A 107,625-nucleotide genomic window follows, 5' to 3' on the forward strand; every position below is an offset into this window, starting at 1 on the left:
ATCCGGGCGGAGGGACTACTCGTGATTGTGAAATGACCTGCTGAGATGATCAGCCAGTTTGTTCTGGAATCTGGAAGGTACAATGCCTCTAGATGTATCGAATGGACAATGCAGAACTCCCACATTTTGGGGGGCTTCCTAGCACAGGGGAGAGGAGCGAGCACCACCCTGTCTGTTTATGTAGAACATCGCTGTCATGTTGTCAGTCAATACCGATACACATCTGCCCTCCAGATGGGCCTGGAATGTCTGGCAAGCAAGGCACACCAATCTTAGCTCCCTGACATTGATGTGCAGCGAAAGTTCTGCCTGGGACCAGAGGCCTTGAGTCCTGAGTCTGCCTAAGTGCGCCACCCAACCCATCGCTGACGCATCTGTTACTAGAGACAGCGAGAGTTGGGGCCCGGAGAAAGGCACTCCCACACACACCACTTGCAGGTCGAGTCACCACCTGAAGATTGAAGGTTTTTCCTGGGTAGTGCCATTGCACCTGGCACCAGCTGGGAACTGAAAGAAGACAGATCTCTTCTGCTGGACAGTAGTGGTGGTGCTGATCCCTACACTGCCAGGGATACAGGTACCAGCAATGAGAGCAGATCCCTGGCTGCAGTGAATGCCTCTGGAATTGATGGTACCATAAACACTGGTACTGAGCTGTCTGCCAAAGACGGCACCTCCAGTGTCAGAGACAGTGGGGCCTACCGGGTATGTAGGCACCGGGGTTGCTGGTACCAGCTGTTGCGGTGCCGAGGTAGAGGAATGGCCTGACCCAGGTCTCACTCTGTCCCAGTCTCCATGCCTGGCCATCTTTGATGCTGGGGATTGACTGCTCTCAGCCGGCTGCCTTTTGTGTTTCTTCTAGGCACCGGGGATGCAAACAGTGCCGAGACTCTTGCACAGTGGAAGAGGCACTCTGCACTGATGCTGATGTACTTGGTGCCGAGTCCAAGTGACTCGGTTCCAAATCAGGTCTCAATGCTGTCTTCCACGCACTTGAGACAACTGGAGTGAAGGTCGTTCAAGGGTATCTACTGCAGGAAGCACAGGTCTTGAAGCCCAGTGGCTGAGGCATGCTCAGGCACTGGGAAACAAACTCTGCTAACTGATGGAAAAAACTCCAAGCACTTACTAAATAAAACTGAATAACTATTTACAGCTAAATCAACTATGTACACTACACTACAAAGAACAGCGAAAACCACTTGGAAAGTTTGCCAAAGCAAAGACAGCAATTCCAGCGAGCGTCACGGGTGGTAAGAAGGAACTAGAGGGCACAGCATTGGCTGGGCCCTTTATAACGGTGTAACGAGCATGCGGCACCAGAGGGTGCCAGAGCTGACCTGACGGATACCACTGAGGGAAAAAATTCTGGCGACTGTGTGTCTCGGGGCGCGCACACACACCTACATTGGAATGGACATGTGCAATCACTCAAAGAAGAACTCAGTATTAGCAGAGAAGTGGACTAGATGACCTAACAGGTCTTTTCCATCCCTAATGTTCTGTGACTCACCAGCTTTCACTAGCATATGGAAGGAATTTTGTGTCAGTGATGCTGCCTAATCGTTTTTTGCATGGGCAGTGAAGAATTATTTTTCCATATGAAACTATGTGGGAAATATATTAATTAGGGAAAACATGGACTTAAAAAGCAGTCTGGGAAGTGAGCTGGAAAATAAAATCTTCTCGGTCCTTAGTCCATCAGCTGAAGTCAAGAAATAGAGTGTTTTCTACATCTTTCCCCATCCCTTCTTAATCTGTATATTTTGAGGTAACTTTTTTTCAAAATAAACATCTTCATTTTGGGCCTGTATAAGGCAAATCTGACTATCCATTTTGTGTGGATCTCCTTAATTGTACTGTGTTCCTGACTGAGACTGATACAATAATGTGTCAAAGAGATATAGTTTAGATTTTGTTTAAGTGATGGATTCACAGATGTGGTGTGTTGACGAAAATATTACAGAAATGCATTTTGCTTCACTTAAAGTGTTAAATACTCCTCTGCTCCCCCGATATACAATGTCAAACTTGTACTAACTGCTGAAATGAAAACAAGTAACCAAAAGCTGATATGGTATGTGATTAAAAAATGGGGGGGGGGAGACTTTTCCCAGGAGATTCATAGACTTTAAGGACTATTGCAATCACCTAGTCTGACCTCCAGACATTGCAGGCCACAGAACCTCACCTACCCACTACTGTAATAGACCCTTAACTTCTGGATGAGTTACTCAAGTCCTCAAATCATGATTTAAAGAAGTAAGTTACAGAGAATCCACCATTTACTCTAGTTTAAACCAGCAAGTGACTCCTGCCCCATGCTGCAGAGGAAGGTAAAAAAAACCCAGGGTCTATGCCAATCTGACCTGGAGGGGAATTCCTTCCCAATCCCAAATATGGTATCAGTTGGACCCTGAGCATGTGGATAAGACCCACCAGCCAGACATCTGGGAAAGAATTCTCTGTAGTAACTCAGAGACCTCCCCATCTAGTGCCCCATTTGTGTTTATTGGGGATATTTGCTACTAGCACTCGCAGATAGGCCGCATGCCATTTTAGCAGTCTCATCTTACCATCCCCTTCATAAACTTATCAAGCTCAGTCTTGAAGCCAGATAAGTTTTGCCCCCACTGCTCCTCTTGGAAGGCTGTTTCAGAACTTCACTCCTTTGATGGCTAGAAACCTTTGTCTAATTTCAAGCCTAAATTTGTTGATGGCCAGCTTACATCCATTTGTTCAACATTGGCGCTTAACTTAAATAACTCCTCTCCCTCCCTGGTATTTATCCCTTTGGTTTATTTACAGAGAGCAATCATATCTCCCCTCAGCCTTGATTTGGTTGGGCTAAACAAGCCAAGTTCCTTGCACCTCCCCTCATAAAGTAGGTTTTCCATTCATCTGATTATACTAGTAGCCCTTCTCTGAACCTGTTCCAGTTTGAATTCATCTTTCTTAAACATGAGAGACCAAAATCACACACAGTATTCCAAATGAGGTATCACTAGTACCTTGTATCATGCCAATAATACTTCTCTGTCTTGCCTGATTCATCCTAGGATTGTGTTAGCCTTTTTCATGGTTGTGTCACATTAGCAGCTCATAGTCATCCTGTGATCAGCCAATACACCCAGGTTTTTCTCCCCGTCACTTCCAACTGATAAGTCTTCAGCTTATAGCAAAAATTCTTTTTTAGTGTCCCTAAGTACATGACTTTGCGCTATTAAATTTCATCCCGTTTCTATTACTCCAGTTTTCAAGATCCTCCCCATCTTGTATGACATTCTGGTCCTCCTCCACCAGGGGAAGGGGGGTAGGAGCGGGGCGTATACCTCCAGCCCCCTGCCGTGAGCCGCTCAGGGCAGGGGGCAGGGAGCACCCCCCCTGATCCCAACCCTCTGCCCTGACCCCTGCACCCCCGTTGCACCCCATCACCCTGCATCCCCCCCACAACCCCATCCCTGATTCCTGCACCCTCCACACATACCCAGCCCCCTCACACCCCATGCCCTGACCCCTGCACCCCCTCACACACCCCCAACCCTCTGCCCTGACCCCTGCACCCCCTCACACACCCCCAGCCCTCTGCCCTGACCCCTGCACCCCCTCTCCCTGCATCCCCCACTCTTGCACCCTCCACACATACGCAGCCCCCCATACCCTGACTCCTGCACCCCCTCACATACCCTCAGCCCTCTGCCCTGACTCTTGCATTCTCCACACATACCCAGCCCCCCCCACACCCCTGCCCTTACTCCTGCACTCCCCACACCCCATGCCCTGACTCTTGCACCCCCCACATCTCCACCCTGAGCACCAGACTGGCAGCGGGCTGAGCGGGGCTGGCAGCTGGGACCCCAGCTGCCAAGGGGCCGGCAGCCAGAACCCCAGACCGGCAGCGGGCTGAGCCACTCGGCCCGCTGATGGTCTAGGGTGCCGGCCCTGCTCAGCCCGCTGCCGGTCTGGGGTACCAGCCCCTGGCCCCGCTCAGCCCGCTGCCAGTCTGGGGTTCTGGCTGCCAGCCCCTTGCCAGCTGGGGTCCCAGCCGCCGGCCCCGCTCAGCCTGCTGCCAACCTGGGGTTCTGGCTGCCGGCCCCGCTCAGCCCGCTGCCGGCCTAGGTGAACGGAACCCCAGGCTGGCAGCCGGCTGAGCAGGCTGGCGGCTTAAGATCAGCATTTTAATTTAATTTTAAATGAAGCTTCTTAAACATTTTGAAAACCTTGTTTACTTTACATACAACAGTAGTTTAGTTATATTATATATAGACTTATAGAGACCTTCTAAAAAACATTAAAATGTATTACCGGCACGCGAAACCTTAAATTAAAGTGAATAAATGAACACTCGGCCCTACACTTCGGAAAGGTTGCCGACCGCTGGTCTAGGCTCACTTGGTCCTCCCTCGCCATAGGGGGCTGGACATGTTGACATCCTTTCCAGCCCTACATTTCTATAATTCTATGTTCAGTTTTACATGAAAATAAAGTTTAGTTCTTTCCCCATATTTACATTTTTACAGCACTAATGAATTCTTGAACAATACATCCACTATGATTAGAAAGCCATTGGATGAGTACTATTATATGTATCAAGATACATGGCAAGTGTTTTAGAACACTTCATAGAGGACTAACGTCATGGAAATTAATATTACTGACATGTAAAGTTTCTCATGTGCATATGAGTTTGCAGTGTTAGGGCCATAGTTAGTACTTGATTTAAATATGAAACACTATGAATTTAATTAAATCAAAGGCAAGCATACATTAAATATGGCTGTAAACTATTTTACTTGATCCTCTAAGCTCTGCCAGGGTACAGTGCTTACTACCATTAATAATGTTATTTATTTGAATGGGACTACTCGAATAGTAAGTATTATACCCGGTTATGTCTGCAGGAATGTGCACCATGTAAGCACTTTAACTCCTGTGATAAAGGTTTTTCCTTTTATGAACTGTTCATCATAACATCTTTGTTATTCTGTTTACAAGTTAATTGATAGAAAATGACTACCAATGTAATAAATTAGCCAAATTTAAAAGGTTTATCCAAAATTAATTGGATAAATCATAATTAGTGCTACTGCATGCTCCTTCTCCAAAAAAAGAAAGGCACCGACTTTTATACACTGGCTAATGTTCTGTACACACACTGTTCGATCAGAAGATATATGAAACAACTTTCTGAAAACTGATGAGACAGTGAATGTATAATGAATGTTTTGACTTCACCACAAAAGGGAGAGGACATTGTTTTCTTTCTTTCTTTAACCAAAAATGACAACTGAAGATTTGTGGAGAGTCAGGTATGCCACATATCTTAAAGTTAGACAATTTAGTAAGTTCTACAAACGTTCAGATATTTTATTCACATATTTAAGTACACAGCATACACCGCAGATGCAAAAAACAAGATGGGTCTGAAACAAGTGGTATCTTTATTCTGTAAAAAAAAATTACATTGTGAAGGTACTTAAGATATTGCCAAATGATATAAAAACAGAGAGAAGAGAACAAAGTGAAATGTAAAAACTGATTTTTAATGTCCAGCCTGAAGTTAAGTCCTTATTTTCTTTAGCAATAAGATTTGGTACTGTCAGTCTACAAACAAAACTGTAAAAGAAAGAAGCATTTTAACATTGCAATATAAATCTAAAATTAACCCTTTTGATCATAGAAATACTTGATAGATGCAAGAGTAAGAGTACTGGTATTGAGCCAAAACGGGTGAAGAGAAGGGAGAAGGAATAACAATCAGCATTTAAATACATATTTGATTTATTTCCTGTTTATTGCAAATAATTAAAGAATTAGTATGTCACACGTTTTTGATTGCTTAGATCCATGATTCTGCAAGCACTTACAGGGATGAGTAAGTTGAATGTAATTGGGCTATTCCCATGCATAAGTGTTTGTAGGATTGGACCTTCCTTTGCAGAATAGTTAATTAGGGAATTAATGTCCCAATGCTGTAATGAGCTCTGCATAGGTACAGGGTCTGACTGCACATTACTCCTGAGGGCATTCTGCACCAAAAAATAAAAAATTCTGCACACAATATTTTAAAATTCTGAAATTTTTATTTGCCAAATAAATGTGGAGGCTCCAGCATGGCATGGGGAGCACAGGCCACTGGCTGCACAGGTGGGAGATCACTGTGCAGCTCCCCCCCCCCCCCCCGGGACACAGACACACCAGTGAGGCTGCACCCAACACTGACACACCGCAAGGACTGGGCCTGCCCCAGAACACCTCAGGGCCCTGCCCCTCCATGCCAGGTGCACCAGGTGTGGACAGGCAGGCTCAGCAAGGCAGGATCCAAGTGTGGAGAGGATCCAGCTGTGGGTTGAGAAGGTTCTGTGTGGGGCAATCTGGGTGTGGGCAGCTCAGTGGGGGATCCGGGTGCAGGGGGGATCTGGATGCACAGGGGCTTGTTGGAAGGTTATGGGTGCAAAGGTAATGGGACTCTGGAGGGTGGTCCAGGTGAAGGTGGTTGAGGCTCAGTAGGGTGGGTGGAGTGAGGCTTGGCAGGAGGGTCTGGGTATGAGGGGGTCTGGATGCACGGGGGTTGGGTGAATGGGGGAGCAGCTCCCTGTACAGTGATCCCTTCTCCTGCAGCTGAGGAGCGATGGGTGCAGGAAGGGGGGAGGGAGGGGAGTTTGCAGAGCTTGCAGCCAGGGGAGAAATCTGGGGGTGGGTCTGACACAGATGCTGTGCAGGGGGGAGAGGAAGTCCCATCCTCTCCAACCCAGTCGGGACTAGCAGCCAAGCCCAGTGCAGGGTCGGAGCCACCAGCCGGGTCTTCCCCAGTCCCACCCCCTGTCCACAGTGATTTACCTCTCTGACGGCTGCCCTGGGCACCCAAAACATACTGCTGGGGAGGGTTGCATGACCGCTCTTATGGCTTCCCTTTGCTTCCCCCATCAGAAAGTTGTTTTTCTGCAGTGAAGCAAAGAAATCTGTGGGGTACACAAATTCTGCGCATGTGCAGTGGCACAGAATTCCCCCAGGAGTAGCACATAGAGCTCATTGCAATTTCAGGTTACACAATTCAGAAACCAGAGTTTAATACAACTGTAAACAATGGGGTTATAAATATGCACTATGATTTCATGCAAGAGTCTCCAAAAATACATGTAATCAAAATAAATGCTTTCATAAGCAGGATGTGCAGTAATTTTTCTTTAAAAAACAATATTACTACAGAATATTTTGTATTACAAACATAATGGAATAAAAATATGAAGTTGCAATAAATGGAAGAAACATTCTTAATTAGAATATATTATTGTATTTCTGTTCTATTATCAATACTTATATTTCCATTGACAATTTATATACAAGTTGTCATCCTAAGTGTAAACATACAGTTATAATTAGGCTAATTTATTGCATGTACAAAGTAAATTCTTAGTTTTTTTTCCCCCCCCCCCCAAATATTGTGCAAAGAAAATAATTGCTCTTACAGGGACACCATCAATTTAAAAATTACACTGCTTTCTGAACATGGTCTTACCTACTATTGTAACAATTGCCACCTAAAATTACTATAACTGGAAAAAATTAGATTTTTTTTTGTTTATTTTGTCCACTTAACAGCACTTTCAGTTTCCCATTGTTTGTCTGAGTCTTTTACACAGCAACAGGGGAAAGAATTTTTTTTTTAAATGTGTGAAAATGTCATTGCAAAACCACAAAAATAGACAGGGAGATTCAGATGCAGTAACAAACTACTTAACCACATCTTAAAAGCTGTTTAGATTGCAACTTGATGTTGTCCCTTTTGTATAGATTTATAAAACTATGTACAAACTTAGATATGGCAAGAAGCATGTCTAGAAATCAACTACCAGCTGGTGAAAAATGTATTTCACAGCTACTGCTATATCAACAAAAAGCTGTTTCATGAGACCATTGCACAACTGTGTGGTAAATTGTTAAATATCCAAACACCTGTTTTCTAATCTTTACATTTGCTGTAGGTCTCCTCCATCTGCCCTCCCCATCCTCTATACATCATTCCAGGTGGGATTTCCTTTTCAGAAATAAGTTTTTAATAGTTTCAACAGCTTAGTTTCTGTTGTTAAAATCTTATTTGAGCAGTTAGAGTTTTTTTCTCTAGTAGACATAGGCACATTAACCTCTTTAGCATTTAAAATGTCAGTTTGTAGTATTATTTGAATATAAAGTCCATAGGAGAAGAAAATGGTGACAAAGATATACAAGACATCTCAAACTTCTGATGACTTCATAAACCATTGTTATACTTGCCAACATTTGAAATCCACAAACAGGGACATTTGGGAAGAAAAAACAGGTTTACTTTATGGAAAAAAACAGGATTAAAAATTCTGGAGGTGGCCAGTGGTAACCAATTTTTGCAAAATATAGGGACTGTACCTTCTAAACAGGGATAGTTACCATGCACACACACTCACACCTGCCAACAGTCCCATTTTGGGCAGAACTTTTTGCATGTCCCACATGCTGGGATTCCTCCACACCATCAAGTTCCTGCAGCTGGCCAGCAAAGGAGTTGCTCAGTGGCCATTACTTGCTTCTCTATCTTCTCAGGCCTTTCTGCAACCCATATTGCATTCCACAGAAAGGCAGTAGGAGTAGCAGGTCTGTAAGTTGAGCACCTTACCAAAGGCTCCAGTAGATCAAGAAATTTGGATGGTAGTGAGAAGAGATAAAAGAGGGGTGACTGACAGACAAATTCCAGAGGCTGGGAGAACAGCAGGGATAACCAAAAGTAGGGGTAAGGAAGGGAAACATTGGTGTCAGAGTGAGAGGAGAAGGAGACATCGCAAGGAGGGATGGGAAAGGGTAAGATGGGACAGATGGAAGAGGACTGTTCCCCTACAAAGACTGCAGAGGAATCCTGCCCCTGACAACTCCAGGTGCAGTAGCAGGCTATATTACCTCTTGTATCTGCAAGAATATAACAGTAAGGCATAGTTATGATCTACCCTTGAAAGTTTGGTTACATGGAGGAGGACCATAGGCCCCGGAGGGAGACTTCATTATTTTGGAAAAGTATATAGGTGCGGGAACTAGGGGTGCAGAAGCACCCCTTGGCTTGAAGTAGTAATAACAACCCAAATACATGGTTTCTGCCTTCAGCACCCCCATTATAAAAATTGTTCTAGGATGCTTATCCAAATGCTGAATCTTTGGGGGCTTTGAAAATGCATCAGTTGCAACCTCATGATACAGCACAAAGTGGTAGGTAGGAAAAGGCAGGAGCATTTTCACACTAGCCTAACTAACATGCAACAGAATGCACACAGAATCCTGAGGCAGCTGGAGGAACCTAGTAGCTCCCAGATTATCCAGTTTATCTGAAAAAAAAGTCCTTAGAAAAATGTTTCAAATCTTAGCAAGTATGGGATACTACGTGACTAGAACCTTTGGAAGTCTGTGTCATCTTCTCTCTCAATTCCTGATGCAGAATGTGTGTAGCTGTGGAGCTATTAATAGACTTTTGTTTGGAGTAAGAAACAGAGTAAGGTTTACTGTGGGAAAACTATTGCCCTAAGTAGTTAAAAAGTTATTGAAGGAGGCATAAGGCTTGAAGTCTGTGGCTTCAGTCTGTGGTCTCATTTTACCAAAATAATTCTCCATATAAAGCTATAAATCCATTGCAGAGTATGTTTTCTGAAGTTTCAAATTAATTTTTGCTCCATATTTGCTGTAGCTTCCGCCACACACTGCTAGTGTTTTTTGTGTTTTAGCTCATGTTGCTTTTACTGCCAATACCAGAACTCCAGCAGGGAGAGTAATAAGCATCTTGGATAGATGTACTACTTATAATATTAGGATTAGATTCTGTTTTCACATCATTTCACTTTATTTTTTTTGCATCTTTCTTGCTGACAAGCCTATAAAGCAGCATAAAAGCAAGGAAATGTGTGCCTGAGCCCTAATGGGCAAGTTGTCCCTCTTCTGCCACGGCTGCAGCAGGATCCCTGGCAGAAGAACCCAGGCATTTCTATTGCCTTGGGGGCAGAATTTGGACAGGCCACCCAGTGGGTGCAAACTGATTGGAGAGGAGCAGAGGCCAGCTCTGTGAGGACTCCATGACCTCATGGAAAGTGATCTCCTTGGGGCTGACTGGGCCAAGAAAATCTCTGCTGTTGGATCCTTCAGTCTTGCATCCCACAGAGTAGTGCTAGGCTGAACATTTGGCCAGTTAACAGAGATTTATGTATGTAAATTCAGTGGTTCTAATACTGGACCATTGGTGTTCTGTGGAGCAGATTCTGTCACAGTGGTGAAACTTCTCTGTCAGCATTCCGGTGACATGTTTTGGTTGTTGGGAGTCCCATCCACATTAATCTTATGAGTTTCAACTAACTATATAGAAACAGAAGGGGGGGAAAAAAAGAGAGAGAAAAGAACACCTCTCTGCACCCTGTGTGGCTTTATCTAGATTAGGAAAAGAGGTCAAGGTAACTAATATGTTAGTTAACTCCAACCTCCCCATGACCTTTTCCCTAGTGTAGACCAAGGTCAAGACTTTTTACCTCACTTAGGTGGTTGAGGTTGACCCTTAGGCTCCCACAAGGGTTGACCGAGACCAGCTAAACTGAGGTAAGAGGCATTAATTTGACTCTACTCTGGGGGGAAATGTCTGGGTTAGCCAACATATATTAGCTAACCCTGCTGTAACCTCAACTTCTTCTAAACAAAGGTATGACCAACTAGCTGCAACTAGCCCTTAGCTCCCCTGTATCTGCTATAGAGCCCACAGGCTCTAAGACATTTATGCCTGCTTACCTCCTGCCCTCCCACATTGGAGTTTTGCCAGGTGGATCTACATGGCAGCGTGTGCTGCCATGGAACACTGTGCTGCAGCTTGTGGAATACGGAGTCCCCCTGTGCAGCCTCTGCTCCTTACTTCTGAGCTAGGTAACTATGGTAGCTCCTGCTGCTTTTCACACCTTGAATCCCTGGGTTAAGAGGTGGGATTTGGCTATCAGTAAGCTGCAGGCTGCTTTAATTGCAGCACTGGAAGTTCAGAGTTCTGCAGTAGGGAATGCTGGGGTGAGGAGAACTGGCACTTAATTTTCACCATGAAACTAAATGTTTCTACTGTTGAAACAGTAAACAGAAACAAACACAAAGCTTTTTATTTACCAAATAAACCGGCAGTTGTGACAGATGGGTTGCAAGCTAAACAGAAATTAGTTATGAGTTAGCTAACTTCAATAAATTATCAGATTACCTAAAAATTAAAATAACCCGTTTAATTATAAGGCCGAAGACTGACAGAAATGATAGTCTACTACATTTGGGACAGAAATAATGGGGCTGCCAAGAAAAATAAGTGCTGACATTATGGCAGACACAATACCCTAAGCAGCTACAGTATTAGGGACAAATTCTGCCAATGGACCTCCTCACCTTCTCCACTGACTTCAAAGGTTGTTGCTTGTACCTATTTGAGGGCAGAATTTGTCATCTACTGTCCAACTCTCACACACTGCAAAAATAATTTGTCATTTATTACTTCTGTGAGAAAAGTAATCAGCAACAGACGAACACATTTGTTTTTAGAACCAATAATTAGTAACAGAATTACCCAGTTGTGCTTGAATAACTCTGTATATATATATATATACACACACAAGCTCACTATGTACTGTACATGTGTAATCACAACCAATGTATAGCAGTTTTGAGTTTTTACTAAAATACAGAACTATTTGAATAAATACAATGGCTATATATTAAATCAGTAGACTTACAAATGACAGACTTATGGCAAGGTTATTCCACAGGTACTAAGAGGGTAGAAAATTCCTATAATAATGCCATTCAGAGATGGCTCAGAGCAAATGTATCAAACCTAACTGGGTTTTTGAGAGAATCCAAACCCTAAATATTCTATTTGCCATCAGGAAGCATGAACTGGTAGATGCTATATTTTTAAGTTTTCCCAGTAGTACATCAGGAAATTACACTGCAGCATTAGCCAATCAATGTTGTCCAATGTCATCATTCCATTCTGGAAGCACTGCTTTCCAGATAATAAGTCTGGAAATATACCATGATGCAAATTTGTTTGTAGAAATCTTAAGACAAAATATCTAACCCAGCAATTTGTATGATCTGAACTAAATCCCACAGAAGATGAGTAATTTTGCATTATTACTGTCCATCGGGATTCCAGGCACTTAATATTACCAATGTCATTTTCATTCTTAACTAGTTTAAAATCATGGGTGAGATCCTGGCTCCACTGAATTCAATGGCAAAACTCCCATTGACTTCAACAGGGCCAGGATTTCATCCTGTATGTCATTTACTCTCTCTTTCGCTGATACAGGGAGTTCAGGAATTTTAATGTTTGGCAAAATGTACATTTTTAAGCTAGTGTTGGGGTGTTGATAATCAGCTTGATTGAAGTTCAGGGTCAAAGTATGGTATGTTTTCTATTAAAGGGCAGATTAAGGCACAATATTTACAGGTACTGCAACCACTGCAGCATTTAAGTAAGATAGACCAAATAACCATTACCATTTTTCAAATTAAACCGGTAAACACTCTTACAATATTCTTTCATAAAACAGCAGATAAGCTTGTGAATTTAGTACTCTTGATTCTGGAACCATCTGTACATGGACATCACTAACATACACCCACTGTCCTGCTGATGCTCCCACAGTTTCCTTTAAACCTGAAATGCAAATGCAAAGAGTTACTATTCACCGGCTTATACCTTTACTATCAAATGACACACTGGTGCTTCACAGAAGAGGTGGGAAAATACCTTTGAACACCTCAGTTATTCATGATTTAGAAACATATGTAATATTTGTTTATATCTTAAGTTTACACTGAATAAGTTGAAGTTTTTTGTTTTGTTTTTGACTTTGTAACCAAATAAATGTGTATTGGAAAAATGTCATAATGGGAGGAGCAGGTAAAAGGTAATATTTATATAGAATATGACCATTGTTTTATGCCACTCACAAAAATCGTATTTACACTGGATAACGGTCATATCTTTTTTTTTTGCCATGTCTTTTCTCAATAAGCGGCTTGTCCTCCGTTGCGGTTTTTTTGAATTACATTGATAATGTCTAGTACACAGGATCAATTCTGAGACGGAAAAAGGAATATTTCAGCAGTTATTTAATAGCAATTTAAAAACACTACAAGGATCCACTGGGCTCCCGTGAACTTTCAAAGAGAACCAAGTGACTAGTGGAGACTTAAGTTTTCTTTTAAGAAGTCAATACATCTCTAGTCCTTTTCCTTGTAGAGAGATGGGCTTATAATATAAAATGATTGCTAGCAAGGACTGGCAGTTTTCTTTCTAAAATGAAAAAAAGTTACAGACTGACCACCCTCCTCCCCCCCCCCCCAATCAGCCCAATTCTCCTGCCCAATAAGCACCCAGCCATTATTTGGCAGAGCTCCTGGCATCTTCTCCTTCCCTCCATTATTTCATAGGATGCCACTTCAAACTCCAGTAGAGTCACCAGGAGAAATTTTCAATCCTCCATGAAATAGTATTTCTTACTTTTCATACTAAACCAGAGTATTTGGTATTTTTTGCATACTGACACTGTGCCTAGCATAGTATAAGACTCAAAATGGAACAGCTTCTGTTTCAAATAACTTTCGATCTAAGAGACACAGAAGAGACATGATCCCCAGAGAAGGAAATAACTTGTTTTAAAAACTGTTACTGACTCACTTCTTGCAGGCACTGGGAAAGAAGTGAGCCTTTAGGAGAGACTTCAGTGAAGACAGGAAGATGACTTGGTATTCCACAGGTAGAGAGTAGGTGGCATAGAAATTAGTGTTTATATATTGGGTTTACTAAAACAAAAATTAACAACTTGTGTGGCGCTGCAAATTAGGAGAAGATTCAAGGCCAAAGTGTTTACTCAATACAAGTACAGTGACTGGATGAGTGGTACCAATGATCAATTTTGTTTCCTTACAAAGGAAGAAGGGTTTGTTGGACATACCTTGAACATTTTTATTGCTAGCAATGTGCTCCAATAATTTCTTGGAAGGTGTTCTGACTTTCACATATGCTGCATAGTGACCGCCTCGCATTGAGCCACTGTGCTCCACTATTCCATAAAGAGTGTACAGAACTCTTGCTCCATCTGTAACATTCTTATTCACAAAATCACAGAAAATAAAGATGAATTGTATCATTTCATAGTGGATTTTTGTAACAATATGTATGTTAACACATTTCAAATATTACGACAATAAAGGGAGCAAATAGGTGATAAGTACTGTAGTTTGTTAAGTATGTTTTGCAATGCTGAAGTAACTTGAGAAAGAAGTGAAGACTATGTTATTCAGAGTTCAATAACTAAATCCAGTTTTGTTGGAAGCACTGATAATTAGCTGTAATGCTATTGTGTTCATTTAAAAACATTAAGTGGGACAGATCCTCCTCAACTGATTTCAATGGAGCTATGCCAGTTTACACCAGTTGAAGAACTGATCCTAGATTACTGCTTGAACACATTCATTTGTAATTTCTTTGGGGTGAAAATCAGAGTTTAACTCGTATCCATAGCTGCAAAAGTTACACTACAATAAATTAATGTTTTAAAATAAAGACTCTAAAATGTATTCTTAATATACTGTACCTTGCAGGAAGCGGAACAAAATGGTGCTAAGTCTAAAATCAGTGGGAAATCCACATGTCTATTTACTTTCCGGAGACTCAAACCAGCCTTCAAGAGAAAAATAAGAGTATGAAAGAAACATTTTTACATAGCTGCCTTTTAAATCTAAGTGTATTGCTTCAGTACTAAAATAACCTGATAAGACAAAACAGAATACAAAATCTGTAATGAATGTGGATAAAACACATTTTCTATACATTTGTTTTTCATCTCTTCAACATTACATACAAAAAAAAACTATGGTACAGAAACGTTATTTTGGTTTCCTGTGCAACCTGAATTCTGCCCCTTTGTGTGACCATTCTGTGCAATGGAGACAGGGTACCATGGAAAAAGTAGAATGTGAATAAATGATATTTATTCTTAAACACCATCATACTGCATATTGTGACAAAGTTCCTCCTCTATCTTGGTGGGTCCTGCGCTTATTGGCTGATTTTCTTGCCTCAGATTCACCATGTGGGTTGGGGAACAGCCCAGAGATCTTCCCCTCTGGAAGAACCCACAGTCCAGGTCAATTGGGAGGTTTGGGGGGAACCCAGGCCCGCCCTCTACTCCGGGTTCCAGCCCAGGGCCCTGTGGACTGCAGCTGTCTATAGTGCCTCCTGTAACAGCTGCATGACAGCTACAACTCCGTGGGCTACTTCCCCATGGCCTCCTCCAAACACCTTCCTTATTCTCACCACAGGACCTTCCTCCTGGTGTCTGATAACGCTTGTGCTCCTCAGTCCTCCAGCAGCACACCCTCTCACTCTCAGCTCCTTGCACCTCTTGCTCCCAGCTCCTCACACTCGCACCACAAACTGAAGTGAGCTCCTTTTTAAAACCCAGGTGCCCTGATTAGCCTGCCTTAATTGATTCTAGAAGCTTCTTCTTAATTGGCTCCAGGTGTCCTAATTAGCCTGCCTGCCTTAACTGGTTCTAGCAGGTTCCTGATTACTCTAGTACAGCCCCTGCTCTGGTCACTCAGGGAACAGGAAACTACTCATCCAGTGACCAGTATATTTGCCCTCTACCAGACTCCTGTACCCCACTGGTCTGGGTCTGTCACAATATATACAAGGGGACAGAATTAAGGTTGCACAGGCAACCATAAATCTGGAATTTCCTAACTTTTAACTGTTAATTTGGTTGCAAAGTCAAGCATTCTATTAACATTTTAATGCAAATTTCCTATGTTTTTTATTTTTAAAAGTTAAAAAGAAATAACATTGTACTATATACAATTGTACCAACTCTCTATCACACATCAGCCAGCGTTTAGTTATTTTTGCATATTGCCAAAATTTTCCTGAAGAATGACAATTTTCAAGAATTTATATCTCAGCAACACTTGAACAGAATTTCACTGGACAAAGAAAAGGCACTACACTCCCTTGGATCCAGAGCTTTTGAGGTAAAATTTGAAATATGATGGGAAGATGGCAAAAATGTGACATGGGAATATCTAAAGCCAAAAGATTTGGAAGAGCAATGGAAGTATTTGTACATACTAAGGGGAGGAAAGTCAGCTAATGTTTAGATTTAGTTATGATGGGAACAATCTGAATATGAGTACTCTGAACTGTATCTTTTGGAGTTTGGAATTTGATGTAATCACCCTTGATCTGACTAATGAACAAGAATTGGCCAATACTCATGTGGGATGGAATGAGTCAATGGCTCTTAAATTATGAGAATATGGTGTAATGGCAAATCCTTCCATAACGATAAGATTGAGCTGCTTTAGGAAAATTAATGGGGGAATATATTTTCGGGGATATGGTTGTTTTTTTATGTTTATTAATCAGATACCAGTAAACAAGATTGCATCAAGAATCAAGGCAGACAAGCACCCATATAGGAGGGGAGAAGTAATCGAAGCCCCAACTATTGTGGATCAAACAATCTGGTTGGAAGGAGTGCAAGTAAACGTAAGTGCACAACATTCGGAGTGTATGCCATATGCCTTGCTTCTATTACAAGTGTGGCAACAAAAACAGGGAGACGGGACTATACAAAATGAGAGGTATAGGGGACTATATTGTAGGTAGTATTGGTGCTGGAGCTTTAAACTCATTTGATATTGAGACGTTACAAGGGAAAATGTCAGCTTTGAGTAAGATTTTGGGGGTTATACAGACACATGACACAAAATTTTGGTGCATTATCGGAACAAGTAATAAGAAGTGTGGAACTCCAATTGAAACAAGCCCAAGCCTTGAAAATGTCTCTAAATGTAAATCTGTTTGGTGTGTCAGATTGACAATAAAACTGTACTAGCAATACGATGTGTACAGATACAAACTTATGGGATACAATACATAGAGAGAATGGTTAATCTGTTAAGTAATGGGCAATGGCCTTTTGAGTGGTTCAAAGAGCCTCATATATGGAATCAACGAATTGCAGGATGGAAGAAATATATGGAGTTTAATTGGGATCAAGCCACTCTGAGGGGAGACTGGAAAAGCAGAATGCTGTTACACAACACAGGGAAGCAAAGAAAAGCACCAATGGCCTGGCTGTGGCCAAAAATTATTAATGAAGAGTTATGGTCATCCCGTAGGGAGACCTCTATTGCGGGTCTAATATCTCCGAAACAAAATTTGAGGGATTTGCAAGAGATTTTGATAAAATTTGGTTTTGTTCTAATTTGTAATTAAACCAAATTCCAAAATACCGATACTTCTCAAGAACTGAGAATCCTGAGTTTTGGCCAGCTCTGCCTCCCCTTAACCCAGTTTCTATCTTTCACACATGGGGCTCCCCCAACATCTCCAACCTGGCTCTTCCTGTGGTCTACTGAGGGAAGTGAGGCATCTCCCAAAACTGTCTCCCCCATTCACTGAATGAACCAACAATATGCCCCAAGTGGGGTCTGAATTAATAGATGCAGTATTAGCAGCTAGTGCTCAAACCCACAGCCCTATGCTGCAGACTGCTGTCTTTCTTCAGTAGTCAACTAACATGGCCAGAATAACATGGCAGTAGCCAAGGGGTTGCTGCCACTGTACCTTCTTTCTTAAATAAGAGGGGAAAAAACAGCAGTCCTACGAAAAACCCTTAGCATACCCCCGTGTGAAAGCCACTTCTGTACATCTCTACTAGGTATAGACAGTCTGTTACAACAAGTTCTTTCAATGAGTGAATTTTAGAAGAACAGATTTTTTTACTTTTACCTGGTGGAATCTTTTCAGATGGAGAACAAGAATGGCAGGAACCGCAGAAATCAGCAGTTGCTTCCGGGCATTAGTGTATAAGCCATCGGTTTTCTTTTCTGTGCAGCACATAGTAGAAGAATTATAAAACAATCCAATAATTTATAAATATCAAAGTGATCACACAGAATATTTAAAACTATTGAAAGGCACGTGCACAGAGAGAAATCTAGTTTCTAATGTTCTTTTTTACTCAGTTCAACATGTTTCACTGTTTACAGCCAGCAAAAATACTTTCTGTATGTGATACTCACTTAGTGAATTTAGGAACATAACACCAAGAAACAACAAGTGGAATTTTTGGTGGGAATGGCAGTGAAAGGAAGAACATTTTCTGTTTTGTATTATTTTAACACATGACCTTACCCACTCTTGGCCACTATTATGATCTCTCATCAGAGAAGTTAGCAAAGAAACACCATTCACCTCTGTTCTATAGATCAGCAATCAATGGCTCAGACACTTGCTCAGAAGAGACACTGACATGTCAGTGGTAAAAGCTGAGCATTTTAATACTGGTCTTGAATTTAGTTCTTATATTCATAAATACTGGTGTTGACAAGACTAAGGTTCTGATTCTACAGAGGGATCAAAATGGTTGGACTCTTATGTGCCTATTCAGCAGGATGCTGGGAGGGACAAAGGTCCACATGTACAAGTCTAAGTTTATAATCTGAGATACTGTAACCTTCCCTTGATTGATCCCAATCTTCTCACTTGAGAATTACTTAAAACTATTTTACCAGTTCTGAAAGTGTAAATCACACTTAAAATAACAAGCTGTGTGAAGATCCTGTTTGATTACACCAATGTAAAATTCCGGGGTGCAATCCAGAAACAGTGAGAGGTTGTGTAACTACCCGCCCGGTAACCCAGAGTGCCTTAAATGCCCTGCTGCTGTGGTTCACTGCCCAACAGGGTGCTGGAACAATTTGTATAGTGGGGGTGCTGTGAGCCATTGAACCAAACTGTAAACCCTGTATATGATGGAAACTACTTCAAGCAAGGGCTGCAGCAAGACCCCTAGCAACTATGCTGCCCGGACAACAAAAGCCAGCATACAAGCCATACAAGCCAGCACTGAGTGTCTGTGTGCTCTGCAGCTCTGGTTCAGTGCTCTGACCCCAGCAGCCTACCTACAGCACAACAGTTTCACCCTGAGCTCCAACACAGCGAGCAGATGGTAACCAAGGCTGGTGGAGACCAGGGTAAAACTGTTGTGCTGTAGGCAGGCTGCTGGGGTCAGAGCATTGAACCAGAATTCCATAGCACACAGACACTCAGTGCAGACTTGTACGCTGGCTGTTGGTATCTGGGCAGTGAACCACAGCAGCAGACCATTTAAGGCACTCCGGGTTACCAGGCAGGCTGTGACATAACTTCTCTCTGGTCTGGATTGCACCCCGAAATGTCACAGTCTTACATAGAACAGTTCTGTTAATATACCCAGAATGATATTAGCCTTTTCCTGAACCCCTAGATCCTTTTCAGTAGCAATACTGCCGAGTCAGTTATTCCCCATTTGGTCGTTGTACATTTGGTTTTTTCCCTTCCTAAGTGAAGCATTTTACACTTTTTATTGAATTTTATCTTGTTGATTTCAGACTTCATTCTACAATTTTCAAGGTTGTTTTGAATTCTAATCCTGACCAAAGTGCTAGCAACCCCTCCCCACTTCGTGTCATCCACAATTTTATAAGCATACTCTCCACTCCATTATCCAAGTCATTACTGAAAATATTGCATAGTACTGGACCCAGGGCAGACCCCCTGAGCGTGTTAAAGAGAGTTGTTTAAATGAATAACACATATACACAACATTAGCACATTACCTGTGGTGTGAGTTTTCTTTTGATACTTCTGTTTCCTTTCTGTACAATTCTCACATAAAAGCTTGTTGTTCCCCATTAACAGCTCCACAGATGTAAACTGGTAGAGGCAGGACTGAACAGAACATTCTTTAGAGCTAGTTATATAACTTTGAGAAAGAGTCTGAAAAGCATTTTGAGGGCTTTGGGACAAAGGGGACTTTTCCACTGAAAACATGGAATTGTTTGACAAACTTAATGATGGATCCCCACTGACGGGTTCTTCGCTTTCATTGACAATACTGTTGAAGCTGAGCTTGGATATGGCACTGGTGATCATCTCATTATTACTGTCACTTGGTTTGTTGTGTGGCAGTCTAATGTTTACCAAGTGGTTAAGCCCGTCAACGTGCAAACCAGATGCGTTACTGGATCTACCAGTAACTGCTCGCTTAGCAGCACTTTCACCTTCTGAGGCTTCGCTGTCTGCATCAACGCTACTTTCTGAACGGCTGACTTCTTTTTCACTGCCTTCAGTCTGACTTCCATTTGCTGTGGATACAGTAGCTGTATTTATGGCCTCAGAATACAAAACTCCAGAACCACCTTCTACTTCAAGCTTTCTTTTTTCATGCATGATAACTGGACTTCTCTCCTCCTCCCCAGAGGAGGATTTCCTGGCAAGACTTCTTTCATGATTTAACTGATTCTGGAAATTGCCACATTATTATTTCAAAGGGGCATGGGAGAGAAACAGAAAAAATATACTAGTGAATCTAAAGACAGTCAGATATCATTAAGTAGCAGTAAATATAACTTATGACACTTTCAAAACAAAATAAAACCCAATATTTTAATTTATCATCTAGCTATACAATTATTAATTAATTTATTTGTTTGTATTGTGTTAGCACCTAGGAGCCCCATTCATAAATCAGGACCCCACTGTGCTAGGCACTGTACAAACACAAAACAAAACAATAGTCCCCTGCCTTGAAGAACTTATAATGTACAGACTTGATCTTTTAAATTCTTTAGATAATCTGGTGCTTAAATGTAGATCCGTACACTGGGCAGAAAGAGATGTTACATAATTAGTGAGATCAATGCTTCTTGAGACAAATCATATCAAATTTGTGACACTATAGCTTCCGCTGTGGATGGTAAAGATTCTACATTCTGCTTGTCAACTTGGACTGTTAGTTTAGTTGGACTGATTATACATTTTGCTGCGAACAAAGAAATAGCACTCCCAGATCTATAACAAGATTTCTAATCATTGTAATTTTCATGGGACCTAGGCTGTCTTGTTCATACAAGAATTCTGATTTAAGATTTTGAAATATATTGATTTTTTTTTATAACTGAGAAATACTATTATATTAAAAAAAAATCCTTAATAAAAATGAACAAGGAAAAGGTATCAAAAAAGGTCATTTCAACAAACTTTTTATTACTTCAAAATTAGTAAAAGGATTCACAAACTTTCTCCAGCCAGCACTACTGCATGTACTTCTTCCCTTACTATCGCAACCATGCAGACAACTGTCTCTAACCAAACAACAGAGGTGTAGACTACGCCCTCTCTCATGCGCTTCATATTAATGTAGAGTGAATGGCAATGCCAAAGTTTTTCTATTTTCTTTAATACTCTCTTGCCCTGGAACACCCAGTATAATAATAAATCATTGTGGTAGCTTAGTTTGAATTCTTGTCATTACTCTACTCTCACAATCTTTTGTGGCTGCAAAGGAACGCATGATAGTGGTCACAGGAAGAAATCATGGCTGCTTTTGGTTGAGACAAGTTCCAGTGCTGGGTGTTGCTTGTGCAGGCCTGGGAACTGCTGGAAGTAAGCTGAACTATGTTTTCTAGATGACGATTTAGGCAATTACAGGGATGGGTGCTGTGGATGGGAGTTCAAGGGGTGGCACTTCGGTTCTTCCAGTCCCACCTGCACCAGGCTCAGCATGTTTTAAGTACCGAAGTTTGAAAATGTTGCCATCCATTAGATTCACCTTTTCTGTATTGACTACTCTACTACTGCAGCACCATAAATGAATGTAAAGGATGGTCTATATATCTTTATTATATATTTTTATACCAGTTCTACTTTTATATTGACCTTGTATGTATAGTTATATTATCTGTAGTTGGATTATTTCAAATTTAAGAAGAGGAAAACGTGCAATCCCAGAAAAATACTATCATAGATAAAAATCTAATCAAAACTGGCGTATGGTTAAGAAACGTCTATTTACATTCTCAGCTCTTTTTTCTTTTCTGTCTACCTTCTTGTAGCTAAGTTTCAATGAAAAACTTCTAGTCCGTCTATTTTTATCTTTATACTTAATTTCATTTTCCTTAATATATTCAGGATGTGTCCAAAGTCCAGTTAAGTCAATGGAAATCCTTTCATTCACTTCAATGGGTTATTGATCAGACTCTAATTTTCCCATTACTATGGATGTCTGTGCTTTTATCTTTCTATCTTTTTGCCTTGTTTCCACTATACCTAGGGCCCTACCAAATTAATGGTCCATTTTGGTCAATTTCACAGTCAAAGGATTTTTTAAATTGTAAATTTCATGATTTCGGCTATTTAAATATGAAATGTCACAGTGTTGTAATTGTAGGGGTCCTGAGCTAAAACGGAGTTGTGCGGGATTGCAAGGTTATTGTAGAAGGGGTTGCGGTACTGCTTCCCTTATTTCTGCACTGCTGCTGGTGGCGGCATTGCCTTCAGAGCTTGGCAGCTGGAGAGCAGCAGCTGCTGGCCGGGAGCCCAGCTTTGAAGGCCAGCAGCAGCGCAGAAGTAAGGATAGCATGCTATGGTATTGCCACCCTTACTTCTGAAGGCAGTGCCTTACTTCTGCACTGCTCCTTGCAGAGCTGGGCCCTCAGTCAGCAGCCACCACTCTCCAGCTACCCAGCTCTGAAGGCAGCACAGAAGTAAGGGTGGCAATGCCGCAACTCACTTTTGGGTCAGGACCCTCAATTTGAGAAACACTGGTCTCCCCCGTGAAATCTGTATAGAATAGGGTAAATGCACACAAAAGACCACATTTCATGGGGGGAGATAATATTTCACGGTCTGTGATGCATTTTTTATGGCCGTGAGTTTGGTAGGGCCCTAACTATACCACTCTTCTCACTAGTTTTGTCTCATATGTCTTCTTTGGTCCTTCTCCACTGCTATTCTTTTCATTCTAAATGTTCATTTTCTGTGTTTACGCCCTGATTTACCAGAACCCTTAAGCATGTGATGAAGGCTCCAATTCAGAAAAACATTCCTGCTCCGGAAGGGTGTTTGAGCACGACTTCAATTTTAATCACATGCTTAAGTCCCATTGAAGTCAATGAAACTTAAACATGTTCCTAAATGTTTTACTTCATAGGGATGCACTTGTGTTTTCATAATTCGGGGCCTCAGACTGGAAAGTCATGGTGCAATTTAGCAAAGAAGAAATAAAAATTACAAAGACAAAACAACCACTAGTGAGAAAAACGTCTTGCCCCACTGAGGTTTGTTTAATTTCTACAAGTTGTTAAAAGGAACTAATTCACTATTGTTACTAATTCCTACTAGAATTCAGGATACAGTATTATGAAAACAGAGCTCATTAAGTCCTTAACACTAGGAAGTTTAGTTTGCTGAATAAAAGCATTAGGACTGGCAACTAGTGCTTGGATGTCTTCCTGCTGAAAGTGGATTTTTTCAAAGTGCCCTTGGAGCTCCAGATATAGGCTTCTCAAATCCTGCGCTAGAGAGACAGAATACAGACAGACTTGGAATTGGCAATTGCCTGTTTCAGATAGATTCAGTGCAGAGAAAGGATATTTAACATCTCTTAATCAAGTTATTCAGAAAGACACAGTGATGTATGGTCCAAAAGGAAAAAAAGCACAAGGATTTTTGAATCACAGAACCACACAACTTAGAGATGGGACAGATTTATTCGGTTATTTTGTGTATACCTGGGAAAACAAAGTTGCTTCCTATAATCTATTAGAGGGTTTTGTCTAGACTTGGAATACTGATTTTAAATGAACCCTGTATTTAAAAAAGGTTTTAAAAATCAGATTTACAGTTTGATTCATAATTCACTGACTGAAACTACCTACAGAGTTTTATGCTTCTGTCAATATTAGTAGTAGTTTCATATACATTCAGGAATTGTTTAAGTCATTCAGCATTGGTATTCTGACGTATTCTAATATTCTGCTGGATGCTACATACAATAAGGAGGCTTACAAAAAGGATATTCTAAATAGAGAACATGAATACCAAACCAAAGCCTCTGTCACACATTATTAGCAATAATGCATATACACAACATGGATTACAGATTTCCTTTCCTCTGCAGAGCTCTGAAATTTTTTAAAAGAAAATGCTTTCTTGTGAAATACTATAGAACAGAGCATGACAAAGGAAGAAGCTTCAGTGTTAATGAACATTTTTGTTAGTTTGGCAGGTCTTCAGAATGTTGTGCCACCATCAAGAAGGACCATGTTAAGGGGCTGAACTGTGATTCCCAAGCCTTTGGGCAACTGGAGGCTGAGTGCATCATAGAAGCCATATTCTCAGTCTCCAGGGGGACTGTGTTGGCTGTACTACTCTTGTAGCACACCCTGCCAACTGATCCACCAAATGGCACTAATGCTGACTTGCCTGCTCTCTTTGCCAGCATTACCACGCCTGTGATTTCAGCCAGAAGCAAACTTGGAGGATAGCACGAGGCGGGAGGCCAACAAAACGAAGTCACGTGAATTAAAAACTAAATCTAGAGAAAAGATCACTTTTACAAATGAAGCCATATTTTCAAACCACATGGCATCCCAGTCACTGATTTTTTCATGCATATAATGTTCTCTATATTTTTATAAATCTGTAATTTAGCTATTTAAAAATATGAACTTTAAAAATTCCAACATCTATAAATCTAGAAGTAAATATGCAGCAGATCAATTTGAAGTTGATTTTTTTAAGCCTCCCATTCATTGCACACTAGAATTCTACTTTGTTACCTGAAACATTCTAACAGGGTTTGAATATAAAGTTGGCCAGCAATGCTGTTACATTCTAACCTTATCTTTTGTTAAAGAGTGTCTCCTGGTGATTTTTGGTTGTTGATTATTTGGCGCAGTAATAGCAGAGCAGTTGAACTGACCAAGATCTGCTTCTTGTATGTTTTTACATTTACTTGTCCTTCCCAAAGGCACGGGTTTTGAGACCTGAGAAATAAAATATTGTGATTTAGGAAAGAAATTATATAAAATCCCATTTTCCTTGTACCCATAAAATAACTAAATGCAAGTTTCTTAGTTGTTTGCAGTGCGTAGCCATGTTGGTCCCATGAAACTGAGAGAGCTCTCATATCTTAGTTGCACTTTTATTTAGTACTAGTCTAAATAAAGCCACATTCTTTGGTTAACTGGCCTCTGACTTGTGATACACAACTGCTTTCTAAGTTTATAGAACATAACCTACTATACCTGGGAAAACTGCATTGACACCCAAGGGTCTGCAGATATAAAAATGGGAACTTCCATTCCCAGGAAAACAATATGATCAAAGAGGCACCAATTCCACTCATTCTCAGTAATCCTCAAACACAAGTTAAAACTGCCTTTCCCTAGTAGAACCACTGGGGAAGAGTGGTGGTGAAAAAACTGCCTGTCTTTCCCCCAGAGAGAATTCTCTTGGAAGACCACTGACTCCACAGATACAGGAGGGTGAAATTTGCAACAACAAGGATCAAACAAACAAATAAATAATTGTGTTCCAGCCTCCAACCATCAGTTCCTTTTTTACGTAAGTTATTAAATGCTCTCCTCAGCCTACATGTGAATCTACAGTGGAACTGCTAAGAAGGATACTTAAAACAAAAACCCAAGACTATCTTCCAATTAATGAAGAGAGCTTATAAAACTCTGTGCTAATCATTACATTCAAAATAATGTTCTAAAATAACTTGGAACAATGATATTCACAGTGAACCAATTTTTACATTACCTCATCACTTTGTTAGCCTTCAGTGAGAGTTGCAGGTAAATCTCTGAGCATTTAAATACTACTTTAGTCATTTCTTTAGATATAGAAAGCAACAGATTGGGAATTGACTTTTCAAAAGCTTCTAAGTACCCTGAAATTGGTTTGCATTTAGTCTAATTTAACAATAATCTGTTTGAACGTGTATGGGTATATGTACACAAAGTATTATAAAACTAAACATATGACTATTTATGAATTGTTCTACATTTAGGCTAATTTAATATACAGATAGAGACACTGTACATATTTTTTGTATATACATATACAAATTACATAATATATTACATACATACACACACTAAGGTTATTAAAGCAAAACAATGTGTATCTATACATTTCTATACAGATGTGTAAAAACATACTCCAGCAGAAGCTGTGATTATTTATTAAATATTTGATTTGTTTCTTACCCTCTCCTCTATTATAGGGAGTGAAAGATCAATGAAAGGTTCCTTTACTGTGGAAATCTTGGAGGAAAAGACAATTAAATACAAAGAACTGTATTAGAGTTCTAGCATGAAGTCTCCATGTTTCTATTATAGTAGGAAAAAAACTATTCAAAAGCTAATTGTCAGGTGCAAGATCTTTTTAATTAGAATGAAGAACTTTCTACAATCCTTGTACTAAATATTTACTTAAAGCTAACTGTGATTTTATTTTGGGTCAGTAAGTATTGGAGAATGCAATGTCAAATTTCAGTGTATAAAAACACTGGACAAGGTCATATACATCTCTGTGATCCATACACAGAAGAGACCTTCCCTTCCCACTCAAAGAGTGTCATAAGAATGGCCCTACTGCGTCAGCCCAATGGTCCATCCAACCCAAGCCACTATCTTCTGACAGTGGCTGGTGCCAGATGCTCCAGAGGGAATGAACAGAACAGGGCAATTATCAAGTGATCCATCTCGTCGTCCAGTCCTACAGGCTTAGGGATACCCAGAGCATGGGGTTGCATCCTTGACCATCCTGGCTAATAGCCATTGATGGACCTATCCTCCATGTCAGTTGCCATTAAGTATTCCCTTACCTGCACAGGCTCTCTAAGGGTGTGTAGCAATACATGAGAGGGCAGGAGGTAAGCAGGGGAGCTGCATACTGTCCCCATCCCAGAACCTAGAGCAAACTAAAAAGATAGGGAAACCCTTTGAAAGGGAAGTCCCAGAGACAGATGCTGGATGGTGAGTCACTGGCAGCATGGCTTGAACAGCAACATGGCACAAGGGAACAGGCAGTGAGCCACAGGAAGCACGTGATAGCTGGCGGATCTCAGATCTATGCAGATGTTGGAGGACATGGTGTTTGTGGTTGGATTACCAATTTCTTCTGCAGGCAGAGGGTGCAAACCCAATGGAAAACTGCAGAGTAAACACTGAAGGGAAACTTGGAATCTTTTGACCCTATGCAGAAATGTTTGAGCTTTTGCACTGTTAATGAATGCAATTATTGATATAATTGTCATTTACTCAACAAGCGGGTAAAATGACAGGATTCTGCCTAGACATATCTGAAGTGATGTACCCCAAAATGGATTAAATCATGAAACTGGTTCATTCGCTAAAGCTAAAAAGCTATTATATGAATTTCTTGGGTCACACATCTACACTTAGAGTGGTACTAGTAGTTAAATTAAAGCCAATCTATGGAAAAAGTGTATAGGGTGTTTAAAAATACCCTAATTTATTCCAAAATTATGTTTTGCTTCCTGAAAACCATAATAAAAAGGTATGCTAGAATTAGAGAGAGTTGGACTTTATCTACATATGCAGTGTAGTTGTAGCTGTATCAGTCCCAGGATATTAGAGAGACAAGGTAGTTTAGGTAATATCTTTTACTGGACCAACTTCTGTTGGTGAAAGAGACAAGCTTTCAAGCTACACAGAGCTCTTCTTCAGGCTCTGTGTAGTTCAAAAGCTTGTCTCTCTCACCAACAGAAGTTGATCCAATAAAAGATATTACGTCACCCACCTTTATCTACATTTTCTCTCACATTTTCTCTTCGTGCCCTCTTCCATGCTGACCTTATGCCCGAAATATCCTGCCAAAACCTGTTTACTAAGCTTCCTTTCTCGCCACATTCAAATCCCTTCTAAAAAAAAATTTGCCACCTTGCTTATGAGAAGTTAGTGGAAGGTAAACAAACAAAAAATACCAAAATGTATATACAACCCAGTGACTAACCATGTTCTCTTATTACTGTCATCCTTGCCATTCCTTTCCCCTTGTATGTTTATGACCCTCACTTGTGGGTGTTATGTTAAATTTAGCTAGGAAAACATTTTTACTTGTTTTGTGATGCACCCAACATATCATTGGATGCTAGAAAAATAAATAATCAGGATTAGCGCTCCGTGTTTAAATTTAAGTGGTGTTTGTTTGTTTGTGTGTTTATTTTTTGGGGTCAGCAGGATTTCAGCAAGGCTTCTGTGGAGAGGGATTTTGCAAGAACCAGTGCTAGACAAAAAAATCCCTACCAATGCTGATAAAGGAAACTGAGCTGGAACCTTGTTTTGATGTGGTTGTAGCCAGCAAATTCCTGATTCCTGTGCAGACTAAGCAACAGTAATATGGTACATATAACTTCTAACCTTTCTTTCTAAGTTGTATGCAGATAAAGTTCTTCATTGATACCAGTGACATATTAAAATTATATTCTGCACTTTACACAAGGGGAAGATTACCAGGCACTGCAGAACTGTGATTAATTATTCAGACTGAAAGGGTTTATTATATGTCTATAATATGAAATATAATATTGTAAACCAAATATAAATGCAACATTCAATAATTCATGAAAATTTATCAAAATAATAAACTTTTCATCCTTTTGACTCTAAAGGAAATTCTAACGATTATGGAAATTACTTATTTTTGATAAAATGTTGACCAATACTAAGTTACTAAAGTTATATATTGTTTAATAAAAATATCAAGTTAACTACTAAAAGTATTTCAAGAAGAGACCATTTAGATCAATATCAATTCCATAATCTGATTAAATATATTTTCCCCACTCCCATTAATCAAATCAACATTTCCCAAAGTGTGGTCCATGTCCCAAAGGACTACCCATGGGGGCAAGAAAAATGGATACATTAAGATGGGGAGGACTTTAACAACACATGACAGAGTTGCAGGGGCAGGGAGGGTGGACTGGTTTCATTTTCCCGAAGCGGGGCTCAGTTTTCAAAAATCTGGGAAATGCTGCATTAAATACATGATCAGTATTTCCCAAACTATTGTAGAATTTGGAACCTCCAGCCCAAGATTAGCTAGACACAAACAAATTAAAGCATTTAAATCTTTTCCGAGTCACATGACTCCTTTGTATGAGTGGAAAGGATAATATTTTAAGGACAAAATAGTCCTTTTTAATAAGCAGCCTTCAATAAAATCTTTTTACAAATAAATAGTATAAAATTGACAATACATTTCTATTCCACATTGAGCTGAATTCCAAAATACCTACATTTTCACATTCCTCACACATGACAGTGCTAGTCAATTCACCAACAAAGATCCTATCTATGAAGTTCATCTTCACACCCTCTCTTCCATATGCTGAAAAAACATTACCTTTTTTAATGTGAAAAAAACAGATCCAATGCCACTGTATAAGTACAATGTAATTCTTTCTATGGTTTATTCGGAACACACATAGTACAATGTAGGAATAGGTTCAAAATATTTCTTACCACTAAAGAAATTAATTCAATAAAATATATCATTTACTTTAATATTTGTCAATGCTTAGAAATACAGAATTCAGTTTCTCCCTCCCCCTCCTCCTTCAGTAACAGAATAATGCTGCATCTCCTTTTAAGAAAGGTTTTTTATTTTAATACACAATGCAAGTCATAAGTCCTATTGATATAATATTCTATTGCACTGTAGCAGGCATTTAGGCAGGAGACCTGCTGGTTGATTTTCTAAATGACAAATAGCTTCTAAAAAACTGTACAACTCAAAACCAAAACCTGTTCAATAGATTTGTAATACATTATCAAGATCAAATTACTACAGGTTTGGCAAGGATTAACTTAATTTTTCAGAACAATTACAATACCATTGGAATTTTAATTAAGCTAATTGCTTGCTGTACACAGAAAGTTAAAGTATTATGCAAATAAAAGACTGAGGTTTAGAAAATACTGCCCTGATTCAAATAATTTATCTTATTTTTGTGTTGTTATTCTCAACACACTTATGTCGTCAGCAACCTTGTGGCAATTTAATCAACAATGCATTTAAGGTGGTCTCTTTATGAGTGATGCAATAGTTGTGGCCTTAATGAAAGATCTGAAGATGCAGCAGAATATTTAAGTAAAAGTTTTACACGCCTATATGACAATAACTAACAAAAGAAAGCCTTTATTCTAGATACTGGAAACAGATTAGTACATAACACTTCGATACTTTACATGTGCACTAGATGGCACCAGAATAACACATAATAAAAGCCTTATAAAACCATCTACAATACTTCAAGGCAGTCAATTTTGAAAATTATATTTTAATTTATATTATAATATTATAGTGATTCATTTGCTAAAAAGAACTTAAAAATAAATCACTATAAATAACAAGACAATGTTGTATTAAAGAATAACATACCTTTAACTTTTCTTTTAGTTTCCTCATCTGCAGTTTTAGTTGTTGGATTGTTGAATGCTTTTAAGATACCAGCTTGTATACGCTATAAATATAAACACAAATATTTAATAAGTATTTTCAGTGGGTGATAGGCACTCTAAAAACACTGACAGACTGTTAGAAACAATTTTTGGTTATTTCCAGAAAACTACACAAGTTTATATAACTCTAGCTTTAACTACATCAAGCATTTTTCCTCACAAAAAGGGCAAATTTTAGGTAGGTAGTGAATTTATCTAGAAATTGTGGATTATGAAGTGAACATTGCTAGGAAAGAAAATAATAAACTGCTTTGTAGTGCAGTGACTGACTGGAATATAAATGTGTAAAATTTGCTAAATATCTTTAACCATGCTTCAATTACTCTATTTAGAGAGTAGTAGGTTTAAATTTTATTTGCTAGTCAATACAACCTTTAGTCACACATCAACGTGTGTACAGAAAACTCCCATTAACCCATATAAGGATTATCTGAATGTACTGAAGAGAATGTAGAACCCTAAAAATATATTTTTGGAGGCGGCGAACTGCATCTAAATAGCATCCAACAGAATTATATTACCTGTACCTATAGCTTGCACATAAAAATAGCAAGTTTTGCCCACTTCTCAGCAAAAAATTAACAGCAGTTACCATAGTGAGGTCTCATATTACTACGGCTTCAATATTTCTACAGAATATATAACTAACTTTTCCCCAGTATGCTGTGGAATAGCATAAATAATTAAACTAAACAATACTCTCAAATACAGGACCAGAGTACATTTTTCATGCATTATCCATATGGCCCTGTTTTTATTTTCCTCCCTTTTTAAAAGTACTTATTCACAGTCTTCAGTAATATGTAATGGGTTTCCATTTCATTAGTGAAAAGTAGCAAAGTTCTACTGTATTACTATATTTGTTAAATGGCACATGGAAGTCACAAACAGAAACGAGCTGTGATGCTACAAAAGTTTTGTATGTAGTCCATAGCAGACCTACTAACAAATAATCATCACTTTTACAACATAGTTCTAAAGTATAAAATATATATTAAAATTTGAGATGGTTATAAGTTGTCATGTCATGTCATGTTCCACTCAAACCATATGTCCTGGGAAATGCTATGATGAAGGATAGCTTTCGAGGTTCGATTTCCAGTTCATCTATCTACCCCCAGATTAGTCATACTTCTACCTTATGAGTATGTGACCTGGCTTGTGAATTAAGTCCGGATGCCCCAAGCTCCGCTTTGTTCATCTTAAAGCCAACAATATACTAAAAGGTCTAATCAATACGTAATTCACCAAGTTGAATACCATAAATGGGTTTAGGGCCATAAGCAACCCCTTTTGTTGGGATTAGTGCGTTGAACCATTTATTTAGGTCAAAGAAAGACATAGTCTTTGAATGGTCAGGGTGCTACTAACAATGGCAGCAGACATTAATCAATTAGCAGCAGGGTTCAGCTACTTCAAACCCTGGTGTGAAACAATCTCCAGCACACATCGCTGGAAACAGCAGACAGTGTGTAATTTGGATTGTGGTATTGACAGACTTTTATTTTAAAGGTCCACTTTTATAGATTAATGTATTTTCAGAAGGATGCAGAAAAAAATAAAAACAGGATTCCAAATAATGCAATGTTGTTTCAGAAAGCCCAGAAATTGGAGACAAAACCTCAAGGCGCTGTAGAAGAACTGTTTTATAGGCTACAAAAACAAATTAAAAGCACAGTGAAAAGGTAATTTATGTAGCGCTATAAAAGCATTTTGAGATTGCACTCACCTATTTGAATACAGTAGATATATTTTAAAAGACCAAATAGCTTTGATTGAAAAAATTAATCAGAATTTGTAAGAGAAGTGCCAATTAGACTGCTCAACTAAACAGAAGGTTTATCACAGGTACACTGAAGTGGTTAGCCGCTATTTTATCAGGGCTGTTACCGAAACTTTACACTCAAAAGCAAACATTTAAAGGCAGCATGAAAGAGGAAGGTTAGTGGCTATAATCATTTCTAAAGGATTCTGGTGGCAGACATATTGCTGTAGGCTTTCTTCAATCAAAAAACACATGGTAGTGACACTCCATAACAATAGCACGATTAACAGCTGTGCAGTTCCCATGACAGACAATGCTGCTACTGCTTGTATCTGACTGGCACAACTGTCATTGCTCACAAGATTGAATAGATCCACAGATCTGACATTCTCAGTTTGTCATACCATTTATAGACCCGAAAAAGAAAGGGGGAGAAAAAAGAGCTTTTACTAGTAATGTCCCTTACTGCACAGCCTGAGGTGATAAAGTCACTGTTAATAGTAATGCACCATTATGGCAAAACAGGGGTTTAAGTGCTGTAAAAGGTGGGACCAACCTTCACTTACCCAATGACAGAGATGGCAGAAATACTGTACAACCTAATGTATAAAGAAAATATTCCTCAACATGTTCTATTATGGTGATAACAGCAGCCACCATTACTCTCTAATGAAACTATTAATAGGACAAATAAAAAATACACGCTAAGACCTAATGACGCTGCCATGTTCACTGATGGCACTGGAGTTTATGCTGTCATTTTTGTTAATCTGTTCATTATGGGGAGAGGGAGGAGTGTCAGAATATTAGTTTAAGTAAGCATTCCCTTGCTTTTACTGTTAAACCTATATTCTTATAGGTTGTACAGTAAATAGGGTTTAAGCCGCTCTACCCCATTAAAGTCAATAGGAACAGCACAGTAACGCCATCACTACAACATTCTGAAAACTCTTTTTCCCCCCTTAAATTAAAAGAAATAAAAAACAGCTGTCCTTATAGTTTTGCTCAATGGGTCATTTTATGACATAATGTCAGGACTGAGAAAAGCTTCTCCATAGTTCACTATTGTTTATATGAACTAAGTTTTCAGGTTTGCAACAAGGAGCTTGTTATTATTAAACTGGGTTTGAGTTGCATGTTAGCAATGCCTTTCCACAATTCATGCTAACCACTTTTGCAGCTTATTTATAGATACTGTCACTGCATAATCTTGTTGTACATTATAAGCTATAATAGTAATGTCTATAGACTTTATTCAGTCAATTAAAATATGGACTGACTGATGACCAGATGTGCCATTTGTCAAAAAAATAGTTCCATGAAGTCCAAAATACATAAAAATACTGCATCATAGAGCTGTTATGTGGCGATGGCTCAATGGCTCTATTGTGCCAGAGACCCGGGTACAGGAGAGGCTTCAGATCTCATGTCCATGATAATTCAGTATAGGTACATTACAGATACTAGACAAGTAAACTTTGCTTGGGATGGAAGAAGGGCTATATTGAATGATTACTACTATAGTAAAGTGCCTCCTTTGGGAAAAGTCTATTTTCTATTACACCTGAAGAAAGACCTTTTCCTCTGAGTCAGAAAGAGGCAAAACAGTGATGAACCTGAGATGTCAAACAAATCAGATCAGATGTATTATGGTTCAAAACTGCACTTCTGGAAACAGGGAAGTAAGGGGCAGAAATGAAGAAAATAAATACTAAATGTGTATAGATATCTTTTTTATATAAAAAGCTTTCTTTATGTATATATATTTAGTACTTGATCTAGATTTGTTAAGTAATGGGAAGTACAATTTCATCTGTAAAACAAGCAATTTTTCTTCACTTAGAACATTGCTAAAAGACATTAGAAACTTGGATAATATTTTTGCTTTAATTTTTTTCCAGTCAAATTGGTTTTAGTGAAGTTTTATAACAAACTAATTGCTCCCTGGATGTGGGGCAGTATATGAAGCTTTATCTTGAAGCAGATTTTACCAAATGAGTTAGGGACATGACTTTTACCCTACCACTTAAAAAGTATATTTTTTAATAACTACAGATGAATCAGTCTCCTAAAATGGTGCTTCCAAAGTCACTGTAAAATTATAACAACCACTATTTATGATATCCCCTTCAACAATCAACTGAAATCTGTAGCCAGATCAACAAATTTAAAATACCAAAATGAAAATGTAATAATCAAGTTGCTTTTTTGAAAAATAGTGGAAACAAGCCTTAGTAGTCATTTCATTATGTATATTTTAAACAGAGAAAACAAAGTGTGTGAAAAGGTGACATCTGATCTACAGTCAATTCGAGCTAGTTCACTGAAAATATACAAAGATTTTACCTTTGTTTCTTCTATTCTCATTGCATCCAACAAATAGTGGAGAAGCTCTTGGCTATCCTGCTGTTGAAACCCTTTAAACCGAGGGGCCCTATAGAAGAAGCGAGAAAGAAGTTCAAAATGACTCCGATGGCTTCCACTTAGGATCTCTGGGGAAGCATTTTCAAAACACTATGCCCCCTCCCCCTACCGTGCCCCTCCTCTACCCTTCCAAAATAATAATAATAAATCATCATCATCATCATAAAAAAGACAAAAACCTCAGGCTGACGTATAGAATACAAGACTCAGTGTTATAATACGTACAATATTTGGAAAAAATATATTTAGAGACTGAAGGAACATCTTGAGTCTTGGACCAAATGGTAACATACTCCAGGTCAGAAATTACACAAGTACAGTTACTTAGAAAGTAACAGTAAGATAAGAGCTCATCCTCATTTATATTTCAATAATCTACCTATGACAGCTTCAAGCCTACTTGCTCAACCTTTCGATTTGTAACTTACTGAATGTAGTGAAAGGCATCTGAATGGGTAAGATGGTGAATATATTAAAAAAATAAATGCCATGCACCATATGAATTTTAGTTTGTACTGGGGTAGGGATTCCCAAACTTGGTTCGCGGCTTGTTCAGGGTAAGCCCCCGGCAGGCTGCGAGATGCTTTGTTTACCTGAGCATCCGGAGGTACGGCCGCTCGTGTTTCCCGCAGTTCCCATTGGCCGGGAACAGCGAACCGCGGCCACTGGGAGCTGGAGGGGCCGTACCCGTGGACGCTCAGATAAACAAAGTGTCTCACAGCCCGCCAGGGGCGTACCCTGAACAAGCTGTGAACCAAGCTTGGGAACCCGTGCTCTGGGGAGGGGGAAGAGAAACAAATTCTCTCATGATTTGCTGATGTACATAATTTCTACTAAACCCCAGTAGTCTTCTATTTATGATAAATTTCTTTAAATCATGCTGTTACTAATAGAGATGGGTGTTCTTAAATAAACATTCCCATTCTGGAAAACCAGGTAATCTTCTTAATCACTAATATGAGTCAAATAATTTTTGGTTATATAATCAGTTATTCAGTGTTATATAATGAATAACGGCGATTAATCGCAGTTAACTCATGCAATTGAATTTAAAAAAGATTGTAATTAAAAACATTAATCGCATAAATCACAGTTTTAATCGCACTGTTAAACAATAGAATACCAACTGAAATTTTAAAAATATTTTTGGATGTTTTTCTACATTTTCAAATATATTTATTTCAATTACAACACAGAATACAAAGTGCTCATTTTATATTTCTTTTGATTACAAATATTTGCATTGTATAAACGACAAACAAAAGAAATAGTTTCCCTCCCCCGCAGCCACGCCGGCAGCACTCAGGGCCGCGGGGTTGTGCGCTCCTGCCGAGCAGCGCGGCAGCACGTCTGGCTCCGGCTGGGCAGCACAGTGGCCGGACATGCTGCTCTGAGCGGCATGGTAAGGGGGCCGGGGCTGGGGGTCCCAAGGGACAGGGAGCGGTTGGATGGGGTGGAGGTTCTGGGGGGCAGTCAAGGGACGAGGGGTGGGGTTGGATAAGCATGGGAGTCCCGGGGGGCCTGTCAAGGGGCGGGGGTGTGGATAGGGGTCAGGGCAGTCAGGGAAGAGGGAGCAGAGGGGTTTGTCTAGGGGGTGGGATTCCAGGTGACATTGTAAACAAGCAGGCAGCATTATCTCCTGCAAATGTAAACAAATTTGTTTGTCTGAGCGATTGGCTGAACAAGAAGTAGGACTGAGTGGACTTGTAGGCTCTAAAGTTTTACATTGTTTTATTTTTCAATGCATTTATTTTTTTGTACATAATTCTACATTTGTAAGTTCAACTTTCATGATAAAAATATTGCACTACAGTATTTGTATTAGGTGAATTGAAAAATACTATCTCTTGCTTTTTATTGTGCAAATATTTGTAATCAAAAATATAAAGTGAGCACTGTACACATTGAAATTAACATATTTGAAAATGTAGAAAACATCCAAAAATATTTTTAAAAATGGTATTCTATTAACAGCGCGATTAATCACGATTAATTTTTTTCATCGTGCGATTAATCACAATTAATTTTTTTCAATCACTTGACAGCCCTAATAATCATACAATATTAACTCTTGTCATCTCTTTAATAGGCAGCAGGTTTAAAAAACAAAAACAAAAGGAAGTATATCTTCACACAGCGTGCAGTCAATCTGTGGAACCCAAGACTATAACAGTGTTCAAAAAAGAACTAGATACGTTCATGAAGGATAAGCCCATCAATGGCTATTAGCCAGGATGGACAGGGACACAAAACCATGCTCTGAAGTGTCCCTAGCCTCTGTTTGCCAGAAGCTGCGAATGGGAGACAGGGGATGGATCACTTGAGGATTACCTGTTCTGCTCATTCCCTCTGAAGCACCTGGCATTGGCCATTGTTGAAAGACAGGATACTGGACCACTGGTCTGACCCAGTATGGCCGTTCTTACGTTCTCTTCGTATACAGTTTTACAAGGACATGTGCAGCACCATGAATTCTCAACTCACAGCACACCCACGTCTGACTTTGTTCTTAAATTTAGCAAACTACAATACCTTATTCCACTTCTGAAAAATATTAATGCTATATTACTGCAAGCCAAAAGGATACTTTTATTTCTAGAATACATAAAAAGCCTCAGACTGACAACAAAATATTTTAAGCATCTTTTTGACCTAGCCAATCCACTCCATAAAGCTAGGTCTGGAACAGCAGGGTAATAAGTTGGTGTATGTGACTGCTGACATTTTTCAAAGTGGCCTAGGGGATTTGGATGCCCAATTGTGGTTTTGAAAAATCACAGCTGAAGGAGCCAGCTCATGTCTCACTGTAGTAATTCAAGTAACTCCATCCTCAGTTATATAAAATATTATGATCCCACAGCATGGCTAAATACCAAAAGTTACACATTCCATCTTGTGTGTGGTTACTGAATATAGCAATAAGTTATCTAGATATGTCATCAAAACCCAAGGAGGATCACATAAAATTATTCATTCATAACAAAGGCGATTTTGATCTTGCTGTGTTCTACAGCATGTTCGGCTCATCCGACTGAATCACCTAGGCTGTATCAAAAAGGGTCTTGATATAAATGGCACCTTTTCTAATTCTGATCATATCTTCAAGAAATCTGGGGGGGGGGGGGGAGGGAGGTAACAGAATTCCAAGAGTCAGACACTTCTATACCCAGAAAAGCATTAGTGTTAGTCCTATCAAGCTTAGCTAATGCTATGCTTAGCACAGTAGATCCAGTCTCTTCAGAAATTTTTACCCACTACATGGCCCAAGGTACACAAAGCAATGTATGAATACTTGGTAACATTCTTTGCTGTTACCTGGTAGCAAGAGAATACAAAGAAACCTCAGTAGTAATAGATAATTCTTGATAATATAGTTTAACACCCCAAAGTTATTCACCACAGATTTTTATCTGCTATCATAACTTGCAAATCATTTTGGAAATCTTTCCCAATTCCACTAGTAACTCCTGACATGTAATAGTATTTGACGAGTTCTCAACCAAAAACAAAAAAAGTCATCTAACTATTGGAGGAATGATTTTGCCAGTCCTCTGCTTCAACACCCATTCCAGAATGTATTGAACTTAAACAACAAACATGAAACTGCACAAGCTCTAGGTATACTCTGATCAAGAAAAATATTGTCCTCCAAATATAGAAAAGATAATTTGTGTGTTTAAGCAACAGGCAAAATGCTGATTCTAGGTCAGTTTCTGCCATGAGTTGAGCTGTTATTGCAAGTCCTAATTATCTGTATCACTTGATCAAAAGCAGCATATAATACTGAGCACAGCAAAGGGTCTATATAATCATTAACTGATTGCCTTCTGGATGGAACAAATTATGTACAAGTCTAAAGTTGCCAAGAGCTTTCTTCAAGACCACTGCCAGAAGGAAAATCTGTATATGCCTGAATAGCATATTCTTAAATGGCCCTGCCATCCTTCCTCATGCTAATTCTTTTAACCACTTATTACACCCTCTGGCATCAAAACTATAACTACAGAATATGTCTGAAGCATAGCGATTGTCTAATTGTTTTTCAGAAAAAACAGTATTTTCCTCCTCTCCTCCTGCATACTCATGGCTACACAGGGAGTTACTCTGCCACATACAAACAACTGTTCTACTGCAAACATTTACCTTTATGAGCATTGTAACCATGATCTGAGAACAGCGTGTAGAAGGAGCAGGAGTTCAGCTCCAGCACCCTTTCCCCAAGGAAAGCTCCGACCGGCATCTCTTTAGAATTATCTCCCACCCCAAAAAAACAAACGAACAAAAACACAATGAGAAAATCAGGCAGAAACTAAAGTACATCTCTACCCTGATATAACACAACCCGATATAACACGAATTCGGATATAACGCAGTAAAGCAGTGCTCCAGGGGGGCAGGGCTGCGCACTCCAGCAGATCAAAGCAAGTTCGATATAACGCGGTTTCACCTATAACGCAGTAAGATTTTTTGGCTCCCGAGGACAGTGTTATATCGGGGTAGAGGTGTAGTTAAATATAAGGAGAAAAAAGAAAAAAGTCATCAGTTAATTCCAGGATTTTATTGGACCTATTCTGCATGGCTCACTGTACCTCATGTCTGTGCCTAGAATCAGTCTCTAAAGCCCTCAGTTTGCCTGGTCACTCCATCTATGGGAAAACTTTCTGCAATGCATCCTGATACCTAAGCCAACACAAATTTCTTTTTAGTGCCCTTTAGCCTGTTACCCAAAATTCTTCAAACTGGCAACCATCTTTGCTTTATTATTATTTATATTTTTTAAGGGCTGACCCTATGACTGACCTATACAAGACACAAAACTCCATCCCAAAAGAGTTTACAGTGTAAGGGCCAGATTCTAATATCCTTACGCAGGCTCAATAGTACCAGCATAAGGATATCAGAATCTGGTCCTTCTAGATTAAGAGAGGATGACCTGAGAAGCCCTGAAAACAATTATAACTCAAAGTTAATCTTCTTTGTTCCCTTCTTGTATGCATATACTATATGCAAATGCTTTTCATGGGGGAGAAAGCTGCATTCTACTTGTCATCCTAGTTCCCTTTAATAACCTTCCATCTCCACAACTGGCAAGGAGGAAGGAAGATTTGGTCTTATCAATGCAAACTGATGGTGTGTGGAAAGACCAATTTTTCATGGGCAGCTGGACCCACCCTGCAGCCACCCTGAGCTCGCCAAGTGATAAGACAAAATGCAACTGGAAATTACACCACCTCCAGTTAGAACTCAAATCAGGATTGGCTTCTACAGAGAAAGTAAGATCAAAATCTTCCTTTCTGTGAGAGAACCTCCTGCTTAGCAGTACCTATCTTGACACCAAGCAGGCTAGCTATGGAGGAAAGCAGGGAATACCATCTAAGACACTGGCTCCCAGAATTCCAAAGACTGCACGTGCAGACATTCTTACAGTCACTCTGTAATGATAAGTAAAGGGACGAATCAAGCTTTACACTGATACCGCGCTGATCTCATCCACCAAAGCAGACTCCCTTGTCAGCACAAGAGGAAGCCATCCTCTAAGAAGAGTGGGCCTTACAATATCCAGAGTATGCCTAAAGGCCTCCCTTGGACAGACAGAAAGGAGGTTAATGATCTGATTCCTGTGAATTAGATTTGGGAACAAAACAGGGTACTGTAATGTTCTATGTCCTGATGAAAAACTGAAAAAAGGTATTTACAGGAAAAGGCAGCAATTTACCAATGTTTTAGGCAGAGGTAAATACCTTTAAACAGGCTACTTCCATGGACAGTCAGAAGGGAGGGAAAAGACAGTGGCTGAAAGTTTACACAGAGGAAAGTGGCGTCTGAGGAGTTCTAATCTGGAATTTGGCAGAGCTTTAATCACCCTTTGTCATAACTATAAAGGGAAGGGTAACAGCTCTCCTGTGTACAGTACTAAAATCCCTCCTAGCCAGAGACTCCAAATCCTTTTACCTGTAAAGGGTTAAGAAGCTCGGGTAACCTGGCTGACACCTGACCCCAAGGACCAATAAGGGGACAAGATACTTTCAAATCTTGGGGGGGGAAAGGCTTTTGTGTGTGTCCTTTGTTTAAGGGGTTGTTCGCTCTTGGGACTGAGAGGGACCAGACATCAATCCAGGTTCTCCCTATCTTTCTAAACAAGTCTCTCTTATTTCAAAATTGTAAGTAAAAGCCAGGCAAGGCGTCTTAGATTTACTTTGTTTTTCTCAACTTGTAAATGTACCTTTTACTAGAGTGCTTATCTTTGTTTGCTATACTTTGAACCTAAGACAGAGGGGGTTCCTCTAAGCTCTTTAAGTTTGATTACCCTGTAAAGTTATTTTCCATACTGATTTTACAGAGATGATTTTTACCTTTTTCTTTAATTAAAAGCCTTCTTTTTAAGAACCTGATTGATTTCTCCTTCTTTTAAGATCCAAAAGGGGTTTGGATCTGTATTCACCAGGAGTTGGTGAAAGGAAGGAGGGGGGAAGGGTCAATTTCTCCTTATTTAAGATCCAAGGAGTTTGGATCTGTATTCACCAGGGAATTGGTGAAGGTCTCTCAAGGCTACCCAGGAAAGGGAATTAGCTTTGGGATGGTGGCAGCGGACCAGAACTAAGGTGGTAGTTAAGCTTAGAAGTCTTCATGCAGGCCCCTACATTTGTACCCTAAAGTTCAAAGTAGGGATACAGCCTTGACACCCTTAATAATCCTTAACACTAGAGGATGAGACCCTACCAGGAACCCTTATAAGGCTTCCTGATTGCTCCCAATAATGAAGCTTGACCATTTAGAGTGTGAAAGGCTCCTGTACTTGTACAATGGAATGGAATTATGTAACAAAGGTATATGTAAACAATCTTACAAGACCTAGAAACAAAAAACAAACCACACAAAATGACAGTATGATTAAAAGACAGACAGATCCGGAATGGTCTTTGAATTCCTAAATGCTTCATGGAAGCGGTGTTATTTTCATCTAGAACAGAGGTTCCCAAAGTGGGCGATACCGCCCCCTGGGGGGCGCTGGAACGATCCAGGGGGGCAGTAGTAGCCTCGGGTGCAATTGGGGGGCGTTGAATAAAAATAAGGGGGCGGTGGAAGCATAAAGAAAGAAGAGAATATAAGAACATTTTGAAAAAACGTTCGTACATGTTTCATCTGTTGTGTAACATAGAGTTAAAGTTGCAGTGATTACTTTATTTTCCAAATAAATTCACAAATTATAACCGATCAGGTGTCAAGTCCGCCAACAGCTCTTAACAAGCAAGTGTTGGCAGGCGAGTGTGTCGCGCATTGTCGGGAAGTCCAGCATGCATCAGCAGGAATATGTGCGTGTAATGACTTGTTTACAATACGATACTATAAATAGGCGACATGTATGAAATCTAATTTAGATTGTTTCTGAATTGTGTAAAAAGCAGTTAACAATAGTGCAATAAGTATTTAAAATTTTTTATTCATATTCGATACCTTCGATCTTTACGGATTACGGATCACATACAAAGCAAATTGTATTATTGTTGTTTCAATAAAACAGCAATTTACACGTGAGTATTTTTATACATTTTCTTACATATCTACCGTACGTTTCTGTGTCTCTAGTGCTTACTAATAATAAAATCGTAGCAGGCTTGTGTCGGTACAGTACGATTTGAAGTGTACAGTCAATATATTTGTCATATTTTTTATTACAATATTAACGAAAACAGGGGAATGAAATCGTAAAAAAACTTATCGAATCATCTGTGTTAATTGGTAAGTAAGGCGTGTGTTAATAAGGAACAATTATTTAAATAAGGGCAAACTAAATTAAAACTATTAACTGATTTTTAATTGCATATTGATTATTTTTTAAATTAATTATTTCTTGATAAATTTAGTTTGATATTTGACAATTTAATATCAAATACATATATCTAATGCTGAGCAAAGAACAAAACCCAGTTTATTAGTTTCATTAGTATTTTAGTTTGGTTGTCTTTTGCCATCTTACGCAAAAACCACTGTATACCTGATGTTGTGGGCGATATAACACAGCTTTCTTTACTATATTGTAGGACATAGGTAGAAACATAGATACATAAAAGAATGCAAATTTGTCACTGCATCTTTCTGTTTATTCGCTTAAAGAAGGTAGATTTCCAGGGGGGCGCTGAGTAATTTTTTTTCTGAAAAGGGGGCGGTAGGCCAAATAAGTTTGGGAACCTCTGATCTAGAAAGACAGAAGTAGCCAAGTAGTGTTTGAAAGGAGAAGGAGAAGTTAATAATAGTGGTGATTGGTACAATAACAGCCTCCTGTGAATGTAGTTGGCATTATGGTAAAAAAGAATGGTAGAGACCTAGGATTCTAAAAAATATATAGATGCTGAATTAAAAATTGTTAGATTATCTACACTTTAAGATATGGAAATACACAGTTCAGACACCCAAACAACCTTAACTCTGCCCTGTAATGATATGTTGAGAGGTGTGAAAAAAAATTCACGAGTCTTTAAAAGCCAATCTATTCTGGGACCAAAAACAGTAAAATGCCTTCATTATAATCATCCAGTTTTTGCATGGTGCCACTGCAGAGCACAGTTAAAGTTGTTTGTGCATTTCCATATCTTAACATGTTTGGATTTCTTTTAAGTTTAACCTTAACTCTGAATTTCCTAGGTTTGTAATGCTTGCTTTTGGTATAATTACAATATCCCTGTAATCATTAATCTATTACTGATATGTATTATCTACCATAACTCCATCTTAGTTTTTGTTTGCAAATTTTAAAAAAATCCCTAAAAATTTCATACATGAACACTAAAAAGAAGCCCAAAGAGAATGCTACCATATGATATTTTTAACGGTTGTACAGAAATGTTGATACGTAATATCAATCTTAAATCATTTTAACTTTTAAGGCCAGTTTCACCAGTCTTCTCTGGTAGCTTTATGACACACTGGAAGAGCACAAAGCATCCAGAATATATTGGCCAGTTAAGCTAGATTTACAGCTGCATTGCATCATCAGAGCAGCACAAAGCAGTCAAAGTACATTATCCTATTTTTCCTTTCCTGCCTGTCCTCCACATTCCCTTATACATATAGGCCCCAAGTTCCCCATTTCTCCAGTCTTCTGTCCTTTGCATTTTGCCATGCACACACACTAGTTTCCCTTGCATCCAGCCCTCCACCTCTACATCCTCCTACACCACTCCATTCAGTAGATCTGGTGCAAAGTAAAGAAATGAGTTTCTAAAAATAAATTTAGAGTTAATGGTAGGGATGGGGGTTTTGCTGTTATTTTTCATAACTAGAAGTTTCTCCTTCTGCAGAGGCTGAAGAACAAAACCAGCTTCCTCAGAGAAACTCACTGAGAACTGCCTCCTTTTGAAACTGCTACCACCTTCCTTGGTTCCCAATAGGAGTGAAGCCAAGCTGCCCTCAGAGAAAATAATAACCCCCTTAGCCCCCTATGCAGTCAGAAGACAGAGAGGAACACAATGAGAAGCAGGGGAATGGAAGCAGTGGCCATATTAACTGAAGGAAGTTTGTGGTCTCAGTCCCAATGAGAACAATAAAAGATGGCAGCAATTTTGAGATCAGTTCTTCAAGGAATTTGCTACAGAACATTTTTCTTCAGCCTCTACTGAAGAAGAAATTTTCTGTGATGAAAAATAATAGCAAAGACAGAATTTCACTGTCGAGAAAACAGGGGTTTTCTCAGTGCTCCAAACAACATCTACTCTTATTTACAGCTATTTTTGGTAGATTATTTCACTTACCGTCTTACTATCAAGTGATATGGAGTATGCATGCATGGATAGGCAAAAAGCCAAAAATGAGTAAGGAAGGAAAATTTTACTCAAACCGTGTACATGAATTCCCCAAGTCAACAAAATAACTGTCATATGGTCTGTCGCATCCAATACCATCTTCTGCAATTAATACCAGCCAGGAGAACTCAGAATTTCTGGAATATATGCACTTGGACAAACACATATCCTGTCACACTGTTAGAGGGAAAGCTGGGGAATATGAATTCCAAATGCCCCAATGAATATAGATATAGAATTGAATGCTATTTGGAGAGCACTGAATCTACAATGAAGTTCTTTGAAAGCACTGCAAAAGGAAAGAGATATTATCTAACTGCATGCTGAACATTTTCAAGTACATGGGAGAGAAAACAGGAAGTTGTTGAAATAAATAAATGGGGGAGTTTTAATCAGCCAAAATTCACTATTCTTGCTCCTATGAGGCTCCTCGTCCACAGGAAAAGTTATTTTTTTTATGCATCCATGATACTAGATACAAGAACAGGGCTAGGGGAGTAACAAGAGGTAAATGAGTAAAAAAAACAAACTCAGTGTGTCACATTTTCAATGAGGTACACACACACACACACACACACACTCATTTTGTACGCTTCATTTGGTTAACAACAAACAGGAGAATATGCCAAAAAAATTCAGTATCTTTTAGATGTGCAATATCAAATGCTTGCTTACAATTCCTAGTATACACTTCCCTCCCTACCACTACCACACCTAAATACTTCCCACATTAAACAATGATCTAAACTACCACATGTTTCAGAAACACCACAATTATTGTAGTCTATTCCTACAAAATTTCTGGTCCCTATGAATTAGAAATCTGTCAAACAAGGAATCCAAACATATGTCTGGTGTTGTCCTTGTCCTCTCACAGTGCGTCCTTCGAGCTGTCCTCTTTTATGGTGTCTGGCATCAGCAGCAAAAGAAACGAGCCAGCTTCGGAGTCAGGGCAAGGACACAGAAGGAACACTGGCAGTTGCTGATTTTACAGTTATTACCCAAGACAAATGAAAAAAACTGAAACGACCACTAGCAAATTTATTATTTGAAGAGAGAGTCAGAGGCATCACTGTCCACCTCTCAAACCCAAATGAAGCAAAATTATTTCAGCCTGGGCCAACAGTTTCTACAAATGACATGTTTGTAAGCTACATGGGTAGCTATCTATTTATAAAACAAACACTGTATCGCATGGTAGACAGACGATAGCCTAAATCATGGCTCCCATCAAAACCCTGTGAGTCCCCTTTATACTAACAGTCCAATATAACATATAATCCATACTTTAACAAATATTCATCAAGCAAAAATTAATTTCTAATGCAAAGTTAAGTAAAGATCCCTATGAATATTTTCATACATCCTTTGGTGCCAGGATTGTAGAATCCTTGTTAGACAACTTTTCAAAGTACTACACAGATCTATAGTTTTGGTGTCTCCAAATTTATAATCTAAATGAGACTATGTTTAAGTATTTATTCTTAACATAATTTTACTGCACATTAAAGATGCTTATAGACAGATACCATCCCCTCTGTCACAATATTGCATGCCCTGTTTTCCAAAACAAGCTGCTGATCTGACTTCAATTAAAATCCCAGGCCAACGCATCTAACCTGAGATTTAAACGGAAGTTTCCTTGTAAATGTCACCATACGGTAGGTATAACTCCTACTGCACTTTGGGAACAGCACATGCATAGTTAGCCACATGCACCCTCCCCAAAATGTAGGAAGGGGCAAAACTGGTTGAGCAGAGCCCAAGTAAAAATTTCATCAAACTAGCAGACTTGCCGGAAAAAAACTATTTCTTCCACTGCTCAATTATATTTAAAATTAAATCAACGCAAGAGGGAGAGTTTTCATTTTCAGGCTCAGGTTACATACTCTGGCTAGTCAGTGCATTTACTTTTAAATGCATGTCATCACCTTGTCCAGTACACAGTAATTTCACTTGTCCAGACAAGGTCTTGAGCTATAAGACAATATGATTTTTTCTAGTCTTGTAACAGAACTGGTCAGCTTTGCTTTGGAAATATCATACCAATAGCCTGTGAGAGGAACACTGAAGGGATGTGAAACATGGGGCTCCTAGATGCTACAACAAAAATAATAAATAACAATAATGAGCCTTAATAATTACACAAATGCACAGTATATGTGCAGATCAAACACTCATATTTGTAAATATAGTACCTTATAATTTGCATTCTGTGCCTGTTTGTCATACACTACGGAGGTCTTCTAGGTTAACATAGGGCAAGAGAAGTGACATCTATAAAGTCATTCTTCACTCTGAAATTTATTTAAGTAACAAGCTGTAAAATCAACTCACTTTTGGAAAAACAAGTTAGTTGGAGAACTGCTGGGTTTCACCACATATATGAGACTTTCAGTATTACTGTATATACCTTGCTGTTTTAAAACACCCAAAATTTGTCAATATATTCAACAGATATCGTCCCATATCTGTACATACATAACTCCCACACCTGGGAGAGAAATGGGGGGGGGGGGAGGGAAAGAACTGATGAGGATGAAACCTGACATTTTCTAGAGTCAAAACAATGAGCAAGGATATAAAGTCCTTTTTTATATAGGATAAGTACAACTCACTTAAACCAGAGACAGATTAGTAATGCAATTCAAGGAAATTGCATACATCTTTCATTATCATTAATGGATGTATAGTATAGTTTCCCATTAATTAACAACATATACTATTACTCAGAATTAATTTAGTAAAAAATTCCAAGGGAGAACATTTTCATTTGACATTCTACATATTAACTTTATTGTCTTAAATGGGAAAGGACACGTATGACCAACAAGATGTAGTAGTTCCGATTAAACAGAAATCATTAAGACACCTTTTGTTTTAGAGTTTTATTGTAGTGTGAGGGGCATTTAACAGGGCTAGAAGTGGTGGTTTTTAAAAATTTTCTTTAGACTTTGCTCTATTTTTAAGACCTTCACTATAGCTAAAATGGATTAACTGAAAGAACTAACAATGATCACATGCTATTATATGGAATGAAATGAGGATTGGAGTATAACAATTAACATTTTAAAGGTGAAGTGACAGGAAAACATTTTTTAAAAGATGGTAAGTAAGGTTTGGCTGGTTCACTTTGCCTGACAAGTGATGTCATTGTTAACACACTGATTAATATATGAACAATTGGGCACCCATGCCTGTAACGTGCTATATAATGCCACAGTTAATTCTAAATCTCTACAATGCTGTGGGAAAATGTTCAGGATTAGTGGGTCTGCTTTTTGTTTATGTTGGGAGGATGTGGGGGGAGAAGAATATAAAAAGGTGAACCAGTACAATGCAGGGTATTTACAGGAAGATTCCTATCCTTATTAACAAAAAATTGAGAGTAAAAGAATTAATCAACACTGATTCATAGAAATCTGACAACTAAAAGATGTGCTCTGGTCTCCTTGAAAATATGCTTCAAGCAAGATCCTTGGCAAAAGTGGAGGACTCTAAGATGGTTGGTTGAGTTGACCGCTCACAGATGTGCTGACATATGGAAGCCAGTGCCAATGCGCTACAACCTGTTGTACAGTGTCAGCAGTATAATGACAGAACAGGTTGAACTCCTGTTAATGGTCATAAGAAGTGAAGGACAACTGTGACAGCCATGTACTTATTACTTAAGCCTATCATTTCATTGCTGATCTTGGGGTCAAGCATTTATATCTTGTACATCAACTAAAAAGATGTTTCTAATCATTATCTACCAGTTAGAATGTAGCTATTTTTTACAATGAAAATTATACAGTACTAGTTAAATATGCGCACCACAAATACTATTTTTGTTAAAGTAACCCAGTTCTTTTAAAGTATAATACTCTTCATATGTATTTTACATTACGTCACCCTTTATTTTTCAGAATTAAGCAACACTCTAAAAAAAAATCCACAATTGTAATAAAGTAGTTACAAAGGCAATACATTATCCTGATTTTTAATAAAATAAAATAAAAAACCTTCTCTCCTGTACTTTCTTCACGAGTCATGGGAAAATTAATGACAAAATACTTAAAGATCCTCTCCTCATATGGAAGTGTGTCTGTGCCTCTAAATATTTGTTGTTGCCTCTCTCTGGATCCTTTCTATTTTTGCTGTATCTTTTTTTTTTTTTTTTTCATATGCAGTGTTGTTGTGGCCCTGTCAGTCCCAGGATACTAGAGAGGCAAGTGGGTGAGGTAATATCTTATACACAGAGTTCTTCTTCAGGTCTGGGAAATGTACTCGGAGTGTCACAGTTAAATACTAGGTGGAACAAATTAAATTACCGGTAATAACTTTGCTAGACACTAAAAATCATTGACTGAATAGAGACACTGGATTTACAGTTTATTACAAAAATTAATAACTCACTGACAAACCTCACCCAGGTGCCTCTCCCCCACCCTCTGCTTCCTTTCCCCCCTATGACTGGAAGGGTGTTATCAGGCCACTTCACCTTGAATGGTCCCTTGAAATATGTATTAATTACTTATACTAAACAATCTGTTCCACATTTTATTTAGCTGTGACATTCTGAATAAGTTTCCCAGACCTGAAGAAGATCTCCGTGTAGCTTGAAAGCTTGTCTCTCTCACCCATAGAAGTTGGTCCAATAAAAGACATTCTCTCACCCACCTTGCCTCTCTAGTATCTTTTTTGAGACAGACTGTCCAGAACTGAACGGTATTCCAGGTTAGAGCATACCAATTATTTATATTACGGCATTAAAATATTTTCAGTATTGTTTCTATCCTGTTCTTTATACATCTGAATAAACATTTTGTTTGCTTTGTTTACCACCTCTACAGACAAAGCAAATATTTTCACTGAGCTGTTCAAATGATGTACAGGTCTTCCTCCTGAGCGGTTATAGTTAATTTAGAATCCAGGAACATATACGAGTAGTACAAATTATTCCTGACATCGTGCAACACCTTGCACTTGCCAGCAATTAATTTCATCCAAGTTTGTGCTGCCCATTCACCTAGCTTTGTTAGGTTTTTCTGAAGTTCCTTACAGTGTTCTTTAGTCTAATTTAAAGAACGGTGTGTCGCCTACTTATTTTTGCAGTGATGGAAGGGGGTCCACAACACCAACATATGTGGTTTTATGTCAGCAGCACAAGAGGGAAAGGTCAGCCTGATAGGTCCCCTTTTCTCTGCTACAGAGCTACAGAAGTGGAGCAAGTACATTTATGCGAGTCACAGAGACTCTCATAAAAATTCTCTATGGTCACTCAGGAAAGAAGCATCCCTTACAGTCTGATGCTGGGGGAGGGGTTTTGTTTGTTTTAATGAAGTAAGGTGTGCAGTGAAACCTGGGAACTTTTTCAATTAAAAAACAAAGAAAATTGTGGAAAATCCTCAATCCTCCTCCTACAAAAAAGTGTCCTAACAAACTAACAAATAAAGAAAAATGGTTTCTCTTGCCTTCATTCCATGAATCACCTGTAGCATTATCTCAACTTTCCATAAACATTATTTCTCTCAGCAGCCATGATGATGGTGGAATGTTCCAAGCATTCTGTAAGATGTGTCTCCAAAAAGCTCAGTACACGTAAGTGCTTGTAACCTCAATTCACCATATCCCCAGTGAATCCTTCCCTATGCTTTACAATACATCAGGAAAGAGAGAGAGAAAGAGAGATCTCTTCTTCACCAGAAGTAACTTGTTCCACGTCATCCTGGAGACCAGCAATAAAATCTTGTTTAGCAACATTCATGCAGCAAAACAATTAGTTGTATTAGGGGGGGAAGTACAGAGCAGTTTTTCTGATACCTGAAAATACACTCATTGACACTAACCACTCAAGTACTGTAATATTAACTCGGTGCACAAATCTAAACAAAGTAACTGAAGTTTCTTCCACTGATAAAATTATTCAGCCATAACAAATATAGGAAATATTTAGGTCCTCTTAATACATAAATGTTGTGTCAGTCACTAAGTCTCTAGATAAGTCAAAAGTCTGCAGTCCTAATATTCAGAATAGTGGAAAACAAACAGAAGGGCCCTGTAGCTATGCACACAATCTGTCCTAGCAAAACGTCTGACAGCTGCAACACTAACAAAATTAACAGTGGATGAATTAGTACCAGACGCTAAACAGTTGCTATGGAAAGAATCATCCATTTCTTTCTTTTTTCCCCCCTTCCTCAACTGATCGACCCACCACCACCATTCCCCCCAAATTAACACTATTGTTTTACATTGTTTTATTATAAATGATCACAAATTACCCCTTTATATACCTAATATACATAAAAGGGTGAAGGTATTCAATGGCCCATCTAGAACTTTAAGACAGGGCTCATAATTTTGAAGGGTCACGCCCCAATTTTTTTTTAACCTTTAGTCAGCCAATTTGCACCTCCCCTTCAGGTTCCTTTCACTCCTGGCTTCTTGGATGACATTTAGCTTTATTTTTAGAATCAGGGCTTCTTGTCATGGACTGGTAAATGGTACCAGCTCTTTATTTCATCTCTCTACATGTCCTGTTTCCATCCTCAACTGTGCATTCCTGACTCTTCTCCCCCTCAACTCCTTCCTTATTGTTCTTCTTTCCCCCTTAGCCTCTTGAATTCTCTTTCACTAAACACTTCTAGCCTTAGATGGTAGCAAGAGTTCAGAAGTGTTATTTTCAAACAGTTAAGGTATCTAGCTCTGTATTTGGGTATTTAAAGTGGCACTTGGCATCTAAGGGTACGTCTTCACTTACATCCGGGTCCGGATGTAAGCAATCGGTTTTCTGAGTTCGATTTATCGCGTCTGGTTAAGACGCGATAGATCGATCCCGGAAGTGCCCCGGATCGATCGCTGGTACTCCAGCTCGGCGAGCGGAGTACGCAGCATCGACGGGGGAGCCTTCCTGCCGCGTCTGGACCGCGGTAACTTCGGACTAAGGTACTTCGAATTCAGCTACGTTATTAACGTAGCTGAATTTGCGTACCTTAGTCCGAAGTGGGGGGGTTAGTGTAGACCAGGCCTAAGCAAGTATTTGGGTGCCTCACATCCTACAGGAACATGAAAAAAGCAAAACTAAGCATTCACGTTTGAAAACTGAGTCTCTAGTACCAAACTCTAGAAGGACTGCTAGCATCAGATGTTTAATTATAGCAATGCCGCTCACATCTTACACTAATAGTGTTATTAATTCTCCCAGATAAGAGTGTATCACACACTCTTCTAGAGTATAAAAATTACATTAATACCAATTTTATCCAGATCTACACTTCCCATATGACCTATATCAACACTAGGGAAGAATATCTATTTTTGAGGAACCAACCTTACATCACACATGAAAACAATATTATTAGAGTACAGCATGTTTTCTAGTCAAAAAAGTAGCAGACTTGTATTATTCCTGCCAAGCAGGTACTGTAGTTGTAAACGTGAAGAATAAGGAAAATGTATCATGAGTTGCGGAAAGCTTCAGTATTTCACCTACTTAGACTTAAAAATTGCCATTTCACCGTACATTCATAGATTCCAAGGCTAGCAGGGAACAATGTGATCATCTAATCTGACCTCCTGTATAACACAGACCAAAATAATTCCTGGAGCACATCTTTTAGAAAAATATCCTATCTTGTTTAAAAGTTACCAGTGATAAAGAATCCACTACAACCCTTGGTAAATTGTTCCAGTGGTTTGTAAATGACCATTATGTAAAATATAAAGAAGATCACAACTTCCCACCTTCACAATCATCATGCAACTCAGAAGGAACTAGTCAAGTGAAATCCAGTTAGGGTCATCACTGTAGGCACAGTATACTTCTCTTGCTGAAGAAAGATCCATTATACTAGACCAACAAATTGTGGACTGAGACACTGGCCTCCGGTGCAGGGAGGGGGACATCACATTTAAAAATCTTTGCTGAAGCACTCCAAGTCCTCATACTCCTATATATGCATCCATATAAGAACTAACAGGTAATCTCATCCCACACAGCTACAAGACTATACCTCCTGTGGCTGATAATTCTTCTCTTACTTCCTGAGAGGAGAATGCACTGGGTTCACCAGACCACAAACCCAGAGTATTTTTTCAATGTAATGTTTCTTCTTCTTCTTGTTTTTTTCCCCACACTAGAAGTTATTTGGACTTTTGCCTTCTTGAAACCGTTCACGTTTCAGCTACTTCAGATTCAACAAACTTTCTTTTCCCAAATTAAAGATGAATAGATCTACTCTTCTTTCTAATTTGCAGTTACTGTCGGGGGAAAAGGGATTTCAAAATAAAGAAAACTTCTGAAATCAATTTAGCAATCCATACATAACAGAATAGAGTATGTTAGGTTGTTTATTTTCAGTAAAAAATATTTTGTGGATGATTCCATCTGTTTTTCTTATAGATGAGGTAAAATTATGTAAAAGGAAAAACTGCATTTTTGTTAATTCATCCTGTTTTAAGTTATTTCAAGTAGCATTGGCTATAAATTTAGAACAAATCTTCACAATAGTTAGTTTCAATTACAGCTTCTTCTTCCATTCTCGTACGCTGACTAATATTTCAGAGCACCAGCCAGTTAATACTAGCTTCAAAATACTGTTACCATGCTCCAAATAAAGTAGGCTGACATCTGGTTTCCAGTTTATAGCCAGCCATTCTCTAATCAGGCAATCTGATCTAGAACGAACTAGTAGGCCACTAATTAGCTTTGGCAAATCACTACTGCTATATTTCCAGTGTTTTAAAGTAGACTTCAATAAAGAAGCCTACCACCATTTGATGTAGTGACATCTTACGACATTAAAAACAAAATGTATGGTCTTAATACAAATCCAATATTTTCTTCTTTATAAATTTTTGCTAACAGACTCAGGGAGCAAACTTTTAGTATGTTAACAATTTTTTTCTATTAAAAGTAACTGTTGAGCCCAAAAAAGTGTATAATTAAAAAAATATCTTACAGATTATGTATTTTTAGAAATATCAGGGCTTTCCTTTTTCTTTGTTGGAGGTCCTTAGTAATAATTTTGGAGGACCTACAGAGTGATGTCACACACAAGGTTGTCAAACTTGCTTTCTAAATGCAACTTTACCTCCATCAAACTGAGGGGGGGGGGGGTGATGATTCTATGACAATCTTAGCTGAATCCTACACTAAGAGAGAATTTAGCTTCCTTTTCATCTCAGTTCTGTGGTAGGGGAGAGATTAAGCTCAAATAATAACCATTTCTATTCAGACCTTCTCTTGCCAAGGACCTCCAGCTGAGAGGAAGTGAGGACTGGATAGGCTTCATATTTCAAAATGTAAAAAAACAAACAAAAAAGGAGAACTTCTTAAAGAAAGAAAGCTTGAAGACCCATTCATATATAATAAAGGAGCAAAAAAAGGACAAAATCCAACGTTTTGTTTTAGCTTCATAACTTTCCTTTAAATATACTGTAAAATATAACAAAGAGTAAGGGCTCTTTGATATATTTTAATGTTTCATTAAATGTAATTAATATTAGTAATTTCTGAAATGTAAATTACTAAAAATGTTCTAAATTCCAAATACTAAGCATACTAACAATCTTTTCAGAAAGAATTAACTGATTCTAGTTCTAATTAAGAGTTATACCAAAATTAAGGTATAATTAGAACCTGAAACATAATTCAATTTTTTAAAAAATAACCTGCAATATTTCTCAGCCCATAAATTAAATGGATTTGTTTTAATTGCAAGTCAAAAGAGTGCAAAAAATAAAAAAGTGTGGCCATTTGGAGCCAGCATAGTCGAGTGGTAAAGCAATGTGTTATCTTGTGGGGTCTGAGTGTTTGGAATTAATTCCTTCATGCCTGGGTAAACATGGGCTGATGTTCTGAAGAAAGCATATTCCACTTTTGAGCCAAAGGATCACCCTACACTTATCTCTAATGATATTTTCCAGATGGGGCCCAAAGGAGGCATATGTTCATCATCTTCATTACAGAAGCAAGAGGAGTAAGGAGGATGGAAATAAGACTTCATACCAATTTACAAAAGGTACAAATGGGAGTGTACTTTTCTTATGCACTACTATACAACCTCCAAGCCAACTTTGAAAAAGTAATTCCAGGCCTTTAATTTATACTGTGATTTAAGCTTCTTTTATTATTGTGGTCTAATATTGACTGCTGCCCACTAACTTTTTTCATAAGATTTTTGCTGCCCGTTGACATTGAAGTTGAGAAGCTCCATTGTGCAGAGTGAAATTAAACATAATGTTATATAACAGACAGAAACCGCTCCCAACCCATTCGTATTTATTAGCTTAATAAGAGTGCCTTTCATTCATTTGGCTATCCTTTTATTGGAGCAAAACTTCAGAAATCAAATAGTTTATTTTGCCAACATCACATTTTCTGACCTTGATTGTTTTTAATCATTTTCAGTAAATATTACTAGATAATTTCAATCACTAGCTACAGAACGTTGCCATATAATGAGAATTTCCTAGCTAACTATTAAAATGTCTCTCTGATGAAGGTTCCATATCTCAATGAGATCAAAGAATCAGCTTATTGGTAGACCTGTGACAATAATCTCTACTAAACTGACAGTAGTCAGGTTACTAAAACTAAAAGACTGCACTGTTCAGACTATTTTATTGACATTATTTGAAGTGGGCATGGTATATAAAAATCACTGCACCTTCTGTTGGTCAGACAGATATACCCAGTCAACCCCAGTTTTAAATGGCTTTCTAAAATATAAGAATTTGAAGAGGGGACTGAACTGTTGTTGTAACACAAGCTTCAACAATGATGATAGCTTACTGTATTAAGCAATTTCTGTGTTTTTTGATCAGTCTTAACTAGGAATGCTATGATCTTGTTCACTAAAATCTTTTAACGAAGCAAAGCATTATCTTTAATAATAATGCCTGTATGAGACTAAGCTCTTATTCTATGTTTGCAATATAGATGTTCTGTTTTCTAAAATGCAGGACACTTTTGTTCTAGAGCAGGAACTGCAGAATTACACTAAATAAATTAATGTACATTCATCTGAATCAAATGAAGTAGACTTTTTTTAGCTGGAGAATTTATTCCAGTTTATCTAGAATTTAACCTGTGAGGACCAGACAATAGTAATACAACATATTTGTGGATACAAGGCTCTATTACTCCAATTCCCTCTTTGCCAGGCTCATAAGTAGCTAGATGTCTATTTCGTAGCTTACTGAGAATGTGCAGCAACAAGGAATTCTCACTGGTTAGGGCCATCACAATCACATAAATAAATAAAAATGCCAGGGTGGAACTCAGTGTTTATACTTTTAAAACAGAACAATTTTTTTATGGAACCATTTAAATAAAATAAATATTTTTTTCTAGGTTCCAGACTTGCAAACTCAGTTGAGTTTGCTGAATGTCAGCCTGTTTTCTTTCTGGCTCATGCATCACCATCAGGAACAAAGGATTCTGCAAGCCAAATGCTGCCCTCTGTTATACCTGTGCAGCCGTCTGTTGACTTCAGTGGGGTTGCACAAGTGTAACTGAACACACAATTTCCTGCTAATGGGGACTTGGCTAACAGTTCTAGTATTGACGCGTGAGCCAGAAAAGAATCAGAATCTCTCTCGGAGCTGTGTTTGTTCTACAGGGCAACAGGTGTAAAAAGTAGTGATAAGAGTAAGATTTTACTAAAGTCAGCAGCTATCATTCTAAATAACAAAAAGCTGATCAGGTTATTAAGGTAACATTTTTACACAGTCACTGTAAAGTGCAAGCCTGATCTAAAATTCAGCACTGCTGGTTTTAAAAATGTTTAACACTATTGGATGTGTTACACTGCTTGAAGCCTTGAATTATCCGTTATCTGTGTGTGCGCACACACACACACACACACACACACACACACACACACACAAGCTGTCATTTAAGAATACCTCCATCTTGTCTGAAGTTGACAGGTGATCATACTTTTGCTGAGGCAGGCCCCACAGTATGAAATTTGCTTCCTCCAAAATGTTCTATTTCATCCCTCACCACTTTATAAAAGCATGCTATTGTTTCCCTCTCACCCCTCAGATATATACAGAATAGTTGTTGGCCCCATATTTAGTAATTTTCCTTCCAATCCCTTTGCTGAAAAAAAAAAAAAATAATAATAATAATAATCCTCATCTGTTTCCAGAAATTTCTGTGAAGTGTTGTATGTTTATATTATTATATCACATTTTGTTTTTATAAAGTGGGAAAGTATCCCATATGCTTTTTAGAGGGTAAAGAATGCTATATATGCAAGATGGTTGTTTTTATTTAAATCCAGTAAATATGCATTTGATATTCTCTTCTACAGTACAAACACCAAATGAAAATCAAGTGCACCAGGCACCTTTGCAGGCAAAATTTGAGAGCAAAATAATGCCTGGGGGGGAAGGGGGAGAAAGAACAGGAAAATAATGCAGGGCTGCTTACCTGAAATGGTCAATCCTGCTTCAGTTTAAAAGCTACGTGTGGCTGTACAAGATACTAGAAGTTTAGGGCAAAGTGAGCCACTCACCATGGTCAACTGTATGTCACTACCCAAAAGAGTTTTTTTAGCTCACAACTATTTCATACCAGTGCTGGTTTCTGATCAAAATAAAAAGCTTTGGGGTACTGGAGGATTTCACAGAGTTCTTTTTTTGTGCACAGGTGCAAGCAAGAACTGTAGAGGGCTCATTACAACTTGTTACTATAATAATAGGTGTTCCCACATAAAGGCATTGAGTGGTGTACAATAATTTCACAGCAAATAAAATTACCACCACATTATAATATTTCATACTTTTTTAAAACGTGAATTGCAACTGTATTGCTCTACACTGCTCTATCATAACCTACAGATTATTTTACTTACAGTGTAGTCCTTTAAACATTTAACTTTTAAATATTTGATCCAGTTATAGCACTTCTACAGGTGTTTTAAAAATAAATTTGTCTGTCCACAATTAAACACACCCATAAAGCAACACTGTGAACATTTTCCACCCTAAGAAACATGCATTTCTTTAGGGCTTGCAAGTTCTTCTCAATCTGGAGCCATATGCCATCTCAATAGTGCTTCAAGTCCTTGCTTGCTAGGCCCTTTTAGTTTTGGATCAAAGCCAAAGCAAAACATCATAGCACAGGATTCACATTTAAAAGCTTAAACACTTTAAAAAAAAACACATACATACATACATTTGACACAGGGTAGCCACTATCCCTGTATTTTATTCCTACTATATTACCTTCCCAGAAGCCTGAAAATTAAATCTTTTTAATGACTTTTTTCTTAGCTTCTACCCACCACCTGTTCTTTAAAAAGCCCATTGCAATTAATTGGAGTTCAAGCCAAAATACTGAATGTATAAGGATAAATGCCAACTAAATCTGTGTAAGTTATGCACAAATAGTTTAAGTGTTTTAACATCCAGGAAGGAAAGTAATTGTTTAGAGTGGTCAAAAGAGGTTTAACTAGAATGAATGGGATTAAATTTAACAAAGAAAAATTGTGCTGAATATTAGAAAAATGTCCAAAGCATGAAATCTATTAGATTGTAAGGGGCAAAGTCAGACAGACAGATGCAACTCCCACTGGCTTCAATATGAGTGATACACCTAAATGAGGGATACCACCATCCAAGTGTCTAGCAAGTAGCAACAGTCCCATCACTTGAGTTATTTAAAACTGAGTGGAGAATATACTACTGCACTGAAAGCAAGGAGTAGTGACTTAGCATATCTTGAAATATTATTAATAATGTCAGATTATGGGCTTATATTTTAGTCTGACCCACATTAATCAAAAAATTAATATTTTTTAAATACTAGAGATTGCACCCTTTGTAACTTCATTAAAAACAAAACTATTGATTGCACTTACTTTTGACAGAGCTGGCTGAACAAAACTTTGGGAGAAAGAGGGCCTTTGCCAGCTTCCCTCATACTGTGAAGGAACAAGAACATGGCTGAAGTCAATGGTCCAGGGCTTGAGAGGTTCACCACCAAAGGATCCTTTGGAACCAAGTTGAATTATGTATCAGTAACATGGATGCCATTAGCTGATATAACTGATGCACAAGACTTGTTTTGTAATTAATACATTTACACTAAAGATCAATGTAACTGATAGTAAGGCTTAAAAAATTTAACTCAATGGTTAGTAATTTATACATTAAATTTCAGAAGTTTAGTTTATCCTGACTGAATCTTAGTCAAAGAAAAATCCCATATACACCTTTGTTTCTTAAAAGAATAGCTTCAGAATCAAGCAACTTTTCATACGGACATATAAATTGATGGTTAGTATTAATTCAGGAGGGTGGGAGGGGGAAGTGGCTTACTAACTGAAGACTGAAGTGAAATTTAATATAACTTAGTGAAACATATAGTAATGAATTCATTAGCTTGGTTTTCACATACAGATATATTCCTCATTAAACGTTCAGAAGGTCTAGATCTGTCCCATTTTATTTTTTCTCTTTTTTATGTCAATTGCATTTATAGGATGGGTTTGTGATGTTGGAATAATCCTGTCAGGTACTTTAGCACCTCAAGTATTGTCAGCACAGCATCTATGCACATTTCTCACTTCTTTCATCTAAGACTGGCTTCCCAAATTCAAATCTTGAGTAAGAAACCACACCAAGATGAAGTCAAAGGAAGCAAACAATATAGCTCAGCTCTTATTTCTCTTCCCTGGGTTTTGTACATTCTTGTGCTATAGTACTTTAGTAGACATCAGATTTTGTAATTTGTAATTTTTCCTCACCTTCTATCTCCTATTTGCAAAGCAATAGCTATTAAGAAGGAAGGGAAGTAATCTAAAATTATATGACCACCCACCAAACACATTACTGTAACAGATAGATGAATTATTTGGTAGCAGTACAATTAACTATATCTTTCCTATAAAATTAACTATTTCCTTTATTTTAGACTTCTGGGACATCAGAGTTGGCTATTACGGGCCCCTCCCAATTTTCACCAAAACTAGTTGTCAAGCATATACGAGTCTTCTTCTAGCCTTAGTCCCATCTTTATCGGGTTAACTCTTGGAGTTCTCCTTCTCCATTCCAGTCTGTCTTGAAACAGTTCCTCAGAAACTCCACAGCTAATCAAATCCTTTTGTATGACATCCATCCATCCAACTGGGGTCTTCCAACCCTTCTTTGACCCTTCACTTAGAAGTTTAACACCCGGTTTTCTATGCATTCTTCCAGTCTTCTTTTCACATGTCGAAACCATCTAGGACTGGATTCCTTCCACTTTCCTATAATAGGTATCATCTTTATACTTTCCCTAATTTGTTTGTTCCAAACATGGTTCATCCTTGTAACTCCAAGGATCCATCTTAACATTTTCATTTCCACTATATTCAAGATATGCGCCTGTCTCTTCCTCAGTGCCCAGCAGTCAGACCCATACAAAAGTACAGGCATAATTACCATCTTGTAGAACTTTGGAGAATGTCTGTCAAATTGAAAACTATCACAGATCACTCTGCTCATTTCTCTCCATTTAGACAATGCCTTTTCTGTTCTTAACAGTTAGTAAATGCATAAATAAATGCAAAGTAATGCACATCAGAAAGCATAATCCAGCTATACATACAAAAAGATGAGCTCTAAATTAGCTGTTACCACTCAAGAAAGAGTGCTTGGAGTCACTGTGTATAGTTCTCTGAAAACAACTGTTCAATGTACAGCAGCAGTCAAAAAAAGCTAACAAGGTTAGGAATCACTAGGAAAGGGACAGATAATAAAACAGTAAATATCATAATGCCACTATATAAATCCATGGTACATACACACCTTGAATTCTGCATGCAGTTCTGGTTGCCCCATCTCAAAAAAAGATATATTAGAATTGAAAAAGACAGAGACGGGCAACAAAAATTATTAAAGCTATGAAACAGCTTCCATATGAAAAGAGATTAAAAAGACTGGGACTTTTCAGCTTGGAAGAGAGACATTTAAGGGGGGATATGATAGAGGTCTATAAAATCATGAATGGTGTGGAGAAAGCAGATAAGGAAGTGTTATTTACTCCTTCGTGTAACACAAGAATGCAAATCTCAAACCAATGAAATTAATAGGCAGACTTAAAACAAACAAAAGGAAATACTTCTTCACACAATACACTGTCAACCTGTGGAACTCACTGCCTTGGGATGCTGTGAAGGCCAAAAGTATAACTGGGTTAAAAAAAGAATTAGATAAGTTCATGGAGGATAAGTCCATCAATGAGTATTAGCCAAGATGGTCAGGGATGCAATCCCATGCTCCGGGTGTCCCCAGCCTCTGAACGCCAGAAGCTGGGAGTGGATCACAGAGGATGGATCACTCAATAATTGCCCTGTTCTGTTCATTCCCTCTGAAGCACCTGGCATTGGCCCCGTCAGAAGACAGGATACTGGGCTAGATGGAGCATTGATCTGACCCAGTATGGCCGCTCTTATGTTGTTGAGTTCACTATTATCTTATATTATTGCATCTAGGTCCTTAAATTCTGTACCTTTGGTAGTGGCTGGCCTTCAGACTTACAATCTTGTTATCTTTCTGCAAGGTATCATAGAATCTATAGACCATATACTCTTATGGTCTTGCTCAGGAAGGACAGGCAGGGAAAAAAGGGGGGAGGTGTTGCCTTATATATTAAAAATGTATACACTTGGACTGAGGTTGAGATGGAAATAGGAGACAGACTTGTTGAAAGTGTCTGGGTAAGGATAAAAGGGGTAAAAAACAAGGGTGATGTCATGGTAGGGGTCTACTACAGACCACCTAACCAAGAAGAAGAGGTCGATGAGGCTTTTTTTAAAAACAACTAACAACATCATCCAAAGCACAGGACTGGGTGATGATAGGGGAAGGAATGCCAGTGAAAATGAGGTAGGATCAGAGGCTAAAATAGGGAAAGAACAAGTTAAAAATTACTTAGACAAGTTAGATGTCTTCAAGTCACCAGTGCCTAATGAAATACGTCCTAGAATACTCAAGGAGTTGACTGAGGAGATATTTGAGCCATAAATTAAATAAATTAATGGAGATATCCTATCTCCTAGAACTGGAAGAGACCTTGAAAGGTCATCAAGTCCAGCCCCCTGCCTTCATTAGCAGGACCAAGTACTGATTTTGCCCCAGATCCCTAAGTTGCCCCCTCAAGGATTGAACTCATAACGCTGGGTTTAGCAAGCCAATGCTCAAACCACTGAGCTATCCCTCCCCCCCATTAGTGATTATCTTTGAAAAGTCATGGAAGACGAGAGAGATTCCAGAAGACTGGAAAAGGGCAAATATAGTGCCAAGAGGGAAATGAGGACAACCCAGGGAATTACAGACCAGTCAGCTTAATTTCTGTACCCGGAAAGATAATGGAGCAATTAATTAAGCAATCAATTTACAAACATCTAGACGATAATAAGGTGATAAGTAACAATCAGCATGGATTTGTGAAGAACAAATCGTGTCAAACCAAACTGATAGCTTTCTTTGACAGGGTAACAAGCCTTGTGAATAGGGTGGAAGTGGTAGATGTGGTATATCTTGACTTTAGCAAAGCTTTGACTACTGTCTCATGACCTTCTCATAAAAAACAAAAAAACATAGGGAAATGCAACCTAGATGGAGCTACTATAAGGTGGGTGCATAACTGGTTGGAAAATCGTTCCCAGAGAGTAGTTATCAGTGGTTCACAGTCATGCTGGAAGGGCATAACAAGTGGGGTCCTGCAGGGATCAGTTTTGGGTCTGGTTCTGTTCAATATCTTCATCAATGATTTAGATAATGGCATAGAAAGTACACTTATAAAATCTGCGGACAATACCAAGCTGGGAGGGGTTGCAAGTGCTTTGGAGGATAGGATTATAACTCAAAATGATCTGGACAAACTGGAGAAATGGTCTGAAGTAAATAGGATGAAATTCAATAAAGACAAATGCAAAGTACTCCACTTAGAAAGGACCAATCAGTTGCACACATACACAATGGGAAATGACTGCCTAGGAAGGAGTAATGCGGAAAGAGATCTGGGGGTCATAGTGGACAACAAGCTAAATGAGAGTCAACAGTGTAATACTGTTGCCAAAAAAGAAGCAAATATCATTCTGGGATGTATTAGCAGGAGTGTTGTAAGCAAGACACAAGAAGTAATTCTTCCTCTCTACTCTGCACTGATTAGGCCTCAACTGGAATATTCGGTCCAGTTCTGGGTGCCACATTTCAGGAAAGATGTGGACAAATTGTAGAAAGTCCAGAGAAGAGCAACAAAAATGATTAAAAGTCTAGAAAATATGACTTATGAGGGAAGATTGAAAAAAACGGGTTTGTTTAGTCTGAAAAAGAGAAGACTGAGAGGGGATATGATAATAGTTTTCAAGTACATAAAAAGTTGTTACAAGGAGGCAGGAGAAAAAAAAATATTCTTAACCGCTGAGGATAGGACAAGAAGCAATGGGCATAAATTGCAGCAAGTGAGATTTAGGTTGGACATTAGGAAAAGCTTCCTGTCAGGGTGTTTAAGCACTGGAATAAATTGCCTAGGGAGGTTGTGGAATCTCTATCATTGGATATTTTTAAGAGCAGGTTAGACAAACGCCTATCAGGGATCGTCTAGATCAGTGCTTTTCAAAGCCGGTCCACTGCTTGTTCAGGGAAAGCCCCTGGCAGTCTGGGGCGGTTTACCTGCCGCGTCCGCAGGTTCGGCCAATCGTGGCTCCCACTGGCTGCGGTTTGCCGCTCCAGGCCAATGGGGGCTGCGAGAAGGGCAGCCAGCACATCCCGCTTCCCGCAGCCCCCAGTGGCCTAGAGTGGCGAACCGCAGCCAGCGGGAGCCACGATCGGCCGAACCTGTGGACATGGCAGGTAAACAAACTGGCCTGGACCGCCAGGGGCTTTCCTTGAACAAGCGGCGGCCCGACTTTGAGAAGCACTGGTCTAGATAATACTTAGTTCTGCCATGAATGCAGGGGACTAGATGATCTCTCGAGGTCCCTTCCAGTTCTACGATTCTATGATTTTGTATCTGCTGATTTTCATTCCATTTCTTCAAGTATGCACCTCCATCTTTCTAAATCTTCCACTTTGCTCTCCCCCAAGAGCACTACATCATCTGCAAAAAGCACGCACCAAGGTGCCACTCTCTCGATGATTTCTGTAAGTGCACCGAGCACCAATGTGAACAACAAGGGGCTTAGTGCCAAAGCTTGATGATTCTGACTCTTATTAGCAACTATTCAGTTTCTCTACATGGCCTAACAGCACCCTCATACATATCCTGAATGAATCTGATATAGTCTTCAGATATCTGTTTCATTCTTATATACTACCTGATGAATTCTCTCAGAATGTGGTCATAAGTCTTCTCAAGATCGATAAATACCATCTGCAGGGTTTTCCTCTTCTTATTTTCCACAAGCAATCAATGCAACGATTGTATTGATGTCAAGCATATATGATAAAAGGCCCATTTCTTGCATCAGCTACTTGGTATATGAAACTCAAGTGAAAGTTTACATCACACTCTTGTGCTCTTAGATCTGTTTTACTCTTATTCCCAAACTACCACCATCTGCACCTTAACTTAGTGGGTAAGAGAGATACATAGCTTCCTCATACAGACTGAAACCTCTTATTGAACTACTAGAGAGGATGTCTCTCTAAAAGATAAGCTTTATGATGCATAAATGCATATGGTATTCTTATTTTTATAACAATAATGGGAACTTGAAATGCAAGTAGGAAGCCATCAGTTTCTATATTATTATTGTTTATACAACTGTAGTGCTCCAAGGCTCCAGGTACCGCATAAGCAGATCAGAAGACAGTCCCTGCTCCACAGATCTTGCAGTCTTGAGAATATAAGCTTTCATTAAAAATAAATTACATTTCTAACCTTTATGGTTGCATAGGTATCACGTGAAGCATGAACCGAGTTTAAACCAGTACAATGCTGTCTTCCTAAACCTGCAGGCAGAAAGCTTTAGAGACTCTGTTGGTGCTCAGAGCTAAGCTATCGATATTCACTGCTGCTGTTCAGAATCCTGTGAGCAGCAGTGAAACTGACAAGAATCCTGTTAATATCACACTGTGTTTCAAAAAGCTATGAGCAGCAGCAGAGCCAGGCAATGGAGTAGGAGTGTTCCAAGGCAGAGAAGCAATGTGTACGGTAGAATAGAGTCCCAACACCAACCCCACCCTTCTCCCACCAACCAGGAGGCAGCCGGGGTGGCATAGGGAACAGGAGAGAATGTTTCCACTCTGTTCCATAGCCAGATAATGCATGCAGCCGATGGATTGAGAAAAACGGGTGTCAAATTTATTAGATATCCACTAACTAGAGATGGGAGACCCTAAAAAAGGTCCAGGAATAGCAGCCCAATAAAAACCTCAGCAACTTGAGGAACAGGAGTTTGATTTTTGACTTGGGGGCTGCCCTGAGTAGTGGGGCCCCTTATACTGGTTTAGTGCTCTGGCTATTCAGTGTTTGGTAAATATCACAAATTTTACACAAAGGGCTGGGTGTAGATTGGAATGAAATTTTTTTTACACATTTAATGAAGCACAAACATACTGTTTCTTGTATTGTGCATATTAAAAACCAGATTTAATGAGAACTGAAAAAAAAATCTACTACATCACACTCCTTTCTTTCACTCCTTCAGGTCAGGCATTATTTGCATTCAGTTATGCTCCTTCTTTAGTTCAGCTGAATGTTAGATGGTGATCATTCTTCCTCTTTTAATGTTGATTTTACAACATTAACTCTACAAAATAAGTGAGGTCATATGTATTGTAGACTAACTGAGAACTAAAAGAAAAGAAATTGTAGGCCAAGGGTGTGATCATCATCCTACTCTCAGCCTACTTTATCTTTTATAGACATTATTCTGATCTGAGTTTCTCCCATTGCACATTTCACACAAACTGGACCTCTTACTACACACCTACCAATTGCGCATCTTCAGCTTGACTGATTTTTAACTTTATTCCCTTTTCCTTCATCTCATACATTAGTTCATTTAACATGTGAGTCTGTGCCAGATTCTTAAAGAGACAAAAAAAAAAAAAAAAAAAAGTTAGACACACTGATCTCAACTAGAACGTAACTTCTTCAGACACAAATTCTAACTGTTGGCATGTACAAAAATATATTTAACAGAAAGACTTCAGTGGGTATTGAATCAGGCCCCAGGAAAAAAGTATCTCCTATAGGAAATAGGTCTCACTGTTATAAAAGGTGTAGTCATTGCTGGTAGGTCTCCAAATAAAAACAACAGAAGTAGTTGGAACAGCAATAACACTCTCTCTGTGACTGATTTATTATTTTCATTGTAGAACAAATCATTTATTATTTTTAACTTTGAGTTTTCCTGTTTGTCTAAGGCCTGGTCTACACTTAAAAGTTAGGTCAACATAGAAAAATTAGTCAGGCGAGTGGAAAATCCATACCACTGACCAACGTAGCTATGCCAACCTAACCCCCAGTGTAGACACAGCTATGCTGATGGAAGAATGCTTCTGTTGATGTAGCTACTGTCGTTCAGAGGAGGTGTTCCTATATTGATGGGAAAACCCCTTCCATAGGTATCGCAACGTAGCTATGACAGTATAGACTCTGTAGTGTTGATATATGCTTCAGAGGGCACTGTGACTTAGCGTAACAGCTTTTGGTCACATCCCTGAAAATATAAATATATATAAAATGAGAAAAAGTCATTAATAATTCAACATACCTGACCTTTACTAAAAATATAGTCAGAGAAACAATGTTGGGTTAATGTGACTCGGGCTATTCTACACACAGATTTTTGTATTGGTATAACTATTTCCACTAGAGGTGTACTGTTTTTCAAAATGAATTAGGCCTGGTCTACACATAAATGTTAGGTAAACATAGCTATATCGGGGGGGGGGGGGGGGTGAGGGGGAGGGAACACACCCTTGATCAACATAGCTATGCTGACTTAACACCCAATGGAGACACAGCTGTGTTGACAGAAGAATGCGTCTGGTCAGCATAGCTACTGTCGTTCAGGGAGGTAGCGTTCCCACACCGATAGAAAAACCCCTTCCACTGGTATAGGCTGCATCTACACTATAGGGTTATGCCAGCATAGCTATGTCACAATAGCTATGCCAGCGTAGTCTCCGTAGTATAGCCAAATCCTTAGTTATTCCAGTACAACTCTAGTGTGGATACAAGGATATTGGTATAAATGTGCTTATGCCAGTATAGCTCATGCAGTATAGCTCTTCCCATTAGGGAAGAAACTATATCAATTACTGTAAGTACTTTTATACCGGAATACGTGTATTCATGCTGGGACGGGGGAGGTTATAGTAAAAGCAATACAATTCTTATGTGTAGACAATGCCTAGGTGCTCAATATCCTAACTCACGCGTAAAACACCCTTTTCACTCCTGCAGGTAGGACAAGTTCAGTGCATTACTCATGGCTACCTAATATGGAATTGCAAAGATCACACATTGAATTGCAACTGAATACAGCTACAACCCACACACAAACATGATGTGTAACACCTGACATTTTCTTCTGTCTCATTCATTTGTAAGGCACTGCTGACATAGGGTTTGTTACTGAAGAAAATATTTTGGGGGGAAGGGGAGGCAAGGAAGAAGGAAAGGGTTGGGAAAAAGCTATTAGGATGAAATGTCAAAAAGCAATAATTGAAGTGATAACATACAAATATCCTTTATAAAATTCACATTTGTAATGATTAAATGAAATATTTCTAAAATGCTATCAACAAGGAAAGCTGGTGTCATTTTTGCATCTTACCTGCATGACAGCATTAAAAAAACATGTATTTCCTAAATTATTTATCCCCTTAACTGGAATTGAAGCGCCATTTGCAGAACTTTTTCCTTTCAATATTTCACTTCCTTCATTATTTTCTTCGCGAAGTCGTATAATTTTTGACGATGAACCTATAAATAAAACTATAGATTAACATTAAGTGACCAAAAGATCAGATATTTATGATTTGGATATTTAGCATGAAATATTGATTCCCTTTACCTAAAAGTGATACCAGTTTGCTTGATTGAACAGTTGGATTTAAAGTTATTAGAGAAAAAAAAGGAAAGGTTGCAAACAAGCTAGCTTTTATGTAAAAACTATTTCCAGTACCCAATACGAGATTGTTAAATATGTCTGATATGGAATATTATATTCAATTGCTGAGATGTCTACTTACCAAAAATAATAGCTTAACACTATAGATCATGAGTTCTTTAAGGCAGGATCTGTCTTTTTTACTATACAAATGCACCATGCCTACCACAGAAAGTACTGATACTCACACAGAAAGTACTGATACAGGCCCTAATCCTGAAAACTTTTACAGACATGGTTCACTTAATGCAGAAGAAGTAGTTCCATCGACTTTAGTGCATAACTAAAGTTAGCATGTGCGTTTAAGTGTTTGCAGAAATGGGATCTTACTTATACCCTGTTTTTCCCAGTTCACTCTTTCCACTGATTTATTTATTTATTGCAATGTATAACATATAAAACCTTTGCTACTGTGGGTACTTTTGACTTTCTTTAAAATAACAATACAACAAAAACAAAATCAGCAGTAAATCTCCCAGACAAACTCTACCACCAACACAACCAATGGGTGATACTTTTTCTACCGAACTTCTATCCACCATAAAAAGACAAAGAAAAAAAACCCACCCCACGCATCCCCAGGCTCCACCCTCTTCTACCATCCACACAAAGAGATGGGTCTTGCAGCATGCCCTTTTAGTCACTAAGAACAGTAAAGACTTCAGATTTATGTGCACTATACACATACTAGAAAGACCAGGCAGTAGTTATTACTTTGCTTTTAGGTGCTGTTGAAGGGAGGTGTGCAAAAGCTCCCACCTGAGTACAGTGAATCTCTCTCAATTACTGTACTTTGTTCAATTTGGCTTGCACAACCCATTCAACAGCTGGATACGAACTGTCATCTGTTTTCCCAGACGACACATTTACTTCTCCTGCCCCTTGTCACTGGCACAGGATCTGTTAAGCTACACCCAGCTGCATAAGATACTGCTATTTGTTTAAAATTTAACAAAAAACAGATTTAATAAGCCACAATAGAATGTACTACCAGTAGTTTCCTTGTATTTTCCTATTTGCCTTATTACTTAAATAGACAAGGGGCAGTGAAGTTAGGCAGTCATTAACTTGTAGCCTAGAGGTAATGTAAAGACTTGAGATACACTATTTAGCCTAGAATTCTACTAGCAACTTTCATATTGTCATGATTGCTCTACTAAATATGAACATTACTGACATCTACAGTATTTTAAGTATTGATTAATAATGCATGTCAATGTAAACGAGTTATGGACTTAATGGATGCCAAGCACTGTGATGCTGCAATCTACATCATGACATATGAATTCATATATTTGTTCTAATGAGTTACACAGTGAAGTCTCATTAAAGTGTTCTTGAGAAATAACTAACAGACCTATTTACGTTAATGAAATGCTCATGCCAAAAGGTTATTTTATGTATACTCCTAGGTACTTACTTCCTTAGAATATGGAAAAATATAATTAAATGCAGAAAAAAAGTAGATGCAATTTAAAAATATCTATTGTGGCTGACAACAAACCTTTTATGCAATTTGCATGCACTCCTTAAGGATACCAAGGCATAATTATTTTTCAAGTTATGTATTTTTCAAGTTTGTCAAAATGCAGTTAGAGGCACTTGCCATTTAATTTTTTTTTTTTTTTTACATGCTCTCAATGACACAGTCTACGCAGCTTACAAATATTCTCTATTCCACTGGTGTGGAAACTGAAGACAGTACAAGGACACAGTGAGAGAGTAAATTATCTTTGAAAAAGTAGACACAGCAAATGACAAACAGCTTGAGAACCCTTCATAATTTAAATAGGCTCCCACAAACTAGGATACATGCAGTAATATCCTTTCACTGACATGCTTACAAGCTACATGCTACAGTGTCTTGCAGCAGCACCATCACATAAAACTCCTAAGGCGAGAAAAGTGTGAGAGCTTGGGGGGAGGAGAAAAATCTCCAAATATCTGCCACCTGAAGGTACTGTTCAGCACTGGAAAATAAATAAAAATCACTCCCCTCCCCCCTGTCACACACACTAAAACAGTTCTGTATGTGGAGAAAATTGATGGTTAAACAAAAAAAGCCAAAATTGTGTAAATAATTTGTGTATTGGTATACCACAGTTGTTGCATTTATCCATCGGCATCCAAAAACATCTGGGACAGCATCTTAAAGTAAACAATGTTCACAAGGCCATCTGGACAAAACTGCGGGCAAAAATTAAAGCATAAGCATATGGAAAAGCAGATTTTTCTCTTCCCTTTAGCAGTACAGGATGACAAATGTCAAACCTAGATCTGTCTACGCTTCACTGTGCTATGCTTTGCAGCACCACCTGGCTCTCCTTGCACAGCCACCAAATATGGACAGCACTGCCACAGCAGACCATATCCGCAGGGCAAACTCAATAAAAGCATTTCACTTCATGGTTAAATGGCAGCTTCACACAAGTAGCAAGGTTCCATTTGCTAAGTCTCACATGTAAATAATTTAAGAAAAAAACAAAATCAAAACAACGATGACCAATTTTGTTATTAGACCTGAATGCTCATGTAATTACAAAACACAGTAAACCAGAATTATAGATCTGACTGTCACGTTAGCTAGATAAAACTTATAAAGATAAAAAATAGAACTAAATAAACAAAAGCTGTATACATTTTTATTAGTGATTCCTAGGAACCTTCTTTCCTCCACAGAGATTTTAAATATTGCCTTCTCTCCCCCCCCCCCCAATCTTTAATAGATTTTTCCCAAATAACATTTTCTAGAAGAATAGGTATTTTTGTCTGGAAAAACTAAACAGACACTGCTGTAAACTGGTCCCAGTACAGACATTATTGCGTAACTAGTTCATTTTGTACAGTGACTTGTAAGCACATTTATACATCTACAGGATCTCTAATTCAAAAGGTACAGCATCTATTGATTCCATACTGGAAAGCCCTAAGTTCAGTGATAAATGGCAGTTGGGCCTTGGGCTGGTCAGGCTGAATATGTTTGGTGGGCATGTATAGAGCTGGTCAGGCAGCCTCCAGCCAACTTAATAAGTGACAGTGGTAATAACTGTAATTGCTGTTTGTTAACAGTTCTACAGACTTAAATTTCAGGGCTCTACTGAAAAATAACCCAAGGCTAAAAGCATGCTAGAGCCGAACCTTTAAAAAAAATGGACAGTGCTTGTGTACAAAAACATTTTTATAGACTCTTTTTGATTCAATGTGGCGCATATTCAAATATTTTATCATTCCTCTTTCAGTAACAGAATGTGACTTTTCAAGCCAATACAGACACAACAAAGGCTCTATAAAAAAAAAGTTACACTCTTCTATCAAAGCAGCTGTATGCTACTACAAACACATACCAGGATAGATTCACAGTTTCAAGGATTAAAAGAAAAAAAATATCTTCCTTCTATAAAACCAAACCAATTCCCAAGAAGCAAAATTACAAAGGAGTTATGATAAAGAGAAGCTGTATGTAAAACTATTCATACTGACTTTCAAACTATGGGAAACAGTCTAAAAATTAGTGATGGCATAAATAGAGATTTTAAACAGAACAAGGTAATACCTTTACCTGGGACTCAAAACACTTCACAAAAATGTATCTTACATAAAAAAATTGCAGTGGGTACCAAATAGCAATAGTAGCTTGGCCAAAAGGTTTTTTTACTGACTGGGACTACTAAATACTACTGCAATACAAATAATAAAAGTTCCAATTCCCAGCTAACCAAATGAGAAATAATGCATTTCCCTGAGTGCAAAATAAATGTAAATAGAATAGTTAAAATATATGTTCCTAATTCTGTTATACAATACTTTATTTAGAATTAATTATCTTGTGACCTACACATCCATTCTGTTAGATTTGTACATGGGGGAAGATATTTCAAAAAGTCAAATGCATTGTAAACTAATCATCCGCCTCTGTGAGCATAAACTGCTTACAAACAGAGATCTTCTTTATGAAGACAGGTATCTAGCAGAGTTATTCCCATCTTGCTTCCAGTTCCTTGGCTTTAGTCCCATGATCAATAATAATGTGCATCATACAGTGCAATCCATTTGAACAGAATGAGCTTAATTGGGAGATTGCCTATGGAACTGATTTAGGCAAACAATATTGAACTATAATGACTGCTACTTAGCCTGGGCAAAATTATGACCGTATATATTTGGCTTAATGGGAACACATTCAGCCAATGTCAATTAAACTGTATTTAGCCAGGTGCTAAAATATGTATGAAATTCTAAATTCAGATCTTTAAAGGCAAAAGTTACTAAGTACAAATTCATAATAAGAAAAAAAATAAGTTAAAATAAAAGTGAAGTACAATGATTTTTTTTCTTTTATACAGTATATTAGGTGCATCATATAAAGTATTTCCAGACCTTTAAAAAACAAAAAAACCCAAAGATCTCTGAATTGGGACAATAGTCTTGTACTATGTTGCTTTGGCGCTGGGGTGTTTCAGCATTAAAGGTGATTTGCAAATGGGCATAAAAAGTGTTTGAATGTTAAAAAGCAGAATAGAACAAATGAGAATGCAGAGTGTGAGGTGGGTTTTCTTGTACTTTTTTATTTTTGTTTTATATTAGAAATATCAGGCCTCATCTACTCCAGGTCTGAGACCTGATTTTGCCACCTCTTTGGACAGGGTTCACTATTCCACACCCATCAGTGTTGCACTGTTTGTGGGAGTTCATAGAGTCTTAGAACTTGGCCCTGCAAGGGGCTGAGCACTGCTATCAATGAGAGCTATGAGTGTGCAGCACCTTGAAGAAACTGACTCTTAGGAAGGGTAGGAGAAACGGGAGAGAGAGTTGTCTAGCTAATTTGGTAGTGCTTACAAATAAAGGGCCTGATCCTGAAATTCCTCCACTTGCAGAACACTCACTGAAGTCAATAGGAGTTGGGAAGGTGAAGGGCTTAAGGACTGAGCCCAAAGTAACTAAAAACCACATAATTCATAAAAACTGGAGATTTTAAGTTTAGTTTCTCTTTACAATTCAGTGGAACATTTAAAAGGTTCACAATAAATCTTGTTAGCAAAAACTCCTCAATTCAGATTATGCACTGGGTTAAAAATTACCAGTCCGAAGTTTAAACAACAATTCAACTCTGAAGTATGCAACTCTGACTTGCACAAGAAACTCTAAAGACTTATTGTAGGTTTTGTATCAATTTATTTTGATTGTATTTCAAATATGTGCAGTGTGTGCATGCTTCAGAAATATTTTTGCTGAAACAGAAATGTATCTGGGGATACAGATGGTATGCAAACAAAAACGTAAATGACAATCAATTTTTCCTTCAGCTGGGGGATTAAACATCTTTGTTTATTTTTTCAATGCAACTTTTTTTAAAAAATTAAAAATGAGAGTTCCAGGAATATACACCCTTATTCCAAGGTCAAGCCTTTTCTGTTGAGTATATCTCTGGTACTTCAGCTGAAGGCCTTCATGGAAAAAAGCAAGGTTAATAGATTTCCTTTCTTTTTTAGTAAATTCTCATCATGCTGCATTATGAAATGCTACTAAATCGCCTAGCGCTCCTTTTTTATTAAAAAAAAAAAAAAAAAAAAGGAACTAAAACTAGTTTTCTCAATATTCTACAATCATGAAAACCTAACCCTTAGAAAAAAGAAATATTCTCTTCTTAAATGGCTGCTAATTTTATGTTTTAAAAGCCTAATTTTTTCTCTCAGTGCTAAAATAATGCCAGGATTAGAGAAAGCAAACTAGAGTTTTATTTCTATGCATCTGCCAGAATATAATAAACTGAAAATTATGTCTGGTTCTTTCACAATTGTGCAGCTATTCAATCACTAATTTTGAGTTTCTACTTTCAGACTATTTGTACTTTTGTTCACTACTAAATAGATGAGGGGAAAAGACTTGGGAGAGAGAAAGAGAATCAAAATAATTCTTCAGTGAGGCAAATTATTTTGTTATAGCAGCACTAGGAAAGAACAATTTGTCACTGAGTTGTCATCTCATTTTTTCCCAAAAAGTAATCTGTTTTCTTAATTAACAGCATCTCCCAAGGAAAGGTCTGTATCTGTCAAACCGAATTTCAGGCCAACAACACAGGAACTTTTTTTTTTTTTTTGGACATGTATCCTCTCTTATTTTGGTAAGGGGCACATTTAGTATTATTTTGCTTGTTAATTTTGTTTCTAAACATAAGGGCTGGTCTATACAGCTTCAGCAAAGCACACTAGGAGGGTGGGATTTGTAAAGCACTCTGACTGTCTGATATAGATCCTACTGGCATTCTCTAAAGGATACCTGGTTTGTATTAACTTTTAGGCACCTTTTAGAGTGTGCCAGCAAGATCTAAACAGGACAAATACAGGTTAGATAAGTTTACAAATCAGCCCTCGCTAGCATGCTCTGCCAGAGCAGTGTAGGCAACCCCTAAATCATGGGTGGCCAAACTTACTGACCCTCCGAGCCACATACGATAATCTTCAGAAGTTTGAGAGCTGCAAGACACTCACAACCTGGCCTGTGGGGCGGCGCCTGCCATGGCACGCACCTGGCTGAAGCCCCGAGGCCTGCCCTCCCCCCTGCGTGGGGTTAAAGCCCCGAGACTCCCCTCCCTGCAGAGAAGAAGCCCCTAGCCCACCACCCTGCCGCAGGGCAGAAGCCCAAGCTCCCTCCCTCCATCTTGTAGGTGGAGAATGGGGGAGGGGGGGAGAAGAGAGTGGTGGGGGCTTCGTGAACAGCACTTTAACTGTAAAAGAGCTGCATGTGGCTTGCGAGCCACAGTTTGGCCACGCCTGCCCTAAATCAATGCAACTGGTTAATCTTGCTCCTTAAATTTTGAATTATATGCACTACAAATTAGTTAAGAAAAAGCTACAATTTTTAATTCAGTGTAAAACACTGTCAACTCATAAATATTCACCCACAAATGTGGAATGGGGTAATTATTCAGAATATTTATTTTTCCCCGATACAATTTCACACAAATTACCAGTCTTAGAAATGTATTACTTTCCTAGCTATTACAGAAACTGTACTATATCAATGATATCTATGAAAATACAAATCAAGTTCCCCATTTTCAACTACTGTCAGCTGCTTCAGCAGAGCAGCACAGCCGAACTTAAAACAGCAAAAACCCATTCCGCTACTTGCCTCCCCAGCAGGGGTTGTGACTGTAAAGCCTGAGAACTAATACTAGCTCTTCTCCTCCTTTCTCTTCAAAAACCACACTGGGAACAATCATCTGTGACAGATTTAACTTAAACTTTTTTTAAAATCAATCTTCAAACATTTATATCTCTGCACTTCTATTAGGGCAAATATACATAACAATTTTCAAGACTGCAAAATAATTTCTTCTTCCCCAGAAAACAATCAGACACTCAAATAGTAGTATCTCAGCATGGTTCCTGTGTAGTACACGTGCATTATGTTCCTGTGAAGTTCACAAGTGTGCCATCCTGACAATACTGCACCTGCCTTCCTGGGAAAACCATCATGGCCTGCTAACCTTTTCTACAAAACAAATTTCTGGGTGGTACTCCCTAGAAAGCAGTCTTGCTTTATTCTTCCATCTTGTGCCCAACATGACCTCTTATCCAAACAGACTTAAAAAAAAAAAATAAAGACATTGCTGGGTACAGCAAACCATAGGATCAGATGCGAAAACCACACAGCTGCAAGCATTCTTTTGGGAACCCAGCATTGGAGTTCATCTCAATCGCTTAATGTAATTACAAAAGTCAGTCATGTAGTAGTAATGTAATTTGCACATTTCTGCAGCTGAAGTGAAGTTCAATCTTTATGAGAGACTGAGTAAAAGGCAGGGGTCCTGCTGCCACACTATTCCACCACATTAGTACCAAATGACAAGCATTTTGCTTTTGTTTATCCTCCAAGATGCATTAATTAGGAAATCTATATAACCCACCCTCTCTTTCCAGTTTTAAAATGTTTTACTTTATCTTTATATGGATTCTTGATTATCAAGAACTTGACAAGTATAATAGCCAACATCTAATATTCATGTGCATAATGTATTTGTACAGAAGCTTGCACATATTTGTATGCTATGAAGTGTCATACCAATCAGTTGTCAGAGAACAAAACACAGAGATATTAGACTGTACATTTTATTATAGATGCCACAATTTCTTCAATGAAAAATAAGTAGCAATTTTCCCACTTCAGTATGCTTACTCACAGATCAGAAGAAATGGGGAGTAAGAGGAGAAAATACAACAAAGCACAAGATTTATTTTAAAATATTTAATAGCAGGTTGTTGGTAGCAAGTATTGCAAGCTGGTAGTCAGTACTTTCAGATTTATCATTTTAAAAAAAAAATCACATTTATTACGATTTTTCTTAACCTCATTACCTGACCATTACAAAAATCAAAATCTTCTATACTGTATTAAAAATCAAAAGGGAAAAAGAAACATCAACAGAACTATGAAACAAGCATTTAAATGAAATTAAGAATTATGGTGAAAATAACTATTTAACAAGAAATAAAGGCCTCAGATCTAGCCACAAAAGACAAGAAGATTCAAAATTCATATATTTAATTCAGACTATTATATTTTATCCCCTTTTCTGTTTGTACACTAATGTGAGTTAAGTTTGGGACTCAGTCAAGATTTTCGGTATGTCGTCTGTTTTTTCTACCCTCCAAGATCTAACAAGGGCCCAAGTTAAATTCTTTTAGTGGAAAAACAATTTTTTTTAACTTTGAATTTAATAATCATTTAGTGAAGAGCAATCGCTGCAACTAAATTTATCGAACTGGAACAAGACAGTCAACCTTGTTTAGAAGTGTCCCCTCTCACCAGTGATTTATCAATAGATCAACGATTCCCAGACTCTTCTGGCAGCTATACCAATTCACCAGACTAAGACCTCAGCTGTACCAGTCAGAATCCTCTCCTCTTCCTCTGTAACCTGTGACCTCTTTTCCTTGCTTCTTTAGTGATAAAGATACAACCTTTGAGCTCAGTCTTTCTAAGTGTTGCAGGCACTGGCCCTGATCTGAACCACTTAAGAATGGGATTGAGTGCTTTGTTGAATAAGGGTCAGAAAGCTGGTCACTGTACAGGATCCAGTCTTCTGCATTAAGCTTTCTGGTTCTTCAAGCTCCAAATCCTGCAAACACTTAAATGCATTTGACTTTAAGCATGTGAATAATTGCACTGAAGTCAATGCAACTACTCACACACTCAAAAGTTGTGCATAAGTGTTTGTGGGATTAGTCTAATTTTGCCCTCACAATTACATGGACATAGACAACTGGGGACTTCAGGGAGAAGGGGGGGGGGGGCTTTAGCCCACAGGCCTCTCCCCAGAAAAATTTTAGGGACTCCGTTGATAAAGGAAACACTGAGTTTGGAACAGAAGCTAGTTTATCTCACTTTATTAATAGTGGGCAAATTTAGTTCTGGTACTAAACTACTCATTGAAGTGATAGTCAACTGCTATTATTTTATTATGTTTTAACTCTAGCCCCCACTCCCCAATAAATAAAAAAATTGTCTATGGCTCTGAATTAAACTAGAGGAACTCAAAAATCCAGCAACACATCAGACAGTGCAAAGACATTATTTAGTGCAGCACCAGTTGCACTGTACATAAGCTAGAATGAATGAGACGGCAGAAGCAACATACTGAAGCTCACCAAAAAAGCTGAGCTTAGTACATCACTGATTTTAAATTTCATTCTCTAGAATTCAGTATTTTGTGATATTACTCCTTCATTCAGAAAATGTCTTCACAAACATGTTCATCTGAGTAAAATCTTCAAGAGTTTTCTGTCTTTTTGGTATCTCACTTGTAATGCCTGCATTCTCAGACAGCGTTAATAACATTTGATTTTCTAACTCTTGGATTAAATAAATAGGGCATACTCCATGTGCTTCTATTAAAAAAAAAACCACATATAAAATGCTGTTCCTCTGCATGAGCATTGGGCCCAACATGACTGGACAATGATTAAGATTTAAGATTAAGCTGGCTGGTAATTTTGGGTGTCCCATTTTCAGAAAGTGATGAGCAAAAATCAAGACACCTTAAAAGCATCTCAAATTGGCACCTAAAATTTGAGGCATCCCAAATCGTTATACACTTCTGAAAATCTTAGCCGGAATCTTTTTTATTTTTTGTAAAAACAAGCTTTTATTAATCAAATTTAAATATTTTACATTCGATTATTTGAAACAATTACCACAGTATTTAAATGGTTGCAAACGGAAATATCACAGCCTTTTTTTTATTTGTGCATGAGAACCAGACATTAAAAATAGGACTATAAAGGAAAGTGAAATTGAATATTGTATTTTCATTGTCCCAAATGAGAGAAACATGTACAGTAAAAACAGCATAATGAAGAACTCTATTTTTAAAACTCAATATGCCATTATTTGTAACTGAGGTGAGAAAATCTGATTTTTTTAAATATGACAACTTGAAAGGGTCTCATTGTGAGATGATCACCTGGAAAACAATTTCCATTAAAACTAACAAGAGTTATGCACATTCACTAAGGGGCATATAAAGACCTACCCATAAGGCTATATAATTCTGATCCTATCCCTAGCCAGCTGATGCAACTATTCTCTTCTGGGAATGTGCAATCAAAAGTCTTTTCCAAGTCCGTTCCCCTTCCCCACAGTTACGTCTAAATAATGTGAAATCTGCCCAGTCCCAGTAAAGTTTTAGGTCTGAAATGCTGCAGCAAGACTTGTGTCAGTGCTTATATCATCCATCTCAATCTTCAAAAGTGCAAAGGTGAGCAGCAAGTATACCTAATTACCTCCAGTATATAGGTATAAGAAGAAAGACACATTAGTTGATGCTTTATGAGCCTGATACCGCTAAAACTTACTACTACATATAGTACTAACTTGTGCAATTAATTTCATAAAGTCAAGTGATTGAAAGCACTACGTCCAGCAATAAGCTTTAGAGAACTGCTGTGCAAACATCATCAATGAAAGAAGTAAGCAATTGTGCAGTTTAAAAACGTGACTGATACAAAAACTCAACCAATTAATTTTTTTTAAAATGCAGTTTGTATGTGTGAATGTAAATGAGATAACGAATGCTTTATCATCAAGTACTTGCCTTTATTTCTGGGGACCTAACCAAGGTTTTATCATCTACCATAAACTGATGTAATAAAATACAGATGCAGAAGGTGAAATTCTGGGAGAATTATATTACAGTGCCCAACATATTAGTTCTAGTACCACAATAGAAGGCAGTGTTTCTGGAAACAACTGTGAAAAACATTTGTATCAACACCATCCATAGTTTTTGGATTGTATTATTAATACATGAACATGAGATACGTAATTGGTGCATTAAATAAAATTATTACTGTAACTTACTTGGTTCAGTCCTAGAAACATGTTTCTGAAGAAAGTCAACTATCTGAGCCAAAACCTTCTTGTTGCAGTGTGTTGACAGCTCTTCATCACATTCATAACACCTAAACAATACAGAATTTAAACAAAGAGAAATAGATTGGAATTCAGGAGAACCAGGTTCACTTCCCAGATCTGACAGACTTCCTGTGTGCTTGGGCAAGTCACTTAGGGCCACATCCACAAAGGGACTTAAGCACCTAATTTTCAGTTTTAGGAACCACTGACATCCACAAAACCCCTGTATGGCTGCCACCAAACCATGTAGGTGTCTAAACTCACTTGGTGCCTAAATTTTCTCTGTAAAGGTACCTTAGGTGCCTAAGTTTCTGCCCCTGTGCATGCTCAATGCTGTTTCGCTGTAGGCATCCAGACGCCTAAGTTCCACCACTATCCACAAACCAAGAAAAGATAAGCATTCCTCTGCCTATCTTGCCTATGTGGACTGATCCATTAGGTGTCCACAGAGTTCCCCTGCTTCTCAGGCCGTGGCTACACTCGAAACTTCAAAGCGCTGCTGCGGGAGCGCTCCCGCGGCAGCGCTTTGAAGTGCGAGTGTGGTCGTGCACCAGCACTGGGAGAGAGCTCTTCCAGCGCTGCAGGTACTCCACCTCCACGAGGGGATTAGTTTACAGCACTGGGAGCGCAGCACCCAGCGCTGGGGCATTGTTTACATTGGCCCTTTACAGCGCTGTTAACTTGCTGCGCTCAGGGGGGTGTTTTTTCACACCCCTGAGCGAGAAAGTTGCAGCGCTGTAAAGTGCCAGTGTAGCCATAGCCTCAGGCAAATGCCCTACCCACTGGACTATAGAATATTCTGATATGGGTCTCTCTCAATTTCTTTTATTTAATTCAAGTAGAACAGAATCAACAAATGAATAATTAAATATTGATTGGGCATAAATAATAAATAAAATAAATCATGTAAATATATACTAAGGGTTTTACATTTTTACAAACAATATATATGTAACATGGCTTTGCTGTACACATACAGTATACAAAAAAGGTAGTTTTGCAGAAGAAGGATTAGTAAAATCGAAAAAACTCAGTCCAGACTTCCATTTACCTTGCTTTTCTGTCCAAACTTAAAAAATGAAGGAAAAAAAATAATTTTGGGTTGATTTTACCTTCTTTAAATTCTACTACAGTGAACTGCTCATGCAAAACTCCGTTACTAGTAGCTTTATATTTAAACTCAAGGGAGAAAAAGTGTTCCTGATTTTTTAATTTGAAAAGGCTATATCCATAAATCTTAGGTCAGAGGTTTTCATTTTTTCCATTATGTGAACCACACTGTCGTGGCAAAATAGTCTAATGCACTATTTTTCTCTCCCTCTCATTTGTGATCACATAACATACATGGGACTGCCAAAGCAATTACTTATGTAGACAATTTATATTATGAAATTGATTTATTTTTTGTTTCTTTTAATTTTATCTTTTTTTACAGTGCAAATATTTGTAATAAAAAATTATAAAGTGAGCACTCTACACTTTGTATTCTGCATTGTAATTGAAATCAATATATTTGAAAATGTAGAAAGTTATCCAAAATATCTATAATAAATTTAAATTGGTATTCTATTCTTGTTTAATAACTGCGATTAATCACGATTAATTTTTTTAATCTACTTAATTTGTTTTGAGTTAATTGCTTGAGTTAACTGTGATTGATAGCCCCAGTAGAAACATTACTGGCACTAAGCTTGAGCTATTCTGTGCTGAAGATGTGTGCAGAGGACAGAGGGAAAATGGGCACTAAGGCTTACTGCCTACTGGGAAGAGGTCTTTTTTTCAGTAGTTTGTGGGAAGCCATGGAGGAGACAAAGGAAGTGGGATAGGTCTCATTCATGTGAGCAGCGAGACTGCAGTGGAGTTTATTTAGCTTTTGACAAAGACAGCACTTTATATAAAGTTAAAAGTAGGGCTGTCAAGCGATTAAAAAAATGAATTGTGATTAACTGCACTGCTAAACAATACTAGAATACCATTTATTTAAATATTTTTGTGTCTTTTCTACATTTTAAAATATATTGATTTCAGTTACAACACAGAATACACCGTGTACAGTGCTCACTTTATATTTATTTTTTATTACAAGTATTTGCACTGTAAAAAAACAAAATAGTATTTTTCAATTCACCTAATAGAAGTACTGTAGTGCAATCTCTTTATCATGAAAGTTGAACTTACAAATGTAGACTTACGTACAAAAAAACCTGCCTTCAAGAATAAAACAATGTAAAATTTTAGAGCCTGCAAGTCCACTCAGTCCTACTTCTTGTTCAGCCAATAGCTCAGACAAACAAGTTTGTTTACAGTTGCAGGAGATAATGCTGCCTGCCTCTTGTTTACAATGTCATCTGAAAGTGAGAACAGGTGTTCGCATGGCACTCTTGTAGCCAGCATCACAAGATAATTTACATGCAAGATGCGCTAAGGATTCATTTGTCTCTTCATGCTTCAACCACTATTCCAGGGGACATTCATCCATACTGATGACGGGTTCTGCTCGATAACAATCCAAAGCAGTGCAGACCGACGCATGTTCATTTTCATCATCTGAGTCAGATGCCACCAGGAGAAGGCTGATTTTCTTTTTTGGTGCTTCGGGTTCTGTAGTTTCTGCATCCAAGTGTTGCTCTTTTAAGACTTCTGAAAGCATGCTCCACACCTCGTCCCTCTCAGATTTTGGAAGGCACTTCAGATTCTTAAACCTTGGGTCGAGTGCTGTAGTTATCTTTAGAAATCTCACATTGGGACCTTCTTTGTGTTTTGTCAAATTTGCAGTGAAAGTGTTCTTAAAATGAACAACATGTGCTGGGTCATCATCCGAGACTGCTATAACATGAAATATATGGCAGAATGTGGGTAAAACAGACAGGGTACACATAAAATTCTCCCCCAAGGAGTTCAGTCACAAATTTAATTAACACTTTTTTTAAACGAGCATCATCAGCATGTACTCTGGAATGGTGGCCGAAGCATGGAGGGGCATATGAATATTCAGCATATCTGGCACATATCTGTTCTCACTTTCTGGTGACACTGTAAATAAGAAGAGGGCAGCATTATCTCCTGTAAATGTAAACAAACTTGTTTGTTTTAGCGATTGCCTGAACAAAAAGTAGGACTGAGTGGACTTGTAGGCTCTGAAGTTTCACATTGTTTTGTTTTTGAGTGTAGTTATGTAACAATAAAAATTTACATTTGTAAGTTGCACTTTCAGGACAAAGAGATTGCACTGCAGTACTTATATGAGGTGAATTGAAAAATATTATTTCTTGTGTTTATCATTTTTACAGTGCAAATATGTGTAATTAAAAATAATATGCACTTTGATTTCAATTACAACACAGAATACAATATATGTGAAAATGTAGAAAAACATCCAAAATATTTAATAAATTTCAATTGGTCTTCTATTGTTTAACAGTGCAATTAAAACTGTGATTAATTATAATTTATTTTTTTAATTGCGATTGATTTTTTTGAGTTATCACATGCGTTAACTGCGATTAACTGACTGCCCTAGTTTAAAAAAAAGCGTCTTTTTAATATTGTGTGTGTGTATATATATATATATATATATATATATATATATATATATATATATATATATATATATATATATATATACACACACACACACACACACACACACACTACACGAATACTCCTATACACAATCTTACCATATGATCCATGTGCTGAGATTGATTACAATGCAATGAGGTTCTGTGCGAGCAGTTTGGAAATGTTTCAGAGAATGCTGGCCTTCTGAGTTTTGACTACAACCCTGAAAATGAGATCATTAAGAAAAGGTTATACATATTATGTATATTATATTTCAACAAATCACTACAATATTTTACTTTACAAAACAGAACTGAAGATCATTTTCTTGAAAAAGAGGTAAAATCATCTAGAACTCCAAAAAGCAGGATTCTTATTGATTCACTTTACTAGTGCTTGCTCGCAGGAATGGAGTTTGTATGCTAGAGAATTTCCTGCAGGAGAGCATAAATTTTTTCTTAGGAAAACATTGTTAAAGCACTCATGTGAGAAGTGCATATCTATACATATATATACACCTCTACCTCGATATAACGCTGTCCTCGGGAGCCAAAAAATCTTACCGCGTTATCGGTGAAACCACGTTATATCGAATTTGCTTTGATTTGCCGGAGTGCGCAGCCCCGCCCCCCGGAACACTGCTTTACCGCGTTATATCAGAATTCGTGTTATATCGGGTCGCGTTATAGCGAGGTAGAGGTGTGTATATGCACACACACACAAATGGAATTTCATGAGTAAGAACATACTTTTTATCTAAAGGGACACTGTCGACTTCAAATCCCGTAATTAAAAAAAAAAAAAAATTATAATTAAAACTAGTTTCAGGCACTATACCAACCCTAAAAGCATTAAACTGTTTTACAATTGTATTTTCCTATATTTAGAGTCTCTCCCCTGTTGCTGCATGAGAGTTACACAGTGACAACAGAGAGAACAGTGAAACTGACTACACAAAGAGAGCTGCCCAAATGCACAAAAAGAACATAAAAGAAATATAGAGAAAATTATTTTTCTTTAATCTTTCAATTATAATGATCTTGGGCATTACTTGTAACAATGTAAATATAGGTAGAAGTGTGATTTTTTTAAGAACACCCTGTATCTGTCAGAGATCCATAAGTTGTGCTATGCCAACAACCTTTATACAGTGTTTCTGGGGGTGTAACCTTCTTAGTGTTAAGCCCTGAGCCTCCGCTTTTTAAAAGGGGGAGCCCCATGCCTGCTATACATACTTCAGCAACTATTTCTCACCATGCTCCTGGCAGCTCTACCTCTTTGTCTTGCCCAAATGTCCAGGACTAAGGTCAGGTCTACACTACAGACTTTTATCAGTATAACTACGTCACTCAGGGGTGGGAAAAAATCCATTCTCTTGAGCGACATTGTTATACTGACCTACACCCTGGTGTAGACAGCGTAACGTCGGCAGGAGAGCTTCTTCTGTTGACACAGCTACCACCTCTTGTGGAGGTGAATTAACTACACCACTGGAAGAAACTCCCCCATCGGCTTAGGAATGTCTTCACTTAAGCACCGCAGCTGCGCCGATGCAGTGCGTTTAACGTAGACCTGCCCTGAACCTCGCAGCACTGGGCAGCAGCATTCTGACTGCCAACTCCTAACACCTGAGTTATTTGTATCCAACTCCTGTCACGGCGTTTTCACATGTCCTGCCCCCTTTGACTGGAGTCATTACAAGTTTGTGTCCAACTGTTGACCTTCCATTGTATCCGTAAGGTAGCTTCATTCACACATTGACAGTTCTCGATAAGACTATTCATACCAATTTTCCTACATCACTTTCACCTAGTTCCTGCATTGCTTATCCTCTATTTCAGGAAAGAAATCAACCCCTTCACACCCCATGGGTAAGAATACAAAAGTGAGTGGAGAAACTGAGTCATACATACTTTTCAAAAAATAATACAGGAATTTCCCCCATTCTCATTGATTTTAGGGCCAGAAAGGATCATAGTGATCACATAGTCCCACCTCCAGTATAACACAGGCAATAGGACTTCTCTGAATTAATTCCAGTTTAAACCAGAGCATATCTTTCAGAAAAACATTCAATCTTGATTTAAACATTTTCATTGATGGAGAATGTCCCAGGGGAGGGATAGCTCAGTGGTTTGAGCATTGGCCTGCTAAACCCAGGGTTGTGAGTTCAATCCTTGAGGGGGCCACTTAGGGAGTTGGGCAAAGAATCAGTACTTGGTCCTGCTAGTGAAGGCAGGGGGCTGGACTTGATGACCTTTCAAGGTCCCTTCCAGTTCTAGGAGATAGGATATCTCCATTAATTTATTTATTTATTTTTAGAATCCACCACAGCCAATGGTGAGGTGTTCCAGTAGTTAAATGCCCTCACTGCTAAAAACATATGCCTTATTGCCAGTCTGAATTTGTCTACTTTCCCTGCATCAAGCTCTTTCTCTGAATCAGGTAAAGCAGGGACTTGACCTGGGACATGAGAGAGACAGGTTAAGTCCCCTAATCGCCAGGCTATTGGCTTTTCTGGGGGGGGGGGGGGTCTTGCTCTAGTTTTTCCACAATAAACGTCAAAAGGTCTCAGTTTCATCCCAATACAGAGCAGGAAAAAGTTGTGAAATCTTTAAAATATACATGGGACAAAACATTTTTTTCCTGCCCAACTGTACTCACTATTACAAGCACTCCAAAATTTAGTTCTCTCTTGAAACGTTACTCACCTATGACTAGAATTCATTGAATAGATGTCAGTACAGAGCAACACTCTTAGGAAGCCCCAGAGCAGTTCACTAAAGGCCAAACCTCTCTGGAAAGCTTTGATCATAGGGTGCCAAGTAGACTTCTCCTGTTCTCCTGCTCAATGAGAAGTTATACAAGGATGGATGGCCACCAATATACCCTCAATTCCTTCCATTTCCCAAGAATTCAGAGTAGACTCTGGAAAGTGAGGATAAGTTTGGGAGAACATGCATCTGTACTGACAAGCTACTCCGTTACAGTGGAATAACTTCTCCTTTAGTACTGTCATTCAGTACAGATCTCCACTCTTGGGAGAGTAATAAGCAGTAATAACCATCTAAAGAGATGGGATTAAGGAGATGAATTGAACAGTGACTGTTGTTTTCCTTTCTGAACTGCAATATCAGATTTAGAGGCCAGATCAAGAGTAATGTTATATAAACACATGGATTGGGCTCCTGGTAACAGTTCTACATATTTTAACAATAGGGATGTTATGGATATAAGCCATGGAGTCCTCCTTAGACCTTGTCAATTGTGTCCCAATATCTGCTAACTAATAGTATGTTTTATAACTAAGGATACAATTTAGTCACGGAGGTTACGGATTCCATGACTTTACCAGACCTCCATGACTTCGGCTTCAGCTATCAGAGGCAGGGACTGAGCCAGGACTGTGCGCCCCCTGCCCTCCCGCGGCTGCGGCAGGACCCGGGGCTGTGCGCTCCCCTGCCCTCTGCAGCTTCAGCTGGAGCTAGGGCCGGAGCCGCTGCTGTGAAAGACAGCCCCTGCGCCCCGAGCAACACAAGTTACAGTGACCTAAGCGCTATTCACAGTGGCGCTATGTTGGCAGGAGACACTCTCCTGTCAGCATAGAGTGTCTTCACCAAATGCACTGCAGCTGCACCAACGTACTGCTTCTAGGCTAGACCTGCCCATAGTCTGCCTGGAAAACAATAAGGACTTCCTCCACAAGAAAGGATGAGGCATGAGACAAGCATTTGTTAAATCTAAGTTTTGGGTTAGATCTGTCATCATTCAGGAAGGGCAGTTCCTGGCACTGAAGAGTCAACACAAGGGGGGACAAGGGGGCCAACAATATACACAGTTAGCAAGTTCATAAATTCCAAGGCCAGAAGGAACCACTGTGATCATCTAGTCTGACCGCCTGAATAACACAGGACATAGAATTTTGACGAAATAATTCCTAGAGCATATATTTTAAAAGAACATCCAATCTTGATTTTAACATTCTCCATGATGGAAAATCCACCACGACCCTTGGTAAATGGTTCCAATGGTTAATTACTCTCACTGTTAAAAATTATTTCTAGTCTCAAAGTCAAGAGACCAGAGGGAGTTCTGAACTGCTGTTCCGTTGTCTAGAAAGAACAGTGGGTGTACCACGGGTAGGGTGGCATGCACACATCCTTGTATAGACTTGCATGGAAAGTTTGTATAGCTCGAAGAGAAATCAACACCATCCCCAAGAGTCAGAGCTTTCCAGAGGTTTCAAACTCTAGTGCAGTGCAGAGGCTTATCCCAAAAGCAGGGATCTGTGGTGATAATACTTCTCCTTTGGGCAGAATCCAATTGCTCCTGCCCAGAGTTCCACTGAAGCCAGTGAGACTTCATGCAGAAATAAAAACTGCACTTGAAACTCCTTTCAGAGGATCAGGGTCTATATTTGTCCGTAAATTTACAGTGCAAGTTTCTTTACCTGAGAGCCACATTTGAGGCACAGCCATATGTCAGAAGGAATCACTGGGTCGCCATCATTTATTCGCCTTTCTTTTAAACATTCTGAACATATTGACCAAACATTCTGAGCTACTGCCCTCTTCACATGATGCACATCCACTGCTTGGCTTACATGTTGGCAGGTTAAACCTATAGAATAAGAGGCACTCAGTCATTAGCCACAAAACTAAATATGAAACAGGAAATGTTCACTTCTTTCACAAAAGCCAGATTCAATCTTCGAAGTGCATTTACAAGGATTCAAGTCGTCTTTTTTTTTTTTTTTTTAAGTGCTGTAATAACACATCACATTCCATTTTACGCTAATCAGGTGGCACTCATTACTGTAAAAAATGTGTTTAATACTTGGGAGGTATAGTGAGCTTGCACACCATGCTTATTCAAGTTACAACTTAAGGGCTTTCAGATACAGCACTTCTTTCCAGAACCCTGCTCCAGCACAAAAGCTGATTATAGAGATTACTTTGAAGGTAACTATCAAAACTGACAGATCTAAATTGTAGCCTACCCTCAACTTGTTTAACAAAATTTTGTAATTGTAAAACATATTAGTTGTCTACTATTTACATAAATTACACCTTACAAAGTCACTATCTAGCTATATCTAAATAGTTTTTAAAGGCAGGATATATTAGCTCCAAGGACACGATAGCGTCCATTTTCTGATGCATCTGAAGGATTTTATTTCCATCTTTTTTAAAAGTACAATTTTTCCTACCAAATAGAACACCCAAAAGCTACAAGCTGGTGACACAACCCAACAAATCCAAGATAAACCAAAGGACAAAATTATTAAACATTCATTTTCCTACTTTTTGTCAACACTGTTAACATTACTGAAATGTGTGTGTGTGTGAGAGAGAGAGAGAGAGAGAGAGAGAGAGAGAGAATGAGAATATAGGTAGTTTGGACAACTTTTCCTACCCTTAAGGAAGGCCTTCCCTGTGTTTCAACTACATCACTGCACCACTGTCCTTACACCTGCCTCCTTAAAATGTTAATATAGCCAAACTATCCTCCTGTTCATTAATTTTTGCACCAATTCCCTGAGTGCAATGTAATGACAATTCATCACGCCATAGACGTTTGATTGTAAGCATCTCTGTTGCTGCATTCAACCAACACGCAGTTCACGGTTCCCACATGTGTCTTCTGCTTTGTTGACTAATGAAAACCATATGGACACTGTTTTCCCTCCCTCACTCTGATTGCCAAATGTCACATAATTTATTTACCTGCAATGTCATCTGAAGAGTCTTCATCCTGAGGCCTATTAGGCCTTTTGTTTCTCTTGTTTTTTTCAGGGTTAGCCCTCGATGGATCTTTTACCCGCATCTGTTACTTACTGGGAAAGGAAGGGAAAAACACACATTACTTCACCTCCTATATATTTCATCAAATCTAAGGATTTATATTCTCAAAGCATGAAAGTAGCAAATCAAGTACTCAGAAAAACCACAGTACACAAAATACATATTTTATATAATAGATAAGCTTTCATCCAACTTCAGCTATTTTGTAGTGAGGAATACACACCGAGCAGTGTTGTTAGATAAGCTACTGCAACATGTAGAAACAAGAGGTAGCTGATTTCACAAATTGGAAAATTTGTGATTTAGCTGGTAGTGTTACATATTGTTAGTCATAAAAAGACAAGATGCTATAGTGCATCCATCATAGTTTACCACAGCCATTTTGTTAAAGTGAGAAATATCTCCTTTTTCAAACACCAAATTGTCCATTTTGCACTTTTTATAAAAACGGTACAATATTTATAGTCCATCTATTCCTTATCTTAAAATCAGAAGAATGTACACCTCTACCTCGATATAACGCTGTCCTCGGGAGCCAAAAAATCTTACCGCATTATAGGTGAAACCGCGTTATATCAAACTTGTTTTGATCTGCCGGAGTGCGCAGCCCTCCTCCCCCCCCCCCCCGGAGCACTGCTTTACCGCGTTATATCGGAATTTGTGTTATATCGGGGTAGAGGTGTATTTGATATAGTATTTGATAAAAACCTACCCATCTTAATTTAGACATCTTTAAGTCAAAATCAGGTAGTCCTTTACACCCTATTTTGAGAAACACTGGTGTCCATCTTCATAATATGATACTCCCTTTCCTGTTTTACTTGCTTTGGTGAGCTGTAAAATAGTTAACAATGTTGATATTTAAAGATATCCTCACAGACATCCAAGTTAGTACTCACTGAAATTTATGGGGCACTTCACATCTCAGAGCTATTGGTTCAGGCTCTCTGCATACCCAAGCAAACATCTCTGCATCAGTCACACTCACTTCATGCTTTGATGGCTTTCTTCAGAACCATAGCCAGTAGAGTTTTATTTTTTAAGTAAAAGGCTGAGACTCTGGAGAATAACTCAGGCCTGGTCTGCACTACAAAGTTATGTCAACCTAAGGCCTGGTCTACACCTAAAATTTAGGTTGATCTAGCTACATCGCTCAGGACTGTGAAAAACGTCTACAGTTAGGTTGACCCAACCCCCCCTGCAGACGCAGCTAGATCGACAGATGAATTCTACCTCTACTAAGGGGGTGGATTTACTACAGCAATGTGAAAGCAACTTCTGTTGCTATAAGTATCTATACTACAGCAGCACAGCTGCAACATTGATGCTGTGCCACTGCAGCACATGTACTGTAGACATACCCTAAGTCGACCTGTTTCAACCTACCTGTGCATGTCTCTACACCCAAATTTGTCTCCTGCTGACGTAAGCACCCCATTACAGTGATTCATTAAGACCACTTTCCCCAACACAGAGGCATGGTCGACTTACTTTTGCCCATGCAGCGTGAGAGCAGACGCTGCATTACCTGTGTCAACCCTAACAGTCATCCAGTTGTTGTTCCACAATACCCCTATTTTGCACCAGTGGTTGCTCTAATCACAATTTTGAACTCCACCTCCCAGGGGGGTCACATACACCGGATACTTGCCCCCTCCCCAACTCTAACACCTGCACTGTGTTTTTGAAATGCCCTTTTCTGATTGCCCACATTGGTGAGAGCGCCTATGAGCCCAATTTTGTGAGCATCCAACCATGCTGGGCTCCATGCACACAGATAGCTACTAGACATGCTCCTGTGTGGAGCAGGAAAGAAGTCGTGGGTCTCCTTGGCCTATGGGGAGAAGAAATTATGCAAATCCAGCTAAGCAACAGCCAAAGAAATACAGACATCTGTGTGCAGATTGCACAGGGGATACTGAACCAGGGGCATGACAGTGATGAGCATGAGTGCCTCCTGAAAGCAGAGGAACGTCAGCAGGCATATCGGAAGGCAAGGGATGCCAACACCAAATCTGGGGCTGTCCTGCAGACCCATTGCTTCTACAATGAACCATATGCCATATTTGGCATGGACCCCAGCAGTATCCAACATACAACTGTGGATATGTTGCAAGAGTCTAACATGGAGATCACTTCAGGGTACAAGGAGGAGGAGGAACGGGAGGGAGAAGCAAACCATATGATAAGCCAGGAGTTATCTGAAACTCTGCTATAGTCAAATCAGTCCCTCCTGGGAAGTGCACATGAGCCTGGTGATAAACAGTAAGGGAGCTCAGGTGAGTGTACATATCCATGATTCCTCTTATAAGCATTTTTAACTTTTTATTGCTCAAAACTTCTTCCCTCCCATCCACTCCTCCTTCCTTAGTCCCCATTTAAGAATGGTGCCCATCCTATCCCCACCTTTACAGAACAAGGGCATTGTTTTTTGATTGCTCACTTCACTAATAAAATGTTGAAAAATAAATTCAAAAAAATTAGTACGACAGTCTGAATTACACAGTCTTTGGCCTGGTCTACACTTAAAAATTAGATCGACCTAACTATGTCACTCAGATCATTACAGTTAGTTTGACCTCACACCCAACACAGACTTGGCTATGTCCCCTACTCTATTTGCGCTACATTGATGACATCTTCATCATCATCTGGACCCATGGAAAAGAAGCCCTTGAGGAATTCCACCATGATTTCAACAATTTCCATCTCACCATCCACCTCAGCTTGGACCAGTCCACACAAGAGATCCACTTCCTGGACACTACAGTGCTAATAAGCGATGGTCACATAAACACCACCCTATACCAGAAACCTACTGACTGCTATATTTACCTACATGCCTCCAGCTTTCATCCAGACCACACCACATGATCCATTGTCTACAGCCAAGCTCTAAGATACAACCACATTTGCTCCAACCCCTCAGACAAAGACAAACACCTACAAGATCTCTATCAAGCGTTCTTACAACTACAATACCCACCTGCTGAAGTGAAGAAACAGATTGACAGAGCCAGAAGAGTACCCAGAAGTCACCTACTACAGGACAGGCCAACAAAGAAAGTAACAGAACGCCACTAGCCGTCACCTTCAGTCCCCAACTAAAACCTCTCCAGCGCATCATCAAGGATCTACAACCTATCCTGAAGGACAATCCCTCACACTCACAGATCTTGGGAGATAGGCCAGTCCTCGCTTACAGACAGCCCCCCAACCTGAAGCAAATACTCACCAGCAACCAAGCACCACACAACAAAAACACTAACCCAGGAACCTATCCTTGCAACAAAGCCCGTTGCCAACTCTGTCCACATATCTATTCAGGGGATACTATCATAGGACCTAATCACATCAGCCACACTATTAGAGGCTCGTTCACCTGCACATCTACCAATGTGATATATGCCATCATGTGCCAGCAATGCTCCTCTGCCATGTACATTGGCCAGACCGGACAGTCTCTACGCAAAAGAATAAATGGACACAAATCAGATGTCAAGAATTATAACATTCAAAAACTAGTCAGAGAACACTTCAACCTCCCTGGTCACTCGATTACAGACCTAAAAGTCACAATTATTCAACAACAAAAACTTCAAAAACAGACTCTAACGAGAAACTGCAGAACTAGAATTAATTTGCAAACTGGACACCATTAAATTAGGCTTGAATAAAGACTGGGAGTGGATGAGTCATTACACAAACTAAAAACTATTTCCCCATGTTAATTTCCCCCCTACTATTACTCACACCTTCTTGTCAACTGTTTGAAATGGGCCATCCTGATTATCACTACAAAAGTTTTTTTTCTTCTGCTGATAATAGCCCACCTTAATCAATTAGTCTCATTAGAGTTGGTATGGCAACACCCATTTTCTCATGTTCTCTGTGTATATATCTTCCTACTGTATTTTCCACTGCATGCATCTGATGAAGTGGGCTTTAGCCCACGAAAGCTTATGCTCAAATAAATTTTTTAGTCTCTAAGGTGCCACAAGTACTCCTCATACTTTTCACAAAGCAATCACTCTATGTCTGACCTATCTGTCCTCATCCTCAAATGAAACCTGCACAACACTTTCAAAAGATGAGCCCGGGATCTTAGATTCATAACTCTGCTAGACACTAAAAATCACGGACTGACCAGACACTGGATTTATGATTATAACAATCTGTAACCCACTAATCCCTTCTTTTTGTCCTATGACTGCAGGTGTTAATTGGCCATTCTACCTTGAATGATACTATTAAACAATGGCAACTACTAAACAATCTCTTCCACCTTCAATTTAGCTCTGATGCTCAGAGTACCTTTCCCAGATCTGAAGAAGAGCTCTGTGTGGCTCGAAAGCCCTCACCAACAGAAGTAGGTCCAATAAAAGATATTACCTCATCCACCTTATCTCTTTAATATCCTGGGACCGACATGGCCACAACTACACTGCATATTTCACTACTGTGCATTTTAGATTATGTGTTTATCCCAAATTGATTTCTCTCTCTCTCCACAGGCACCATAAGCACCAACTGCTCCCTATCTAGCTGCCAAAAACTTCAACAACTATGATGCAGTTTTACATTGCCAATACTGTAAAGAAATCATCGCAACACACTGAAAAGGTGGAGACAGCATTGTGAAGAGAAACTGAATACAAAAACAAGTAACACAGGGCTACTGTACTGATTAAATGAAGCTCCTGCAGAACTTCCAGCACCAGGTTGCCACAGAAACCACAGGTCCTTGCCACAGAATTTAGATACAGCTTGGCTCAGAGCACATGGAGCCTTTATTATATAGCATGTAGAGACCAAGATGTTCTGTAGCTGTATTTGGAGGAGAGGCCCTAATGCATTTCTTCAAATCTGGCAAAGTACAAAAGGAATATATTCCTGTGGGCTGGTAGTGCCAAATCAACACATCTTCTGCAAGTATTGCAGAACTGCTGCACGTTCTGATGTAAGCAGCAAGTAGAAATGTTTGGGTGACTTTTCATAGCTACCTGTGGCATTTTGGCTGGTTCATTGCTGGATCAAATCTTATCCAATCAGAGCAAGAACAGCATTCATCATGGCTAGCAACTGGACAAGGTCATCAATCAGTAGTTCAGGACTTTCACTGCTGTGACAGCCATGAAAGCCTTTTGAGCAAACAAGTGCTCACTGACTGCTAGAGCAATAAAAGGACCAGAACTACTGACTGGTAGTGGCAGCAACACTTCTTTCATTGGAGCCTGTCATTTGAAATTCTGTCATTTGAAATCCATGATCTTCTGGCCCAAAGACACATCGCACACCATGATTTGAGTTCTAGTCCACTACTGACATTACATTACAGTCCTAGAAGAGTGACTGTATTCTGGACGAGAAGTTAAACAGACATGGCTGCCTATTTCTCACAGCTTTCCACATAACAGTTAAAGATTCGATAGCACTTTTCACTTTCATCTACCACTATTTGCCCATTCTCATGGTTTGCAACCTATGTGATTCTCCTCAGATTCCTCACCCTGTTCTTTATTTTCTAATTTCTTATGTTTCACAGAAATCAGGTTCGCCTGCCCAGTGACAGTATTCACGAGCTATTTTTTGACTGAAATATAATATGCCAAAAGTTGCCAAAATCTTTGTTACTGAGTGTAGACAAGTATTTTTAGACTAATGGCTAGGGTATTTTATGTCAGACTAACACCACTGTCAACATACAGTTTCACGAAGCAAAAGTAAATTAACCTACCTCTCACCCACCCACCCAAAAAAAGAAAAGGAAAACACTAAGCTAATAGAGGGTAAAACTAGTTCGCTGGATGTGTATTGTGGCCTAATTTGGATTTTGCTAGAATAGTCATAGAACATATAAACTCCTGAGATAACAGGGCAAGGGCATATCTTCACTAGCAACAGTAAAGCGCTTGCCGCGGCAGCGCTTTAACGTGGCTGTGTAATCGCGGATAGCGCTATAAAAAAAAACCCACCTCCATGAGGGGAATAGCTCTGGTGCACTGTCTACACTGGCACTTTACAGCACTAAAACTTGCAGCACTCTGGGGTGTGTTTTTCACACCCTTGAGCGAGAAAGTTGCAGCGCTGTAAAGTGCCAGTGTAGACAAACCCTTAGAATTGTGGTTGTGGAATTACTATTCTGTGACCCACAAGAGGTCTCACATCAAGCTGAAGGACTGAGAGCCAGAAATTCACGAATGCTAACATCTGCTATGACACTTGAACTCACTGTGTGGCCCTGAGCAAGTCATTTAACTAACCACTGTTCTCCTATTTGTAGAGAGAATATTTACTATCATTAACTGATCCTTGTCAGGTAGGGAACGGAATCAGAAATGCAAAGTGCTATGAAAAGTCTATGTATTAGTGCTATTTCTCAGAAAGTCAAAGACTAGTTGCCGAGAGCGTAAGATTACATCCAATTTTCTTTTTTACATACAGGAATGCCCCAACTTGTTTTTATGACACATGTCAATCCCAGATCAAGGAAAACTTGTTCTGCTTTAGACATTACCAGCAAAATCCAAAAGACAGATGCTGTACTGCCATAGAACTCAAGGGGAAACAAATCTACAGAATACCAGCTTTACAATATTTCCTGAAGAAATCTGACAAAATATTTACAAATGGAGTAAATTACAGAGTAACTTCATAAGGCATATTGTGCAACTAGCCTAGCATATATGTGCCTCCACTTTAAGAGCTAAAAAGAGCTTTTTTTGAAGGACTGCATTTCAGCACTTCATGTGAAATTATATGATACTTGTAGAAAAGCTGAGCAATGCAATGGATACAGTTTAAACTGCTCATCCTTGCTAGTCAAATTATTTTGCACAAAATTACTTTAATTTTAGGAAGTTGCTTATTTGTGTCTATAGGTCACGTGAATCATGTTCATAGGTCTGATGTAGAGTTAATTGCAAGATAAAGTGGATGCTGCTCTAAAACCTGGAACCAAAATTAAAACAATTTTTGCTGAAAAACAGCATTTAGAGCTGCACTGGTGATTCTAATATACTAAGTATCAAACTAATTAACAGTCTCTTTGGATTTTCCTCCAATCACCACCATCAGCTCTCAGACTTCAAATATAAGATAAAAAATTCATGCACTTCAGGAATTTGTGTTAAGTGGTTTTAACAGGTTACAAGAGGCATGCTGAACACTATTACTTAACCCTTCCCTCCCTCCCAGAAGAATGGCTGCAGAGCAATTCCATGGAGGCTGTGGGATCGCAAGCATGGCAAATGCTAGGATGTCAGAGAAGCGTGTGAATCAGCTCTGACAGCAATGGGCATCATGGACCATGAAAGAAAATCCATTTTTAAATAAGTGCATTGACTTGCTGTTAACTTGACTAACAAAGTGAATGGAATTTTCTTAGTTAAATCTGTAGTCCACGTTTTAATCCAACAAATTGTGACACTAATGTTCCATTATTATTCGACAATTAACTGAGAAATTACTTCAAGGTCAAGTACATTTTCCCATTTTGCTATTTTTGTTGTACTGTATTTCTTAAATAACAAACCTCAATTAAGTCATCTTAGGCAATTTGAAAAAACAAAAACAAAACACAAACACACAAAAGTTACACTCTTCCAAATATTATTACAAATCAAAAGTGTTAAGACAAGAAACTGAGTTTCATAGGGCCTTTCTTAAAACACATCTAAGGTACAAAATTTTCGACAGGGGACTGGGAAGGGTCCAAATTCTCACATCATGAAACCTACTTCTTCATCCTTCTCCCCACCCTACCAGTGCCAGTGTGGCAATGAGACAATACACAACAGCAGAATGATCAGTTAAAAGTAACAAGCAATTTGGTTTCTTTATGTGAAGAAAGTTTCCTGTAACTTCATTCCTGGGATTTGACATTTTTGAAGATGGGACCCTCCTTGGGACACAGAGCCATGTGAAAAACCCACACCCCTGAGAGAGACATAGCTGTACTGATCTAGAGCAGTGGTTCTCAAACTTTTGTACTGGTGACCCCTTTCACATAGAAAGCCTCTGAGTGTGACCCCTCCTTATAAATTAAAAACACTTTTTATATATTTAACACCATTATAAATATTGGAGGCAAAGTGGGGCTCGGGGTGGAGGCTGACAGCTCGCAACCCCCCCCCCCCTAAGAACCCTGTGACTCCCTGAGGGGTCCCGACCCCCAGTTTGAGATCCTCTGATCTAGAGGACAGAGCAGACAACGCTAGGTGGAGGGAAGCGGTCTGACCCCCACCTAGCTACCACCTCTCAGCGAGGTGGATTAACTACGCCCGAACGTCTGCACTGCAGTGCAAATGTGCAGCTGTAGCGTTTCTAGCGCAGCCATGTCACTGGTACAAACCCAGCCCAGTTTGGTAGCCAGACAAGTCACCATCTGATGGCGGCTCAGGTGAAATACCATGAACTACGGCTGATGGGCTCCAAGCACCCAGTGTGGCCAAGTGCCCAGCCCACAAAAGGCACCCCTGGGTCAGCCCCCGGCCCGAGCCCCAAGGGCTGAATAACCCGCCCTATTGCTCTAGCGCGGCAGGAGCCGGGCGGGTCGAGCGGGCCCCCGAAGGCAGCCAGCACCTGGGCCCCAGCCCATGTGTGTGTAGGGGCAGGAGGGGGCCATGACGCCTGCGGCCCAGCAGGAGCAGCGGCCTGGGCGAGCCCCTGGCCCGGAGAACGCAGCCCGAGAGCCGGGCCCCGAGGCGGCCGCCTCCCTCTCGTGGCTTCCCCCCGCAGGCGCCGCGCTGCGCTCGGGTCGCAGCTACCCCCGGCGTGGCCCGGCCGCGGCCCCTCACTCACGGGCTTCTCCCCGACACGCAGGCAGCGGCGACGGCAGCAGAAAGCGGCGGAAGAAGCTGGGCCTCGGCCAGGGCCGCGCCTTCCCGTCCCGCCCCCGGCCGCGCCGCTCACACCCACCTTCCCTCCCCCCGGCTCGGGCATATCCCCGGCCCCTGCGCCGCAGTGCGGGAGAGAAGCCGGGAGCTGCTGCCGGCCCAGGGGCAAGCCCAGTGCAGCGGCGGCAAAGAGCCCTTGGGCTATTCTGTCCTGGGCACAACTGAGTGCAGGCCCCCCTCAAGCCAGGCGGCAGCGAGGCCCAGCCACATATAAACCTATCCCTGAACCAGATAAAATCTCCCTGTGCAATGACACTTAGCCACATATAAACCTATCCCGGAGTCACGCTAAAGTCCCCCCATACAATTAGACTCAGCCACCTATTATTAACATGTCATCATAAAATCCCTCTGTTCAATGAGACCAAGGCAGTATAAACCTATCCTTCAATCATGATAAAATCCCCATGCAATGAGATCGACGCACATATAAACCTATCCCTAAATCAATAAAATTCCCCACAAAATGAGACCAAGTCACATATAACCTATTCCTATAACCTATAAACCCTAACCTATAAACCTATTCCTGAATAAGGATAAAAAATTCCCCCACCCCTGAATCACGATCCCTGAATCACGATCTCCAGCAATGACCAAGCCACATATTAACCTATCCCTGAACCACACCAAAGCCCCGGTGCTGCAAGGGGAACTCCTGGACCACACAGCAAAGCAGCACTGCTGCTGCAAGAGCACTTTTTTAGGCATCTCTCTCTGCTCCCAAATCCCTAAAGAGCAGCTGCAGCTCCCTGTGAACTTCTCCTGGCCTGGGTCTCCACAAGGCACTGCTACTCCTCCTGGTTCTCCTCCATTTAACCAGGCTTCAGTCCTTCCTGGCTGCGCAGAGGGGTGCCTACATGTATTGCAAGAACCCAAGACCAACTCTTCTTAAAAACTCTTGAGTTTTCATCCTGCTTTTACCACTGATTTGCTGGGGGGCCTTGGGTAAACCCTCCTTACCACAAGTGCTAAGTCAACCCTGGCATAACTCTATTAATTAAAGTCAATGGCATTACACCAGAGTTAGCCTCATGTCTTAGTTATGTCTGTCCTCTGGAAAATGGGGATAATACATAAGTAACTACTTCACATCGGTATTAAAAGGACCACACTTTTGAAGTAGGGTGAAGTCTGCTTACGCCAGTGTTGAATTTGGCCGGGAAAGGAAGATATTGTAAGGCCCCAATTTTGTAAGTCATTCTGTTTGGCTATGTCTACACTACGGACGGTACAGCGGCACAACTGTGCCGCTGTAAGGCCTCCTGTGTAGCCTAATTATGCCAGCAGGAGAGAGCTCTCCCACCGGCATAATTAAACTACCCCCAATGAGTGGCAGTAGTTATGCCAGCAGGAGATGCTTTCCAGCAGACATAGTGCTGTCCACACTGGCACTTTTGTCAGTGAAACTTGTCTGTCAGGGGTGTGTTTTTTCACACCTCTGACAAACAAAAGTTTTGCAGACAAAAGTAATAGTGTAGACAAAGCCTTCGTGAAGACTCCTAAATGGAACAAATTGCAGGATCTGGGGCTTAGACTGTAAGCTTTTGTCTTTGTATGTGTTTGTACAGGGTTAGCACAACCTGGCCCTAATTCTGATTGAGGCCTTTAAGTGCTACTGTATTAGAAATATTAAATAATGGTAACAGTAAGTGCTAAGTGTTATGGGGGGGAGGGCTGCTCCCCTCTCCCACTGAGGAGACTAGCTGTGGCTTCATCTCCTCTGACTTCATCTCCTCTGACTCTCTACCTTGAGCCCTTTGGAAAAGCTGCTAGTTCCATCAGTCCTATTTCTGCCAGTGTTTTGTTTATATATGGTCCTGTCGTTATCTGTAAAATGAAGACAATAAATGAATCAGTCAGAATATCTTTCATACGCATATGCATTCCATATCATAAATACTCTCTCATATTTTATTATTTTAAAGTCTGAATTTTATCAGCATAGAATTGTACATTGTTTGGGTTATTTTACTAAAGGTATTTTTAACGAGGAATTATAGAAATATTTTATTCTTACCCATATCATGTTAAAGCCAAAAACACAGAAAACTGCAACCGATCTTTATATTTTTATTCCTTGCCTCTAAAAGACAAATTTGCAAATGTCTGTCAAAAAGGATGCCATATGTAAAGGCTAGCAGAAGGGCAACTAGTGAACCAGCTATATGTGCCAGTTTCAATTTGTCACACTTTTCATTTCTGGGAAATGCTTTATCCTTGTTTTGAGCATGAAAACTCTCATAAGGAACAAGTTAACAATACATTTCTCAAAATACATCCTTTGTGAATGGAAAAGAAACAATATGCCTCTATATGCATAACTCCATGTATGGAGGGGAAAAGGCAAACACCCATAAAGTTATATTAAATTATTTAAAAGGATCGGTAATTTTAGCAATAATCCAACACTAGGATTCCCCAATAACAACATCATGGGTTACAAAAAACATACTGAAATATCTTGAAGCTACAGATGCATCAAAATCACCTTTTCCTTAATACAAGTAATTATAGAAAATGTTGGTTATATAAGCCCCAGTCCTGAAAAGATTTACACACACACTTAACTTTACACACTAGTACTCACATGCATAAAGTTAAGCACATGAATAAAGGCTTGCCATTAGAGAATTTGGGCCTTAGCTATGAAATACTGGTTTGAAACAGACATTGTTTAGATTGCCACTCCCTCCCCCACTCCAAATGGCAGCCGTATCTTTAAAGTGAATCCCTATAATACACCTCTACCCCGATATAACGCTGTCCTCGGGAGCCAAAAAATCTTACCATGTTATAGGTGAAACCGCGTTATATCGAACTTGCTTTGATCCACCGGAGCGCGCAGCCCTGCTTTACCGCGTTATATCCGAATTCATGTTATATCGGGTCTTGTTATATCGGGGTAGAGGTGTACAAGGCAGATAATAGACTAAAAATATTATTATTAGAGCACAACAAGTGGTAGACACATAAATGACATTATTTCTACCTGAGGAACATACAATCAAATTAAAATGCACACAGTCTTCAGACATAAATAGTAGTACAGATATTGACTGTGAGATAACCGCCAGAAGCCAGATACTGCCCTCAGTTACACCAGTACAATCCCACTTACATAAATAGTTGTAAATTTTCAGGGATAGCTTTTCTGAGTGCTAGGTTTGGTTCCTAATTTACATTTACTTTTGTATTTATCAGATTTTTTTAAAATTACTATTTAAAGTATTTGATGCTTTTGGAGTATTTGAGACATTTGTGGAAGCTTCCTTTGCTTAATTATGTAGCAAAAACTGTACAGTATATGCTGACTCGCCTGAGACTGAAGACAGTGGTTGAGTTCACAAATTTCATAAATAAACTTGATGGTGCTACATATGCAGTGATAAATCTTTTGTGTAATTCACCTACCTCGGCTGCTGAACTCAGATATCTGGGGTGAAAAATGTCCGTTGATTTCAATGAGTCTAGGATTTCACCCCTGATTTTCAGTAAGATCCTGCTTTTTACCTAATTTTACAAATAGATTTCCTGGGAATAGGAGGTCAAGTGAAATTTGCCCAAGATCACACACAGAATGAGTAACTTAGACCTGTTATGCTTGTGTTTAACCACACAAGTAGTCTCATTAAGGTTAATACACTACTCACACGTGTAAAGTTAAGCACATGTGCACGTTTTTGTAGGATTAGTTTTAACAGATTTTGATCCTGAGAGCTTTGTAAAGATTTACCATGTTTAATTTTGCAGGATCAGGATCAAGGCCAGTCAGAAAAATTCTGCAATTTGGTGCATAGTTGGTAATAAGGGACTTTGATAATATTCTGTGATGGTCATTTATCAGTATAACTATTTTGATTTTCCTTGTTAATTTTCAGGTCATTCAAAATAACAGGTTTATGGAACTTTTCTGGGTTAGCAGGTATTAGAACTCTCCATAACAGCAAACACTGTAGCAGTTTACAGCAAGGACCATATTTTTGTTGTATGTTTCTGCACAATGATGCTGCAGCTTCTGAGCACTACCACACTACAAATACATAATAATACTTAACAATTATTCCATGTGGGCTATAAAGAGGGTGGTATAGCTCCCTCTAAAGAGAGAACAAGAAAGTTGGCTGGGTACCTTACAGAAACAAATATATGTTCCCCGCCCCAAAAAGCTTACAATTGAATGCCCCAATCATATAACTGGATCTGTGTTGGTGGACCCTTGTGTCCACGCAGAGCCCTATTGAAACCAGTGAGACTTCCTGCAGGCACAAGACTTTTGTGCAGATCCAATCATAGGAAGATCAGGTACTAAGTTCAAATATGATACAAGTGGGAGTCCTAGATAGCTGAAAGGGAGATTGGTAGAAGAAAGACAAAGGTATGATAACATTGTTATTTAGCCATAAGTAATAATCACTATTAAGAAAAATTAGATGTAAAATATATATTAAATGTAGGAGGTAGAGTGCTTTGTTAACCCAGTCTCTAATAAGTAGCATGTGACAGAATTACATCAATGAGAAAGAAAAAAAAACAGATGGTTCTAAACTTTTAGAGATGATTTTCTGGAGACATCCTAAATTGTGCCTGTCATTACTGGTAGTAATGGTGATTACTGTGATAGAAGTGAAACTGCTCTGTAATAATTTATGAACATTGTATATTGACCAGATTATGGGAATGTTTACTGTATGAATACGTTGGTTTAGTTTAATGGGGGGTTATCAGGAAAAACAAGCAGGAAGGAAAACAGTGGCTCAGGATAAGCCACTTCTCAGCAAACACTTAAGGGTGGATGAGAGACTGGAAAAGGGTGGATGAGAACTGGAAAAGGTCTGGGAACCAGAGGAACCAGAGGAACAAAAACAAAACAAAACCTGTGGCAGGGTTAAAAAGGTAGACCCTGTCAAAGAAGGGGTAGATGTTGGGGAGTTGTTTGGGGTAACTAGACTGATACACAGGACCGTCAGGGGTGTCTGGAGAAACTAGGCTTGCTTAGGTCACCATTACTAGATGGTAGGACTTTAGGTAAAATAGAAGTGTGTAGACTGTCCTAAAATCCTTTTTCTCTAAGTGCTTTGTTCCCACTATTAAAGCAAACAAAACTCTGGTTTTAAGACAGCTGTCTGGCCTCAGAATCGTGAAGAGAAGAACTGTAGGTTCCAAACCCAACTGGAACTGCTTGGTAAGCATCATTGATTTGTAGTGTACTGTAGCTCAGAGTCTGGTCCAAGAGTAGAATTCTACCTCAGGAGAAGTAAGACACAAGGCCTGACACTGGAGGAGGTGCACTCTGTGAGACCGGAAAAGGGAAAGAGGTGCAATTACCCTGTATTCACAAAAAACCTATTCACCTAATTGTAGATTGCTTAAAAATGTAATGATGTAGTATACTTCTCTTTAATTCTGGTTTCAAGCAAATTCAATTAAATTATTATTTACTTTTTCTTTAGTGTGATTAGAAGTCTTACTGTTTATGTAAATTACATGTTTAAAATTATACAAGACTTTAGTCACAGAACTACAATGCAACCCTGCTTTTTCAACAGCTGCTGCTGATGGGCCAGATTCTGATCTCAGTTGCAGCAGTGCAAATCTGGAGTAATCCCACTGAACTAAAAAACTAATTGGGATTTACACAGGTGTAAATAAAATCAGAATATGGTAATTTTTTGTACTCATGCTAAATACAGAATTTAAAATCTCCATGGAAATGGTGGTGGCAGCTTTGTTTTATTAATATATAGCTATCTCATAGAGCTGGAAGGGACCCTGAAAGGTCAGTGAGTCCAACCCTCTACCTTCACTAGCAGGACCAAGTACTGATTTTTGCCCCAGATCCCTAAGTGGCCACCTTGAGGACTGAACTCACAAGCCTGGGTTTAACAGGCCAAACCTCATACCACTGAGCTATCCCTCCCCTCTACATGGTATTAGGTTTAAGCCATTTTAACATTGAAAAGAAGAAACTAAATATAGTTACTATTAGCAAGCAAAACTATGTTTAGTCACAGTTAAGATTACTGCAGGACACATCCCATCCCACCCAAAACCTTAAAAGTATGGAAATAAAAAATTAGGGGGGAAAACTTGTGCCTTCTCTTCCACTTTTATATTAACACACTCCAGTGCTCCATAATGCTTTGACTTCCATCTCCAACAGATACCCAAAAACAATACATCCCCCAACTTCATCAGACTTACACTGTAAGGCAAAACCTTAACAGTTACTTCATATGCTCAGTGCTTTTATATCAAGAGATCAGCACATCTGACTGTTACATTCCATCCATTTGGGAAGTTTATTTGCCTTAATTCTGCCGAGGTTTGAGAGATTTTAATTCATAGTCCATTTTCCCAGCTCAGGGAACTTTCCCTTAGGTTATACGGTTATGTGATAAGAGAAAATGTCTCTTCTATGTTTTTTAAGCTCCCCAGGGAGTGATTGGCAGCATTCATATCACACCAGATTTGTCCTGAAGAAGAGCTCTGTGTAGCTCAAAAGCTTGTCTCTCAAATCAACAGAAGTTGATCCAATAACTTACCTACTTTGTTTCTCTAGTATTCTGGGACCAGCATGGCTCAACAACACTGTATACAGCAGATTTGTTGTCAAACTAAAATTTGGTAAGTTTGCCTTCACACACACATTATCCATCATGGCCGAGAAGTTATAAAATTCTTCACAGACAAACAGTACTGATCTGTAACTGATCTTATAGAAATCAGCATGCATTTGAGGAGGCACCAATGTGGCCAATGGGCTGGTTCCAGAATGCTTCAGATTTCTTGCAAAAGAGCTACAAAGTGAGACAATCCAGTTAAAAATCACCAAAATGGGCAATTTTCAACTCATTCTTTCTGAATCAATTAATTTTTAATCAAACCACCATGAAATATTTCAATAGTATTCAAAGTTTATATTCTGTGTTGTGGTTTTTACCATTTAGTTTTTGTTTGTTGTAAACAAACTAAAAGTTAAAAGGTCCTGTTAAATTTTAACTCTGTAATGCAACCTTAACTCTGGTGCAGATACCTCAGTGCCATAAAAATGAAAACTCGGCATATCTATTTTAAAAGTGCAGTCCTACTTTGCCAGTGATGTCCTTTTTTTAAAGATTACAAAATATACGTATTTGCTGTAACAGTAAAAAGTTTATATATTAGAAGGGATAGCTCAGTGGTTTGAGCATTGGCCTGCTAAACCCAGGGTTGTGAGCTCAATCCTTGAGGGGACCACTTAGGAAGCTAGGGCAAAATCAGTACTTGGTCCTGCTAGTGAAGGCAGGGGGCTGGACTCGATGACCTTTCAAGGTCCCTTCCAGTTCTAGGAGATAGGATATCTCCATTAATTTTATTTTTATATAGTTATGGTAATATGGAATAGTCAGTGTAGAGTTAAGAGTATTTGTGTAATCTGTAATACTACATACATGAAAATGATATAGTGAATCCACTGATTCAGCTGCAAAGCAAAAAAGATTTATGATTTAATCCAGCAAATAATTACTATCAGCCTAATGACTGCTACTATTTATAAACTCATTGAGTTCTACCTACCCCTTAACAGCCCAATGGGTCTTCTTATGATAGTAAGCACTATGCCAGTAACAAGTGTTTGCAAGATTGAACCCTTAGGTCCCCATCTAACTCTCTGAAGTCAATTAAGACTGCCATTGACTTCAATGAAAGTTAAATCAGGACCTTAATCAGCAAAGTTTCTTCCTGACAATTTCATACATCTTCATACATTTTATGAAGGTAAGAATGAAGTAGGTACAATAAGAAAACGAAATGGTTGATCGTAACAAGACAACCTCACTAGTTTGGAATACAACCCAGCGCTGAATGTTGTCCTTGGCACTCTAAGTACTTTCACCAGTTTGACCTCTAATTACCTAGCCATGTGAAATTCTGGCCCAATTGAAATAAATGGCAAAACTCTCATTGAATTCAATTGGGGCCAGTATTTAAGTTTTTTGTGTACCTTCTGAGAGTCTGTTTGGACTTCTAGTCCCCAGCCCTACTTACTCCTGGGAGAATTCTGTGCCACTGCACAGAATTAATTAGCTGTGCATACTTTTAATTTTTTGCGCAGAAAAAAACCTTCTGCTGGAAAGTTGCTGCAATTCTGCATTTTGCCCTCCAGAGCGCGCTGTGGCAATAGAACAGAGCAGCAGCTTCTGGACAGCTAGGGAAGAGAAAGAGCCTGTACAGTAGTGCCTTCTTCACAGCCCCTGTCGGGCCAGATCAGGAGACAGGAGATATGGGGAGATAGAAAGTGTAGGACTGCTGGGGGGTCAGACAGGGGCTCATAAGGACTAGTGGGGTAGGACAGACTGGGGCAGGAGCTGAATGGACATAGAGGCACAGGGCCACAGGGAGGAGGGAGGTGCAGGGTCACATGGTGATGGGGGAAGGGGTGCAGGGCCACATAGGTACAGGGGTGGCTGAGTGGGGCACAGAGACACTTGGGAATGAGGGAGGAGGTGCAAGGCCACATGGGAATGGGGGAGGTGGTGTCTGAGTGGGGGTGGAAGGACACGTGGATAGGGGGTGAAGGACACATGGGGGTGCAGAGACACATGGAGACAGGGGCAGATGTGCCTGACTGAATGGGAGAGGCTAGGGGTCAGCCAGGGTCTGCATGGGGGAAGTTCCCTAACAATCCCTCCCTACCCCCCCAAAAAACCTGTTTCTTACTTTTCCCACCCATACCCAACAACCCTCCAAATTCACACCCAGGCTCCACAGAATTTTTAATTTTTGTTGCACAATTTTAAATGTTTTGATGCAGAATTCCCCCAGGAGTACTTATTGTGCACTTGTGTCAGAGCCAAGACAGGAGTTAACCCTCTACTTGCTGAAACAAAAGGTGGGCCTTTAAACCCTTTTTCAGTGAGAAATGGGCTGTCAAGCCAAAAATAATGGAAAAATTAAAAGGGCCTGATCCTGCAAGTCTTTTGCACAGAACACTTCTTTAAGTCAATGAAAGCTGTGCAGATGGAGGCATTGCAAGATAAGGACCTAAATTATGTTTTATTTAATTACATAAAATGATCATTATGGGCCAAATTTTCTCCTTAATTACATCTGTGTAATCCAAATGAGTCCAATGGGAATTACACACATGTACGTGAGGGCAAAAGCTTTCATATGAAGTGAAAAATGTGAGTTGCTAATGGGGGAATCTCACTACAAATATCCAGGATAACCACAGGTAGCAAGACCTCTTACACCAATTTAATTAAAAATTATTACAGAAATAATAATCTCAGAAGGCAGGTATACTGTGTAAGCTTTGCAGGTGGTTGCCTTCAAGATCATTCCTGTCAGGGTACAGAATTGATGCTAATCAAATGATAATGTGTTGACCAGATGCTGTCACTTCATCTTGCAGCTGACACTTTGGTTCTACACCTCTAGCCTTCATCTATATTCTCAGCTCCTTCTCACCTCAGACTAACCGCTCACTTTGTATCCTTCTCTGTGCCTTCTTCCATCTTGCCCTTTATGTCTAAAATGCTATGACTCCCCCCCCCCCCCCCGCCCAATCCAGGTCTGCCATCTTTGCATCCATTCCCCTTTCATCCAACTTCAAAATTGCTGCGAGGCCTACCAGTGCCAACCCACCATCTAAAGAATTGCTTTTATTTATCTACTTTTAAAATCACTACTGCACAGTTGTGTGATTGAATCTCCTGTTCAGCTGATCCTTTGTGCCTGAATTGCTCTTTACTGATAGTTCCTTTAGATCAGGGGTGGCCAACCTGTGGCTCCGGAGCCACATGTGGCTCTTCAGAAGTTAATATGCTGCTCCTTGTATAGGCACAGACTCCGGGGCTGGAGCTACAGGTGCCAACTTTCCAATGTGCCGGGGGGTGCTCGCTGCTCAACCCCTGGCTCTGCCACAGGCCCTGCCCCCACTCCACCCCTTCCCGCCCCCTCCCCTGAGCCTGCCATGCCCTCGCTCCTCTCCCCGTCCCCCCCCAGAGCCTCCTGCATGCCACAAAACAGCTGATCGGGAGGTGCGGGGCGGGAGAGGGAGACACTGATTGGTGGGGCTGCTGGTGGGTGGGGGGTGCTGGGACCGAAGGGGGGAGCTGATGGGAGGCTGCTGACATATTACTGTGGCTCTTTGGCAATATACATTGGTAAATTCTGGCTCCTTCTTAGGCTCAGGTTGGCCACTCCTGCTTTAGATAATAAGCTCCTGGGAGCTGAAACAGGGTCTTCTCCATTTTTCTGTACAGTGTTGAGAGTTGTGTCAATTCTCAACAAATAATGAATAAAAATTTTGGATTTCATCATCACAAGTAACAAGTCCCTGCCACCATTTCTTCATTTTTTTTCTTTTTCATTTAAATCTGTTTTCATTTGTAAATATGACTTTGCAATTTAAAGCAAAGCATGTCA

The 107,625-nt window shown here is 39.2% G+C and overlaps 1 protein-coding gene across 1 annotated transcript; it reads right to left on the reverse strand.

The window, feature by feature from the left end:
- Window positions 1–12,557: 12,557 nt before the first annotated feature.
- USP45 (ubiquitin specific peptidase 45) lies at window positions 12,558–97,188 on the reverse strand. Its single transcript, XM_065400693.1, has 18 exons — window positions 97,115–97,188; window positions 88,235–88,344; window positions 86,959–87,128; window positions 82,628–82,731; window positions 78,894–78,994; window positions 67,197–67,345; window positions 65,344–65,439; window positions 58,278–58,408; window positions 34,541–34,628; window positions 30,350–30,431; window positions 29,205–29,296; window positions 26,146–26,202; window positions 24,769–24,915; window positions 19,705–20,389; window positions 17,834–17,931; window positions 14,634–14,720; window positions 13,992–14,145; window positions 12,558–12,688 (listed from the first exon to the last, which is right to left on the reverse strand). The coding sequence occupies exons 2-18, from the start codon at window positions 88,332–88,334 to the stop codon at window positions 12,558–12,560; spliced, it is 2,472 nt and encodes an 823-aa protein (XP_065256765.1). The 5' UTR covers window positions 88,335–88,344; window positions 97,115–97,188.
- Window positions 97,189–107,625: the final 10,437 nt, after the last annotated feature.

This window comes from Emys orbicularis, chromosome 3, assembly GCF_028017835.1.
Source record: "Emys orbicularis isolate rEmyOrb1 chromosome 3, rEmyOrb1.hap1, whole genome shotgun sequence".
NCBI classification, from domain to species: Eukaryota; Metazoa; Chordata; order Testudines; family Emydidae; genus Emys; species Emys orbicularis.

Excerpts from the sequence above, each read along its gene's own strand:
- USP45 (XM_065400693.1), bottom strand. The coding sequence starts at position 88,334 with ATGCGGGTAAAAGATCCATCGAGGGCTAACCCTGAAAAAAACAAGAGA. Across the intron at positions 67,346-78,893 it reads TGTTTCTAGGACTGAACCAA|GTTCATCGTCAAAAATTATA; the intron begins GTAAGTTACAGT and ends TTTTATTTATAG. Across the intron at positions 34,629-58,277 it reads TTCAGCCAGCTCTGTCAAAA|GGCCCCTCGGTTTAAAGGGT; the intron begins GTAAGTGCAATC and ends CTTCTTCTATAG.